General features: G+C 32.9%; 20 protein-coding genes, 1 non-coding gene and 2 pseudogenes across 27 annotated transcripts; 8 read left to right on the top strand and 15 right to left on the bottom strand.

The window, feature by feature from the left end:
* Nucleotides 1–2,712: 2,712 nt before the first annotated feature.
* Nucleotides 2,713–3,315, bottom strand: LOC114368216 (LYR motif-containing protein At3g19508). The gene is made up of 2 exons (XM_028325546.1): nt 3,056–3,315; nt 2,713–2,975 (listed from the first exon to the last, which is right to left on the bottom strand). The coding sequence occupies exons 1-2, from the start codon at nt 3,242–3,244 to the stop codon at nt 2,922–2,924; spliced, it is 243 nt and encodes an 80-aa protein (XP_028181347.1). The 5' UTR covers nt 3,245–3,315; the 3' UTR covers nt 2,713–2,921.
* A 403-nt stretch (nt 3,316–3,718) lies between these two features.
* On the top strand, nt 3,719–8,770 carry LOC114368207 (alpha-L-fucosidase 2-like). The gene is made up of 10 exons (XM_028325540.1): nt 3,719–3,970; nt 4,046–4,191; nt 4,261–5,153; nt 5,358–5,490; nt 5,992–6,150; nt 6,657–6,881; nt 6,968–7,069; nt 7,170–7,305; nt 7,726–7,921; nt 8,351–8,770. Exons 1-10 carry the CDS (start codon nt 3,826–3,828, stop codon nt 8,691–8,693), a joined length of 2,478 nt encoding a protein of 825 aa, XP_028181341.1. The 5' UTR covers nt 3,719–3,825; the 3' UTR covers nt 8,694–8,770.
* A 3,325-nt stretch (nt 8,771–12,095) lies between these two features.
* Nucleotides 12,096–13,823, bottom strand: LOC114368200 (classical arabinogalactan protein 9). The gene is made up of 2 exons (XM_028325534.1): nt 13,171–13,823; nt 12,096–12,427 (listed from the first exon to the last, which is right to left on the bottom strand). Exons 1-2 carry the CDS (start codon nt 13,720–13,722, stop codon nt 12,344–12,346), a joined length of 636 nt encoding a protein of 211 aa, XP_028181335.1. The 5' UTR covers nt 13,723–13,823; the 3' UTR covers nt 12,096–12,343.
* A 6,756-nt stretch (nt 13,824–20,579) lies between these two features.
* LOC114368192 (upstream activation factor subunit UAF30) lies at nt 20,580–22,003 on the top strand. The gene is made up of 2 exons (XM_028325528.1): nt 20,580–20,966; nt 21,648–22,003. The coding sequence occupies exons 1-2, from the start codon at nt 20,682–20,684 to the stop codon at nt 21,780–21,782; spliced, it is 420 nt and encodes a 139-aa protein (XP_028181329.1). The 5' UTR covers nt 20,580–20,681; the 3' UTR covers nt 21,783–22,003.
* Nucleotides 22,004–24,079: 2,076 nt separating this feature from the next.
* LOC114368181 (leucine-rich repeat protein 1-like) lies at nt 24,080–25,886 on the top strand. 2 transcript variants are annotated; one of them, XM_028325525.1, is made up of 8 exons: nt 24,080–24,310; nt 24,392–24,524; nt 24,616–24,687; nt 24,762–24,905; nt 25,003–25,071; nt 25,216–25,284; nt 25,545–25,582; nt 25,634–25,886. In XM_028325525.1, the coding sequence occupies exons 1-8, from the start codon at nt 24,235–24,237 to the stop codon at nt 25,663–25,665; spliced, it is 633 nt and encodes a 210-aa protein (XP_028181326.1). In that variant the 5' UTR covers nt 24,080–24,234; the 3' UTR covers nt 25,666–25,886. The 2 variants fall into 2 exon arrangements, with proteins under 2 accessions (XP_028181326.1, XP_028181322.1); XM_028325521.1 differs by having other exon boundaries at nt 25,545–25,886.
* Nucleotides 25,887–26,417: 531 nt separating this feature from the next.
* Nucleotides 26,418–28,353, bottom strand: LOC114368174 (probable polyamine transporter At3g19553). Its single transcript, XM_028325516.1, has 2 exons — nt 27,300–28,353; nt 26,418–27,215 (listed from the first exon to the last, which is right to left on the bottom strand). The coding sequence occupies exons 1-2, from the start codon at nt 28,244–28,246 to the stop codon at nt 26,711–26,713; spliced, it is 1,452 nt and encodes a 483-aa protein (XP_028181317.1). The 5' UTR covers nt 28,247–28,353; the 3' UTR covers nt 26,418–26,710.
* A 2,148-nt stretch (nt 28,354–30,501) lies between these two features.
* LOC114368162 (histone deacetylase 6) lies at nt 30,502–31,647 on the bottom strand. 2 transcript variants are annotated; one of them, XM_028325509.1, is made up of 2 exons: nt 31,509–31,647; nt 30,502–31,416 (listed from the first exon to the last, which is right to left on the bottom strand). In XM_028325509.1, the coding sequence occupies exon 2, from the start codon at nt 31,384–31,386 to the stop codon at nt 30,982–30,984; it is 405 nt and encodes a 134-aa protein (XP_028181310.1). In that variant the 5' UTR covers nt 31,387–31,416; nt 31,509–31,647; the 3' UTR covers nt 30,502–30,981. The 2 variants fall into 2 exon arrangements, with proteins under 2 accessions (XP_028181310.1, XP_028181305.1); XM_028325504.1 differs by having other exon boundaries at nt 30,502–31,374.
* A 967-nt stretch (nt 31,648–32,614) lies between these two features.
* Nucleotides 32,615–33,953, top strand: LOC114368156 (40S ribosomal protein S29). Its single transcript, XM_028325497.1, has 3 exons — nt 32,615–32,810; nt 33,558–33,657; nt 33,754–33,953. The coding sequence occupies exons 1-3, from the start codon at nt 32,749–32,751 to the stop codon at nt 33,760–33,762; spliced, it is 171 nt and encodes a 56-aa protein (XP_028181298.1). The 5' UTR covers nt 32,615–32,748; the 3' UTR covers nt 33,763–33,953.
* Nucleotides 33,954–34,947: 994 nt separating this feature from the next.
* LOC114368151 (vacuolar-sorting receptor 1) lies at nt 34,948–38,803 on the bottom strand. Its single transcript, XM_028325493.1, has 12 exons — nt 38,337–38,803; nt 37,550–38,242; nt 37,376–37,464; nt 37,225–37,294; nt 37,074–37,157; nt 36,888–36,964; nt 36,722–36,803; nt 36,435–36,517; nt 36,225–36,291; nt 35,797–35,925; nt 35,593–35,702; nt 34,948–35,368 (listed from the first exon to the last, which is right to left on the bottom strand). The coding sequence occupies exons 1-12, from the start codon at nt 38,683–38,685 to the stop codon at nt 35,270–35,272; spliced, it is 1,932 nt and encodes a 643-aa protein (XP_028181294.1). The 5' UTR covers nt 38,686–38,803; the 3' UTR covers nt 34,948–35,269.
* Nucleotides 38,804–40,631: 1,828 nt separating this feature from the next.
* On the bottom strand, nt 40,632–40,705 carry TRNAN-GUU. The gene has a single exon. It is a non-coding gene; the product is annotated as a tRNA-Asn (tRNA).
* Nucleotides 40,706–42,463: 1,758 nt separating this feature from the next.
* LOC114368142 lies at nt 42,464–44,431 on the top strand (annotated as a pseudogene).
* Nucleotides 44,432–44,815: 384 nt separating this feature from the next.
* Nucleotides 44,816–46,993, bottom strand: LOC114368134 (bcl-2-associated transcription factor 1-like). The gene is made up of 4 exons (XM_028325484.1): nt 46,868–46,993; nt 46,635–46,785; nt 46,093–46,153; nt 44,816–45,798 (listed from the first exon to the last, which is right to left on the bottom strand). The coding sequence occupies exons 1-4, from the start codon at nt 46,924–46,926 to the stop codon at nt 45,320–45,322; spliced, it is 750 nt and encodes a 249-aa protein (XP_028181285.1). The 5' UTR covers nt 46,927–46,993; the 3' UTR covers nt 44,816–45,319.
* Nucleotides 46,994–47,987: 994 nt separating this feature from the next.
* On the bottom strand, nt 47,988–52,008 carry LOC114405989 (annotated as a pseudogene).
* A 1,780-nt stretch (nt 52,009–53,788) lies between these two features.
* Nucleotides 53,789–61,821, bottom strand: LOC114368118 (TATA element modulatory factor). Of its 2 annotated transcripts, none has more exons than XM_028325474.1 (18): nt 61,646–61,821; nt 61,426–61,484; nt 61,151–61,244; nt 60,908–61,016; nt 60,792–60,830; nt 60,390–60,473; nt 60,228–60,289; nt 59,557–59,659; nt 59,128–59,268; nt 58,817–58,885; nt 58,657–58,713; nt 58,317–58,577; nt 57,475–57,558; nt 57,233–57,343; nt 56,728–56,798; nt 55,518–55,739; nt 54,634–54,727; nt 53,789–54,422 (listed from the first exon to the last, which is right to left on the bottom strand). In XM_028325474.1, exons 2-18 carry the CDS (start codon nt 61,481–61,483, stop codon nt 54,120–54,122), a joined length of 1,962 nt encoding a protein of 653 aa, XP_028181275.1. In that variant the 5' UTR covers nt 61,484; nt 61,646–61,821; the 3' UTR covers nt 53,789–54,119. The 2 variants fall into 2 exon arrangements, with proteins under 2 accessions (XP_028181275.1, XP_028181279.1); XM_028325478.1 differs by having other exon boundaries at nt 53,963–54,422; nt 60,908–61,011.
* Nucleotides 61,822–64,620: 2,799 nt separating this feature from the next.
* LOC114368110 (cysteine-rich and transmembrane domain-containing protein WIH2-like) lies at nt 64,621–65,785 on the bottom strand. Its single transcript, XM_028325468.1, has 3 exons — nt 65,603–65,785; nt 65,277–65,499; nt 64,621–64,934 (listed from the first exon to the last, which is right to left on the bottom strand). The coding sequence occupies exons 1-3, from the start codon at nt 65,652–65,654 to the stop codon at nt 64,889–64,891; spliced, it is 321 nt and encodes a 106-aa protein (XP_028181269.1). The 5' UTR covers nt 65,655–65,785; the 3' UTR covers nt 64,621–64,888.
* Nucleotides 65,786–73,387: 7,602 nt separating this feature from the next.
* LOC114368097 lies at nt 73,388–74,911 on the top strand. 2 transcript variants are annotated; one of them, XM_028325461.1, is made up of 4 exons: nt 73,388–74,214; nt 74,347–74,430; nt 74,510–74,583; nt 74,748–74,911. In XM_028325461.1, the coding sequence occupies exons 1-4, from the start codon at nt 73,855–73,857 to the stop codon at nt 74,758–74,760; spliced, it is 531 nt and encodes a 176-aa protein (XP_028181262.1). In that variant the 5' UTR covers nt 73,388–73,854; the 3' UTR covers nt 74,761–74,911. The 2 variants fall into 2 exon arrangements, with proteins under 2 accessions (XP_028181262.1, XP_028181266.1); XM_028325465.1 differs by having other exon boundaries at nt 73,389–74,214; nt 74,662–74,911.
* Nucleotides 74,912–79,622: 4,711 nt separating this feature from the next.
* LOC114368088 (magnesium transporter MRS2-3) lies at nt 79,623–82,367 on the bottom strand. The gene is made up of 3 exons (XM_028325454.1): nt 81,581–82,367; nt 81,328–81,496; nt 79,623–80,144 (listed from the first exon to the last, which is right to left on the bottom strand). Exons 1-3 carry the CDS (start codon nt 82,303–82,305, stop codon nt 79,857–79,859), a joined length of 1,182 nt encoding a protein of 393 aa, XP_028181255.1. The 5' UTR covers nt 82,306–82,367; the 3' UTR covers nt 79,623–79,856.
* Nucleotides 82,368–84,090: 1,723 nt separating this feature from the next.
* Nucleotides 84,091–84,836, bottom strand: LOC114405978. The gene has a single exon (XM_028368516.1). The coding sequence runs from the start codon at nt 84,694–84,696 to the stop codon at nt 84,253–84,255; it is 444 nt and encodes a 147-aa protein (XP_028224317.1). The 5' UTR covers nt 84,697–84,836; the 3' UTR covers nt 84,091–84,252.
* A 346-nt stretch (nt 84,837–85,182) lies between these two features.
* On the bottom strand, nt 85,183–86,353 carry LOC114399343 (40S ribosomal protein S20-2-like; the record flags this gene model as incomplete). The annotated part of the gene is made up of 3 exons (XM_028361561.1): nt 85,183–85,662; nt 86,156–86,269; nt 86,344–86,353. Coding segments are annotated over 3 exons (267 nt in total), but the record flags the coding sequence as incomplete, so codon positions are not given.
* Nucleotides 86,354–87,787: 1,434 nt separating this feature from the next.
* Nucleotides 87,788–88,413, bottom strand: LOC114368082. Its single transcript, XM_028325440.1, has one exon. The coding sequence runs from the start codon at nt 88,223–88,225 to the stop codon at nt 88,028–88,030; it is 198 nt and encodes a 65-aa protein (XP_028181241.1). The 5' UTR covers nt 88,226–88,413; the 3' UTR covers nt 87,788–88,027.
* Nucleotides 88,414–92,307: 3,894 nt separating this feature from the next.
* Nucleotides 92,308–92,901, bottom strand: LOC114368073 (thymocyte nuclear protein 1). The gene has a single exon (XM_028325427.1). The coding sequence runs from the start codon at nt 92,824–92,826 to the stop codon at nt 92,416–92,418; it is 411 nt and encodes a 136-aa protein (XP_028181228.1). The 5' UTR covers nt 92,827–92,901; the 3' UTR covers nt 92,308–92,415.
* A 3,588-nt stretch (nt 92,902–96,489) lies between these two features.
* LOC114368048 (probable zinc metallopeptidase EGY3, chloroplastic) lies at nt 96,490–100,380 on the top strand. Its single transcript, XM_028325391.1, has 6 exons — nt 96,490–97,079; nt 97,162–97,359; nt 97,838–98,062; nt 98,519–98,757; nt 99,196–99,350; nt 99,763–100,380. Exons 1-6 carry the CDS (start codon nt 96,639–96,641, stop codon nt 100,098–100,100), a joined length of 1,596 nt encoding a protein of 531 aa, XP_028181192.1. The 5' UTR covers nt 96,490–96,638; the 3' UTR covers nt 100,101–100,380.
* LOC114368054 (protein SHORT HYPOCOTYL IN WHITE LIGHT 1) lies at nt 100,352–102,748 on the top strand. 3 transcript variants are annotated; one of them, XR_003657324.1, is made up of 5 exons: nt 100,374–100,564; nt 100,630–100,815; nt 100,898–100,963; nt 101,601–101,667; nt 102,225–102,353. XR_003657324.1 is itself a non-coding variant. In XM_028325404.1 (4 exons), exons 1-4 carry the CDS (start codon nt 100,409–100,411, stop codon nt 102,375–102,377), a joined length of 561 nt encoding a protein of 186 aa, XP_028181205.1. In that variant the 5' UTR covers nt 100,352–100,408; the 3' UTR covers nt 102,378–102,748. The 3 variants fall into 3 exon arrangements, 2 of the variants coding, with proteins under 2 accessions (XP_028181205.1, XP_028181213.1); XM_028325404.1 differs by lacking the exon at nt 101,601–101,667 and having other exon boundaries at nt 100,352–100,564; nt 102,225–102,748; XM_028325412.1 differs by lacking the exon at nt 101,601–101,667 and having other exon boundaries at nt 100,388–100,564; nt 100,638–100,815; nt 102,225–102,592.
* Nucleotides 102,749–105,670: the final 2,922 nt, after the last annotated feature.

Raw genomic sequence — 105,670 nt, 5'->3', positions numbered from 1 at the left:
TCTTTTGTCTCTAATTATAAAATTATTTTCATAAATTTATTTGATCTTTTTTAATTTCTAAATGTGTTAATTATTTGTTTTCTCTACATACATTTACTTAATCATTTTTTCTCCTAACATTAATAGAGATCAATTAAGTGAATAGAAAGATAATAAAATGATAATTTTGAAATGATAGTTTATATAATTGTCATATTTGATTTAATTAACTACTTTTTTTAATAGACGTGAATTAATTAAAAACTCTTATAATTAAAGACGGAAGGATTAATAATCATATAAAATATAAAAATATTAAATATATTTGTAAGCCAAATGTTTTTGGTAGTCAAATTTAAGTGTGCGTTTTTTATAATTAAAAAATAAGTAATTCTTGTACAAAATAAGTTAGTGATACTTTTTAAGAGACTTAAAAAAAAATTAAAAGTTGATTAATGTTTGTTTATTGTTAGAAAAAACACTTTTCTTACAATGAAGTAATTGATTTTTATAAAAAGTTGTTTCAAATAGCTTATAGTCATAATCAGATGTCTAGTTCTCTTCAGCTTTGATTATTTTGAAAAGTTGCAAAAAAAAAAAGTGACTATATAGTAAAAATAAACTTAAATAAACGTGCTTAGTTTCTAAATTTAAAAATGATTTTTAAGACCCTTTTTAAAATAATTCATTTTAGTTCTCAAAGTTGACACTAAATTATATGTTTTCCGACAATACTATTTATGTTACTTTTTTATTTTATTTTTTGATATGTTATAGAAATTGAGGATGGTTTCAAGAAAATTTATAATAATTCATATATTTTGTTTGATTAATTGAGTTAGACTTCCTTATTATTTATTTATGTTAATTCTAAACTCTTAAAATTTAAATTAATAAATAATGTTTCAAAATATATTTTTTTGGCAATTTTAAACCCTCAAGATCCGGTAAAGCAAAATAAAAATATCAAAACAAAATAAATCTTTCATTCAAACATTGTTTTTGCACATTCTAGCCATGTCACCATAGGTAAGTCCCAAAAGAAAACGCAAGTCAAAACTCCTTCCATAACATGACAAGGTGACAAAGAGTGTGGGATAGAAAAATAAAAAAAGCCAGGATGATCAAGAAAGATGGCGATGACAGTGGCCACACATGCTGCGGAGTGCGGATGCAGAAGGGAAGGTGAGAAGGAGAACGGGGGAGATATTAAAATAAAAGAATTAAGATCGAGGGACAAGAAGAGGCGATGACATAAAAATGTTCCTCCTAGTTCTGCCACCACCCCTGTACTACTCCCTCCCTCAAAAATTTGTTGCCTTGAAATCTGACAACAACCACCTCTTCCATTCTTACTCTCACAAAAATAGTCACTCTTTCTCTCTTCGACGAAGACATTTCCTGATTTCCCTCCACATCCATTATTTATAACTCAAGCTCGACACCTTTTTCTCTAAACACATAAATGACATCTTCAATTTGAGAGTTTATTTATGACTATTTATTATTATTACTGGGTTTGTGTAGATGGAAAAGACGAGGTGGAATTGAAGGAGAAGCAAAAGAGGCAAACATGGACGTTGATAAAGACTATTGAGATACGAAGGATGAAGAGGTTGAAAGCAAAAGTGAAAGAGACATTGAAGATCGAGAAATTGAATTAAGCGTTATAAGATAGAGTGATGGTTGCCGTGATTTTTTCTTTTTCTATTTTGCTTTACTCGAAGTTGGGGGCTTAAAATTGCTACAAAACATGTGAGGTTATTGTCATTGTTTTTTATTTTTAAATATAAAATTTAAAATAAAGTACAATAAACTAAAATAGAAATGAACGAATACAAAAATGAACAAACTTCAAAACTTAAATTAACAAACAAACTAAACAATAATTTAAGATCCAATGTGGAGGAGGACCTAGGTTTAATTTCTGGAAAATACATCATCATTGATGAAGATTGAAAAGATTTAAGAGAAGTGAAGTGATTACAAGTATAACTAAGGAGTTATGAGATTAACTTAATGGTTGAAAATGAGGATGTTAGGAAAGAAGAAAGAAAAAAGGGTACTGAGTTTGAATTCTCCCATTCAAATTCTAACAAAAACCAATAATTAATGTTGGTTAATAAAAAATGTAACTAAGCCCTAAATTGAGAATTACTTCTATAACCAGAATTCAAATATAGGATCAAAGTTTGGAAGAATATCTAGAATTCAATCGAGAAGTTAAAGACTTTAATTATGGTAGTTACCAACAAAAAAAAAAAAACCTTAAGTATTATGTTATAATTTGATTGTGTTATGACTAAACTTATATTGTTGTGTTTTAGACTATTTTTGTTTCTATGATAAGGGGTAGGAAAGTGATAGTACCATAAAAATATGAGAAAATATTCTCTCACATTTGTAACTTGCATTTTTATTTAAATTATTTTGAATTTTAAAAGGTATTTCAAAATATATTAAAAATGTAATCAAACACATTTTAAAAAATGTTCAAGAATAACATTTCTAGTTATGATATTTTTTGGGTAATGTGATTCCTAAAAATGTAATATGATGTCTTAAAACAAATACTCCCCCCTACCCAGTTTATCAAGCATTTATATACTTTCAAGAAGGTCTTCCTTGGATGATCATGGTAGATCTCTTTCAGCTACAATGAAATACATAATGGCGTGTTCTTGCATAATAGTAGACTATTGTTGGATGATTGGTGCGAGATTGTATATGGAATGCAATGGGGAAACCAATTCAACGATGTGCAATTATCATCCTCAAAGATACTGATACATAAAAAAGGAGTATGTAGTTTTGTTGTACATGTTCAAGTGATAATGAAAACAATTTAATTTTGAAGCAGATAGATACATCTCAAGCATGCAAGGAAGGGTGTGAATGAGTGAGAAATAAGAACAAACACTTGGGTGGCAATTGAAATTGCATCAAGTGCAGCATATCCCTCTGAGCTTATCCGCAGCAGATTTATCAATGGAATACTGCAATTAATGAAACATAGCAATGTAATGTTGTTTGGAAAGAGATCGATCGAGGAAGCTAGGGAGGTAAGGTATCGTACCTTATGAAGGACCCATAGAGAATGAGTATAGGTGCGTTGAAAGAGGTCATCGAAATCAGAAGGATCAACGACATCACGGTAATTGACGAAGTTCTCGCGGGCGTACTTGGCATAATAAGCCCTGCTGTCCTTTGGTAAGAGCCTCACCAATCTCAGAACCTCCGCATACGCTCTCACCGCCTTCTCCATTTCTTCACGATCGCCTCAGACTTCCTTAATCCTTTTTAGAAACTATGCTTTAAATAGAGTATTCTTTTTAACAATAGCATCTTTACAATTATACATGACTCCAACAAAATTAATTATAGGAAAACATAATGCTAAAAATTTTAGTTTATTTAACAATCAATTGTAGATGTAAAACTTACTTTTAAAATATTTTAGTATAAAATTATGTTTAACCTTTTTTAAGGGTCAGACACTATTTTGGTTTCTAAAGATGTTAAGTGTTATTACAATATTTTGTAAAATTAACAAAATTTAAAAAAAAATCATTGTGTTATTCAATTGAGATCTTTTTTTTATATAATCAAGAGTTATTTGGAGATTTTTAATTGTTATTCAATTAATATTTTTTTATCGGATTGATTTATTTTGAAATAAAATAGTATCTTTAGCTATGATTTTATGTCAAAGCCAAAGATTAACTCAAAATCAAAATGCAATAACTTTGAATATTGAATTGAAATTCAACTAGGCAACAAAATCCAAATAGAATTTAATTAGGCATGAGTTTGGGTGGAGAGAAGTGTTGTTTTAGTCTTTGAAGGATGGCGGAAGGGCGAGGGAGTAGGAATTTGAAGATTAGGTTTAGAGAAGGTGGGAAGCACTGGACGGATGCAGTTCCCATTGGGAACGGACGCTTGGGAGCCATGGTCTGCGGCCACGTCCATTCCGAAACCATACACCTCAATGGTAATCATTAATCAATCTTCATATTCCTGTCATTCTACTATTACTCACATTGTATTGATTGTATTTTGGCTTCAGAGGACACGCTCTGGACTGGGACACCCGCAGACTACACTAATTCCAAGGCTCCACCAGCACTTTCTCACGTTAGAAACCTCGTTCACCGACAACACTATCCCCAAGCCACTGCTGCTTCTTCTGCCTTAACAGGAAATCCATCCGAGGTACAATTCCATTTCCATTTCCATTTCAATTTCAATTTCCTTCATTGTCTTTTGAATTGTTATCCCTAGGCCTACCTACTTCTCGGCGATATCCAATTGGACTTTGATTACTCACATCTCACACCCGGCCTCCAACAACCTTACGAGAGAGAGCTTGACTTGGACACTGCTACTGTCAAAGTCAGATATTCTGTCGGAGATGTTCAATTCACTAGGGAACACTTTGCTTCCTATCCCGATCAACTCATTGTTACTCAAATCTCTTCCAGTAAACCGGCCAAACTTTCATTTACAGTTTCTCTCCTCAGCAAAATCATTAACCAAACTTACGTAAATGCCCCTAATCAGATTATAATGAAGGGATCATGTCCTGGCAAAAGGATCCAACACAATCCCCATGGAATTCAATTCTCCGCAATTCTTGATTTGAAGATCGGTGGCACAGATGGAGTCATCCATATTTTGGACAATAACAAGTTGAAGGTTGAGGCTTCAGATTGGGCTGTTTTACTTCTTGTTGCTTCCTCCTCCTTCAGTGGCCCATTTACCGCTCCTTCAGATTCTAAAAAGGATCCTACTTCTCAATGTTTCACTACATTGAGCTCAATAAGCAATGTATCATATTCTCATCTTTATGCACGCCACTTAAATGACTATCAGGGTCTTTTTCACCGAGTATCTCTGCAGCTTATGAGAAGCACCCGGCCAAATATATCAGAGGACAGGTCTTTGGAATTGAAGAGGCTTACCTCATCTGTAGCTCATTCGTCTCTTGTAGACAGTACTGTAACACAAGCTTCAACTTCAGACAGGGTGAAATCATTTCAGACTGATGAAGATCCTTCCTTGGTGGAGCTTCTATTTCAGTATGGTCGTTATTTGCTTATTTCTTCTTCACGTCCTGGAACTCAGGTGGCAAACCTACAGGGAATTTGGAACAAAGATCTTGAGCCAGTTTGGGAGTACGTTTATATTCTATTTTATTTCAAATGGATATGCTTTTAAACAAGGCTTGCTATCTGTTATTAGATGTCAAGATTAATCAGGTTTCTATTTTCTTTTTCTTTTTATTTATAACCGCATTTGTTGCCTCACTTACTTGCAAGGCAACCTTGCATTAATTTTTTTTAATCTCAGACTAATAATGGTTGCATTGTTTTTCCCAGTGGAGCTCCCCACTTGAACATCAATCTTGAAATGAACTATTGGCCTGCTCTTCCTTGCAATCTTAGCGAGTGTCAAGAACCCTTGTTTGATTACATTTCTCTTCTGTCTGTGAACGGCAGTAAAACTGCACATGTAAGTATTTATCTTCTCTTTACCTTTTTGTCAAAAGCCATCTTTTAAGCATGATGCTGTCTTATAGTTAGCCTATTTTTAAAATTCAGCAGCTAGTATCAATCTGATTATTTGTAGTAAACTTAATAGAAATGTAGTATCACAACCTAAAATTGGACCCATGACTCGTGCACAGGCTAAGCTGATTGAAATACCACTTAGATTGGCAAGACTAAACAACACAGAAACATTTAAAATAAAATCAAGTTTTTGAAACAAGTTATACTTAAAACCTACTTGGTGTATTTGTTGGAGTAGTTGAATTAGTTGTAGTTGCTGTTGCTGCATCATTTTCATGGAAAGTGGATAACAATTGGAGGCACTTTTAGATTGCTTTGAGCCATCCTGATACCCGTTCATTTGTCTTTGCTCGCTTATTTTTGTTCTCATGAATTTATTTCCTTTGAGTTTGACATACTTGATGCTTTCGAGTTTCTCTCATTCAATTATGGAACACTGAAGGTGAATTACCAAGCAAATGGTTGGGTGGCACATAGTAAATCAGATATATGGGCGAGAACATCAGCAGGTCAAGGTGATGTTGTGTGGGCCTTGTGGCCAATGGGTGGAGCATGGCTTTGTACTCATCTATGGGAGCACTATGCTTACACAATGGATGAGGTAACTGTTGAGATAAGTCTAAGTTTCTCAATTCTGAATCAACTAATGAGGTAAACCAGAACAAAACAAACTAAATTAACAAATAGAGAACATACAAAACTAAGTTGTTGAAAAATGGGTAGCCTTCAGAAGAATTTTTCTAAATTTTAATCCATTTTAGGATGTTGTGCTTGTTTGGGTAATTTGTGCAGATAAAGTTTTGATTTTTTTATGGAAGGATTAATTTTGAAAGACGCGCATAGAAGAATGAGTTTATTTTTAGAAATGCTTATAAAAAATATTTTAAAAGATTGAAATTTATTTGGATGGTGTTAAATAAAGTTGCCTTTTTAATGTGAATAAAATAAAATACAAATTTTAATTTGAAAAAATATTTAAATATTGTAAGTGAGGAAGAAATTGTTAAATCATGTGTAAGATGTGATAAAATGAATTTTGGCCGAACTAACATACCGCTGGAACTAACAAAGGCAAATTTTGGTGATGCAATGTGTTTTTTCTAACAGGATTTCCTCAAATATAAAGCATATCCCTTAATGGAAGGATGCGTGTCATTTCTGTTGAGCTGGCTGATCGAAGACAGTGAAGGATATCTTGAAACTAATCCATCAACTTCCCCTGAACATTATTTTATCGCTCCCAATGGCGAGCCTGCTTGTGTAAGCCAGTCATCCACAATGGATGTAGCAATCATAAACGAAGTCTTCTCCACATTTCTTTCTGCTGCTGAGGTGAAATTGCTAAACTGTTGACTAGCACATTATAGAACAATTTTGATGTTCTATTTACTCAAAATTTGAATGTACTTCCAAAACAGGTTATAGGGAGAACAAAGGATAACATTGTTGGAGAAGTTCGTAAAGCTCAACCACGGTTACGTCCAATCAACATAGCCCAGGATGGTTCCATTATGGAATGGGTATTTTTCTTCAAATATGGAAGATGCATTACTATATTAAATGATTATTTTTTATACGCTAAATTGCAGGATAGATAATGGATTTTCTTGTGGAAGACAGGTGAAAGATTTCAAGGATCCAGAGGTGCATCACCGGCACCTTTCACATCTATTTGGTCTATTTCCAGGGCATACGATTACTTTTAAGGAAACTCCAGCCCTGATCGAAGCTGCCGAAAAAAGCCTTTATAAACGAGGTTTGTATAAGATGAATAATTTTATTGCTTAGACGTTTGTCTGATAATAAAATATAATTTTAATCAATTTATTTTGTTTAATATGTAATTTTGCTCTTTTATTTTAATTTTTTATTTTAAAAATTTTGTAATTTTGGTTCAATTTTCAATTTTATCTATATTTAATTTCTTTTATTTTGATTCAATTTAAGGTGTCACTAAGAAATGATTTGATTAATTAAAATATAAGAAATAAAAGAAATAAATATAGGTAAAGTTGAAGATTGAACAAAAATTATGGATTTTCTAAAATAGGAGATCAAATATTTCTATTTAGAAATAAGAATATCAAAATTATGGATTTAACAAAATAGAAAAACAAAATTATATTTAAACCTAAAAAAATAATTTACCTGGATAATCATTGAAATTTGCAAACAGGAGAGGAAGGTCCTGGATGGTCAACCACATGGAAAACTGCTTGTTGGGCACGGCTACAAAACAGTTCTAATGCATATAAGATGATCAAGCACTTGATCAACTTGGTGGATCCAGATCATGAGAGACCATTTCAAGGTGGACTTTACAGCAACCTTTTTGCTGCACACCCACCATTTCAGATCGATGCCAACTTCGGGTAACTTGTTTAGTTGTTTTCTAGAGCTGCATGCAAACTACAAATAACTTGCCCACTTAAGTGATACGTTTGTGCCTTTATTTTTACTCCAATTCAGTGGCATTATCATTGACTCGACAAAAACTATTTGCAAATTTAACAAGTCACTATAACAACCAAGCATTTATTTTACTAGGACGATAATTTATTACATGCCAAAACAACATACCTGGAGTTGAATAGCTAATTTCAAATATAAGCTATTTTTCTTTTCTTTACATAATTGAAATTTTTGTTTTTCTTAACCATTAAAATTCTGTTTTTCACTTGACAATTCACACTTGTTGCACTTGATTTTTCATAATCTCAAGAGAAAGGTTAATATAGGCCTTGTAGCACAAATGGGCAGCGTGAGCATCAACTCAGGATTATTTGGTTGCCACTTGTCAGGTTTGCAGCGGCAGTTGCAGAAATGCTTGTTCAGAGTACATTGAGCGATCTTTTCTTACTTCCTGCCCTTCCTTGGGAGAAATGGCCAAATGGCTCCCTGAAAGGCTTAAAGGCTCGTGGAGGAACAACAGTTAACATATACTGGAGAGAAGGGGATCTTCAGGAGGTTGGTATATGGTCCGAAGACCAAACGAGAACAACTCTAAGAAAAAGAATACACTATAGAGGAACCATGGTCACTGCAGACTTAGTGTCTGGCCTTTTTTACAAGTTCAACGGACAGTTGAAGTGCTTGAACACATGCTCTCTTTCAGAAATGCCTTGTTCTTCCTATTTAGTTTAATGTGTAATTTTGGTTTTTTATTTTAAAATATACACATTTAGTCCTTTAACTTTAAAAAATTCATAATTTTAGTCCAATTTTCAATTTTGCATAGATTTTTTTTTTTTTTGTCTAATTGAACCCTAGTCCTAATATATTTATTTAAAGTATCATTAATAATGATTTAATTAATTAAAATGTAAGAAAACATAAATAAATATAGACAAAAATGAGGTTTAAACAAAAATTACATATATTTTAAAATTGGAGGCTAAGGGGTGTACTGGATTTGAATTTTAAAAGATTATTTTATCATAAAAAAATCTTATAAATTTTAATGAATTTAAATCATAAGAATTTAAAGGATTTAAAATAAATTTATATATTTATAAAATTTAAAAGAATTCTATGAAATCATTTTTAATTTTTTATTTGAATTTAAAAAATTAAAAAGTTTAGATGAGAATAAATTAAAAAATTCTTCATTCAATAAAAATATTACAAAGGTGCATACTTAAAAAAGTTATGCTATAATTAAAGTATTACATTATATTAAAACTTGACATTTCCGATTTCAGATAAGATTGATCATGATCATGGAATCCTTTTTTATCATGTAGGAAGGATTGTTTCACACTTTTAAGTAATTGAAATATAACTTTCAAATTAAGTTTTGAATTAGTGGATGCTCTCAAAGTTAGTGGTGATGTCAGACGCAAAAAAGGAAGAGACTCATAAAATATGACAATATTTTTTAAATATGCATAGTTTCTAAAATATTATTAATAGCACTTGTAACTATAACTATTATTGAAAAAATTAAAACAAATTATTTAAATCTTATATAACATTACCTATGTCAAAAATAGGTTAATTAAATTTGTCGTTTTATATACTAAAATAAAATATTATAAATATTTACATGCTAAATTTTGATAAATATATAATAAATAAATAAAATAATAACAATAAAATTTAAATGTAAATTTCACCTTAGGCCTAATAACTGTTGTACACGGTCCTACTTCAAACTCTTTTCCCCTGCGCTTACAAGAGTAATGCACTCTACCCTATCTCAATTACGTGCATATTTTGCAAGTTACAAATGCGACCCAAAATTCATATAAACTTGACATGAAATCATTTTGCCTCTTTTGTGTATTTATTTTTAAGAAACTCTGCTTCAACACTGTGATTTTAGGCTTTAAAGGAAGATCAGGTCAAGTGCGGTGTTGAGGTTTTGGGCTTGCGGGTTGCCTTAGGATATTTTTAAAACTCACATGCATATGATTTAAGTAGTGTCATGTGAGTTTTAAAGCATAAGTTAGACTCATTTAGCTTATGAGTCTTATCTAATTTAGTCTTTGGGATGTGATTTTAAACTAAATAAAAGCCTTATAAGCATCATATGCTTTTTATTTTTTCACATTTCACTCTTTTCATCCAACATTCAATTTGTTGCATTTGGATAAGACTATCAATCATGCAAACTACAACTACAAAAACTCTTATCTTCTTCATAAAATAGACTTTTACGAGTCTACGAGTCAGATTTGTCAAACTCTCACAAGTTTATATAGATTTTCGAGTTTAACTACCTTGATTTCGCGTGCCTTGTTTTGCATTTATTCTCGAACTTACACGCCTATGAAATTATGATCATTGATATATCTTTTATTTGAAGCTTGATGAAACCCGTCAAATGTCTACTAGTTGGTTTTTCCTACTAAGTTGCAATTCTCTAACCATATAATAATAGGATTATTGTTTATGCATGTTCACTTTCTCTTATATTTATTTTACATCTTTACTTTCTTTTTTCTTCATATATATGTGAGTTGTACTTTTTAGGATTCATAATAATAGATAACTATCAGTATCTTAGAAATTAATGATTCTCACCATCATCAAGAAATAACACATGCATTTTTTCATATGGAAGTTTTAGGGAGTCTCTAGTACTTTTAATTTGCTTCAAAGATATAGTAATGAGACTTCACTTTTTAAACTTTGTTTTACAATAGTGAGAATTAACCTTTTTAATTCATTAGGGTTGACCTAATGATGGAGGATTAGGGTAAAGGTGTGAAGACTTAGGTTCAATTCTCATTGACACTTTTAATTGTTTTTTTTTATTTATCAAAACATGCTATAAATCTAGCTTTGCTGGTGGATTCAACAACATTTTGTTCTCTTTCACAATACAACTCCTTTGCCTAAAAGAAATACATAGCTTAAGGTGAATTTTCTTATGTCCAAGCATACAACAAAGTCTAACTCTAAATACCACCCAATCACCTCAAGTGACCAAATTTTTATATGTAAGCATAAATCATCTGATCCTTTGTTCCTTGTAAGTATCTCAACTTTTTTTTTTTGTTGCAAATTTCTAATATTTTATCCCAAGATTACTTTGGTATCTTCTTAATAGTCCTATTGCAAAGCTTATTTCTAGTCAAGTACACATCTAATAAACATACATAATACTTTCAACAATTGATGCATACAAAGGTGCTTGCATTTGTTTCCTTTTCAAATTATTTTTAGGACATTGTGTGAGACTAAACTTATCTCTTTTCATAATTGAAACAAATGATGTGAAACACTTTTTCATTCTAAATCTATGTAGGACATTATTGATATATACTTTTTATGACATATGCTTAATAATTCGTGTGACTTATTTTAAAATATTTTTATTCTTGTCACATATTTATACTTTGATATTACTAGAGATACACATGCATACACACGCGCATACATACACAATAGAATCATTAAACTTCAAATATCATTGATAATAATCTCATTTAAATTTGTATATTCCTTTCATGCGATCAGTGAAAATATTTCTTTATAATCAATGTCAGAATGTCATCCTTTTGAGCCAAACCCTCAACAATAAGTTTGACCTTGCAACGTTAAAGGTTTCCATAAGGTTCAATCATCAATACGATGGTGGGTCTTAATTGGGATGATCTAGTTCAGGGCGTGTGTGGCAGTGTGAGTTCTTCGTGGCTCATGATCATAGGCCTTTGTTGTATATGCTCTTGGTATGGCACTGTGCATGGTTGGCAACGAAAACATAATGAGACGACTAGGCTTATACCAAGAGAAGATGGAGGTTTTTGTGGTGAGAGTATAGCATTGTTGGAGTCTTACAATGGTGGCTACTTGCATGCATGGTTAGGCGGGTTGAGGACATGGTTTTGTGATGCTAGCTTGATGATTCGGTGGTGTGAGATGTGAATTAAAGGTGAAGTTGCAGAGGTTTACAGAGGATCAAAAGCTAAGAATACCAATATATAATGGAGGAGTTCTTGGTAGGATCTAAAGGTAAAGCTGTAGAGGTTCACCAAGTATTATTATGTGTAAAGTAGCAGTATCCTAATTAATAAAAATAAAAATAATGAATGGAAGACATTAAATACTAGAATGCAACGATCGATACACTAATAATAGTGCCATACAAAATAACTGTCCTCGAATACAAAACCTCCCCTCAAATCTCCCAAGAATGCAAGCAATGTACGTATATAATTCAAATACAGTAATTAATAAACTCCCATGATCACATCCACAAAATAATAATATATAAAGGTAAGGTAAATAGAAAAATAACATGAATTGGCAGAAAAATCTGCAAGTCCGAAGACAGAGATCGATGATCTCTAGAACAACAAGGACAGCAAAGCACATCCGAATACTAAGCTCCCAATCATCTTCTGAAAGGACCACAACTTTTCAGCCCCACTCTGCAACGCCACAAATTAAGTGCATTAATTTAGAAGCTTACTTTTAAAATATTTATGAAATGACAATCTGGCAAAGTTGTGCAAATAATGTTTAAGTCCTTCTTGTACAAATGAAAACGCTTGCATTCAATTTGTATGCTCAGGCGACATAAACTGTGTATATGTTGCTTTTGCTTGAGGCATGCATCATCATATCATATCATATTTAGGTAATTTACCCACTCAATCACATCAAACAACATTTTCAGATTCAGATCCACATTTACCTAGGAATAAGATTCGGTTTGAACATTTAATGGTCTTAAACTCTATTTTTTTTTTTATATATAAAAACGACATAATGATGGTTGAGATTACTCTGTATCTTAGCTACAATACTCACCCGCTGGTCCACACCTGTCAGTATAATCCTAGCTATAATTTAATTTTTAAATAAAAGAATAAGAAAAATATATAAATATTTTAAAAAATGAAAAGAAAACTGATGTAAAACCTTTGATGTGTAAAATTCAAAATTGTGCCTCCTAGCTGTGAAGCTTGAACAAGTCGAAAGTGTTTTTGGTTTGAAGTTAATTAAGCAGATTATGGATCTTAAAAATTAAGGTGGATATGTACAATTCAAAGATGAGGTAATACTTAGAGTTGGTCTAAATTTTAAAATATCTCAGGTTGGAATATTTGATGAAAAAGTACGTATGTATGTAAGTATGTATGCATGTGGAGATGGGAAGAGAGGGAGTTACATCATCGCCAGAGGGAGAGATGGTGGAGAGGCTGGGGCCGGGAGCCAAGGAAGGAGAGAGTGCAGGAGCAACCACCTTGGCAGGAGCTGGAGCTGGAGAAGTGGCTGGTGGAGAGGAAAGGGGCGTAGGGGTCAATGCGGGTGGAGGCGTTGCTGGTGGAGGAGTTGCTGGTGGTGGTGAAAAGGGAGGAGGAGAAGCAGGAGGAGGAGTGGCTGGGGGAGGAGATGCCGGAGGAGGGGAGGCAGGGGGAGGAGATGCGGGTGGTGGAGATGCCGGAGGAGGAGAGGCAGGGGGAGGAGATGCGGGTGGTGGAGATGAAGGAGGAGGGGAGGCAGGGGGAGGAGAGCTGAGTGGGGCTGGTGGGGGAGTGGAAGCTGGTGGTGGAGACTGAGCCGGAGGAGGTGAGGAAGGAACAGGTGGCGGAGAAGACTGGATGGGAGGTGGTGAAGACTGGGGTGTGGGAGGCACGGGAGAGGTGGATGGGCCTTGGGCTCCAACGCCGGCAACTACAGTGAAGATCAAAGCAAGCGACAAAACCAAATGAGTCTCCATCTTCTCTGCTTAACCTGCGCAGCTAGCTGAAGACGATGTTATATAGCCACTCACACTCATAACACCTGGCTTCGGACCCATCCATCAAATGTCTCTCAACATAACCACTATCCTAATGCCACCTGTAATGGGACTCTTGTTTCCTTTTATAATTTATAATAATTCTTCAAATGCATGCATATCTTATGTATATATTTGGCTTAGGGCATCATCAAATTAAGTTTAACAAATTCATACTACCTCCATTTAAGATAATATGTTTCCTTCTTCAAAATACAACATTAATGTTTTATTGAATATTTGCTTTTAATATCATCTTTAATTAATATTTAGTGGAAATACTATATAGAAAAGTAAACCAGTCATTACTTAGGAAGATAAATAAAACTCTTTTGAATCTCAAAATAAGTATTATCTCAATTTAATAATAAGTTATATTTTTTAAGATTCAATTTAATATTAATTTGTAAATTTTAAAGATCATTAAATTATTTATAGAATTAATTTATCATACTTTTCACATTCTAAGATTAAATTTAAATTTTTGATGTTTTGAATACTAATTTACAAGCGTCTCATTCTTTCATGAATGAATAGATTTCACTATTTATCTTTTATTTAAAACTGACAAATTGCACGGTATTTTAGGATGAATTTCAAACCATTATATTGTCAAATGAACTGATTCTAGGATGCAATGATCATCTAATATTTCACATTTTTTCCGCGGATAATAACCAGCCAAAGTTACCCGCTAAAGACACAACAACGAAGAAAAGGTGATGATTTGTAATTTCAACTTCCTTTTTTTTTTGTTCTGAAACGATGAGTAGCCAGACCCACCACCAATTATGATAGCACGGCTCTAACCACCAAAATCATAGTGCCATCCGGCTAACTGTTTATTTAGTTAAGCATGCCAATATCAACCCTTTCCTTAGTTTCGTTTTGTGGGTTCACTTGGATTTCAAATTAAACAACAACATTATTCACACATATTTTCACTTAAACAATTTTTTATTTATCATTTTACTATATACAATTTTACATTATTTTTCATTGTTATTTTATAATTTTGCTGCCTCGAAAGATACTAGGCAATGCATGGTGCATGCTTACGTGCGCCAAATATTCTTATTGTAGTTATTAGAATTTGTTTTTTGACTCCGCTCATATAACTTTGTATATTATTCAGTCGACTCAATCAACTTATTTGAATGAATTCTTTTAAAACTTTTCGTCATTGATAAAATGGCACGTCATTTTCATATCAAATATCATCATTCATTTTAGGTTTATGTGCAAGAAAAATACATTTTCACAAATAAAAAATTAATTCTGGACCGAAAACATAGGTCAAATTTTAAAAGCCCTTCTTACACGCGGACAACTTGTATACAGTCCACCAAAAATCGTGATAAATGAATGGTTGATCATGATTTATTAAATATGTTACAAATGTTGCCTCGTTAAATGTCTTTTACTTATCCAATTCATTATCCGTCAGTATTATATATTTTCTATAATTTTTTATTATATATTTATATGTTATAATAAACTAATGTATCTATGTGTGTTAATAAATTCATAATATTTATATCAATAGATTAAATTTTTATTAAACTTATGAAATTTGTTATATATTGGTGGTAAATAGAAACTTCAAATATTTTTTTAAAGAATACTAAAAATAAGTTATTGTTAATAATTTACACAAGATTCGAGTTATCATATTAGAAAATTATTGTCTAAAAAAATTAAAAAATTACATATATTAAAAATATTCCTTCGTGTGTATCCGCCTGTAGGTGGGTTTCCAGGATCTAATTAGTGTTTAGCTTGCCGGTCCGTTTTGAAGTGCATATATACGTCCCAATTTCTTATGAACATGGCGTACTGTATAACTGACAAAGTACACGGAATCATTTTCCACAGAACACTCGATCGAATCATCTTCCGCTGTATAAAAGAATACCATGCATTATTATTAAAGAAACTTATTTGATTATACATAGGATCGAGTATTTGGTTTTGAAGAATTATGCCCGATGGAAACTTGTAAAATGAATTAATTTTGAAAACACGTATATATGCATGTATGTGTTTGCTCCGAAATAAACTAACTAACAAGGTGATAAGAGTGGGTCATACGGGTTGATTAATTTTGTGCTGGACCTCTAGGCATGTGTAATTTGTACGCCACGATCACGTTGAAGGACTGGTTGGTGAGGTGGATCTGGACGACCTCACCACATATATAGTACAACTCATCTTGGCTCTTGGGTCCTACTTAGAGAGAGTAATTAATCTGCTAAAATAAATACTAATATTTATAGAATCATCATCAGTTGTGTGAAAATATTGATAAACTGACAACTGATGATGATTATAGCTAATGAGTAACAACCATTATCAAAGCCCCATAGCCCTAAATAATGGTGGGGACTTGGGCCTCGATCTGCTGGCAATAAACATGATTATTTGGATTCACATGTCTTGCTTGCTTTTGATTGAATGTAAACATCAATAGGAATAGTGTTAATTAATGAGGAAAAGTTATTGTTGCCATAGGAGAGGACTTTGCTTAGAAAACAATCCAATTTCATGTCAGCTTTGGGAAAACATGCATGATTAGCAGTAAGTAATTCGTCATGCATTGCATGGATTGTCTTAATTAATATAGACGCACTAACCCACTTAGTTGTACTACGTACATATACTCATCCAAAGGCCAGGGGCGACAAAAAAAAAACTCTCTGTGTTGACTTTTATAGGTTAACCCGTTATTTCAATAATTAGATATCTCACCCTATTAAGCACGTACCGTCATACTCAATTACTCATATATATATATATATATAAGCAGTTTGTTCGAACTTTGATTTCAGAAGGGTTTCTTGCACATTCAAGTATAACTGAATAGCAGCCAAGTGTACGCAGGCAGTATCTACCTCAACAACCGACTGCTACACTTTCAAAGCCAACTCAATTTGGCTTACTCATAAACCTCACAACCACCATTTCATAAGAATATTTATATCTCTTTTTACTGCCGCTATATATAAACAAGTTATACGTGCGGTTGGCTAGTTATTATTATTATTGTAAAATTTCGTATCTTCTGTCCTTTTTTGAAAAATAATATTTGTTAACCACACTCGAAAATAAAAGTCGTCCTTTTTTGCTGATAGTGTGTAAGAAAACTTTAACAAGAGTGGGTCAGAATCAAAGTAAAAAAAGAGGCGTGTTTGGTTGGGTTGGTTAGTTTAAAGGTCGATGCTACTTTTCAACCTCCTTTTGTTAGCTCGTCGTATCTTTTCCTAGTTGTATTCACTCCCATCAATCATCCTCGTCGTTAATCAACAAATTCTTTGTTAATGGATGCAAATTCAAGAAAGGAACCTTCAGTCGCTGTTTATTTACTAGCAATTATAACTTAGATTGTTGTTGCTCAATTTCTTATTGTTCACGTTTTCATATTTAAACGGTAATATGATCAGCTTATTGTACTAATAACCCTCTCTAAAAATAACGGAGAATAGAAATTGTTAATTACTTGAAGAAGACTAGAGAGATAAAGTTTTTGGTACAGATATTTATTGTATAAGATCAAACTATATTAAAATTCATCATAGTTAAAATATAAAATGGCGAAAGGCCGAAAAGCGGCCCAAAGAAGGTGGCCCACTCAACACAAGGGTTGTTCCTACGCACACCCAACATAATTACTGATACATCTAATACAATAGCACGATTCTCATTTTATCCTTCCGTAAAATTGATATGGATTGTCCAATTCATAAGAGGGTGTTTGGTTTGACTGTTTTCTATTTTCATTTTTACTGTAAATAGAAAATGATGATGGAAATGCGTTTGGTTGGATTTTTGAAAACATTTTCAGTGAAAATATTTTCTCAAACGAACCAAAAATTAGAAATAATAAAATCTCATTTTCAGTTGAGACCAGGAACCTCATTTTGGAAAAAATGAAAGCGCGATGACAATGAATGTAATTTTAAGCAAATCTAAAAACACATTTTCAGTGTTTTTATTTATTGAAAGCAAAGAAATCAAACCAAACATGTTTTCAAAATTCTAATTTTTTGAAAATGAAAATAGTTTTCAGAAAATGAAAACTGAAAATGAAAATGTAAACCAAACACACATTAAGTGGTCCATACGATATTCATTTTTATTTTATTTTCAAAAATATGTTTTATAAATTAATTTAAAATTAATGTCCCATGCAGGAATCAAACCTGTAACTTTCAGGTTATTAAGCTCTAACCAATTGAACTAATAAGCCAATTATGTTATAAAATAACTAATGTCGCTATATGTAACAATAAAATTTTTAATGTATATTTAATACACATGTAAATTTAGATGATAAATTTTGAGCTAATAATTAATTTGTTTACATATATAAATTGTAAATAAAAACCATAAGTTCATTAACATAAATCTACTAATGTATTTTTTGACCTTATTACAATTAATTTTGATTTAATAATGTATTTTTTTACATAAATAAATTTTAAATAAAAACAATAGGTTTCATAAAAATTCATATATGTAAACATATTAATTATTATATCAAAATTAATTGTCACTATTTATCATCTAAATTTACATGCACATTAAATATATATTGGAAATTTTAGTATTATATACAACGACATTAATTATTTTATAATATAATTGGTCTATTAACTCAGTTGCTTAGAATCCGTAAACCTTAATCTATATGAGACTTACGGATTGACCAATTCGTAAGCCCAATCTGTAAGCCTCATACGGATTTGACCAATCCGTATGAGACTTACAGATTCTCAATCCATAAGCCCAATCCGTAAGAGTCATACAGATTGGGCAATTCGTATGAGATTTACGGATTGTCCAATCCGTATCAATTTTATGGAAGGACAAAATGGAAATTACACAAGTTATGCTGGATGTACCAGCAAAGCAATTTGCATGGTGCACATAATAACACTCCAACACAAGGTGGAATCGAGTATGCTAGGTATGCGAGGCTGTGGACTCCATAACCACAATTGGACTTGGGGCACTGGTGATTGAGAGCCCAGAAGAAAAAAGAAAAAATCTTCAAATGACGTTTCCCAAAAAACATGAAACTTGCACTATTTCCAAACATCCACTGGGGGGTTTGTCTTGATATTACATTTCTTTTTTAGTCGAAGGCAAATGGGGATCATTAACACAGAAAAGTAGATTATAGCAAGTTTGTCTTATGAGTATCCTTTAAAAAAAAATACTATATTTGATCAATCTTTCTGGAATGAAGAGTAGCATTAACTCAATGGTGTAACAAATCCATGTTGTCCAAACACACACTGAGAACCATTGTTGAAAACACATGTTGTCGTCGTCATGTTGGTTATGGTGACCCTCTACATCCATCCACAACCCTTCCTCATATTGTCTCCACACACACGCATATATTATGTGGTTCATATTGTCTCCAGTTTGATTCAAAATTAATAGAGCCTTATTCTTCACGCTCTCACGTCCGCTAAGACTGAGTGGAAAGGGGGTACAAGATTTTCAATTGCTCTTATGCCTTTCAATCAAATAAAAATGACACCCCTCCTAAAATCATTTTATCATTCACATTTCACTTTCCCTTTTCTCCTTGTGCCTGAACATTGTTTCATCGCGGGCATGGAAAGCAAAGTTGCTGCAGTTGTTTAAGCTTGAGTGCAAGAAACAAAATCGATTTTTGCACCATTGTTGGGATTTTTTTGCAAGCAAACTCGCATAGGTGTGTAGGTTTTTATATTTTTTGTTGATCTTGGGCAAGCTTGGCTGGCTAGTTACTTGATTCGAGGAATAAAACATTCTCTTATAATTTGTAGATCAATTTTTGGAATGTAGTTGATGATAATTTTGAAACTTAGACTCTGGGATCAATTTTTGAAATGCAGGATGTACGGGTGTGTGCAAAGGAGAATGTATTTTCTGGCGTATTTCTGAAAAAATAAAAATAAAAGAGGAGCGTACTAGTAACATAGGATAGTGGAAATAACATGAGTTTTTTTCTTAAACATTTTTTTGGGTCCTTGGTATTTACACCTTTTTTCATTATGATTTTAAACTTGCTGGGCTCAAGAGATGTTGGGTAAAAACGGTTTTGGTTGTTTGAAGACTAAAGTATTTCTTTTTCTGGATTGGTTTTATAAATTCAAGAGCTAGTTTCAAATGTTAAAAAGTGGTAGGAAAAAAATTGACTAAAACATTTTAGTCCCTTAATTTGTGAGGCGATATCATTAAAAAAAAGTCAAATAAATCTCTAAAATTAAAATTTAATAATCACTTTAGTTTCTATTTAGAGATTATAATCATGGTAAGTTATAAAATTTAAGGACTATAATAATAATAATAGAATTTAATATTTATACACTGAGAAGTAAAATAATTTTATATTATCATTTATTCATATATTACCGTTTAAATTATTTTAATATTTTAAAAGTTAACAAACTCACCATATATAATAGGGTGTGATTGGATAACTGTGCAAAAAATTTTACATTTTACATGGTTTGTGTACGACTTTTTTTTATAATAATAATAAATTACTTAGTATTCTTATTAAAGAAAAATAATTTGTTTCCAAAAAAATTAAAACAAGTTAGTAGATGCAAATATTTTATAAGCTTGAATAGATTATAGATGGGTACCTATAATGTGGTATAAATTAATTTTTCCTATATAATTTCTTGAAAGAATTTGTTAAAATAAAAGTTATTAGGATTCACTTAAGACCTTTGAATTTGAAAAAAGAAGACAAATATTCCATGTAAATAAATAGTGATGTAGGAAATTTGAATGAAAGGGTAATTTAGTAATTGGAGAGAGAAGAAGGTAGAAAGTGAGGATAGAGGCTGGGGCTGTGGCTGAGGCTGAGTTCTGTAATTGTGTTTTGGCTGTGGACAATGGCTCTGTCTTCTGGGCTTTTCTTGTGTTCTTCTTCCCGTGTTCTCCCACCACCAGAAACCCACACTTTCATGAGGACCAGGCCTTCTTCTGCTGCCTTGCGCACCATTTCCGTTAGCTGTTGCACCGTCTCTCAGTCGTCTAAGCCAGCCCGCAAAATCCGTGGTATCATGAAACCCCGCAAAGTCTCCCCCGAGATGGAAGACCTCGTCGGCGCTCCCGAGATGGCTCGAACCCAAGTCCTCAAACGGATTTGGGCTTACATTAAGGACAACAATCTTCAGGTTAGGTTACCTTCTTCTCCAAACCCTAAATCCTCTGTCAATGTCTTTTTTTTATTCTTCTGGTTCATGACTGCTCTGTTTTGTTGCATTCCTTGTTAACCAATATTAGGGTTTGCTTTAAGTTGCGATAAGGGCCAGTCTCGCTCAGGATTCAACTCAACATTTCCTACTGGATTACTACTCCATTGCCAATATTTTATTTGTTATGCAGTAGTAATTCTTCTGTACATTGTACATAACTACACCCCTGTGTTTTGCTTGTCTTATCTTTCAGAACCTTCTCATTGTGTTTAACCTTAGTTGTATTTATTCTACAAATATACATTCCATCTTTACACAAACTATTAGCCTATCTGCTATTCCATTTTTAATAGTTTGATGCAATTCTGTTTAGTCGGTATATTATGACGGTTGATGTCGAGGAATTCTCTTGTCAATTTTGGAGCCATTTAAAGTTCCTGTGTTTGACAAAGATTTGCTATTTTTTTATTTTATTTTTACTTTACGGCTTATGCTAGTATGCTGTTTATGTTGAGACTCTTTCTTCTTGTACAAATGCAGTGTGCCATTCATGTATTTGGATGTTTTATCTGATATTTTTCTAAACTGGTGCTATTATTCAGCAACATATAGATAACCTTGAATTGGTTTTAACCGAATTTTTACTTTTACTTCTGATAGGACCCTACAGACAAGAGGACTATAAATTGCGATGAGAAGCTGAAGAAGGTGTTTGCAGGGAAAGATCAAGTTGAGATGCTAGAGATTGCTCGCTTGATTAGCCCTCACTTCCTTAAAAGTGAAAGTGAAAGTTAAGTTTTTGTATGAAGGTCATGCTTTGGTGTATTGAACAATTACATTTGGCCTTGAGACATAGTAGCGTTTAGTTTTTGTGGTACTCTGAATACAGAACGAGCATTGTTGAAGAGTTCGTTTTGATTGATGTAGTCTCTTCAACAAGTTAGTATTTACCTATTAGGTTTCTATTTGACATCTTAAATATTATGGTTCTATGTTCTCATTATTATTCTGCTGTTTCTTTGTGAACCGAGAAATGTAGTAACCAGCAGCCTCCACATTGAAAAAGATGGGATGCCATTGGAGATGATAATATAATTATTGTTTGGTTTAAGGTAGGAATCACCTGTGGGCGGTGTTAGTAGGGCCGAAAAGGGTGGTAATGTGAATTGCAAGTTCTGAACTTGTGCTGCACCTTCTTTGATCTACCATTCTGGTAGAGCTTATTTTATGATAACGCTGGGCATGAAGCAACAAAGATATGTAAGACAAGACACAACTCATTTTGGATGTCTCACCCCTCGTAAATTTCCGATTAAAAATATTTTATTTGTTTTTCTTCCGATTCAAAACCACCTATTGCCTGTCATTTTTGTGCCTCAACCATGAGGCAGAGACTTGCGGACTTCACCCTAGGCAGTCCCAAATTATCCATTCTTCTGACTGTCAGAAAGATTTTGTTATTAATTTTGCTAAAAAATGTTTTAATGAGAATATCTGTGGAACTTTATTTTTGGAGGTTAAGCTTGGGAAGGACTAAACTGGCTAACTAAGGGGAGAGGAATTTGGGGTTGGGCCTGCATTACAATAACTGGATGAGAGGGAAAACTGGTGAAGCTACACGGGACACATGTTAAGGAGAAGTTCCTCCCCACCCTCATCACTTACAAGTTGCTGTGAAGAAGCCGTTCAGTTGTTTCAGCAGATGAAGCTGGAGGGATTCACACCTGACAATGCCTTATTGGATGGAAGCCAATGGTTTCTCTCCCTCCAGTGTTACTTATAATGTAATTAATAAATTGAAAGACATTATTTATTGTGGATCTAATTAATAAATATATATAATTATGGTAATTGTCCTTGATTACAAATTATAAATATTTAATATTAATTCTGATTAAATACAAAGTATAACTAAATTTTAAACTTGTATGATTCATGAATTCAATTAATTATATAATTTTATACCTCTATTTATTATTTACATAAAAAAGTATGCATGTACATCAATAAAATCAATTTTAAAATATTTAATAACATATCAAATATAATTATATTAAAATTAAGAAAGATAATTAATTATCTTTTTAATTGAGCAGATTTTGTTTTAAAAAAATATTAAATCTATGCATTTCTTGTTCGAAAGATGCAAGAAAAAGAATTTTCGTCGGGTATCAATTGAGTTGTGGCCTTGTTACCTTTCTTGATTTTTTGGACAAAATATCTTACAATAAGCTATACTTTTTTCCTTTTTTGTTTAAATTGTTTCAGTGTTTTTTACAATTATCCATCGAATATTTTTTTCTAGTCTTTCACAATGTATAAGATTCTTTTCTACTATTAATTTTTTTTCTTTATAAATGTATTCAATAGCAGCATACATAACAATTAATGTATGTGTTTAATAATTTCTCCTTTTCAGTAATAGGAAAATAAATTGTCAAATTTACCCTTATTTTAGGTGGAAAAAATTGTCTAAAAAATTTCTCTCAGAAAAAATATAGATAATAAATACATGATAATTTAGGTGAAGTCAAAATATCAACAAATTTTAACTATTTTAATCCTATTTAATGAGATGATTTAAGTAATAGAAAAAGTATCTAGGAGTAACATTTAATGAATCAATTAATATTTAAGACATTATTGACTATTATAAAATGGATTGGCATTTTGTATCTCGGTGCCAAACAGCTTTTCAATTTTGTGTGTTGTTTTTGGTTCCACTTGCACTTATTTTTATTCTTTGGACAAAACAAAACACTCTCTGCATACTGCTTTGAGAAGCCGTCTTTCTGTAATGGAGAGCTGGGACGCAAACAACAACGTCATTCGCTTGTAGCATTCCCCTTCTTTTTTCTTTCTAAACATTTCATCACTTTTCATTTACCACCTCTTTCTTCTTTGGCCCCTGAACTCGGCCACCTATCCTTCCTCAAATAAAATAAATAATATAAAAATAACTGAAGTTGAAATTAAATAATATTTTTGAAAATTAATCAAAACTATGAACGCATTAATTACTTTAAAAATAAAAAATACAATTTTATTTGGAGCTTCATTTAAAATACCTTTAATGAGACTTGACTTTTGCTCTGCACAGTGTGGCAGAGTATTAACTCTCACTTGCCCGTTTCTTTCCCTTTGATGATCTCTTCAGCTCTCTCTTTTCATTACATAGATTTATTTATTTATTTTTCTTTCAAGTTTTGGTGTCTTGTTTTTACTTCCAACACAGAGGAAAGGAAGAATGTCTAGTTTTGTTTTCCTATCTCTGTTATTTCTTCTTCTCCAACGTCCTCTCCCATCCCTCTCAAACTCTGAAGGTATGTTATTCTTTTCTTTGCACAAAATTAACAGACAAATGTAGTTAGTTTTCTTATGAGTTGATGTGAGTCTCGTTGTAGGAGACGCTCTTTATGCCTTCAAAACAAGACTTTCTGACCCCAACAACGTACTGGACAGCTGGGACCCATCTCTCGTCACTCCTTGTACCTGGTTTCATGTTACCTGCGACTCCAACAATTACGTCACTCGCTTGTATTCTATTCTAACATTCCTTTTCTTCATCAAAATTACCTACTGCCACTGGGTTTATGATTCTAATCCTAATCACTTGTTTGAATTTCAGAGACTTGGGCCGATATAACTTGGGCGGAACTTTGGCCCCAGAACTTGCCCACCTACCCTATCTCCAATACCTGTGTGTATGCATATGCATGCTCTTTCTTCCCTTTTTTAACCTCAGTGACAGTGATGAAACTCTCTTCATTGCAGGGAGCTCTATGGGAATAACATAACTGGAAACATTCCTCAGGAACTTGGTAACTTGATCAACCTTATTAGTATGGATTTGTCTTATAACCGATTCCAAGGGAACATCCCGAAGTCATTTGGCAACTTGAAGTCTCTTAAATTCCTGTAAGCATGCTTATAATGTTGCTTGGCCAAAAACTCAAACTCTTGAATCAAATCATGTGTCAATTGTGTTTTATTTGCATCCATGAATATGGTATAGATGGCTCAACAACAACCAGCTGACAGGATCTATCCCAATAGTTGTCAGCACTCTTAATCTCCAAGTCTTGTAAGATTCTCTCTTTTTTATCTTTCTTTTTGTGCTGGGGCGAGCGAGGGTGAGGGGTTTGGAATGGAGATTGTCCTATATCAATTTCATTCTTTTTTATTTTGTTATTGATTTATCAGCTAACTTGAAACCCCCATTGTGCAGTAATGTCTCTAATAATCACCTCTCAGAACCACCCGTAGATGGCAACTTTAAATCATTCCCGATGGAAAGGTATAGTAACTCGACAATAATTAGATAACATAACCATATTTGATATGCATGCCTAAGATAACAATTGAATTGGAATAAAAGTCTTTAAAGATGAAATTCATTAATATATTTGATGGAAAAGGTTGATTGGTACTAAATTAGTTTAGGTAAAAAGTACCAAAGAAAAATTGCTATTCCTTAAAGTAACTCTCTCTCTCTCTCCACTTAAGATTTCTTGCTGCTGTTAGATTTACCATAAATTTATCCTATTTGTGTTTCAGATTTGAGAATAACAAATTCAGTGGCCCAGAGCTGAAAGGACTGATTCCTTCTGACTGCAAAGAAGAAGCCATCTTTACATAGGCTGCTAGCAGTATCAGAAATGTAGTATGTCATACTTGAATGTCGATGTATCTAAAAAAATAAGAGTTGTGCTGTTCTTACTTGTTATACTTACTTGAAGTACAAGGCTCTAATAATTTATTTCCAATCCCTCCGTGTTATCTTGGATCAATAGAAATGCTTTTAATGATCTGTTTGGCAAAAGAAGAAACACAAGCAGGATTGTCATGCGAAACGAAACTCTACAAATTACGTGACAGTTCTTAAAGTTCACGGGAAAATCTCCTCGTTGTATTCACCTAATCATTCCTACATAATTTCGTAAAATATATTTCGTTCCATCCATTATTTTCGTTGTCAAGCACAATTCTACTTGGAATCATCTCGTTGTATTCACCTATTCAGTACAACACTTGTATCTAATTTAGGACAGTTATTATCAGTATCCACTAATCAACCCCTTAAAATGTGTGATCAGAGCATTATTCAATAGATTTACACAATCTCCTGTTGCTGACTGTTAAAGCCCTCCTTCTCCAACTTCTGCTCCAAACATGTAGTCAAAGATGTTGCATAGGGATCTCCATTCTTCACTAATCTGACAGGATACTGGACAATATCAAGTAGTACATATTGATACGTTAGAAGTAAGTTTCCCACCACTGCTTCTTCGGTAAAACCAAATGTTGAGATAATTGAAGTACAAACTCGGGAAATTCTAAACGAGGTGGCAATGAATAATTGAGTAGTTCTACGGGAAAAACAAAAGTTATGGTAAAAGTGAAACTAAATTAAAAAATCTCTCACTAAAATTAAATGTTTTCAACAAATGAAAATAACTAGAATTCTTTGTAAAATTGATTTGATGGTAATCATATATAAGGTACAACACAGATTTGGTTAATGAGATGTTCAGTCATCCCCGAGTTCAACCTCTGCTCTTTAAATATATAATATTTATTTTCCTCTGCGAATTGAAATTAATAAGCTCAAGCATAACAGAAAACCAAACCCCTTTTCTTGCTACCTCAGCATTCAGCAATGTCCAAGACGGCCAAACACGTCGTATGCTTGTCAAAATTAATATCTAAAAGACAAGATCCTGCTAGCTTGGTTTAGAATCACTTTGCATTAAAGACAATTGTTCTTCCACGCTAGCCAATGGTGAGCTCACAAGAAGCTCAACACCGCTATTTTCTTGGTCAGTCAGTTCTGAATGGCATTGCTGCCAGCCAGTGGCTTCTTCAAATAAAATCCAATTCTTATTTTTGGCTTGAACCAAGAAAGGGTACAGGATAAACCCCACCAGAATTACTGCTCCACTCACAAAGAAAGTTGTCAAAGAAGCCAAGCACATTACAAGAATAAGCAGTAAAGCAGGAGGCAAACAAAGCATGGTCGCCCAAAATGTTGACAGTGGAACTCTGTAAGGTCTATAAAGATTTGGCTTCTTCAGCCTCAAAGTGATAAAAGCTGCAAACTCAAGAAGCATTCCTACAGCATATAAGAAATTGAGGAACTCTATGATTTCCTGAAAGCTCATCCAAGACAAGAAGATAACTCCAGTGGCAGAGAACAAAATGCTAAAAGTGGGCGTTCCATAAACAGACCTGGCAAGAAGAGAAGGTATATATAAAAAAATATTGCAAAGAATAAAGGGGCATGTCTGTATGGAGGAAAAAAGTGAGAAATACCTTGTAGCAAATAGAGCAGGAAGCATTCCCATCTTGCTCATCCCTTCAAGTTGGAAAGAATCGCTGCTCATTTCGGCTTCGAACAAGCCGAGGTTAGACATAGCAGCAGCGAGTTGAATCCAGAGTTTGAGCCAAGAGCCGCCAATGAACATCCCAACTTGGGCAAAATAACCATCTACCCACTCAGTGGGAGAGGAGCTAAAGGAACCTGTTCCAGCAAGAAGTGGAATCAAATAGGAGGAGACCACCAAAACTAGTCCTCCAACAAGTGCCCGAGGGAAGGTTTTACTCGGATCCTCAACCTCTCCCGCAAGGGTACTGGCCTTATCCCAATAATTTAAATTCCAGAACATGGTGTTGAAGTATCCTGGCCAATCCACCTTGGCAAAATCCACAAGAAGCCAGCGGCTGGGTCTTATTTGGGGAATGGAAAGAAGGGCCATTATGAGGAACGGGGAAAGTGAGAAAAGGGCGAGGAAAACAGCAGAAAAGCCGACGATGTGAAGGCCACGGTAATTCAAGTAAGTGAGTGAAAGGGTGATCCCCAGAAGAGCAGGGATTCGAGCAGCCAAACGATCAAAGATAGGGAAGGATTGCTTCATGTAATCCAGGAAGAGAACTGGGTAGAGAGCATTGTCCATCACCCCACTGAACCATTTCCAAAACCCTTCCTGAAACCCCCAAAAGGGTCCAAAGGCTGAGCAAATCCAAACAACATAACCACCGTTTTGAGGGAAGCTGGTGGCAAGTTCAGCCGTGACAAGAGCTTCTGGTATACTCCATATTAGAGGGAAAACCAAGAATCCGAGCAGCGATAGAAGAGGACCACCTCCACCCCTGACGGAATCTTCTACTCCAAAAGGACCCCCAGATACTTCATAGAAGATAAGAGCTATGAGAGGAAACAGTGTTAGTTTGGGATTGGATTTGGAGGCCTCTTCACCCATGATGTTTTTGGCTTCAGCGGAGGTAGATGAGATCCACTGCCAACGCCACTACCCACGCTTACTAAATTAGAATTCACATAAATTTATGATAAATAAATATTTTTTAAATATATCAAGTCTATTCTAATTAAAAGTAAAATTTACTGTGCCAAAAAATTAAAATTTATAATATATCCATATATCTATATATATGAGTTATATATTTTATTTCAATAAATATTTTTAAATGTAATATAAGACTATTTTTATTTTTTATTAAAATTCATAATATATATATAAGCAGCATTAGCTAAAGCGTCTGCACAACGATCCTCCTCTCTATGAATATGCGAAATCTTAAATTGCTCGAAGGTTTCCGGAAGTGATAATACTTACTAATTTTTTCCCTACATCGCTTTAATGTGACTTAGTATAGAGGAATAGTTTACATAAAATTTTAGGTTCTAACTTATTATTTTGGGTGAGCAAAAAGGGGTCAAGCCCCAAACTAAACTATCAACCTCTATTAGAACGGAACCTAATACAGAATAAAAAATTGTGAATCATAGCTAGCTAACGCAGCAGTCACACCGTTAGCTTCGCACTAAACATGCTTGAAGGAGACTTTACTCCTTGAGTGAGCCACTTACAAAATATCGCTAACAGTGTCTTTAGTAAAGCTTATAAGTTTGTTTAACAAATTATTATTTAATACTTTACTTTATATATTAAATAAATTACTATTAATTAATTTTATCTTCCTTTTATTTTATGATGATTTATTTCTTCATTTAATTGAGTGTAAAATTATTTTATATTATCATTTAATCACAAGTATTTTTTTATGACTTTAAGATATTCCCTCGAAACTCATAAGCAAAAAAAATTATTTGTATTTTGAACTCAAATATAAGTCAATCTAACTAATTTTATCTTTATTTAATGATATCATTCTTAAAACATATTTTATTTAATTGTAATTCTATTTTATTCATGATATCAAACAAAAATAACATTTTAAGAATAATGTTATTTTTTTACCTAAAATTAACAAAATAAAAGATTTCAATTAACTTTTTTAATTAGTGAAATAATAATTATTTTTGTTCTAACTTTTTTAATTAGTGAAATAATAATTATTTTTGTTTATATATGAGTTGAAGGGAGTAATTATTATAAAATTCAATATACATAATAGATTATAATTACATCACATTAAAACTAATTACATTGTCAATGCATATTTTTTTTTTCATTTTCATCTCAAAATCCAATTATTAATTACTTATGTTTTATATTAATTCTTTTCAGATTTAAAAGAAATATTATTTTCCTCCTAAATTTATTTTTTTTTTACTTATAGGAGTATAATTAAGTTATTTTATTTTAATTTATATTTTAAATTTTTAATTAAACTAAAACATATGTTTTATCTCCATACAATTTTTTTTTTCAATACTTCTAAAATTATCTCGAGTTTTTCTTTAGTTTCCGTTGTCAACTATTTTAATAAGAAACAAAATTACGTGTAGGGATTAAAAACGAAAATGATTATATTTTACAGAAACTAAAAGTAAGAGATCACGGGACGTAAAAGAATTATGCTTTTCTAACGGCAGGCCACACTACACCACAATAAAAGAAAATAAAAGAAAAAAAATTGAAGACATTAAAATAATAAGCACTATTTTTTTAAAGTAAAATAAAAAAAGCACTTTATTTATATGACTTAGGTGATAGTAAGCCTTGCTTATTAATAATAAGGGTCTTATTAACTAATGCCTTAAAATATTGATTAAAGAATTAAAAATATATATATTTATTATATAAATCATAAGAGTATTAAAAAGATTATAAACAACACAAATTTTGTCTCACGATAAAAATATTTTTACTTTAAATTGTTTATCCAATGTCTGTAGGCCAATGATTAACATTTGGCACATAATAATTTGCATGAACCAAATATACTTGTTTAGCCATGAACTGGAACTTGTCATCCATCCAGGGCAATCACAGGACATTGGATGAACCTTGCTCTTTTTTGTTTAAAATAAAATAAAAAAATCATTTTTTATATAAGTACTTTCTTAAGAAACAAATAAATAGAAAGCTAAAAAAATCACTTATTTTAATAAGATTAAAGAAATTAAAACGGGCAGAACTCGAGAATCAATCAAACTTAACAATAACATATAGCAGTAGTAGGCAATATACAGAAGGAAATAAGAAGAGAATATCACAGCAAGATAACTGGTTCAGACAAGACAACGGGATGTGTGAAACTTGGGTGATTCATTCACTCAACAATCAACATAGCATTTGTATTTAACTAAACCCCATTTTGAAGTTGTTGAACTTAATTACATTCATACAAGTCTTTCTTCAAAAGGAGGCCGAAGGGAATAAGGGAGAAATTGATTTCTAGTCTAGTGATCTGTTGGTGCACCCTACCCCGTCGTCGCCACATATAATCTTACATGTAAACCAATTCCATTTAGAGGCCTGCGAAGCTAATTAGATTTACATATAAATTAAGAAAGCCGTACCGTATAAATAATGATTAGAGGTATTTTTTTTTATTTCGGGGGAGTTCACATAATCTGATACATAAATATGTAATTATAATCAGCATTACCTCTCTAATCACTAGTTTAGTTGGGGGAAAAACATACTTAGGCAATCCGATAAATTCGCCTTTAACACAAAGGCAAAGCATTGCAGAAAATAGAGTTAATAAAGGCAATGAATGAGAATCAAAGACTGGGGGATGGAATTGGTGGAGGCTGACCGAATTTCAAAATATAGGCGAGTTGATGAAGAGGACGGAGTTGGGGAATGAGTTGAGGATCCAAGTAAGCGTCGCAGGAGAAACACCAGACGGAGAGATCGCTGAAACTGAGGGCGACGCAGTGAGTGAGATTAGTGTCACGAGAATGGTGGAGCATGTGCTTGTTCACAAAACGGCTACAGAGGACCTGCTTACAGGACAGACACAACCAGTTTTCAGTTGGGTGTTGGCAGGTCTGGCACGGAGTATCAGGCCCCGGAATCTGCCCTAGATCCTCCGATAAGGATGATGCCAGGTGATCGCACCAACTTCGAGCATCCACCCATCCCGATTCAGACCCATACTCTTCTTCACCTTCCTGATCACTCATCAATCATCCAACTTAGTTCTTTCCCTCGATCTGCGACTCTAATTTTATAAAATATATATATATATATATATATATATATATATATATAGCAATGAAATTCATACAAAGTTTTCGGTAATTACCGTCCGAGGATAAGAGGATGAGGAAGCCATTCAATTCACCTTCTTCAACCTCTCTCTCTCTTCGCTTAGGTTAACGCCAAAACCCAGTCTTTTTGCTTCTGGTGAGGACTGCGGAGACTCTTTCCACATTCCAATACCCTTACTTACTTCAAATTTGATTATATAATATATTTTTTTAATCTTTTATTTAATTTTGTTAATTTTTTTTTATTAAATATAAGTTACCTCAATCAATTATAGATAATGCATCTAAAATTTAAGATTTGAATCTGAATCACTTAATCAAGGATGTAAACAGTAATTATCACTTATGTCAAACATTATTATACCAAAATCTTATTTAACACTATATCATTTACAATAATTATTGAAATATATATCAATATTTATAGTTATTTAAATATAATTTTGTATGTATCCATATACAAAACTACTTACATTTATTTTCACAAAATTAAAAAAAATACATTTATATAAGTTCTTCTAAGTTATCCTTAAAGGATATCACCAAAAAGCCAAATTAATTTAGTCAAATTTTAAAGATAGAATTTAAAAATAAAAAATAAGCCAGAAGCCTGAAAATAAAAATGTTGAAATGTATCTCTTAAAGATATTATTCAAATCAAATAAAAATATTCTTATTATTTAGAAAAAACGGTATTTTCCTCAAAAATATTATATCGCTTATACACTTAAAATTTCAAAAATATTCTATCATTAAACTCGATTCCTTCTCTACTTTTACAATTTTTTATATGAGATTGGATTTAGCTTTATAATATAAAAAATTAATTTAAATTCCATATTTTGATAAATTACTTTGAGTGGTTGTGTTTTTTATTGTGACGGTTTTACATGTATACTTTAGAACATAAAATACATGGATAGAATTCAAACTAAAATAAATTAGTCTGAATTTTATAACTAAAAGATAAAATAATTATAAAATGAAAAATAATTTATTTTTTTATTAATTTAAAGTGATTTCAATCTATAATTTATTTTAATTCAAATTAACGACAACTTATTGTTTATTATTTTGTTCTTATTTCTTTTTAAACTTTTGTAAACTAAATATTTATGGAAAAACAGAAATTGATTACGGAATGCAAACACGCCCTAGGGTTTTGACTCTGCTGTATATATATGTTAGCATTTCGATGTTTGTCTTTCGTACTTCTCTGCGACTTGAGGCTAGGGTTACCGGATTCTTGCGTTTTAATATCTGCAATTCAGAAGCATGGGGCACTCCAATGTGTGGAATTCTCACCCTAAGAACTACGGACCTGGTTCTCGCACTTGGTATGTTACTCATCTTCGCCAAATGGTGATTCAGGATGAGTTGATCCTTTTCCCTCTTTGTTCCTTCTCAATTTGATTATGCGATTATTATTAAGGTTTTTGCTTTTAATTTGAAGCATTTAATTTTATCCCCCATATGAGTACTTTGAATCTGTGTTTTTTCTGATAACAAGTATTTTCCTCATTATTTGGTTTTGAATAAGTTTCGTACCATCACTATTGCAATATTACTTTTGTTCTTCGTTAATAATTTTAAAGAGGTGACTCTTCTATCCTGATGTCATAATAAGATATTCTTTTAACCATTGATTTTCTCTTCATTATGTTACTTTGTTGAAGGTTGAGTGTGTGCTTGGGTGGGTGTTTAAAAATTTGATTTTGAATGAAATTAATTTTAAAAGTAGTTGCTTTTTCATCATTGATTTTGGTTAAATGTAATTTGATTCTGAGTAATATGAAAAGAGTGGTGTGTGCATTATAAAATGTATGTCTTATTATATTGGTATATGGCACCTTTATTTTCACTCTTTTTTCATAATCATACCAATATGTAATACGTGCTTCTCTGTTTTAATGTATGCATTTTATTTTAAAACTATAGCAATTTTGTTTGGCTAGTTTTAGACTGTTACAATTTAGATATTCTCAGAAAACATATTTTTGACGGTCCAAGATCGGATTAGAATTCTAGTGTGCGAGTTATTTGTTAATTGGGAATGTGGTTTACTGTTCTTTCCTGTTTTGCAGCCGTGTGTGTGGGAATCCTCATGGATTGATCAGGAAATATGGGCTTATGTGTTGCAGGCAGTGCTTCCGAAGCAATGCCAAGGAAATTGGCTTCATCAAGGTAAATATTTGGATCCGTTAGTATCGATAGATTTCAAATTTTCCGAATTATTTTAACATTGGTTTTCGTGATCACTTTTTTCTTCGTGCCTTGCAGTATCGGTGAAAGATTAGTTTTCCACCTGCCCCACCCGGTTTGGATTCTTGCATCAGGCTATGATGACGTGGGGATGATTTTACTGTTTGAAGAACTTAAAATTTTTTGTGACATTTAGCAAAGTTAATTATCAAACTCAAGTTGTGGAACTAAGAATATTTTTGTTTTTTATATAATTGTTTTGAGCTATCTTCATCTTTCTCCGTGAGCCATTTAGCATTCTGCAATTCTTTCCTTGTGTTTGCTCAAGTTGTGAAAGTTAGGTCTGAATGGTTCTTAACCTAACCACGTCTAGAGAAAGCGAAAAAAATTCTCTGCTGTTGAATACTTATTGTACTTCGCATTGTCAATTTCTTCTGCTGCGATACTGAAACTGTGTTTGTGCAAATGATTTACTGAACAGATGCTTAGTTTTGGAAAATCATATTCCGTTAGTTTAACAAATGAAAATGGGAAATCATGTCCAATATAAAAGATGGAGAGATTATTCCAAAATATACTATTATTATTTTTTCTTTTGAAATGATTGTTAAATACCTTAATGCAAAGTTTGGCATACGATAATATAGTGCAACACCTAAGTGCATTTTGAAATTTATAGTGACAACTCTGCGTTAAGTCTGCAAACTATGTCATAATTTGAAGTTTATTGCGTTTGGAATAGACGCTTTATTTGAAGAGTGGCCCTTCTTGCCTGGAGCCTACTACTGCCCACTGAAGCTTTTAGGGGGCCAATACCCCCCGTCCTCCAAAAGGCAAAACATGTGCTGTGCTAGTTTCTTCTTTCTTTCCCAGATACTTGGCTCCAATTTAAAATAACCGAAATTTAAAGTATGAGAGAAGAAAAAGGGTTATACATAGTCAGTCATAAGTATTCTATTGTCTTGTAAAATTCAGGTCAAACATCTTTGGTTCAATCTATTGACTTCTTATCTACCAAAAAGCACTCTCCCACACTCCTAGTAAAGCATGTTCGTAGGATGCGGAAGAAATATCGATACTGGTCAGTGACGAATTCTCCGTGCCTAACACTAACACGCTATTCCGGTTGCCAGATAATTTCTACAAAAAGATGTAGACGTCAAGCACAATCTTCAATCCTCCCATTTATTACTAGTTTTTTGTTTTTCCTGATTGGAAGTTTAACTTTAAAGTCAAGTTTTAAACGAGTAAATGCTATTTGCTACCTACAGAGCAATGGAACAACATTAGGACGTTAACTTGCATGTATTACAGCACGATAAGTTACGATCTTGTGCGTGGAACAAGATGTCTGGCAGAATCTAGTGAAATAGTACCACAGACACAGACATAGTCTGCCCTTCCAAGTATACAAAATGCTACATTTCCAATCCCCAAAAAGAAACATGCAGGACAACATTCTAAATGTCGATCTTTTCCACTGTCCATAGGATACAGTCTATTAAGTTCAATGACCAGAGTTCAAAATGGCACAGGAAAAGTCACACCCATGCTGCCTGCCGTGAAATTCCAAGGGATTGGCCCATTTTTGCCTTCATGCTCTTTGATCATTGACATGATTTGGAACTTCTGCTTGGCTGTCCAAGGGCATATATTGCGCCATGATTGCTCTGATTTCTGAATCCATGTATTGCTGCAAAACCACCAACAAAAATACCATTAATTTTTTATCCTATAAAACTGAATAAGTTAAATTACAAATGAATCATCACTATTCACTTGTGTTCTGATTTGGGCCAAATTTTTTAGTTATGCACGCTTGTAATGTTGGGCAACTCAGCACGCTCTAATGCTACAGAATTTCAGCATTAAGTATCCAATAACAAAACCAGAATGAGAGAAAGCAGCTGAGCTTACCCTTATTCTGTACTTGTACACAAGGAATGCCCCACCAGCAATCATAACTACGCCAAGTAAAATCAACCAAAAAGCAGCCCAGGTAGATCTTCCCTGACTGCCAGTTTTACCTGTAGGTAATCCAGTAGAGGGCATGAAAACAAGCCTTATAACAAACATATGAAAATGTAGGAGCAAGTAAAAAGTCTTGCATATTCAACTCACTTATGCAGGTATCGTGGTCCCTCATATACAGAAGATCTCCACTACAACTGCAGTCATAGCTTCCCCAAGTATTCTTGCAGCTACAGTCAGGGCACTGACAAGCCTTCTTCTCTTTGCATTCATCTATATCTGTATAGATGAAACATAAGTTCAATTTCACGTGTTATGTGGAAAACATTCACTAGGTATCATCAAGTTCGCAATACTTCAAACCCACGGATTGAGAAGAATTTCCAGCTACTTAACTGGTGATAGAAGACATTCAGAATTTTCATATACACTCACAAATAAAACTATTCAAAACAGAATCCAGGATTCTATTTGTGGTCTGTTGTGTAAGTATTTCCATGCTGATCAATATAATTCAATAAGAGGTTTTGCTGCAGGGGAAAAAAAGCAAGAGATAAAACAATATAAGTATCCCTCACCTTGACAATTTTTTACACCATCACCTCTAAACCCTGTGGGACACTGGCATTTGACCCCTCCATTATCCTGTACCCAAAACAATTTATGCAATAATTCCGTTTTTAATATGGGGTTTACAATCCAATAGAACTTCAACCATCAAAACAAAACTTTGTTGGAGACTAAATAAGTTGACTGGAGTTGGGTCCAGAAACCAAATAGATACTAACCAAACAAGCAGAAAATGCATGTCCATTTTGAGCATCATGCCAACAGCCTCCATTATTTATCTTGCAACGCCCAAGTCCACTTGCTGCAAACCCAGAAGAAACTAGTTATATCAATTAAAATGCTCATGGGGAGTAATAAAAGAATAACAGATGTCCCACAACAAAAGGATCATTGCATCCGGCTCCACACAGCATAGAAGTGAAGGCAATAAACATGGAACACTAACAGTAAACCCTCTTGGAAGTAAATTATGCAGACAGAAAAGTGAAGTTTAAAGCCTTTTAACCTTCACAAGTTGTATAACCATCTCCTTTGAATTGTACACCATCAACCAGAGGGCATTCACATACTCTCCCACGGAATGTATCCTGAGCAGATACACATATGTTAGAAAATAAACTATAACCCCACATTGCTCTTTTATTAGCTAGTTGTTTTATACAGATAAATACCTTGCATGCAGTGATGTTAGCTGCTTTATCCTGCCAACAACCACCATTGTTTGTCAAACACTCATTTGTCTCCACATCTGCCCAATAAAGCATGCCCAGTCAGAAAGAATCAGGTCCACAACCAACAATTCAAGTCCACAAAGTATATTTTCCTTGTACCAAAAGAAAAAAGAAGTAAACATGTACCACTGCTCAAGCAAACAGCTGGTTCAGTAGTTTCCTCAAACCCAGAACATATAGCCTTTAGAACAGCACCTTTCTCCAATTTTCCTGGAAAGATTCTGTTTAGAATTGGAAATCCAGATCACTACCTATCACAAGAGCATAGAGTACAAACCTCGATATTGTCGATTATTGACCACAAGAGTAGGCAATATGGTAACATCACCTCGCGATCCCTTTCCAATCTACAAAAACTAATTTTGTTAAACATCTATATATTACTGCACTGATACAATGAACTAAATAGCAATTATAAAAGACAGTACTTGGGCATCTTGCTCTTCTTTCAAAACAGGATTATCAGTATCGGCGTCTGGATCTCCCATGCACTTTTCAATCTTTTCCGTATTGAGACCTGCAGATATCGAACAAACGTAATAGTAAAGTCATCATCAGCCATGCTGTAAGATAAAAATAGCGTGCGATGGTGATTTATTTACCCAGTGATTTAATAACAGCATTTGCACATTCCTTATTGTACTTCTTCTCCTTCATGGGGCATCTAATTTGAAAATCAGTGACATAGTCCCACCACACCCAAGGCTTTTCGGTTTCATTTGCCACCTTGAAAACACATAGCTGCCTTAAATTTTCAATAACGACATCTTTGCCATCATAACCTGTGGTGAAGTCTTGCTCAGGATCCGGAGCACAGTATCTACCGTGATTTATGCACTGAGACTTGCACTGCTTGCTCAAAGTGAAAGCATGAGGACAGTACCAAGTAATATAATGGGGTGTAAACTGAGTGTAACCGCCTTTGTCTAGAATCTGGGCTGCACCCTTGAAATCCTTGACAAATTCCATGAGCATATCACACTTAACACCACACTCATCATTGCTGTTGGTCCACAACTCATACTCGACGCGATCATCGGGGTGAGGAACAGACTCTCTCCAATCAAGGTTTAAGTTGACCATATCGCCACCACTAAAGGCATCCTTTAATTTTAGACCAAAACTTTTTCCGACGAGAGCAGAGGGTATAGTTATGTTCTCCACATATTTGGCGGAAGAGCCATCCTCCTCAGGGGTGTCCATAGTAATTAAGGGCTCCTCAACATCGTCGGCAACAAGAACAGCAGAAGCACCAGCCTTCTGGGCATTCCAGACCTTCAAAGCAAAGAAGCAACCTGCCTCCACATGATAAAGATGAAAATAGTATTGGTATTAGATTTGGTGTTCCAAATTGGGAGAAAAGAAAAATAGAAAAAGTAGAAATGTTACTTCCGCGATCGAGTAGAACAATGGTGGGAAGAGCACCGGGGGTTGATTTGAAGGAAATCCCGAACTCATCGAACTCTTTGCAACCCTTTTTGTTATCCTTAGGGTAAATTACGTTCCCGGCCATGCTACCACCGTATTGAGGTATTCCGAAGTTGCCAATGGCACTGTCGTGTGTCCCTCTTATTTTCTCCGGCGATGTCACTCTCAGGCTGTTCTTCTCCACCACGAATCGACCCATTGTTGACACGGGCAGTAACCCCACTAACATCAAACTCACCACCCATCTCCAAACCTTCATCTTTTTCGAATCCACACCAATTACTGTTACTATCCTAACTAAATATAACATCACTTTTATTCAACCCATGCCTTTTTCGTTTTATGTAAATTAATCATATTTTACCAAGACAAGGACACTTCAACCAAGAATAATTTTTTTTGTTCTGCTTCACAGTTGACTATAATCCACACTAAAGCAAATGCTTATTTGCAGAATAATATTCGTAAAGGTTTTTTTCCTTTATATGAAAAACAAGAGATTCCTAAAGTAGTAGCCAAGCATAAAAAGGATGCCAAAATCAAATACTGAAACAAAAAGGTTATTGCATATATTTTTTTTGGGATAAAACTTGGCAATTTTTTTTTATATCATTACCATCAAATTCTTCAATTAAATGATAACACGTAAATGTTTATATAAACTTTCATAACATATATTTAATAAAATTATTTACTATTAAAAAGAATATCATATGTCATCGTTTAAATAATAATAAAAAAACGATGTCCATATGTTTTTTTTAGTAGTTACTTAACGAGCTCCCATTCCACTAATGCCCAAAAGTTTAGTACCCACTCCCCACTCTATCATTGATGCCTGATAGCAAATCCTCAACCAAAACTGAAGATTTTGTCTCTCGTCAAATATTTAAATTTAAAAATGTTTTTAGTTATTTACAAACATTACATTTTTTATACTTGTAAAGATTAGTTTAAATAAATATCATAAATCGAGAATATTAGTATATTTATAAAGGTAAAGATATTATAGGAAGTAAAGAGTTTACACTAACAGCTAGTAGAGATTGAGAGAGAAAGAAAAATAAAATGATAAAAAGAAAGAGAAAGATAAAAACAATAGAAAATCAGATATAAAAAATTGCGATTATTCTTAGAATATCAACCGGTAAGAAAATGATAAGAATATATTATTGAAAATAAATATTTTATTACCCTAAAAAAACATTTTATAACCTTTTCCCACGCATACTTCCTCTTTTTACAACCCAATCGGAAGATTATTAGGTTAAACAAGGGGTTATTAACTTTATGTTTTTAAGAATATGTTTAGATAAGCTTTGAAAATATGGTTTCACACAACAAATTAGAGGATATTTTAATAATTATTAACAAGTTTTTAATTTTATTTTATGGAGATCTTAAAAACTTATTGAAAATACAAGCAAAAAAATGTTTCTTATTAGAAGAGGCGAAAAATAAAAGGAGCAGTGGGAATGAAACGTTGCAGCCAGTAGCAATTTGACAGGTGCAATCGGTGACTCAGTCCGACCAATCGTAGGCGGACATGTCTTCTCATGGAGGATTTTTGTGCTGCGTATATTAGCTTTTTAATTTTATAGCTAACAACAAAAATTAACTCTTTCTGTATAAGATAAATTTAATTATTTATTTTATAAAATAAATATATTTTGTGAATTTAACAGTTACTAATTGTATTTCGTGAATTTTGAAAGTCATTAACAGTTGTGTAAAAAAAATAATATATATTTATATTAGTTTATTTTGGAATTAAAATAATTCTTAATAAAAATTTATAAAAGCATTAAAATAAACATTAAAAAAAACAATCAAATTCAATCATATATCATTTTTTTAAAACTCTTCAATCATACTATCATAGTATTAGACTATTTGGTAACTATGAATATATATATATAGAGAGAGAGGGAGGTATGTGTATTAATCACGTGGTTACCTAAAAAAAACGTGGTTGTATCTCTCCATGTCAGTTTAATAAGAAAATCTATCCGTATGTGTAGCATAAGTGGTCCCCAAACCAAAATCAATGGGTCTACTAACATATATTTAATGCGTGTGAAAAGGAATTTGTTAATGGACCGTGGGTTGTGAAGCTCCATTATTGTTTTGGCATTTGTTTTGATTCTTTGATGGGCTAGTAGAAGTGTAGAACTCCAAAATCTTTTCAACTTTTTACCTATAAAGTTTGATGTTTGACAGTAAGCAAATAAAAAATGCAAAATAATCTACCCAATTCGCTAGAAGAAGGGTTTGAACCTTCGACCTTGTGGTTAACAGCCACACGCTCTAACCAACTGAGCTATTCCAGCTGTTGAAATTTTTTTCCATCTAAAATATTTCTCTCAACTTCTAATCCGCTATCACATCATTATGATTTTATTCATATCTACATTTCACCGATAAAAGTGTTATCACATTTACGCAATTGAAAACTACTAGGACTTTTTATTTTCTTTTCTAACTTAAATATCAGAATCAAAGTGTTTTAAATATTTATAATTATCCGAATGAACAAGAAAATGTGGATTCACTATACAGATAATTTTGATAAAGTTATATGCAGCAGTCAGCATTTGACCGAGCAGGCCGTTTCATCTCATAGCATGAGATTGAGTGTAAAATTGAATGAAAATAGCAGCAGTAAGTGTAACTACTGCAGTAAAGTCAGAATCTGATATATTCATGCATGGGTGATTCTGTGTGGAGAAAGGAGATACTATATTAGAGAATGATCACACATGTCTTGACCATTTCCTTTAACCGACATGTTTCAACTGCCCCCCAACCTGCTATAATTGCCAAACTTACAAGACCAGAGTAGGAATTGTATGATATATATATATATTAATGTGTAACTCAAAACCATCTCTTACAAAACATGGAACAAACAGCAAAGCCTAATGCATTCATTGTCATCATCATCATCATCCTAATCCATATTATTTGCCAAGTCCATTCCCGAAACATGGCAACCTCTCCTTCCCCTGCACCAGTGCGCTCCTCTGCTATTTAATTTATTCTTTTTTCTTTTCCGTCTTAATCCTTCTAAATTTCAAAATCATTTTTCAGGCCAGCATTGCCCCTGAAACATATGCGAGGAGCTTGAAGCCACATGAAGAAAGGAAAGCAAATCCAAGGTTAGGTTCATTTCCAGCAACATGTCAAACAAAGTGCAACCAATGCAAGCCTTGTGTGCCAGTCGAGGTGACTATCAAAACAGTGGCAGAGGAAGAGAACGAGTACTATCCCATAGCGTGGAAGTGTATGTGCCAGAGCAACATTTTTTCACCTTAGGCAATTTTATGGCTACCTACCTAGCTAGTTAGTTCACTTTAGTTGCGTTACCAACTTTAATCTCTAAACTAGTTACATTTCAATTTATAACTAGCAACATTAGTCAAAAGGGTTTCTATCGCATAAAATGCAAACATTTCTTACCTTAACAGAGATGAAATGGAACTTGGAACTTGGAACTTGACATATATTGGCATTAGATTCCTCTAATATGGAGCCATGGCGATGCTTCTTTGTAGAATGTGGGGCTATATGTTTGGGCTAGGAAAAGATAGAATTGTATACATCATTATTATCATTATTATTATGTCATCATGGGTCAATGTTATAGAGCGGTCAAACTATAAACATCCACATTAATTAATTTATGGTAAAGAATAGCCAACCCTCTTGGCTTTTGTTATGAGAAGTTCAATTCAGAAATTTTGAGGCCAAGCAAATTCAACAGTAATGATGATGCGTTATGAGGATTATATTAAATTAAGGCCAGTGTGACAAACAATGTCAAGAAATCGATAAAACTATGATCTCCTTATTTCAAATTTGATCTACTGTGTACGACTATTATTATGGAATAAAATAAAAGAGACTGCATGTTTGAATTCACTCTAATAATCTAAAGTCATGTTGAAATGCTACTAAATGTAATTTTAAATAAATATTCACGTATTTGATTGAATTGATTTTGAGTTTAAAATTAGTTGAGTTATGCTAGTTTATTTTTAAAATAAAAACATTCCAACATAAATTATTTTACTTTAAAATCAATTTTGGCAAACGCTGTCCAAAAACACACCTTTGATCCCAGGTCACATTCAAATAGGTCAGAACGCAGCTACCATTTGCTATTGGGATCCGATTCCTCTGAGTTCTTGGAGTTGGTCAGTCCCACTGCCAACAACCTTCAATTCAAACAACCAGATCAGTGGATCGGAACATGTTTTATTTTTAATTCGTTCATTTCTTCATAAATTAAACCAACTCCATCTTTGGAAACATGTCTCCATTCGAATTAATTTATAAAGGTCTGGTGCTGCATGCGAGCATAATTGGATATCATGTCATGGATTGTATCAGGGAATAGAACTAGCCAAAAACATGGATGAGACCTCACGGATTCATTCCAATCATATGGAAGTATCTCCTCCTCTCTGCGAATGCCAAAAACAAAGATGAAGATTGGGATTGAGAGAAACAAGTTCCCTCCTTGCCCTCTTCGGCCTACTCTCTCTTCCTCTATTCACTCCAAGCTCCTCATCCAGCTCCACCACAATCATGGACCTTTCGTCGACGACACTCATTTGGGCAAATATGCTGCTAATGCTTAGCTTTTCAGAGCTACTTTGTGTATTTCATCTCAGGTAACCATAGCTAGCTTAGCTTTTCTTTTCTTTTTCTTTTTCTATTGCTAATGCTTCCTTTTCTGTTCTGCAGCTTGGATGCAAAATGGGTTGCAATTTCTGTGCCACTGGATCCATGGGATTCAAAAACAACCTATCATCCGGAGAAATTGTGGAACAGCTCGTTCATCACAAATCCGTAATGTTGTCTTCATGGGAATGGGAGAGCCTCTCAACAACTATTCTGCTGTGGTAGAAGCCGTTCGCATCATGACTTGTCATCCAAAAGGATTACCATCTCAACGGTATAAACATAAACACACATATATAGGATAGCCGTTTTTTAGTAAAATCTTAGAATTGGTTTGTTACATTTCTTTAATAGGTTGGCATCATTCATGCTATCAACAAGCTTCATAATGACCTGCCTGGTTTGAACTTGGCTTTCTCACTGCATGCGCCGGCCCAAGACATCCGTTGCCAGATAATGCCTGCTGCTCGTGCTTTCCCTTTGGGAAAACTCATGGATTCACTGCAAGACTATCAAAGTAAAAGGTCATTCATGCTTTCTCTCAACAATTTCTCTCATTTTTTAAGCCATTAATATTAATATTTCATCCTTAATTATAGTCTGCAGAAAATATTTATTGAATACATAATGCTTGATGGGGTGAACGACGAAGAGCACCATGCTCACCAATTGGGAAAACTGTCAAGAGACATTTCAAGTGGTAAATACTCAACAGCTTCTTCCTTTCTCTATTCAATATTCAATGTCTCTTCCAAACATTTATGCTCTGCCCCCATAATTCCCATGCCACTCTTTTACTCTAATAAAATGTAGGCAATCGTGAATGAGTAGTTGTTTTTCTCGATAGTTCAGTGCCTCTCTCAGGAAAAAGTTCTTACAACTAGATCGTCATTCTCTGCTCAGTTACACAATGCTGTTAAGTACTAACGTTTTGCATATGGTCTGAATTTTGAAACAGGTTGTGAACTTAATACCTTTCAACTCTATTGGTACCTTGAGTCAATTCAAACCTACCAGTGAGCAGAATGTCTCAAATTTTCATAAAATTCTTTGGGGTACCTATCATATTCGAACAACAGTTCGGAAGCAGATGGGTCAGGACATAAGTGGTGCTTGTGGACAATTGGTGGTGAACATACCTGACAAGTCTCTGGCAATGCAGTTCCCCTAACGGACATAGAAGATCTTGTTATCTGATATCATATGGCTTCAATTTAATTCTTGCCCTCGATTTTAATTTTGTTTCCTAGTTTTTCTATTGTTTTTAAGTTTGATTCTACAGAAATTAGAAGTAGATCTGTAGAAGACAAGGTGCACAGGCTGAAATGCAACCAAAAATGCTTTATATGAATGTCTGGATGATATTTTAGATTTTGATAAAATTGAATTTTTAAGAACTGAAGAAAAAAATAAAATCATGTCAGAATATTTTAAAAGTTTAGAAGAATTGATTTTGTATAAAGAGTAAAGTAACTTTAAATTACTTTTGAAAGGTAAATATATGCATAGTTTTTAAAAATTTAGTGAAGCTCATGTCCACAACAATTGTGAAAGAATGTAAGAAATTTCTGACATTCTTTTTTATATACTTTAAAAACTATCATGAAAAGACTCATTAAATGACAAATGAAACTCATTAAAATATATAATTTTCAATAAATAAATTTCAACTTATAGTGGAATGTGTTAATGTATTGGAAAGAATGTGTCATAGAAAAAATGTGTTGTAAGCATTTCTCATAATTATGCTCACCTTAAAAGTTTAAAAATCTACTCGCATAATCTTTTTACTTTCACATATGTGATGTCCATAACCGACGATCAAGTAGATATTTGATCCTAAAATGACTAAATTTTTTTTCCCTAGTTGTAAAGGTCTTTACCTGGTTTGCGTTCATGCAACTGTGAGACTCTCTTTTCCAATTCAGCTCAGCCACATTTATAGTGGTATGTACATAAATTGACCAAAATAAAAATCATAGACATGTAGATAATTTGCAAACTAGAAATTGTCTAAAACAAGCAAAAATGCTTTATTGCAATTGCAAATTGCTCTGTCCTCCATTCCAATTTTAAAACCTGCCTGCCTCAATTGAATCCAGTTTGCATCTTCTAAAACTGACAGTTGTTCTGCTCAACATCCCTGGCATGTTGAAGATGGTGATAACTTGATATATTGTAAGAGACGAACTCAGCAACTTAGAGCAGTGCATGCTTATAATAAATTACACACGCATGATATTGGTTGCTGTTAGCTATTATGAAGCCAAGAGTGCTTCCAGCTTTGCAATCTGGTCATCCTCATTCTGTGGAATGGGATCCTTATTTACCTCTTGATACAAATCATGCTTCCACTTCTCAGAACGATAACCTCGTCTTCCATTAAATTTATCTCTTCCCTTGTAACTGTCATTGCCCCCATACCTTCTCCCTCTCCTAGCTTCACCCTTGTCATCTGCAAAATGCTTCTCAGGTCTATCCAAATGCTGTGGATTGCTGTTTCTTTCCTCCTTCTGGCTTGACTTTACTGCAGCCACATTAGCATCACCCGAATCCACTACAATCTTCTTCTCTCTAAATGCAGGTCTTTTCCTCGACCTTTCAGTAAAACCATCTCTTCTCTGGAAAGTATTATCATCCAGTTTAGCTTGTGATTTCTCATTTCTCTGCTCTCTACCATGACTTGTCTGTTCCATTTCATTAAGCTGTTTCTTTGTGTCCTTCCACCATCCACGCTCTTGAATAAAAACAAACTAATTAGATTATATTCTGTGAACAACTAAGTTGTTATGTGTGTAATATTTCCATTTGATGGTTCAAAATTATAAAATCAAATAATTTTGTTTCTCAACCACATTTGATAACAAAATGATTAAAACACAATATAACTGAAAAAACATTTTTTCTTGCACAAAATGAAAGGAATGTTGCACTTGTGTGACTAGACTCAATACACAAATCATGCATACACAGGATTCCCAACACAACATGAAGACAAAATACATATCCAAAATAATAAATGGAAACTCACCACTGGCTTTCCTTGAAACAGAGCTTAGGCCAACCTGCCCAGTGCCATCTCGTTCATCGTGCTGTTATAAAACATGCATAGGCAAGCCTAAGGTGGTTATGTATATACAGAGTCACTTGAAGGCATGGTGCTGAACACGAACCCCACTACACCACCCCCAAAAATATAGATTGCATACAACGAATAAAAATCAAGCATGCAAATTTTTTTTAAATCTCTTGTTGAATTAAGACATTTTCTTTCATTCAAGTGACTATAAATACTCCAAGTCCTTACAAATAAGAGCCTGTAAGAACTAAGAACCATTTTCAACAATGATTAATGGAGAAGAGTTTATACATTGAGCTCAATAATCAACTATGCATGCAGTAACTGACTGACCCTCCAAGTAAAGACTAAAGATGATTAATTGTATGCAACCCAAAGAAAATATAATAACTGACCTTAAAACAAAGCTAAGGTTTTTCATTCTGCCAAGCAAGCTGTTAAATTAAAAGGGCAAAAAACTAATAATAGTGATAAACAGTTGGTATGCATAAGACCTGAAAATAAGAGAGAGATGATGGAAGTTGAATAGGATCATTTGGTTTGTTGTGCTTAGAGAAAGGAGCTTCATTTTGAACATTAGTTCTACTCATCACTCTCTCTCTTTCTTCTTTTCCATATTCATCCCTTCTATATCTCTTGTTGGGGCTACAAATAACGAAGAAAGACAAATGAAACGAAATTCGGTCCTAAACAGAAAAGTTTAGAAGAAAAGAGTGACCTCACTCACTCTGAACCGAATCTAGAATGGCGTCGCTTGGAATCGGAATCGGAGTGACGATCATACATTCTGATCTCTGAGTCTTAGGTTTGTTTTCTCTTCACTTCACCTCCCTGCCCTCTTTTTATCCGCACCACGCACTCTGTTTTTCAATATCAATATTAAATTTAATCAATATATTTAAAATTTTAATAAAATGAATCAGAAAGTAACAAAGTTTTATACGATTTAAAAAATAATTAATTTTATTTTATTGTATAATATGTTATAAAAATATAAGTATTACTGGAGTTTAGATTTACATTTTCAAAAATGTTGAAATAGGTATACAATACAATATGTTCGTGTTGCTTTCAAGTTTTGAAAATAGAATTATATTTAAAAATTACTCCCCAACACATATTTTGAATACCATTCTCACAAATTTACTGTGAGTTTAGTTGCACGATGAAATGACAAAAATTACGTAAAATACATGAAAAAAAAATGAAAGCGATAAAGTGTTATTCTACAATGATTTTCAAAACATAACTGAGTTCCTTTTACCACGCTACAACTCTAAACACTAGCTTGTGCTCATGAATTCAATCCGTTTGATTGTTAAGAAACATGGTACAAGACAACACAAATATAAGTGATAAAGGGACACACATCCATGGCCTACTTTCTCTCACATTCATACCTTCCTCTCTTGCACTCATTTTTCTCCTTTCTTCGCTCCAAAGTTGTCTCAAGTCATCTCATTTTTTTTTTGCTTTTCCCAGATCTTTAATTTTCATAATGTAATTATTTTTTGTACCTTACGGAAATTACTTTCTATAATGTATCGGCAGTATTGGATAACCAAGAATGCTAGGTGGATACTGGATGTAAAATCCCAGCAAGACGACCATCAATACTCTTGCAACGGTGCACTGTTTCAAAAATTCCCTTTTTCTTTCATTTTTAACCAGTCTCTTCAATTCAACTTGGAGGTAGTGTATAATTTAGATAAATGTTATTTGTACAATTTGTATAACTAAGAAAATTTTGAGATATAATAAATATTGTGGAGAGAAAGACACCGAAAATAATATCACATCTCTATAACTTAAAGCAGATTTTGAACGGATATCATTACTCACGGGACATGTCACGTGAATGAAAATATTAAATACAACCTAAACTACAAGGTTTTATATTACAACCTAAATTACAAGTAAATGAATTTATTATTTTATACATGTTACAAGGAAAAATAACATGCATATTATACAATAACTGACAAATCGAGTTATTCAGTACATTATGAGCTTTGATTACTTTTTAACAAAAAAATAATCAATGGGTGTATAACTGCCTTCTTTCTGCGACAACTTTTGCTTCTTGGATTTGCTTTGTCTAGTGATTCCATCCTTCTGACACCCACTGAATGAACATATATTAATCACATTACGATTACGTTAAAGAACTCCTTAAGCAAAAATGAGAAGACACACTTGCATTCTGTCAATTCCTATGTTGGAATCGTAAAAGGTAAAGCAAATTGTACAAGATAAATATTGTACCTTTGACTCGGAACAGATGTTTGGTGAATTCTAGATTCTTCCTTTTGAAGCTTTTCGGCAAGATGAAAATCAGAGTGCTCCAATCTTTCCGCAACAAAACTTGGAGGCAGTTCTATTCCACAAAGTGAACATTTGTAGTCATTCAACCACAACATTGTCTTCTCCTGACAGCAAGAATCAAGTCTCTCATCCTCCAGGAGATTAGATCCATTCTTCACATTTATGCCTTCAAACTTCCCCTGGTAAGAAGTTGATCCCAGTACTTCTGTAAATCCATTGTAGTGAGAACTTGTAGCATCGTTACTAGATGTTTGCACCTGGTAAATACGGCAGAAAGCATAAATAGAAGCAACAGGAAAATGCTCCTCAATCGATTTCTGAATCCAGTTATATATCTGCTACATGGGAAAACAAGTGGGAAGAGAGAGAAAGAGAGACCTCCTCTACACAATCACTTTTCTGGACAATGCAGCTTTGGTAGTCTACATCTGACAAATGATTACCGTCAAAAGGATCTCTCCAATCAAGTTGACTTGTCTGCCAACTGTCAATGGACAGATCAGTTTCTGAATTACTGACAAAGTCATGATCTGCAACATCTGGAAAAGAACTACAATTTCTATTGACATCTCCCGAAGTAATGAAATTGGTAATGGTCTTCTGTGTAGGATCAGACTAAGCACTACGCTTGTCTCCATTGAACTGTGATACTCTAAGGCCTGACACAAATAAGGCACAAATGTGAACTCTCATAGTCCATCTGTAAGCAATAAGCACCTTCTTATCTAGGCCTTGAGCACCATCTTGATAAATGTCAATAATAATAAACCTAACAGAAACGCATACCTATCAATCTTACTGAAATAGGAAGTTCAGTTTGTAGCAACTTTTTGGCATGCTTCAAAATATCCTCACTTGAGCTGATGTACTTCTGTAATGTCACAGCTCCAGTTCGAACCTATAGGTTGTGCATTTATTAGCACTTGCAAGAAAAGTATGGTGGGACAGTAAATTGTAGGGAGACAATAAAACATACTAAAGAAACTTAACAAAAATCAAGAAAAATCAACAAATCATAATATCCTTGTGGTCAAGTACGTTGCTCTTCAACAACAACAGGTGACTTTAGCTCAACAAATCATAATTTTTTTTTCTTCAATCAAGTTTTATATTCAGAGGTGACAAACCAACTAAACTGTTCTCGACCAGTATTAGGAAAATATTAAGAGAAAACAGTGTCAAGTCATCAATAACTAGTAATACCTCAAAAGATGCAGTTTTTAGTTTAGAGTCAATGTTCGCCCACACAGACCCTCTTTTTGCATGTCGGCTGATAGCATTTCAGCAAGCTCCTCTGCAAACATAAGCTTTGCATGGTTCATATGCTGATGACTGATGAGTAAATATACCGAAAGTCTTATCTAATTCAGAAACTCAGCATGTCATAGTCAACTGCTAAACTTTTTAAAAAGCCATGCATGTGCAATGAATTTAAGGCTGCAATCCAAACCATTTGAATCCCAGATATTTGAGTTTCAATAAAGAGGTCCGTACTAGAAATCCTAAGTAATTGACTAGAGCTTATGATGACTACACTGAAAATATGAAATCCAAGAAATTTCCTTGAAAGATAAACAATAATAGACAAGACAGATACCCATTTTTTTATGCAACAGCACTTCATCCTTGGTGGCAGAAAATGTTCTTTCGTTACTAATACTTTTCCGAAATCTTACTTGGCTGTCTGCCCAAGACCTAAACCAACAGAGCAAAAGAAATCTGCAGAAAATTGACAAAATGACATGTTATTAAAGGACCCAAAATTAATTTGGGACAGAACATATGATCAAAACACAAATTATGGTCAGAAATCCTAAATTACAAACTTAACAAATAGTAGCTGTACAAAGCAGAAGATAGAATTTTCAAAATAGATGTTAAAACGATAAAAATAAAAATAAAAAACTTGTACGAAGTTCAGCTGAATTGCCGTGTGAATGTCGAAATCTACAGGGTAGTAAATTTAACTTGCATATTAGTTTTTCACATTAATAAAGAAAGCAGCAACACCTGAACAGATGGCTAACCTGCTGTTGACTGAGAGAAGAGTGCACAAAGGTAGCTACTTTTCCCAAGCATCTGCTCACATGTGTTAATTCCAAAAACTCGCTTCAAAATATTTTCAGTGACCTTACCAATGCCCCCAATCTGTCAATATCATTCATCATTATTAATCACAAAAGCACCTTTATAATGAAAAATGCATATAAAACAGTCCGGCAACCCACATCTAGGAGAAAACCAATAATTTGGAATCAGAAAACCTCAATAATTGATGAAATCAGTATACAATAAACACAGGCACACCTTTCTGATAGGAAGGGAGGATACAAAGGTCATAACAGCCATGCGGTCATTTGGCAAAACATACTCTCCATTTGGCTTGTTTATGTCTGAAAAACCTATATGAGAATAAAATGTCGATATTATTAAGCCAAAGCATGGAATTTCCCAGGAAGATAAAACAATAATTTCATCTCTACTACAGGGGTTAGTATCTTAAATGTAAAATGATAAGGTGCTTTAAAGCTTCTACTTCAACAAATGGGCTTATAACATAGCTATGGGAAAGATGTTAGGCAGATAGTACCCAGAACCTTAGCAAGTAAGCGATTTGGTGCCACTCCAGCACTGCATGTGAGACCAGTCTCTTCATTAACACCAGCTCTGAGTTCTTGGACAATCTACATATTCCAAATTTACAAAATCAAGAGATGTAATACATTAAAGGTATTTCATTGTTAAATTAATCCAAAGCATGCGCCAACTTACTTCTTCACTTTTGACATTCCTTTCTCTGCAAACTTCAGTTATATCAAGGTATGCTTCATCCAGGCTACCAGCAATGAAATTGGGATCATACCTCCGAAAAACTAACAATAATAAGTTCATATTATGCCAATATCAGTAATTAAAAGGAAAAGTTGCAATACAAAATCAATCACAAACAGCAAGAATACCTTTTCTAGTCAAATCACTGTAATAATTATACTTGTTGAAATCTGTTGGGACAAAGATTAATTCTGGACATAGCTTACGTGCAATGAAGCCAGGCATGGCAGCTCGAACCCCAAATTTCCGTGCCTATGTAAAGACCAAATGAGGATCAGGAATTCCATGATTCAAATATCCAGCAGATAATACTGAAACAATGTCAAGGTCATAGTAAACCTCATAGTTGGCAGTGGATATCATGGACATGCTCCCAACAGCCATAGGCTTGCCCTTCAATGTAGGGTTACTTAAAGTCTCAACTGCAGCATAGAAAGCATCCATATCTACATGTAGCCAAATCCTTGAAAGATCACGCGAAGATTCCAGCTCAACAATTCTACTATCAGCAACCTGTCACTGAATTCGCATGTTGGTAAAAAGAGAAACCTTTTGATAATGGGCCAAGTCAGCTTGTGAGAGGCTTGCACACTGAATTCGCATGTTGTCAATTTTCTGTTTAATAAACGCTTCTTTGCGTTCCTCGTTTTGAAAATATTTGGATCCTTTGCTCATTTCATAAACTACCCTTTGAACTTTCTCCTTGTCAACCCCTTCCATTCCTTAAGCAATAGAATAGCAAATTTTATTCATTCAAGCACTGTGGTAAGATTGCCATCGACGATCGTCTTCGGTTCTCTTTTCCCCCGCGCTCCCTTTATTTATTTAACTTTTACGCTCATTATTTTTAGCATAATTCTTTAATTGATTGATTGTGTTATTATCAATATATAAAAATTAAACTCATATCTAATCTAATACACCTTAGTTTGACTACATAAGCATTTAGAAAAAAAAAATGGGTGGTGAAATGAATCAAATTGCATGAAACATGTCATGCATGGACTTCCAAAATAAAATTGGCTCAACCAACCAGTCTATGCTAGACATTACATCAAATTTCATAAAATCTCCATGACATTTTTATATTCAAGAGAAATTTAAAATATATAGTAAAAATTCACGTCACAGAGAATTAAAATTTTAAATACTAAGATAAAATATGTGTATATATTAAACTTTATTACTTTGATTGTTGAATATTTTCATATAGATAAAAAATTTGTAATTATATGATCTTATGGTAAACATTTTATATTTTAAAAAATATATATTAATTATATTAAATTTATTTAATGACGTATTAAATAATTTTAAAATTTATAAAAAAAGTTGTCAGTTTGATTTACTCAACTAGAATTTTAAATTTAAAGATTGGATTGATAATATTTAGTATGTACAATGAGTCCTTACAAAGAAATATTTTATCAAATATTATTCTTGTAATAACTTGTTTATTTATATACGTTATCCTATCATGTTCCTAACTGAGTTCCTCCCGAACGATAAAAATTACCAATATAAAATATTTAATTTAATTCTATAATTTAAAAAAATTGAAGGGAACCAGGCTCCCCCTTGCCTCCCTTGGACTTGTACCTGTACCTACCCATAATGAGCCTATTTGCTTAAGTTTTTTTTTCTTAAAAAAAAACTTAAGTAATTTTATGTTTGTCTATTTTTTTTAAGAAATAACTCCTATTCCATTCTTAAAAATAATTTTTTAAATTAGTTTTTTTATAATCATTTTTTTAAGTTTAAAAAAAAGTTTAAATTTACACTGAAGTATAATTCAAAAATAATAGTAAAAATTTTAACGTTGATGAAATAATAAATAAATAACAATGTACCAAAAAAATAAATGAAAAATAACTTCATACAAATAAGAAAAAGTAACTGAAATAAAATATTTTAGCCACATAGTAAATTATTATAGCATAACAAAAGATATTTTATATTTTATGATAATTTCTAATCATGTCTTCAAAAATAGAGATAAAAAGATGTGTACAAACGAAATATCTAGTCACAAGAACAAGAAAAATGATTGAATAAGAAAACTCTTGAACATTTAACCATCTCAAATATGTCGATATTAATAATAACTCATTATTTCGATGAATAATTTTTTCGGATTGAAAATTATGTAAACAATTACCCAAAATATCACTTCTCAGATTCCATTGTGGAATAAGATATTTTTTACCTATCCTTCTCATGTCTTGTTATTAGAATGGTATAACATTTTTATAATAAAACTTTGCTTATCTTTTTTCAAAATTTTGTGTTCTATAAATATGTTAATAATATTTTACTATTTGTTAGGATTTTCAATCATTTTTTAATTATATCATTTTAAATATTCCCCTAAAACCAGGTTAAACTCAACATACGATTCGTTAATAAATTACAATCTTAAAGATATTACAGATTTACATAAGCACGAAATAGAATGAATATACAGTCACAGAAACCATAAGTAAGCAAATAGTGACATAAGAACTGACATGCGACTAATCTTATTAGGCTTTGGCAAGCACAGGCAAGAAGTGCGGATGCAAACTATTCAACTTAAGCGATGAGGGTTATAATATATAAACTACCACAACATGCAGGTAATCAATATATGGTCGTATGGCACATGGTTCCATTTTCTCCCCTCAACAAAACAAATTGTAAAATTCTATTAAGCTCTCCTTTCCAATTTTACATCATGACCCTGCCTCAACAATCAGCCAAATATACAAAGCACCTAAGATGACCCACACCGGTAACCATAATAAGTATCACACAAGGAGCAGTTAGTTCATTGAACTTGTATATCAGGAAGGAACCAATACCATCTTCGTTTGTAAGTCCCTCAAAATCTGAGCTGAAAAAATCAAAAGCTCAACCATTTCGAGCCCTGCTGCAGAAACAGTATCCATCTTCTCATCACTGCATTCCTGATGCCCTGTGTCACTGCCCACATTGTATCCAATATAACTAATATCTGCCTCAGCCGACCAACTGGTGGGTAAGGAGCTGCCAAGAGCAGTCCTTAAAAGTTCTGCCTCATGAATAACGTCATTAAGGATTTCTGAAACACCGGAAATTGTACCTTCCGAAATCACAGACTCCGTGGCCTAAATACCATATCAAGCAGGCAACCCATGTTAACACATTTTAGCTTTCAAATTTCAAAAACTAAACAGGATAAGGTTTCTTGTTATTCCATGCTAGCAGTAGCAGCTGACGCTAAACAATTTCTATTTATGACCCCAAAGTATGCAATCCCACATAAGGACCCCTCTTCCCCCGGTCTCTCTCAAATATAAAACAAAATAGTATTGATACCTTTAAAAGAGAGAGACGAAGCCTATGAATTGATGAAGTTAAACGCTCCATGCTTTCCATGCTTTCCTTTAAAGTTGCATTTTCAATCTTCATTCTGATAAACATAAGTGAACTATAAGTAAACAGAAGGCTGAAAAGAAACACCATATATCATGGGGGTATCTTCAAACAGATCAAATACAGCTGACATGGTTTAAAGTTTAAACTATCCCACAAACCATAAGGGGTTAATTGAGCAGAGTAAGACAGGATCTTTCGTTCGACAAATCAAAGTTTATGGTAGGACACAATGTAACAGTACAGAGAATACACTAGAGAAATAGGATGATTGAAAAGGTGTGTGATGTATTATTTGCTAAAGAAACTGCAGGGAATAGAGTCTTCCCTTACACCAGAGCACTGCTCCTTACAGAGAAAACCCAATTCTCTGACAAACAAAAAGCATGATTCCCCTCACTCTCTCTCCTTTCCCCCATATAACTGAATTCTCACACGAGTCACACGCACACCCCACTAACTGCCTAAACATGATCATTCCCATTCTGCCCCTTTTTTCCTCTCCTAGTATAAACTTTCCAAACTTTGGGCTTAGGCATCAGCTTACTCGAGCCCATACTCCTATCCAAAGCCTCATCAGTTTAGGACCCCCCTCACCTCCCAAAGGTGAATTAAATTTGCAAACAGCTTTTTTTTTCTAAACAAACAGCTGAAATCTAGGGAAATAATCTTTCCCGAACAAGAGTTTGAACTGAAAGGCTTTTTGTACCATGAACTAAGGTATCATCCCTCTACCTTAAAATTTTCATTACTAAAAAAAATCCAGCCACAATCATCCATCGATGGAATAAAATCAGAAAAAACAAACTCCTAAAATTACCACATGCCTTGCAAAATCCATACTGCTGGATCGATGATTGAAAATTTTCCCTTCATTATTTGAACTACTGTCCACTTCATTTCCACTAACATCCAGTGGACCAATCCATCGTCTCAAATACGATTTCTTCAGTAAGTTCTTTAAAGTTCCATCTCTTTCACGAGTAACAAGCTGTCTATCTCCAGTGTTGACCACACCTTTCCCTTGTTTAGGTTCATGACCGAATTTTCTGCACATGCATTAGAATGAAATTTGTATTATTCAAAATGACATTCCATAGTAATGAAGGAGAAACTTTTGAGCTAGCAGGAGAAAGAAACACAAATAAGGGGAGGGATAAAATTCAAGTGACTGCTGATGAATGATTAAGAATCCAATTGGTGGTAAAAAAACAAGTAAAATCATTTAAGAGCAAGATTAAAGGAAGAGACATGGGTGTATTAATATTTATTGCATAAATATATTCTATTACTTTGTTTGACATGCAATACAAAAATTAATATTTTATTAAACCTTCAAGACTGAAAAAGAAATACCAACAGAGTGCCAGAAGTGGTGGTGTTGGAAGGACAATCAAAATCAATTAGACATCATGAAGATTTTGTAATTTATATGGCAATAAGTTTCAGGAAAAAAATAGAACACACCTTTGAACATCAAACTTTAGTATCTAAAAGGTACCTAGTGTTACTTAAAACCCAAAAAAAGAAAATAGTAGACTTGTGTAGTATTTCAGTTCTTCACATGCCATCCAGTTGTTAATCATGAAGAGTTGAAGACAATAAAAATCATTAACTTAGTATTTTACCCAACTTTTTTTTTTTTTTTTGAGTTTCTCCTCTCCTAAAGTGGAGAAGCTGAGACATACCTTCTTTTTAATGAACAAAAGCCCAAAAAATAGAACTTCTACAGAAGCTAAATAGAGGAGCATCTATTGTTAAGGAAAGGGAAAGTCCAAAAAAGTTAGGTCAAATACTACCTTAGAAGATATACTTATGAAAAAATTAGACAACAAAGCATGTTACTGCAACTTTATCCTTGAATTAAAAATTGACACAAGAAACAGAACTATAAAAATACTACTTTTTTCTATGCAAATTTTATTGAAGAAAACAGACACATGCTTTGGAAAAAATTCACTCCAAAATAACAGAGTAACTGAGTAAAAATATACAACAATATTGAATTAGTAACCATCATCATAAAAGTAATCATACTCCAGAAGTAATTGATGCTCCTGCTTCAATTGAGCCAATTCCATAAGAGCTTTCACCTTTTCATTAGTAACCTGAAGTAAAAAAAAAAAAAGCAAACAAAAAACTAGTTGTAAACAATGGATAATATCAAGGATCCTTGCACATGTGGATGTGGTTCTAAAATATTAATATATTATTGCTCTGACCCACAATTCAGAGGCACTGACGTTATTTCTAACATACTATTTTATATATCTTGAAGAGGAGCATCAGCATAGCTTCATTGATGAAGAATTTGAATAGAAAAAATTACAAAAGAAAATAACATAGAAGAACATAGTAACCATCAATCCAGATATTGCAAACATACAAACTAACATTCTTCTCAGACCAACATAGTCATATAGTATACTTAGCAGTTAGCACAACCATAAACCATTTTCTAAACCCAGCAGCACCAAGCTACAAGCATCTCAGTATTTGCAGTGTTTCAAGAGTCTGAAACAATGATGTGACAGACAAGTACCTGCAACAAGTTCCTTTGAAGTTCTTCAGTTTTTCCTTGAAGGGCCGAATTCACATTTCTCTCCAATAGATGTCTTTCCTCCTGCTGTGATAAAAGCAATAATGCAGCAACCTGAAATATAAAGCATGGTAAACATCAGAAAGCTAGATTGCAATAAATTGGAAGCACAAATACTTTGATTAGTGATGAGAAAAAGAAACTAAATACATGAGTTTTAATAAATGTGAAGACAGTATAAACACCTTCTCTTGCAATGCCATTGCTAAAACATCAGATGGATCACCTTTTACACCAGCATCTGCTGACAGTGCACTAGGACTATTCCTCTGTGAAAGAGTAATGGAAAAAGTTAATGAATTCCAAGGATTGCATCTTTTAAACGTCAACAAAAATCAGTGAAATACAGCCAGAGTGCCAGACTCTAATCTAGGCTCACTTAAGGCATTTATGTTGCAGCTCAAAGTTATCAGAACACTTTTATAAGAGCACTGCCATTATTATACAATCGTAATTAACTCATCTAAATTAAACAAATAAAGAATAAAATCCTCCTCATAAGCGTTTTATTAAACAGTAATGTATATTACTGATAGAATACATTGTAAAAGCTCTAGGAAAACGCATTGCATTTTTTGTTATCAGGCTGGCCTGTTTTCAGCTTGGAAGTAATCAGGTGGGCATGAAAGTAATGCATCTGCCCAAATATCACTTGAAGATGTGCTGGCCACGTTATGCTCAAAAGCGACTAGCCCAATTTCAGTTTAACAATGATTAGACTGGAAGAAGAAAAAAACTAATTTTCCTAGGATGTTCTGTCATTCTTTTCCCTCTACTTCTCTTCTTTTTGGTCCTCTGTTTTATTTGTAATTGGAATACTATTAATATTTTCAATTCTCAATCATGTAAATCTTCAAGAAAAGTATGCTATTGTTATCTGTAATTTTGAATAATATTAAATAAGTCACTATGCACTATCTTTAGCTCTACAAGCAATCAATTGCTATAAGTGCACTATTTGCATCTAACAAAAATGAGATGTCCCTTTGTAAAAGGGATGCAGTACTAGCATCATAGAGTTTCAAACCTTGGACTCTGAGACAGGTTTAGCTTGAGGGCTTATATGTAAATCTGCACATTCAGACTCTTCTGGTTCTGCATCTCTTTGAGGGGTCAAATTCGGTACAGTACTCAGATCAAAACTCCAGACTTTTTCATCAATTGCATTGATTATGGATTTAATACTGGATTCTCCATCACCAAGTAAATTCATAATTTCATCCCTACACTTAGAATGATTATGTTTCAAGTCTGCTATGCTATTCTCAATCACTTTGTCCATAGAAATCTGCAAATGAGTCATCAGAATCCAGAATAAACAAATGTATTAAAATGACTTTTTTCTATCAAATTTTGAAAGCCCTCACTTGTTTGTTTTCTAATGCATTGACTCTCTTCTTCAAATGATTTTCAATTTCCAAGCCCTAAAGCATGCAAAACAGATAAAGAATGACTGATAGTTGGAAGGAAGGAAAAAAGGTTAACAAGGCAGCAATAAGCTCTGATAACAGACAAATTATATCATACCACCCTTAGTTTATTTTGAAGATAATCCATGGAATTCCTCAATCTCTCCAGCTGTTCTTCTAATGCACTCTGTCTGAGAAATTGTTATTCAGAATATGTACAGAACATAGAATCTCAAAACAATAATTTCCCAAGTATGTAACAACAGTACTGTCATCACAGATATACATAGCATGCCAAATCTAACTAGGTTCAAAAGGATGGGGTGAGTTTTAGCAGGTGTCATACTGGACACCATACCAAATAACCAGCAAAGGAACACATCACCTGATAATCAAGGAAAGGGAATATCAGGGTCTTTGAAATCTTACAATGTATTTAGAGGTGGAAGCATCATTGAAACTCCACACCTCCTCAGAGTCACCCAAAAGACATGCACATTTCTCATTCCAACTCATATCTTCAAATTCTTTCAGAGAATGTTGCCTGATCTGAAAGAACTTATTAATTACCTGAAAATTCATAAAAATATAAAGAGAAAGGCCAAAACAGAAGTTAAAAAAAAATGAGTCATGTATTTAAGATCCATTAAATGCCACAGCAAATATTTTTGTTATATATTGCATAACGATGAAATTAATAGGAAATATGCAGGAAAACTTGTTTTTGGATTATTACTTCTGTATGCTAAGAAATCATTGGATAAGCTTTGTAATGAATGACAAAGGAAATGAAAAATGAAAGATAGAGAGTCACAGAAGGGGGAAGAGAGTGAAAGAGGGAGAGAGCTGGAACACTACCTTCATGCAATTTTCATTTTGCTTCATATGTACTGCTTGATCAATCTGCAGAGCATCATTAAATTCCTTTAGCTTAAGACAATCTGAGGTGAGCTCCTCTACCCTGTGATTGCAAGTAAAATCAAAAAAAGTTTTCCCAGGTAAACCGTATCCTCCATGTCATAAAAAACAAGATAATACAAAACGGCGGTATAGGTTATCCTATAATATGCCCATAAGTTTCAACCATTCAATCTTGCTTAGGAAATTACCATGTAGAAAAATAATTAACATCTCTAATAGAGAGCTCATATGGCCCTCCATATAAAGAAGTGGAGTACAAGAATAGGTGTTGAAGTTTTGGAAATCAATTCTAAAGAGAACATACATAGTTGCAAGCAAAATTTCAACAGAAAGTGAGAAAAAGTCAAACACATCTCTTCCATTGACCATAGTTGTTATAATTCTTGGGTGGATCTCAGTATATTTATCCTATAGCTTCTTTGTTACACCAAACATAATCAAGCTACAAGTGCATCATGTCATCATCATTATTTACTTGGAATTAGATGGAATAAAAACAGGATCTTTTCTGGGACCTCCTAAGCCACCTATCTTTCTATTTCATCTTTCTTTGGTAATTTGTTGACATTGATAATCATGCACTAAAATGACAGAAAGATTGAGCATACCTCTTATGGATGCCATTTATTTGTTGCAACATTGTCTCCTCCTTTTCTTTGGCCTTCTCAGCCTGTTAGTATCAAGGAGAATTTTGAAAAACATCAACTACAACCAAACTAAGAAGTATTGAAAATGATATTTTTTTTAATCAAAATGGAAACTATTGTAACCTCAATTATTGCTTGATCCCTTTCAGAGAAAGCAGCAGCCACGCAACCTTGGAAAAATTTAACCTGCTTCTCAGCTTCCATATTCTGCAAATATAAATTTGGAGTCAATAGTAACATTATTCCTCATGTTAACTCTTTCAACAAGCTCTAGAATTTGCACAATCAATTTATAAATTGGATTAAGAACTCTTCACATCATGTTCTCACCATAATCCATTATAAAATTTTCAAGTAAAGCATAAAAAATTTTCAGACGAATAAATGTACAAAGTAATATCGCTTTGTAATTTTGCATCCAACAACTCTCCACAAGTTGCTAAAGCTGGATAACAGATAGCCGATGCAATATCTATGCTAGAGTGAAACAAAATAATGGGTGAGGAGAGATAGAGAGAGAGAGACCTTTGAAACCTCAGCGCTGTGTAGATCTGCCAGTTGACCCTGAATACAATAAAGTAAGTTTGTTAACAAAATAGAAGGAAATTTTAAGCAACAAAGACAAAAAATCAATAACTAACTTTAATTCTGTATGCCTCAGAAAGCTCCTCTTGTAGATTTAGATTTTCTCTTGTGCAAGCAGCCAACTTCTTTTTCAAACTCTCAATCTCCTGCTCCAATCCAGCTGTCCTAATTAACCATGGATTTCAATATAGTGAGATACTCTTTGTTGGGCTTAAGATGATAGATACTCTTTGTTGGGCTTAAGATGATAGATACTCATTGTATGTAGATTGCATAAGAGTAGGAAAATAAACAGATACCTTTGAAAATGCATTCGGGTAGCCACAGCAAGATAGCCAGGCCCAGCTTGCTGCATGCATAACTGTTCAATATCTTTGCGTAATTCATCACGCTCTACAAAATTACATACTCTGTAAGTTTAATACGTGTAATAAATGACTTCAATGCCAAATGAAATTTTACAAGAGACAATAGTCAATCAAATCAACATCAGTCTATTGTTCTTACTAAACCTACAACTAACTATTGTAAGAGAGTTAAATTAACTTGTACAGGAAAAGAAGAATGAACATACCCTGTTCCAATTGTTGTATACGAGCCAACAATGATTCATCATCTGTACTCTCTGCCATTCTGGAACAAAAAACACCATCAAAACCCAGAGCTTGCAAAGCAGTATAAAGATTCACATAGAGAATGAAACCAAATGTAAAGCACTAAGATTGCAGTTAACAAATCAGCTTATACTACCACCCCCACCCCCACCCCCGAAATCAAATTAAAACAAAACGAACCTTATTGGGACAAAATCAATATATAACTATGCGTTGCGTACGAAAAATGAGATGGAATTGGAAGAGCAAGATTGTTCAATTCAATGAGAAGGAAGGAGCCGATAAGCAGCAATTCGAATGCTTTCTGAATCGATGAAGGGTTTCCGTAGCAAAGCAAATGGGAAATACGCATTAAGCCCGTTTAACATAATTTATTTTATTTATTTTCTTACAAGAAACTCCAAAATAAGAGTGCAATAACTTAACCCTGTTGAGTAATCTTTTCAATAGTGAATTTCTTTTTATTGGTAATTAAACCGTGAAGTATAAATTAAGGGAGGGGGATGCAAAAGTGAGTTTTGGTAATTAAACATTTTTCATATATCATTAACTTATGACAAGTAAGTTCACATAAATATTATTTATATATAACATTATAAGTATCTTAATTTAGGTATTGTAATTTTTTAATTTAAAATCACGTATTTATGAAATACTAGGTTTTTTTAAGCATTATGTAATATAAGTATTTTATTTATAAAATACTATTTACTATTGACCAAAATTTATAAAAAATAACAATTTTGTGAATCTAGTATTTTATTTAATGATCTCACGATTTCATACTCTTTAATAAAATTTAATCAATAGCATAAAATATATTAAAAAAAATGTTTAAAGGGGTGTTCTTAATACTCATCTTCGTCGAATTAAATAATGGTTGAAACCAGCAGAAGTTTCATTTAAGATAAATGTTGGTTGATGGATCTATTAGTGGGATATTTGGAGAATGAGAAAAGTGATAATTTTATTAATATGGTGTGTCATGATTGTTAGATAATTTTTCCTTTAAAGTATGTGATTATGGAAAAACATATGTTAAAAGAGATCAATTCTTTAAATAAACCTTAATATCTTAAAAGATTGATCATTAGCTTTCGACCCAAGAATATCTTGGTTCAAAACAAAAAAATAATAATTTTGTTTTAGTTACCATTTGGACATTTGATATGAAAGCTTCTTAATTGCGGCTGAAAGATAAAAGTTTATTTATGTGTGTTTTTAAAAGTTGTTGTGAACTTGGTATTTGTAAAGCCTATATAGATAGTTGTCATTCTAATTAAACTTGTTTACCATGTCTTAAATCCAATATAACTATTAATAAATCGTTGGTCCAAGTAGTCCTAAACTTGATTCCCTTAAACAAGATCTCGGATTTGAATCTTGTGGATGAAAAAAAACATAGTTAGAAGAAATGTACTAATATCACGTATAAAAAAAAATTCAATAGACCTAAGTTTTTATCGGTAAAAAATCATAGTGGATAACCATAGCACAAATAGTGACCACAAGTTAAACAAGTAATATATATTAGGCTTAAATATGTTTTTCATACATGTAAATTTTTTTTTGTTTTCATATTGTTATCCTTATTTTTTATTTTGTTATCTAACTTTATCAATTTTTGCATTTGATATCATGTCACTATCACATCATCTTTTAATTTTTCATGTCATTAGTTATTTTTTGAATTATTAAAAAACACATTGCTAGAATCAGCTAGGCTTACAGTAAAAAAACTGACTCTAATTTGCACTGACAACCTTCACAATCTTTGTGATCCACATTCTTCTCCAGACACACATTGTTTGGTTTTCGACGATGAAAATGGGCAAATGAATATGCATTTTGTTCGTCCAGGGAAGGGGAACAAAACCCCTAAATCAATCTCACAAAATCAGTTTGAACCACTTTATTATTTTGAGAAAACTAAGAACGAAAATTGTGTGGATCTATTGACAGTGTTGGGGTGCATTGCACAACTCTGTGCTGGGTAGGTGTGGTTGTGCAGTGTGAATCTGATGTGAAGAGTGCACGATTACAATGATGGTTGGATCGCGCATGATTATGGTGTTAGTGCTAGAGGCGATGCACCATGAATTAGTGATAGTGACAATCACACGGGTGACGAGATGACTTGGGTGGTAATGGGTGGTGATTGTACAATGTGGTTTGGTTGCAAAATTGGGTAGAGTAAATATTTTTAAAAATTAATAAAAGGGTAATGATATGAAAAATGATAAGATGACAACTAAGCAAATTTAACATGACGTGGTATATGTAACATGACATTTTTTTTGTCACATCATTTCTTAACAGTCTCAAACTACAGATACCAAATGTAAAATTCTAAAAATGTCATATAACAAAATAAATAAACTAATAATTAACCATCTAAGAAACAAATATATTATATGTATAAAAAATATATTTAAGTCTATATATTATTACTAAATTTTTTAATAATGAAATTGACTTTATCATTGAGTATACATTGAAAGCGGAATAGGATAAATTACGATCGTACCGTATCTATACTTTCCTTAGAACTCACTCTAAAGTTTACCTTAAAGTATCAGGAAAGGTCGGGGTCAATTGCATTATTCATTTTTGCTGTGAGACTAATGTTTGTAAAATACATTTTGTATTCATTTTTTTCCTCTTTCAAAATTAAAGGTGTGAGATGAAATAATTATAAGAAATGATAGTCACACTCTTTTTGACATGTTCTTTTTAATACTCTTTTTGGCTGAAATTTATCAAAAATCATCAATTTTGATAGTCACACTTATCATAAATAATTTTCAACTCCTAATTTAGATATAAAATCTATCAAAATTGATGTTTTTTAACAAATTTCAGTCAATAACAAAAAAAATAATATATTAGGAACAGAGTGTCCCAAACATTCATCAATAATTATTATATTTTTGTCTTTAATCATAAGGTTTATTGAGATTTTAATCAGATTCATTCCTCAATTGATACCCGATCCAGTTATAACCAACAGTAACGATATGTTTGATGAGTAGCATACCAGGCACTTGGATACAAAAAAGAAAAGAAAACAATGTTATGTATTGTTCCTAACAGTCAACATGCAAAGACAAAGTAAATGCAAGCAAGGCTGACAATAAATTAAGATGTGTCATCAATTGCAATTGAACCCATTTTGGTGGTTTGATAATCAAGTGTAAGTGTAATGGAGGAGCACCATCAAAGAAACAGGAAAGGAAGGTCTAAATTTCTTAACAATAAACAAATCAGGCAGTTTGGCCTTTGGAAGCAACAATAGTTTCATAGTATTATTATTAAAAATAAAAAGTCAACAAGGGGCAAGATAAAGCAAAGGAAATAGAGAAGTAGAAACAAATTTTATTGAGTTGATTCCGTCTAATTCCAATTTGAATTTGTCATCTCATCTCAGAAGCACGCATCCAATAGACAGCAGCAGCAGAGAGCAGCCAAACTGCACCAATTAATTCAAACAAATTAATAAGAACGCACGCAAGAAATGAAATATGAAAATTTTCTATTTCAATAAAACCTTTAGCAATGTGTGCAAAACATTTTTATCAATTAGGGTCTCAATTATTACCTCTTTGTGCAAAATCTCTATGCTATGTTAATGTTACTAATACAAGACGGTATTTTAAACAAAAAAAAAAAGTGAAGTGTAATTAAAGAGGACATGGAGACAAAATAATGAATCTAGTTGGAGCGCGTGTGACGAAGTCTCCAAGAACAAGAAGAGAATGTAACGAATCGGATCGGATCTGAAATAAAGAATTAGAGAGAGAGAGGGACGCACCAGCCTTCCAAACAACCAGGGCCAGTTGAATTTTGTTGACGGGGCGGAGGCTGAGCGTATTGAGGAGCGTAGGGCGGAGGATACCCCTGCGCCGGGTAGGGCGGCGGAGGATAGCCTTGTTGTGGCGGATATCCCGGCGGTGGGTATCCCGCTGGCGGGTATCCCGCTGGCGGGTATCCCGGCGGTGGATATCCCTCCTTTCCGTACCCCTCCGGCGGATAACCTATCCAAGAAAAGAAATTCAAAATTAAGATGATGGATCCAGACTCAGATTCAATTTATATATGTATATATGAGCAACATGCACATGCATATAGAAAAGGGACCTTGCGGCGGCGGAACTCCGACCGGCGGTTGCTGCTGGTTGTAATAACTCATTGTGAATGGTAATGGTAATGGAGTTTTGGAAAAAAGGATATTTATTTGTTTGTTTTGAAGAGAAGAAGAGTCAGAGGATGAATGGGATTGGGGGGCAGGTCATACATCCTCACACCTCATTACTAGCCAACAAAATACTTTTGAAACAGACTTCATAACTAATTTTATTATTTTTTTATGTTTAAATATGTTATTAATTGGATGTTTTTAGTTCGTACCACCATTTGATTGAATCTAAATTTACCCCCCACCCCCCACCAAAAAAAAAAAAATTGAATCTAAAAAAATACATAAAGAAATATTAAACTTTTGAATAAGAAGGTTGAGATTTATTTGTGAAACTTGTAAAATAAAGTTTATTCAAATTGATATGAAATGATATGTTTATTTACTGAGTTGCACTATGTGACATGAAAAAAAAATTGTCCAACTGTCAAACAATAATTGGGTAGCAGGAAAAACATTATCCATGTATTTGTATGTAAGCTTTGTGCATAATCTTTTTGTTTTTATTTTTTAAAAATATAACATAATTTTTTAAAGATAATAAATGATTATAAGTAAGGTCATTTAAAATTAACCAAAATCTTATACTCAAGTCTTATAAATAAAAAATATAATTTAAAATAAAAATGTATTAAAGATGTTCAATTAAATTCTTCGACAATTTTAATAATTAGCAAAATCATTTTAATAATTAGCAAAATCAACATATGTCTGAATAAATGGTAATAAAAAATTCATTCAAAATTTTGCAAATCTTCTGCTTTTTTTTATCTTTTAATTCTTTATTTGTGTTTGATGCACTTTATTTGCTTTCTATTTACATTTCATTGCACTTTATTTACTTTTGAATTTACAACTTGTCCATTTATTGTTTCATTGAGTTATTTTGTTTTTTTTTTCATTTTTGTATTTCATGAGTTATTTAACTTCTTTCAAAGTTTATTTTTCCAAAATATTTACTTGCACTTTGTATTAATTTTCTTTTACATTGTCATTCAAGTTTCGGCAAATCTTCCACGCTTCAGTTCTCTTTTAACAAATTAATTACTTTATTTTACTTTGCATATATATTGTTTTCAAGTTAAATACTTTATTTTTTTCATGTATTTATATTTGAAGTTTTTAAATTCATGCAATTTATTATTCCTTTTCAATAGTCAATTTTACACTCTGATTTGTTCTACTTTAAAATTTAAGTAATTAAAGTTTATTTGAAATCTTTCAAGTTATATTTACAACTTTGAATTTTTTAATTAACAAATTGGTAATTTAATTTGAGAAGGTATAGCAACACATTATTTCTGACATATTTTTATTATTTCCTTAAAAAACATTTTTTTATTATTGGTTAAAATTTATGAAACTACAAAATAAAAAAAGAGACTATTAATTAAAGAAAAATTGATATCCAAAAAAAATTCATTTCTAATAAATTTCACCTAATAATAGATAATGTGCTCAAAATTATGTCATCAGCATTTTCCATTTGAATTACATTCAGATCAAAATAAGAATTCAAGTACTTAATACGCACATTTTTATACTTGTTCAGTGACACAAAGTTAAGATTTCAATTAGATTCGATTCCGAAAAATTGAATGTATCAAGATCTTAATTGAATTACTAAATTAAGATCTTGATTCAAATTTATGTGATTTAATTGAAAGTTAAATATCATTAATTTAGCTAAAAAAGAGTTCACAATTAATTATTCTATTTTAATTAAAAGTCTAAAAAAATACATTATTTATTGGAATCAGAAGTCAAAAGTTATATTAAAGTTTTGAATCCAACCCAAATCAACATACCACAATATTGAAATAATTTCTGCCATAAACAGTCTTATATTCAACTCTAGCTATCATACCGTAATATTTTGACAAATATGGAAATTCGTCATCTGGGAATCCTAGTTTTCTCTCTCTTTTTTCATAAAAAAATCAATTAAACAATTTCGTCAATCATTTATAATATAAAATAGGTTATATATGATACTTTGTAAATTGGTATAAATAGGTAAACCAAAATTATTATTAAACAAAGAATAAACAAAAAAATTCATTTTTTAGGATTTTATATCTATAGGATTTTGAAATGTTCAAGGAGTAGAGTCAACGTTTGGGATTCATTAATTGAATATTTGACTTAAAGAAAAAAAATTATGCTTTATCACTTAAATAAAACTTTTCCTTGTGTACTATATAACAAAATATTTGTAATGTATTTTCTTATAATATAATATAAAATATTTAATGAAAATAGATGCATTTAGTATTTTGAAAATACTCCTATGTAAATATTTGTTTTTCTGTCAAAATAATTAAAAATTTAATTAAAAGAGCATTACATTGCTTCTTGTTATATTTTCATTGCACCAAAAGTAGGTTAGAATATGGTACTGCAGCCTGAAAAGAAATGGAAACAATTCGGCTAGCTGATGCAATCGAAGCACAATAATCATTCAATGGATTCATATTTCATACGCCGAATAGTGTTTTATTGGTTGTCAGCATGACACTGTTAGCTTGGCCATGTGCATGAATTGCACATTTCGCTGTGATTCTTGAAAGTTCTATTATTGGATACAAATATGAAAATAACACTTTTGCTTTATGATATATATCTTTCCTCTCTACAAATATAATGCTCGAACAAAACAATGTCGAAAGGTCATGCCAGCATTAGTCGGGGTGTCAAAATTGATCAAGTTGACGGATCAGCCCAAATAATTTATTATATCCATTTCATAGTAAATATATTATTTTCGAGATGTCCATTTGAGGAGGTGATTATAAAGTGCAGTGATCACGATAAAGGAATTGGATTAAAATGTAAGTGATTGCCATTGTTTTGAAATGCATATACTTCTAGTTCTAACAAATACGTTAAGCCTAGATTAAGTGGCTCATCAAGCTGATAGAAAACACGCGCGTTATCATGTTGAGTCTATGTTTGTAAAAAATTTGAAGTCTCTCTTGACAAAAAAAATGTAAGTTCAATTGTTTAGTTATTAAAAATTAGGAGATTCTAATTGAAAGTCTTGGATACTCGGAGGTAAAAGAACAATTTGTTTCGTTAAACTCCAGAATAGCATTATGGAAATCAAGTACTTGTTAATAAGTTAACAAGAAGTGAAATGAGAAACAAAAGTGGAACCACTACAGTAACAATGAAATCATACATTCAACCTGGAGGAAGCTGAGCCTGTCTTGTCTAATTTTCAAGGCACAAGATATCCACTATTGCCACAATGAAATCACACATTCAAGCACTTGAAGAGCATGCGATCGAATGCAGCAATAGTTCAAAAGCATAATATATTAATAATGTGTTTGCTCAAAAATTAGTTGAAGAGCATTGCTTATATATGAAACTTACAGCTGATTTGCTAAAGATGCCACCCCTGCAAGAACTCTCTCGCATTGAGATAACGATTTGTATCATTTCTGCATTTTTGTTAGATCACGTATTGGCCACATCTATAGTTGTTAACTGTACACCCAAAAAAGTTAGTCTTTAACATTGGTACTGATGGTATCATTTAGGAACAAAGTTTGTTTATTTGCCAAGCCAGACATATTTTGTTAAGTACTGTGGCAATCATTTAGGAACTTCGCCTTATTTTTCAAGAAACTTAAATGTGACGGGTGTTGCCATGTTGCTTTTTTGGCAACTAGAGGAGCAAGAAAAAGATTAAGGAACAACTGTAAGGAAAATAAACTAATTACCACTATAATATGACAATGACAGTCAAGGTTTGCATGACTTCGATCTTTTGATGTTTTCATTTTTCTCAACCAGATTATTCATGTAAAATGTTGTGTTTTGCTTTTAGTTTAATGGTGAACTTTGAAGTACTCTTAAATTCAACCCTGAGACATATGACAAATATTTGTGAATTATTAAGAACTAGAGTGAAGTTTTTGTATTTTCAAGAATTATCACTTTTGTCATCAAAACAGATTGGGGAGAATGTGCTCAAATATGACTTAGTTCCTCAATGGTAACAACAAAAGAAGTCTTCCAAACTGTTAATGGCCCATTGGTCCTTACAAGCTGTAAAGAGTGCACAACCGAGAGAGAAGCCAAAAGTACCAATCTAATCTTCCTTCCCTGCAACAAAGTAGTCTTTCAAACTGTTAGAAAATACACACTCATGCTGAATAATTAAAAATAAAATGATACTATTTTTCCTTTTCTCTCCTTGGTAGAAAGATAAAACAATAAATTATTACTATTAAAAATCTACAATGTGATTATTAATGATAAAAATAAATTATTTGTAGAGAAAAAGTTTCGAAGGAATTTGTAGAGAGAATTTTAGACACCAAATTTATTTTATAAGAGATAAATTCATTTGTATAATACTAACTATGGTCTCCACTCCAGCTAATTGACATTGACTCAAAGGAAGGTCAGAATAGCCATGGGCTTGAAGCTGTTAAGAAGCCCCATATCTGCCACCGTCAAATGATGGCCCATATGAGCTGGATTTGATCTGGGTGCCTGCCTTTAGATATATGGGCCCGATGGATGGAAAAGAGAAAATTCCCATTATTATTATTATGCCCTCAATTGGGAAACTTCCCCAAGGACAAGTTTGATTTTTACCACTCCCTTAGCTTAAGATACATACATTTGTACTAAGAAGGTGTAGCTTTGAACAAGATTGGTAAGTATTATAATTTTTTTTAGTATCTGTGCGTGGATTAAAAAAAAAATACATACATTTGTTTGCGCACTGGCTAATGGCCATAAAATTAATTAATGAGGATCCAAGAAAACTGCACATGGCTTTTAAAACTCTTATCCTTAAGCAGGTAGCCATGCGCTTACTAGCGGTAAGCTTTGCTGCACTCCTCTACATTTCTTTTTTACATATGAAAATGAAAATGAAAAGCAATGCAATGTATTTATTATTATAAATTAAAATGATACATGGTGAAACTCACTCATTATATAGCATGATAACTCTTTCACTTTAGGTTCTCCTACAAATTTTGGATGTATTTGTTTCACTTTCAGGACAAGACAAGTAGACTTCTGTCTTTTCCCTCTTCCTTTTTTCAATGTTTTAATTTAAAGAAAATGCTCTTCGCTAAGTACGCCTTAGGACTACTCTAATTTGACCATCTACACGTGCACAACACCTTTTAAGATTAGAATCATAGCTCATATTGCATCAAATGATATTCCTTTATTGCCAAGTCACTTCTCAATAAACATTTTAAAGGTAAAATCATGTTTTTTTTAAACAATCTAACTTGAAGTTGCTAAGGTGATAAATTTTGATAATTCATAAATAATAAAATATCTTGTATAGTTTTATTACTGTTCAAGTGAATTTTAAAATACGTCATATTCAGATTTGGAAAGATATAAAACTGATATAAAAGTTTAAAAGCATTTTAATTTTAAGTATTATTTCTAAAATGTGTAAGAACATGTATAACATTGGTTGAGAGTCCTCGTTATTTTGTTTTTGGTAAGTCTCCCCCATCCCTTTTTTTAGTTCATCATATTCAAGATATTATTAGACATTAAATATGAATATCTTTTAACTAGAAAATAAATCTTGATTCATCTGGTTTGGTTGTGGGAGATTAATCCTTTCTTCTAAATTCAATCCTAACAATTTTTCCTTATTATTTAGCTCATAAAAAAACCAAAGAAAAGAAACAAAGTAGGGAAGCCTACCTTAAAATATAATTAGTCTGGTCTTCGTTAAACATGAATTTGACCTATTAACTATTTAAAAGGAATAGTCTAATATGTATAAAAATTTAGCTTGACTTGACCTGCATAAAAGTGTAACTTATTTTATTGTTAAGACTTATGAAAAAATTGATAGGCCTATTGGCCTAAGTAAGCTTATCAGCCTAAAAAGACTTATTAATAATTACATATTTTTAATTATGTGCAATATATGTATTTATATATAATTATGTATATAAAATAACATAATATATAATATAACAATACTATATTATAAATGAGTTCATAGATTGATTTATTATGCTAAATAGACTTTTTAAGGCTTAATGTCACACCTTCTCGGTAAACAAGTTATGTCAGATCAAACCCTATGCATGTCATATCAGATCATAGGTCTCTAATTGATTGTTAACCTATTTTTACTCCTATATGTAACCACAGGTTTGGTTTGATATATGAATAAACTAAAATGTAATAATTTAGTTAGAAAAAACAATAGAGCCTAACTCAATTTAAAGAGAAACAATTTAAAAAAAAAAAGAAAATTTATGTTTTATAATATAAAATTATTTTACATCATCGTCCAATTACAAACGAACATGTATAATAAATTTATTGACTTTTACATTAATTATCTTATAAAAATTATACAAACAATTAATTGTGATTAAATAATAATATAAAATTATTTTATATTGATGTGTAATCGTTAAACTCTTAACTTAAATATATAGATAATATAATTTTTTTATACTAACATTTAATCACATATTTAGATACATGTATTATAAATCTATTAACTTTTATAAAAATTACTTTAACATTCACACTTGACAACAAAATTTACAATCACGATATATAAAAATTAAACTATTTGAATTTTTAATCAGATATTGAACTAGTCCGATGACCATAATATTAAAAATATTATTAAGAAATTAATCTTATTTTCTTAGCATTAAAAAAATTTAAAATCAAATCGTCTTAATATATATAATTTATTTAAATAAATTATATATATCAACCTAATTAGCTAACCCAAAATATTCCTCTCAATCTCATGAACAGGTTAAGATGGGTGGAGTTAGTAAAATATTTTTTTTAACCTTTTCTGATCAACTCATAAATTTAATCAGTTTTATTTTATTTTTTTTTGAAAAATGTCCTGGCTTTATCCGTAATGACCGTATAGTATAGTATGTTATGTTGCAAAAAAGAATTTTACAAATGACAATTTTAAATTAAACTTTACAAGAGGGATTTAGATAAAAGTGCGTGTGCACGTGCAGACATGTGTTTGAATATGTGGAAGCCCGCATATGAATATTATGCACACGTGCCCACATGCTTCTGTTAATCCTAGTAGAGTAAATTCTTGAAAAGAAGAAAAGGATTGTGAATGTGATTGCATGTGGATTCATAAAATCCCAGTCAACCGCACTGTGCCCCAAAAAGTTTTTACAGTCTCCATTGTCGTAGTTCTGCCAAAGCCATTTTTTTTTTCTCGTTGCATGCATAGCAATAGAATCTCTTCACACACTCTCACACAGAGAAAAAAAAGGGTGGTGGTGGTGGTAATGTTTTTATTTTGAGAATGAGACTCACATAAAAAAACAACCGGCACATTTTGTTCTGCAGCAATCTAAATAAATGGTAGTACAAACTATAAAAGAGGGTTATGTTTCCGTTGAGTCATTCTTTAATCGTCACACTCACACATGATGGACACGGAAAAGGAAAATGGAGCACAAGAATGCTAAGTAATGCGTGTTGCTTATATCCAGAACAGCATATTTCCTTTCCATGCACATTTGAACACTAAATCAAGTTTTTAGGGTACTACTAAATCAAACCCATTTTAAAGCATAAGTTAGGACCACTTAATTTAATTTGCTTCTGAACTACAAACACCATGCACCCTTTACTAATGATGTATCTTAGTAGTAGTAATCTTCTCTCAAATTGGGACATATATATAATGAGTGCAGAGCAGAGGGAGAGAGACAAAAAAGAGGCATTACTGCTCAAGGGATAGGTGTCCATACAGTGTGGAAGGGGAAATGGACGTGTACCCGGTTTTGTTAAGAGGGTACGCAGTGCATCGCTGTCTAGCATGTGAAGGGTGTTGTGTTATGTTCTCTCTCTCTCTCTCTCTTTACATGCACCCCAACTGGCACTTTGCACATATGGGAGGAAGGAGAGTCAGGACAAAACTAGTCCGATTCTCTTAGTTTTTTCCAACACTTTATCCAACTTGGTGCTCACCCGAAACCAAAACTAGATAGCCACGTTGCCACGCAGTTAATAATACCTAGTATAGTATGTGAGTTTTTCATCCAAGTTTAACTCTCTTCTTTCTTTTTTAATCCTTTTTACCATTACTCTCTTCATCATAAATTGAACACTCCTTCGTAGTAGAAACAAGAATAGGTGAATAACCTGCCCATTTTAGATTTCGTTCCTTTGAGAAGCAAAGAAGATGAATGCATTGGCTTCTCAATGCAGTAGTGGGTGTGAGTCTGGTTGGACTCTATACCTAGAGCACTCTTTCCAGCTGAACCACAATGCCTCTTCACATACAACTTCGCAGTTGTTCAAAGACAAACAAGCCAAAAAGGAGGAAGCTGAGGAAGAGGACTTGTCCATGGTTTCTGATGCTTCTTCTGGGCCTCCACACTTACACTTGCCAGATGCACAAGATAATGGGAGCTTTTATTCTGCATCTAAGGCGGCAAACCTTGGTAAGAGAAGTAAAAAGAGGCAGAAAGTTAAGGAAAACCAACACTTGCCTTCTTTTCTTGATGACACTGCTAGCTCTCCTGTCTTTGACTTCTCCATGGTGAGTTTGACCTTCCTTGCAATTATTTGCATTCCCCTATCTCATTTTTCTAGTGCTAAAAAAAATCACGGGTTGTAGTTCTAGTTATATGATATATAGATGATACTCACTTGGCTCTTGACAATTTTTCAGACCAATGTCACTGTGACCAACCAACAAACTTCCACAGAGAGCATGCTAGATTACTCACAAGGTTTCTCTACTACTTATTATGAGGTACTTCATCGGTTTGCTTCTTTCTTTGAAGGCTACATTTCATTCAAAGTCATATCTGAGAACATTTGTGTTCTTGCAGGAGAGGTCCTCATTGCAAGACCACTTTGGTTTTTTACAACAATCTCAATCAGAAAATGGAGTTCATAGCAACAAGTAAGCAAATTCTTCTTCTGTACACTGGTCGAGTATTTTATCATATGTGACCATTCAATTGCATTTCGTGCTTAACAGATGGTAAGGAGAGAAAGAGATGGGAATGATATAAAGATAAGTTCCATTTCTACTGATGGCTACCTCTGCTATTCAACTTGTTGCAGTGGAAGATACTGAAGATCGGTGAAGATGGTGTGCAGGGAATCTGATCTCAAAAGGGATTCTGTTCCTTTGTTTCCTATTGTCAAATCATTTAGCTGTCAATGCAGTGAGAAACAACCTGAAAGGAAGGGAAATTTAGAAATAAACTTTTTCTTCTTCTTTTTTCTTTCATAATTTTAATTTTCTTGTCAATGAATAGTGCACACAAGATAGATAAGTTAGGCAGGTTCTGTGTAAGCATGCTCAATCCTTGTTTTTGTTTGATGAAGCAATCTATATCAGCAAATCAACTTTTGCCAAACAAATATTTAATTCTTCAACCGCGTATTCTCCAAAAATAAAATGACCAAGCCTTTGTTTTTCTCTTCCGGGTATAAAATACTAACGCTCTCACGAAATGCTAACAACTTTTAGGGATCAAGAGCTATAATATAGTCGCTGATGCCTGGTTAGGTTTAAGCAGAATGCATCTTGTTCTTGTGTTCATATTCAAAATTAAGGGGGAGCAGAGGTTCCTGTTTTCAGTGCTTTGGAAAGGCAAATTTTTTTAAGTGTATTCTAAGTAAAACTGTGGAAGACGACACTGATAAGCTCCTATCTCCGAAAATTTGTAATAAAAATTTAGGTAGTCACATCTAAAAAATGCTAGCTAAATTAGCCCCGAAAATTAACAAACTAATACAAGAAAAGAGTGTAGCTATGAAATTAATTATGCTTTTAGTAAACCAGTTGTACGGTTTTTTCCGCTTTTCTTAATCATAAAAATCCATTTTTTTAGTCAGGCGAGACAAAAATGTAGTGCTACCCACTAATTCTGATGAAGGCCATGCCATCCCAGTCGATTAGGTAGGACGTGTTTAATCTACATTTGAATCTTTACGTTAGTATCTGTGAATATAAATTGAGAGGAGAAGTGTTTAATCAATAATAAGGACAAGACCTTCATACACGTTTGGAAGAGTCTAGAGAAGGATGTATTTATTCTGAAAGTTCAAGTGTTTTTCTATAGAGTGAAAATTAAGGGCTAAGGCTTCATGTGTTTCCAAAAGGATAAAAGATGATGAAGCGAGTTATGAGGGATGGGTAATCAGAGTAGAGTGTAGAAAGATGAGAAGGAAATGCTAATTAATCTTTATGTTGGAATATTTCATATGCATCTCTTAAAATCTTTTCTAAGCTCAGGAGATCCTGCCTGAGATCTTCCAGACCCAGAGGAACATGCCCCATTTTGTTTAGTATGCCAACTTTATGTCGTTTGGAAGGATCCTCCATTTTAAAATAACATATATGATGTTTTTTTTTTTTTTATGTGGGTTTGCTCCCTTCAAGTCTGTCTGCTAGGAAGCTGTCGTGGGACTTGATGTCATGCACAATTATGGTCTCTTTAAACTTCTTTTTATTATTATTCCCAGTGTTCAGATTAAAAAATCTAGTATGTGAGGCCGGAGAGGTTGAAAAGATGGCCATTGAGAATTTGGGATGCCAATGCCAAATAAAAATCTCTGCCCACATGTTTTTTTTTTCCTATATATAATCCAAGTACGGAAATAGGAATAAAAAAATGCTAATAGAGGAGGAGACTAAGCTAAAGACAAATAAAAAAAAAAAAAGAACTTCTAGATAGAGAAATTAATTAATTTAAACGTTGCCGAGCTGCATTCCATGAAATTGGATAAGAGTCCAAAAGAGTATGGGAAAAGATTTTCTGCCTTTCCAACCACCGCCAAACCAATCCCCGTTTTCACAGAGGAGATAGGAGGGGGCTTCATAGCTTTCGAACACGTGGTTCATGTTTGATCTTCTATTTCTGTGACCATTGGATGTTCCCATTTCTCAGGACAGCACTCTCTGCATACCAAATGAGCGACTCACTAGCATTAGCAACAAGGTTATGGACTCAAACACTTGAATCAGTAGGCAGATACATGTCATTATGTCAAAGTCGGGAACAATCCTCTGTTGGTCAGAGGAATTTTATTTGCAGACTCTTATTATTTGGAATCTCGTAACAAATTTTTGCTGGCTGGATAAAAGGAAAATATTAAACTCTAGATCGAGGGAGAGGGACTCTGGCTCTGCCAAACTGTCCCAATGCCATGATGGAGATGCAACTCACGTAATTACATAACATAACATAATGCCATGAAAGTAATATTTCTCCGAGTACAAAGCAGTTCCCCAAAGACAAAACTTAGGTGCTGTTAGCCTGTTACCGCATGTGTAATAGTTATTTGTCTTTGTATTTTCATTAACATCACTCATAAAAACATTACCTAGATCTTGTTTGCTCGGTAACTTTCTCCCCACTGAAGAAAATAAAACAAGCATGCTGATCTAATATTACCCACCTCAATTATCTCGAGAACACAATGCACCTCAAATCAAGAGATTCAACTAATTAAGATATACCTTCCACACATCATCATGCACGCAGGAATCTCAACCCTATGTCCTAACACACTAGAACTTACAAGTACACCTAAGTAGTCCTAATCACATGCAGGTAATCACACTAGAGCTTCCAGGGCCATCGAAAATTCCAAATCGTTCCATCGACACATTCTTCATTGTTGGGCTGGTGCTGAACAAGAACCATAATTTGAGTTCAAATCATGCATGTGAGTAAGGAAATCAATAAACAAATTTGTTTAATTATTTGACATTCACTTTATTCAATTTTCCTTTCAAACTCTCTTTTCTAGTCTCTCTCTTAATTCACTTTTCATCAGATCATTTATCACATTGTTTTTCTCTCTTAATTCCTTTAATTATTTTTGTCTTTCTATCTCACTCTTTTTTCTACTCATAACCTAAAAAATGAGGTGTACATTCATATTTTTCCTTTGACTTTAGGTAAGAATACATGTTGAACCTAATAGTAATGGTTGGCAGCACTGCCAAAGTATTCAGCTACTTATATATATTTGATGCTGTTGACGAGTGATTTCAGGCCCCTTGAATTAGTCATTCATTTTCAGTCCAATGAAATTGTTTTATCTAGTTAGTGACAGTGACACACCTTGCTAGAAAGAACTACCTGGGTATCGAGAGATCCCAGGAGAAAATAAATTAGAAAGAGAACGAAGAAAGAAACCTCAACCCCAAAAGGATGGAATTGTTGGTGCAAATGACGTTTGAGCCGTGAGGTTTAGTTTACTGTTGAAAAATGGAAGCCAATTTGTGTCAATTTAAAGTCAATTACTTGAAACATTTTCACTTGTAATATACAATTCAGAAGGTGTTGTTGGTTTATGTACTATATATTAAATATTGAGGCTCATTATTACGAGAATTTATATGGTTACACGTGTATAACAAATTAAAGGAAAAAAATAAATATTAAGTATAACTATAATATTTCTTTTGGGTTAGGCTTGTAACATGCGAGCCTATTGAAGGAGAGTCCAAAACACGAGAACCAAGTGCCGTGTGGTTCGCATGGACGGATTCTTAATGTAAGAGTCTAATACTGTTGGTTAATCGCTATTTAATTATTCATTTTGGAAAGATATTACATAAGTTAATAAGTATAATTAATGTTCTTGTTTATATTAATGTTTTTAAACTTTTTCTGATATAACTTCTATCATTATTTGATTTATTTCTTTCTTATTCATGATAAGTGTGTAAAATATTTAAAAGTTAAATGAAAATAAGGATATACATAAATCTAATACTGTCTTAAGCTTTAAATAATAAATAAATGAACAAAAAGAAACAAAGGAATAATTAGTACCATTTATCTAGTGCTCCCTTGTAGTGCCCGAGTGAGACATATAGGTAGGGTTATGGGAAATTGCTGCTTTTCCTTGTCTTCTGTTCGCTGCAAACAAATTGAACGAGCTGCTTAATTTAAGAGATAGTGGCATAGTGTCATGCCATCAATAATATGCTTTGCCTCATTGAACTAGTTTAGATAATTATACTAGCTGATGTATGTTAAAAAGTTGTTAAGAAATTATTTTTATACATCTAATTTTAAATTTTTAGATTTAAATATAATTGAGATGTGTGTTTAAATTAATTTTAATTAAACTTTTTTTATATTAAAACATGCTTTATAGTGAAAAAACAAATTTTATATATTTATCAAATGGATACTTGTATCAATTTATTTTCACAATAAGAGTTTTACAAGTTTTGTTTTATCTAAAACAATTTTTTTGGGGGATTAAAAATAAATAACTACTTTTTAAATAAGAAAAACCTAATATGTAGTAATTCTTAAGACAATTGACCAATTAATGTCGTCCTGGTCAGACTTTATAGTAAGGTATCTAACTCAATTATACCTTAGAGTCGGATATGCAAAAAAGCTGGTAATGATCTCAACCTTGGTAACAAGTGGGTACAATAACAAGTTACCATACTAGTAGACACTTGTTATGTCCTCACAATCTCCCGTTAGAGAATGCGATGCACTGAAACAAAGATGCCCATTTAGTGAATTGCATGGAAGCTTGTCAGGTATTTGTATGCGCAAAGTATCATTTTTTTTTCTTATCAATTACCTCCACAAACTCGAATATTTGTGTAAGTATCATTTTTTTTCTTATCAATTATCTGCATAAACTCATCTGTTTGTCCTTCAGAGGCTCAACGTCTCCACTCGTTTACTCTGATCCCGACGGGGATAAAGCCATAAACAGACATTTTCAAGCTACAACTTTTATTAACCAGGATAGCGTTAAAAGAACAAAACTGCCAGCTTGTAGATCGATCCCCAAGTATTCTTGAAAGAGAAATGTTCTTTTCACAAATAGAAGTACTGACACAATAAGAAAGAAAGAAAGAAAGAAAAACTGAGAGTAATTAAAAATGGAGGGGAAACAATGTCAAAAAAAAAAAATGAGAGAAAATTTTCTGAATACCAGGGATTTTTTTTGTGCAAATAACAAAACTGTTATTGGAAAGACAAGTGTCCATAAAATTAATGTTTTTAGGCACGGAATAATGTACAAGATGAGCAACATCGTTGAAGCTGAAGGATCATACGAGTACAAGAAGCAACAAGATACTGCACTGTCTGCTACTAAAATTTATAGCACATGAACAAAAGGTGATTTTCAAGTTAAATTACATTTGTTTATGAAACACTATTTGACGCCTGGTCACTCTAGCAAGCGTTTGTGCTTACACCAGGCAATGGCAACCACATACAAGAATATGGTCCCTGCAGTGCTACCACCAACAGTCCAGAGGAATTGTGTCATCCCAGCTTTCTGGTCATCAAATAGCTCAATGTGAATATTCATGCCAAAAATACCGGCCACAACAACAAAGGCACTCACTACCAGAGTTGCTGTGGTCAACATGACTCCCATTTGGAGGAGATGGTTCTGTTTGTCATCCAGCATGATGTTGATGTAATCCTCTGTGTCATCAACGTACTCCCTCAGCTTCAACAGGACGACCAACAAATAAGAAAGTCATAATATATACAGATAACTAAATTTCATTCCATACTTCAGGTAACTGGTAAATTATATCATGTCAAATTGTTATATAAGATAGCAATATTGGATCAGAAATGTTCAGCGATCATAAACTAAAGCTGCCAGCCCCGAGATTTGCCAAACTCCCTGGCATAATTCATCCATCTTACTAATCATATTTGCCAATTCACCCAACATTTTCAAAAAAATAGGAGAGGTTGTTCCCCATATGACTAAACAACATCATTTTGGCCCCCAAAAGACGTCCTCCACAGACTAGTTTGTCAGTCAAATTGGTCCCCAAATTCCCCATGTTAACATTAGTTACAAAAGTCCTCACTGTCAAGGTTGGATCGGCAGTATAAGTTGATTTTGGGTGATGTGTTTGTTGACGGTTTCAAGCATGGGTTCAGCAGATAATGACAGATAATGGGTCATGACTGATGGCTGTCAGGCGAGAGCAGAGTATTGATGAGTTTGGCCATTGGAGGATTCGGCTGTGGTTTGGTAGCAAATACTAATTGGTACTCTTTTTTTTTTTTTTTTTTCCTGTTTTGGGTGTGATAGCAGAGGGGAACGGAAATTAATGACGGGTTGGGTTTACCTGCGAAAAAGGGTTATAATGACTGGATTTTGGTGAGGTTTGACATGGTTCCAAGCACAATGGTGTGTGTTTTGGGTCTAATGGTTGGATTTTTGCTGGTGCTGCGGGGAATGGTTTCGCAACAAGGTGAAGTTGCTTATAGGAAGCACATGGATAGGGAGCTGACAGGTTGATGAGGTTCAGGATAGGTTTTTAGTGTGGTGACTATGGAGAGTAGTTTTGTGGATAGTGGTATCAACGGACAATGATTTGCTGCTTTTATCTCAACCATTGTGTATTTGAATGGGGAGAAGGAAGGAATTGTGAGGAGGTTTTGGCAAGAAGTCCCTGGGCTTTTTTACGGACTACTAGAAGAAATGTTGGCATGTAAGATCCCTGCATGGCAATTAACATGCATCCTAAGAATGTCTAGTCAAACCTTTTAGCATTGATCGAAGGACTAATCTTTGAAGGATGTTTTAAATGTTATAGGGACCAACTGAACCGAGTCCCTAGTTTCCAAGGACAAAGATGATGATGAAGAGGAGGATGCAGCATACATACCGTAGAGAGCTTGTTCAAGGTGCCATCAATCTGCACAAAGTAAGCCTCCAAGAGCATCTCAAGCTCCTCGACATCAAGTTGCTTGGTGACGGCGCTGTAGGTGGCGCTATCGCGAGTTCCATGGCTGTCCCTACCAACAACATTGTCCAACGATATTTCAGGAGCGGTCCTAAATAAAAAAAAAATAGAAGGATGAATTACATATAGAGGTTAGAAGGGAAAGAAGGAGAGTCAAAAGGGAAGGAAGAGGTGCCTGTCAATGTGATCATCAACATCGTCGGCAGAAGAGGTATCCTCCGCCTTCTCCAAGTCATCTTGTTCAGCTAGCTTTTCAGAGAGATACATCTCAGCCATATCATCGTCGTCGTCGAGCAGGTGCTCCAATTCGTCCCTGACCTTCTGAACACGGCCAGTGATGGCGACTAATCGGCTCTTAATTTGACGAACGCGTTCCAAATTGAGAGTACTGATCTTGGAGGTGAGCTTGTCCAAGGCCGGATGAGCCTCCTGCTCCAAAGTCTTAGCCTCGTTTTCCAAGACGCTACAAGCGGCCTCCAGACAGGCCTCAAGGGCTACGAACTCGAAGGGGAGAATCTTGATGGCGTCGTCAGGGTTGGGGTTGGCATCGGCCAGAGTCTGGTGGTGGTGGCGGAGGATCCTGGCCTGGAGCTCCTGAAGGAAGGGGGTGACGGAGGGGTCGCGAGAGTTGAGGAGGAGGACCTCGTGGGCGGTGATGATGGCCTTGATGTGCTCCAAGTTGATGACGATGGCCCTCTCACGACCCAGAAGGGTAGAAGGGTATGACAAGAGAGGGTCCAATATACGCAGGTCACGCGCGGGGAGTCCCGTCCTCCTCATGATGGCGTGCTTCCCGGCCTCCACCACCTCCGTCTCTCCTCTGCCGTCCAGGACCAGCCATTGTCTCACTCCGCTTCCCTTCTTTCGAATCCCTGTCGATCGCTCCTCACCGCCCCTCATCCTCCCTCTCTCATCCCCTTCCCTCTCTCTCTCTCTCTCTCTTTACTTCTTTATTACTTTCCGCTTACCTTTTTCTTTATTTTATCTCCTATTTCTAACATTTGTCTTGCTTTTTTTTTTTCTTCTATTTTATCTTCGCCCAAGGTCTCTATAAATATCAAAGTCTTTCAAATTTATCCATGCAATTTTTTTTTGCCTATTTTTTATTCACTTAAAATTTAAATCTGGTGTTTTTTTCTCAAATTATCCAAACCTACATGATTGTACACTTAAGTCAATTCATTAGAGAACCGGATGCCAACACATGTCAAAATCTTTTTTGTCTCTCAGTGCGGATGATTTTTCCAAGCGCCAACACCATCTGTCTAAGGAGAAGAGAGTTGCATGTCATCTTGTGCGAATTACAAACCCATTAAACTGAGTTTACAAATGTATCTCAAGTTTTGTTTATCTAAAAACTAGATTTGCAAACAAAATTTTATTCTTAAACATACTTTTGAGGATACCAAATATGACCTCAAACTAATTTTACTCTCAAATATACTTTTAGATGATTCTATTGAAAATCCAAACATATTTTATAGTCAAGATTACAACAGCCAATGATACACATCTATATTTACAAATTGAGATTTTCAATTAGTAGCAACTTTCAAAATTTAGATCATCGTGATGGATATAATATAATAGGACTTAATGAATTTTTATTTTACTTAAATGATTTTATATTTTATATTTTAATTCATTTGATCGATGTCGTATAATTGAAAAAAAATCAACTCCTTAAATTAATTTAGTGTGCTTGTAAATTTGCCTCTTGCACACCTTGGGCTTGAACAATTATTTTCAGCATTGTTAATGAATTCTTTTAACTAAAAAAAAAAACACAACACAAGTCGTGCTTGAACGTATTTCACCTCTAGGGTACAAAAGATTGAGTAGCAGAACCTAAATAATGCAGGTACTAAAAGAAAAACAAGTACAAAGGACGGATTTATGAACAAGCTCGGGGGCCTTGGCCACTCCTGATTTTTCTTAAAATTTAAATTTTTAATGAATATTAGGATTATTATATTGATTAAGAAGATTTCACAGTAAAATTAATAAAAATTAAGTGTTATTTAATCTTCTTTTTTGCCAAAATATTTTATCCTTTTTTTATTGTCAATATAATTAATTAATTGTTTTTTCTTTTTATAGTATTCATTGGAGAGATAATTATATTTCTTTCTTCTATTTAGACAAATATGTATGTATCAATGAGATAATTATATAAATCTCATTTAATTTTGCCTTACATCATATTTTCTGTCCTCCAAGTGTTTGTGTTATTGTCTTTTAAGCCTTGCCCTTATTTTTTTTGTTATTGTTTTATTATTGCACATTAAATTTATGTTGTTTTAGATTTAAAACTCAATCCATTATTTAATTTACTAGCTTATAATTGATGTTACACAAATTACCTTGTATGGATAGAATATTCGATCTTATTGTTTATTATTTGATCGATTTAGTACACTTGACAATCGATATGACTCATAAAAATGAAAAAAGAATCTCTTCTATTTATAATTCATTATTATAAATGATTTCATTGCAATTAAATGACTTTATTAGCCTTCTTTTTATATTGATTTGATTAAAAAATGATTTGAAAATATAAAAGAAAAAATATTATTCATTAAAAAACATAGTTAAACCTTCTAATGTTATCATCTATATGTAACAGGCAAAACATAGTAAACTACTAGATCTCAAAAGAATAAAAAAGAAAAGGTTGAACGAAAGTCAATCAAGATATCAAATTTCGACCGGATAGAGGGTGAAATTATGGAAGGAAAATAGAAAAAGTTGCATGGAACTATAAATGAAGGGAATTGCTCAAAAGTAGTGTAGTACACAAGTATAGAGTGAGTGACATTCCTATGGCGCTCCAATTGAATGCCATTAGACAGGCACAGGGCGGCTGTGGACAACACGGGGCCTGGTTCTTGGATAGAGATACAATAGTTTAGCCTTGGAATGATCATCTTCCTCAAAATAACAAGGTTTATCCTCGTCAATTGTCCCCATCTTTCTCACCTCAGGCTCAGTCTGATAACTCATTTTCCTTCTATTATATTTATATCTATACCCAGCAGACACAGCCCTCGTTAACGTTTCATTTCTGATCATTGGCACTAATGTTTGGTTCCCCACGGCCACGGGCACTGTTCCCGAAAGCTCCCTCTTGCTTCTCTGAACAGAAGAGGCTACCCCAACGCCCAAAGCTCCCGTACAATCCACCACTCCCTTCACGTATAACTCCTTTGCTTTCTTCAGAATCCTCATAGGAGTTGAAATGTAGTGCTTCAACTTGCTTTGCTTCTTCTTTGCTAATTCCTTTCTCATACTGAAATGGTCGATGATGAAAGGTGCATTGTGCTAAATAAAGATTAGAGGGAGTGGACTTTGCTTTGTTTATTTGCGTTGGAGTTGTCCCTTGGAGCTAATGACTTTGCACTTCAACTTCTAGACGGCAGGGTGGGGACTCCGCCAGCCTCGCCAAAAGGTCGTTCCATTCCTTGGACCTTGTCATAACTCCATCATTCATCAACAAAACATCCATTCAATATTGTTTCGTCAGTAATAAAATCTTCTTGCTTTAATTTTAACATGCATTTTTTTATTTGTCTATTTAAAAAAGATAAATAAATAATTTATATAGAGTTATATATAAATTCAATTTTTTTATATTACATCTCGAACATAAATTTGATCAACAATTTTGTACTGTATAAAAATGATAAATATTAAAAATTAAAAGTATTGATTATATTACAGTGTTATCATCGCAGAATACTGAACTCTAACGCTAAAAATAGTTTTACATAAATATTATTCTGTAAAATGTGTCTTTCTCTACATTCAACAACAGCAACAGCCAGCCGTTTTAACCTGTTCTTATTATGTCTTTTACTCCTTTCTTCAAAAGTACAACTAAACATACTAGATCTTCCCGAGTATAAGCATTAAAGAATATAACAATTTGACATAGTTTCTATCTAAAGCTAATTGATCAAGTCAATTTCCCCTTCCACAATAATCAACTTCAAAAATTTTAACGGCAAAAGGAAAATGCATTAACCTAACACATAGGACTCAACATATTCCCAGCCAAGAGGTTAAATTACAAAACAAACTAGCATGCAGAAAAAAAAAATGGAGGCCAAAATCAAGCATCTGCAATGGTGACCTCGACCTCGACACCAGGTTCAATTGTGATTGAGGTAATTTGCTTAACCACATCTGGGGAACTGTGGAGATCAATAACTCTCTTGTGCACACGCAGCTCAAATCTGTCCCATGTGTTGGTGCCTGAAACAAGAAGCAAGTCATAAACAAAGGGTTCATTACCATTAATATATCCACAATACACCAAGACATTAAGGATAATGACAATACCCAAAACCAAAATATTGCTCTTACATTCTCAGCTAGCCTAATGAAATTTTCCAAAATCACCAACTGTTATCAAATCTCTTGATGTCGGGTCTGCTTTTTAACCTTAAACATTTTCATAACCAACACATGAACCTTATCTTCTCGCCATTCATAGGTTCTCTTCTGAATCGACCTAAGGAACATGAACACCATTCTCTAGTCTCCAAAACCATTGGATTGAAATTTCATATAACTTAAATCAAAATCAAGAAGGCGCAAGGGAAACTTGCTCTTTAGAATCACCTTCAAGTCAGAAAAAGAGGCAATGGCTATGTTATGTTGAAGGGTTATTATTATTATTGCTCTCTCAGAAGAGTGTGGAATTCTAAGTGAGTTTTGAAAAGCAAAAGAATAGTTTTGAAGTTACCTTCACCACATGGGGACTTCCTGGTGGTGATGTTAAGGACTTTAGTTGGCATCCTAACAGGTCCCTTCACCCTGAGGCGCTTGTCCTTGGCACCACGAACAAGGTCGGCGCACACTATAATGAAGAGAAAAAGAATTCGAGTATGAAATAAATAAATAAAAAACAAAGATTATTGAGGCCATAGATACCTTTCTCGAAATAAATTTATCTAACAATTCCATACCCAAAAATTATCTACGAACAAAATCCTTTTAATATTAAATTATTCTGTTATAACATATATTTTGTTAATTTTGTACCTCAATATTTTAATCATCCGTCAAGCTTATCTTATTATTTACTTTCGCAATTTAGACGTAGAAACTAAAATATTTGGAACTTTATAGTTCTAAAGCACTCATTGTTTTTTTAATATAAAAAATTTAAGTGAATTAGTCACAAAGTTTCATTAGAGTCAGAGCATCTTTCAAAACTTAACAATTCTTTAACAAGATTTTTACATTAATAGAAAAAATCAAATTAAATTCACTTGTCAATTAAATAAACTTTTATTTACTTTTAGTACTCAAATTATGTTGAGATAATCTTTTAAGCCGATATCAACAAATTCAAACGTTGTTCGAATTAAGAAATTTAGGATAAGATTAATCGAAGAGAATATGGTGAGACACATCCAACAAGCTCCTCTTAAATCTTAATCCTTGAATCAATGTTAACCATTTTTTTTTTATTATTGTAGTAAAGCTTTTTTATAAGCCAGAAAAATCGTATTTCCACCTCATGAAAACTATTTTTGAGAAATATAAATACATTCACTCAAAACATTGTTTCTTGAAAATATTTTTTAAAAATAAATCAAACATAAAAAAACAAACATTTTCAAGTTCAAAATTCCTGAAAAACTAAAAAAAAACTATCATACAAAATTGTTCTCTTATAAAGTGAAGAAATATGCTTACAATAGTTGATTAGAAAATTATTGATAATTGCAATAAAATTAAATAAAAAATATAAAGCAATCTAAACTTAATACAGTGTCGACTACAGTATTAATTTTTAATTAGTTATTATTATTTTACTTTATCTTCTAAAGTACAAATTCCTCCTTTATTTTTTTAATTAATCATTATTATTGTGCTATGTTTTTTAAAGTACAGTCCCTTCACTTTAAAAGATGGAAATTCATTTTGTATATGATAACAAGTTTAATTATTTTAAGTTATTTTGCAAGCAACTCATGTGTTGAATGGTTAGCCAATTAAGGCACACTGTGTTAGCTGATGCCTTGGGTTTAGCATTAGAGTCTAGTTTTTCTGTCCTGTATTTGTTATGTTTTCTCACTACTTTTTTAAAAAATATTGACCAAATTAATTTAATATTCCTTTGGCTTGGAATATAAACAATAAAAATTTCTTAATTTTTATCTCAAATAGAAACAAATCTCCTTATTTTTTAATTATATGAAAATATGGTAAAATAAATTTTAATTATTGTATTTATTAAATATAAAATATAATTATATTATTAAATATTTATTAAAATTGATAGACAAAATGTATAACTTTGTAATATGAACTTATGTATATTACTGTTAATTAAAAAGTAATTATTATTAAATTTAATACCAATACATACATATAAAGAATATTATTTATTTGTGGCATTATTTACATTTAAAGCAAATGAACTATATAGAGAAATTATTTTTACTTTGCCAACTTTTATTACAAGCAACGGCTTAGAGGACTGGCGGAGAGAGTCTAGAGGAAGAGGATCTAATAATAAAAAAAAACCCTCTTGAGCCTAACCAGTAACGAAGCAAGAGGAGGAATGTTGTTACTCTTTATGAAAAGAGAAGAGAAGAAGGTAAGATTAATTGGAAATATCAGCAGCCTTCAAGGTCTTTTCTATAAGCTTGCGGGCTTTTCTGCTGCGAATCTCTACCTTGACGCTGGCACTCTTGTCCATCTTCATGTATGGCTTCTTTCCCTTCTTCGGCTTCAAAGATCTCACCTTCGATTTGATCGACTCCACCAAATTTCCCAACTGCATCCTCCTACGATTCTTCATTTACTCTTTTCCACTCTCATATATAACTGCCTTTCCTCAAAATGCCCTCCCTATTGCAATGAATCCCCAGCTTTGCCATTATCTTGGGGAATGGACTATTGACCTTTTTAAAGGAGAAATTAATTTAGATTAGACAATTGGACCGGCGTGCTGGTGTCGGCGTACATAAAGTCATATATCGGAACTCATCACTTCAGCGCACGCTGCCTCATTCCTTTTCCACCTGTCTATCTATCTACTTCTTCATTTACTCATTATTTTAAATAATTTATAAAAAAAATCATCAACTTTTCTAAATACTTAAATTAATATTTGTATCAAAATATAAATTTCAAAAATATTAATATTTTCTTTCAATTTAACTCTTTAAACAATATAGATTAAATTATTCTATTATTTTTTAAGTTATTCCTTTTTTTTACTATTTTTTAAACTTATTGGTTTTAATAAAGAAGTTTCTCTTTAAATAAATAAATTTAATAAATTATAAGTAATATAAAATTAAAATACTCTCTCCTATCTAATTCTAATCCATTTTTAACTAATTTACATGTATTTAAAAATGGTTATTTTCATTAATAGAATTAATTTTTTTTAATTGTAATATTTTTCAAATTTATTCTTAAAATCATTGACACTAATTACATCACTTTTTCTGCTTAATTATTTTTCATTTAAATAGAGAGAGAATACTGATAGTGAAATTTTAGTTTTTAAAACTTAAACTCTTCAATTCTTTATTTTTCATTTTTTTACAATAATTTTCCAATTTTTACAAGAAAGAGAAAGAAACAATTTATAATATTTATTATGTATGGACTACAATAATTAAGAGTATTTTGAAAAAAAAACTTAATAAAAAAATAAAAATAGTCTTATAAGAAATGGCAAGAAAATTTTAAAATAATATATTATAATTAGGAACTGAGAGAATAACATGTACAAAAATAAAATTTTGCAACACGAGGCGAATAGTCAAGGTCAAGGCCCAAGTGTATTGCCAAATACCAACTCTAAGAAAAATTAATAATTTTATTAAATATTTTTGAATAGGAGTTGTCAATAAGTGTTTTAAATATGTTAATTAATAAATATAATATTAAAAATTATGATAAACATATGTTGTTAGTGTTTTTTACAATTTTTTGTTTCCATTTCTTTAATTAGTATTTTAAAACTACTTATTAATGTTTTATTAATTATTTTTCAAAACAAACATGAAATAGCGTATATTTTTATTTTTCAATGAATTTTTTTTTACTAATACTTAAAAGCACTCTCAAGTCCCATCCTCTTTTTTCATTTTTTTTTTCAAGTATTATGTACAACTGTACAAGGGCTTTGCAGAGAGACTTTTAAAAAACATAAATATGTTCTCGGAACACTTTCAAATATGTTGAAGGAACAAACAAATTCTTAAAAACAGAAAACTGTTTTTGAAAATAATAAAGTTAAAATTTTTAAAAATAAATATAACTTCCCTTAACAATTTTAATTTTTATAAAGATGGGTAAAAATAAAATTATTTTTTTGGCAATTCTACTTTTCTTTTTATCAGTACTAATTCTTCTAAACTTTATTGGTTCGTCTTTGCTAATTTAATCGTGCAAGCTTGAATCTTAAAACTATTAGAATTGGTATCAAATTAAACGAGGTTTCTTCCTCTATCACACAATACAAATTAAACTTCTCCACCAAAGAAACCTCCCCAAGAAACGCCCATCCTAGTATATTGCCTTGAGCTATAACACATTCTTGTTGCCTTGTCTCTCCTTTTTTCCTTTTTTTTTTTATTGGTGATAGATAGATAGATGTAATAAAAGCAAAGGCCGTGTTTGAAGAAAATAAAATAATGAATAACAAATTAGAGCTTTTTAATTGTCTGTGCGAAGCCTATCGAAACTTACATGTGCAAAACATTGTCTCGATAAAGATAAAAATAAAAAAATTAGAAGATGTCATCTATTATTTTTAGGGGGAGGGGGGTCAGGGTACTCGCAGTTGGAGTTTTTATTTTTATTTTTATTTTTTAAAATTAAAAAAACATTTTTTTTGCTAGAATAGTCTTTTCAAAAACTATTTCTTCAAACTGTTTTTGTTATACTCTTAACTACTGCCGTCTATGACCGGGTGAAGAAAAGTGGAACTACGACTTCGCCGGTATTGTTAACATGGGAGTGATGCTATATATTTATACTCTTAAAATGTATGTTCTGTAAAAATAAAATAAAAAACATATTTGGTGATTAAGTTTTTTAGTTGTAGAATTGAGTAAAAAACAAGTTGTTTAGTAGAATTGGCAAACAATTAGATTTCTTCACCCGGTCATAGACTCATAGACTGTTAATTAAAATTTTTACATGAGTCTCTTTCCCAAACACCATTAACTTATTTATATTTTAACACGAGTCACTTCCCCAAACATTGTTTATTTATAAAGATGGCTAAAAACCAAAGAATTATTAATATGTTCAATGAAAAATTTAATTTTGATATTTTTTTAAAAAAATATTAAAAGTCAATATAAAGATAAAGATGAAAAGGATAGAGTAAAAAAAAGAGGTTAAGAAAAATACCCAAAACACTATTAATGAAACAAAAAAACTCCTAAAATTATTTTCACTAAAAAATAACTCTTCAAAACACTTTTGAAGATTGTTTTCAACAATGACAAATTTGGCTATAGTATAACAAGTTTTAATAACTATTATTCATCATTATTTATGGTGAGATTTTATCATATCTTATCCCATGATTTCTGAAGTTAAGATATGATTTGGATAAGATTCTAATTCAACATGATAAGCAATGATAACCTATACACAAACCATGGGTTGAGATCCAACCTATTTTATTGGTCATTGAACTTAGTCCAATGACAAATGAATTATACAATCCACTTTAAGATTTTAATTTTTTTTTTATTTAAAATCCCATAAGTTTGTGTTTAAAGGAATCAAAATTAGAAAAATACAAATTTACGGGAACTAAGAGTAAAATATCTTACAGAATCAAAATTAAAAAAACACAAATTTATATGACCTAAAATTAAAAACATGAACTTATATAAAAAAAACACTAATTGACATGAAAAAAACATATTTAAGCATCAATTTTATAATCATATAAAACAAAAACATATTTAAGCCCCAATTTTATAATCGTATAATGCTTGCTTGGAACTAGTACTAGCGTAAAACCATGCCTAATAGCAAAATACTTGTAGTATTATCTAAAAAAAATAGCAAAATAAATAGTACTATAGAAGATACACATATGACACATATCAGCCTCCTTTTGACGATTGAAATCAACTTGACGAGGAAACAAGCATGCTAATAGATGTTTCTATCCCATCCCTTACGCCAAATATCATTCAAAACACCACAGACAAACCATAAATAGTAATACGTTTTAACAAGCATTTCAAAGAGGAGGATTTAGCATTTAAGGATTATTTGGAAAATACCTTTAATGGCATGTGAAGTTAGTGATTTAAATACCTTAAAAATGAAAGAAAACACAAAATATTATATAATGATGAAAACACAATGAATATATGATAAAGATAGTTTTAAATTAAGGTTTAAAGAATAATAAATATACAATAAAAATAAAATGTTAGATAAGATTTAAAGAATAATAATAATAAAATGAAAATAAGACTAACAAATATAGATCGAAGGTAATTGTTTATCATTTTTTTTATTTATATCTTAATTCTTAAGTGATATTTTATTGAAAAATATATATATGAATCATAAAGATACATTTTCGGATATGTAATTCCGGTAATACATTTCCAAAAAACAAAATGGATATACTTCTTTAAGAAAAAAGATATAATGGATAATTGAGAGGTAGGAAGGGAAAGGATGTGTACTTAGAAAAGGGGGTGCAAATAGCAAGAGCGTTATTTATCTAGAGTTTAATGGCTGGTGACCGTAGCACCGGCCCAAATATAAGATTGGTATAAGCCCACACCTATTTCTTTGTTGGGGTTGGGGTTGGGGTTGGGGTTAGGGTTAGGGTTAGGGTTAATACTTGTTGTAAAATGATTCTTTGGTTGCGCTCAGAATTCAGAAATGAACGAGAAATATACAAGCATAAGCAGGGCAAAGGTAAAGGTAAAAGGAAGACATTTAATTCAACGGAAAAGAGAACAGAAAGGAGTAGTTAAAGTATTTACATTAGGAAGCATGGTCGCCTTGGTAGCCACCTCCCAAATGACAGATTTGGTTCCAAATGTGATCGGGAACAGGGACAACAGAGAGCCTAGGTTGCCTCAAGAGAGCGAAATCCTTGAAATGTTTCATCTCCTTTAAGTCGACGGGCCTCCTCATCTCCCCGACAGCCTTGACGTCGACAGCATCGCCGTACCACTCGCGGACGACGGAAACAACGCCGACGATACGGCGGGCCTTGGGGCCGGAGTGGTAGAAGAAGCAGAGGTCGTTGATGGACATGGACTTGAGGTATTTCTGGGCCTGCTTGTTCTTCACCCCATCCCATTTGCTTATGCCTCCGTTTGCTGCCTGGTCCTCCCACGACCACTCCGACGGTTCCGTTTTCAGAAGATACCTCTTCTTCTCCTTTCCCATCTCTCTCTTCTCCAAACCTCACTCCCTTCTCGCTTCTCGCTCCCCGCACAAAACTCACTTCACTTTCATTATATCCTCGGATATTTTTTTTTACTAATATTAAATATAAGACAACATAAAACTATTCATTTAAGATAACAAAATACTACTGAGTCTAATATTGAAATAAACTTAATATTCAATATTATGCTATGAAAGAAATATGATAATATTAGGCTGGCCAAACCAATACATTTGAATAATTTTTTTTACTCAATATTATGATGATGCATGGATTAAAACTGATCTATTAATTCATTTTGATTTATTAAAGTTTTATTTAAAAAATATTCATTTAAGATCTTTTAAAAATAATTATCCTATTCATCTTTTTCCATTTTTTTTATAAATTAGTATGCAATATATCTTTTTTATTTTAAAGATGAAGTAGTATTTATTTTTAAAATATTTTTCCATCTTTCTATAAGACTCCTTTTGCCATAAGCACCTTTTATATATATATATATATATATATATATATATAATTGAGAAAGCAATAGACAACAACAAGCAAACTGATTAAAAATGCTCCAAGCATTCGTAGAGAGGGAAGTTGTGGGACCAAACAAAGCAAGGAGAATGAGAACTTGATCTAATTTTCGCTAGCCATTTGAATTGGTATGTCCTATAGTATTAGTATATGCAACACATAAGTTGGAAGCAATCAAGAAATTGCTACATTAAACATTAAACATGTTGGTACCACCAATTGATTGCTATGTTACCAAGCTTTAGCTTTCTGGTTCCCCGGTCAAATAAACTATTTGATATACATAAATGCCTCTTCCCCACTCCACCAACCCCTTGCTTTACTCTCCCTCCCTCCATCCCTAACAAATTTATTTGCACTCCAACTCTACTGTGAGAGCCCATTGTCAAAGACAAGCACGTTCTATTAGCTTCCACTGCCTATTCGTGCTCCCCATCTTTCTCCAAAAGTTTCGTATTCACAGCTTAAATGTCTTCTCTGTTTTTCTACTTTTAGGTCCTACTCCTTCCAATGGATACTTCCAAACCACAATCTGCCAAACAGCTAAAAGAACATCTCCAACGCCTCCAAGAGCCTTTTTCATTGCAAAGTTACCTCGTTGAAAGAAGTTACATGTTCAAGAACTTCAGCTCTGATAGTAGCAACATTCACCACCTTTATTCAGCCAGAGTCTGAAGTGGTCGATCAAATGTGATTTACACAAGATAAGGAAAAGGTTATTACATGCTTCAGGGATACTAAGATCACTATTGTACAAGTTCAATCCCACAGAAGACAACCAGGAGTTCTCAAACTGGGATGAAGAGCGCAACAGTGATCTATATTATGTGCATGAATACTTAACAGCACACACCCAGGCAACTCAACAAACAGATTACTGAAGACCTTAGCTGTGTCGTGTCATTTTACTAACAATGATGTTCAGGACAAGGTTTTGCGGGCAAACATGTTTCAGACACTCACACTCCCCAAACTGAGGAGATCAGAAGTAAGTATTAAGGGATTCTTTTATACGACCACAATAGGAAATTCATACTCGATCAAATCACATTATTTTTAGGAAAAATGCTATTTAGTGTACAGAATTTCATTACCGTCCACAGTATAAATTAAACAATCTTACTCATTAAGCTAACAGGTTGATACAAGAACCAAACCATATTGGATAAGCTCAAAAGAGAACAGGCAACAATTTAACTGAGTATCAGAATGGAAAGAACCATTACCCAATGCAGGTTAGACACTTTCAATAAATCAAAAGGGGAGGAAAGTATTAACAAGCATACATTAATTTTAATTTTTAACTAGATAGAATTATTTTACTTTGTCCCAGAAACTTGTTAGAGACTATGTAAGAAAGCTACTAGTGAACTCAAATATTCTGAAATTCAGACCTGCAAAAAAAGACAAAGAAAAACTACAGGGGATATGCGGAAGATACAGAAGGAAGCAGCTACAGTTTGACTATGTAGAAAAAGACATAGGGTTTCATGAAAATGAAGGTAAAGCAGTTTCAGAATCTGAAGACTTTCAGAATATCATACATGAGCATTTTAACTTGTTGGAGAAACAATATAGGCAAGTTAAAAAGATGAGCAGGCTGTTGTACGCAGAATCCTGTGTGTGTGTGGTATCAGAAGAGTGGAAAAGCTTCCAAATCGTAAATTGGGAGATATACATGGAGATAGGAGATTCAATCACGGATAACATTGTCAGCGAAATAATCGATTTATTTTAAACAGCCCATGCTCACACTTCACAGGAAGTAGCATTTAGGACCATGTTGAATGTATTAACATCAAGGATAATGTCTATTATGCCTATTCCAGTCTTTGAGATTTCACATGCGCCTCGGTTTGACAATCACACCTATGTTGATGTAAATTCACGTTGCAGGCTTGGGATGGGTTTGTGTTGACCCAATTACAGATATTTTTGACAATTTTTTTAGCTTGAGTCCGAACCTAGTCCTGATTATGATAGGGACGATAGATCGTAGATTAACCGAGCCAAGGCTGGTTCCGTTCAAGATTTAACAATATTAACTTTGTATCTATGTTGCACTATGCTCGCTATATTTTAGTAGTTCCAAGTTCGTGTATATATATATATATATATATATATATAAAATAGAGAATAGAGAAATCAAATCGCATCTCATTTGATTCAGGAGAATGTTGAATTATTCTAAACTCTCTAAACTCTTTATATTGTCTTCGATTTTTATAAATAAAATAAATTATCAATCTCATTTAGTTATTTATATTTCTTCTTTGGTGTCCCTTTATTAAATAATAATGTATGGATAAAAAAATATAAGAATATTATTGGTTTTAAAAGATTAATCTCATATTTTTTAAATTAAAGAAATGGGAAAAATAAAATAATCCTAAACATGCCATTTAAATCCCCTAAAATATGTAAAACTTTTATTTATGTACATCATGTTTTCAATGTTTTAGTCTAAAAAGCTGAGAGAGATAGAGGGAGATGAATTTTTTAAGAGAAAACATTTGATAAACATCCTATATGATACATCTAGAGATAGAAAAAAAAAAGAAAAAGAAATATAAATATAATAAGGTTTATGATGTGATTGAAAGAGAATTAAAAAAAAATGAAATGTGTTGATCAGATATTTAAGATGAAAAGAAATTCATGTATGATTATTATTTCTAAAGAATGGTAAGATCAAACTTTGTATGTATCTTGAAAGTGCATGTCCCAAGCCCAAGCTCAACTTAACAAGCATTAAGGAGTTTAGCTGATTAAATAAAACATTGAGGAGTGATCATAACCTCGTAGGTGATTCAAACATAATAGCAGAAGTCATTTCAGCTGAAAGTAACTTGGGTTACTCCCTAACTCACTGCCATTCTCTTCTGAACTAAATGGTCCTTGTAAGTTGTATTTTTGAATTTAGAGAATGATGTAGAACATAAATGTAAAAAACAAAATATTTACTGTAATTTTAAAAATGTGCACAGTTCATTTAAATTCTAAGTAGCTTAGATTATTAGTAGTTTAAAAATATCTTATTTGGGGGTTGGGTGGAGGGGTATTAAATGGTATGTTTGGGTCTTTTGGGACGAGACCAGGTGGCAGGATGTTATCCGAGGACACACGGCGTGCGGAGAAGAGAAGAGGCGACTGTGGGGCCTTGTCTTGTCTTCCACTTTCAAATGCTAACTTCTCCAAACTTCTCGAGTGAGAGTGAACTTTCTCACAACCCATAACAAGTACTCATCCATCCACCCATGATGACATTGATCGTTTCTTTCCAATGGCAACTCTCTCAGCTCTTTCCTTCACAAACACCATCAGGACTTTCCCACTACACACCCACCGTCTCTCTTTTTCTTTCAGCTCCAAACTCACGTGCAGCAGGTCCTCTCTCAAAGACGACCAACAAACTGACTCTTGTTCCTCTAATACTACCACGGTTTCTGTTGCACCCGAAAACGATTCTGAGACCCAGCAGCAGGAAATGGATTGGAAGAGCGACGAGGAGTTTAAGAAGTTCATGGGCAACCCTTCCATCGAAGCCGCTATAAAGCTCGAGAAGAAGAGGGCTGACAGAAAGCTCAAGCAGCTTGACAGAGAAACCACCAACACTAACCCTCTTTTCGCCCTCTTCAACAACTTGGTGCGTGATAACTTGCTCAATGAAAAGGAGAGGCTGCAAAAAGCTGAACAAACTTTCCAGGCTCTTGATCTTAACCAGGTCACCTCACCTCATTCCACTCCCATCACTATTCATTTCCACTCTATTCTATTACTAATTTTATTTGTCTGGCGTTATGCAGTTAAAGAGTTGCTTTGGATTTGACACCTTCTTCGCTACCGATGTTCGAAGATTTGGAGATGGAGGCATTTTCATTGGCAATTTGAGGAAACCCATCGATGACGTCATTCCCAAGTTGGAGAAGAAGCTCTCTGAAGCAGCAGGGCGAGAGGTCGTCGTCTGGTTCATGGAAGAAAAAGCAAATGACATTACCAAACAGGTACTTACTTTCCTATCAATTTCACACAGTTTGCAACCTATGTTATACACTCTGCCAAGTGCTAACCATTTCGTTGTTTTTGAATTCTTTTTTTCTTTGTGAGTTTTGCAGTTCTATTACGTGAACTCTCACCGTTACATGTTATACGTACTTAAATTGCAAAATTTCTAGATTATTTGCCAACTGCAGTGGATGGATCACTTCTATCTTTTAATTTAAACAATGGAAGAATCTTCAGAGGAAAATACTTGGATTGCTTAGTGTTCCGAATTGTTAATGTTTTTCAGTTAAAGGCACACATCATGTGCTCATGTCACATATACTTGATTTGATTCATTACGAGCACTCATGTCTCAAATAATGCTCCTTTATCATCGTCGTACTGGCTTTGTCTGTTTCTTTCTTACATAGCCTAAAAGAAAATGTTGTTAAGATGCTTTTGCTAGAATGACTATTACTAAAACTAACGTCCATTCAGGCTTGTGTGGTGCAACCCAAAGCAGAAATGGATCTCCAATTTGAGTCAACTAAGCTGAGTACTCCTTTGGGCTATTTTAGTGCTATTGCATTAGCAGTTACTACCTTTGGAACAGTTGCTTTGATGAGTGGCTTCTTCCTTAAACCCAATGCTACATTTGATGACTATCTAGCTGATGCTGTGCCTCTGTTTGGTGGCTTCTTATTTATTCTGGGAGTTTCTGAGGTATGTTATATTTCAAGATTTCCACCAAACACGTTAGTTTATTCCATATTATATCATGTTCTGATTCTGACTTACTGTGCCCTTATTTATTATCCTCTAAGTAACAAGTAACGTGTTTATGTTTTCTAAGCAAGAAACTGCACACAAAAAGCCTAAAGTGAATTTGAAAAAGTTTTCTTTGTAGATGCTGTTGTATTTTACAGGATAGACGGTATTATCTATAAGGGACAATGTGACAGTTGCTCAATTTCCTATTTTTGAGTTTTTTAGTGGTTTAATAGACAATATCCAACACAAGCCTGAATGTGACAGTTGCTCAATTTCCTATATTTGTGTATTCATGCAAATTATCTCGGAGATTTTTTTTGTGGCCACTGTTTTTGCAACTGTATTACATGCATGATAGTCATATTTGACGTTCCATGGCTGACTGGCTGTATTCTTTTCATTATGTAGATAACCACCAGGGTAACAGCAGCCCATTATGGTGTTAAGCTCAGCCCTTCTTTCCTGGTGCCATCAAATTGGACAGGTTGCTTAGGAGTGATGAATAATTATGAGTCACTCCTCCCAAACAAGAAAGCTCTTTTTGATATTCCTGTAGCCCGTACTGCTAGTGCATATTTAACTTCACTACTGCTTGCTGTTGCTGCATTTGTGGCTGATGGAAGCTTTAATGGGGGCGATAATGCATTGTAAGTGCTGTATATAATACCTTCTCGAGAAGCACTGCTCTTTCCTATTAATGTTTTTTCTTTGGTTAATGACTCAATGAGAAAAGGAAGGGAAACTAAGCTTAATATTTAAGTGAGCATTGTTTGCCAGAAACAGAACCATAAACTTATAATCTACACGATATCTTTAAATTATTGAGTTTATATAAGTTGAAGATTACATAAATTTATAAGGTTGTACTGAGATATGTTGGAGTATAGCATTGGCCATAGAAGTTTCTGTACATTACAATTTACAGTAACAATAATAATAATAATACTATAATATGGCCAGCATGCACAATGGACATCGTTGTCTGATATTGGCATACAAGTTCTATGCATTACTGTTACAGCCAAGCAACATGCTTGGTGGACATTATTTTTCATGTTTATAACTTATTGCATATTTGTTTTCAGGTATGTACGGCCTCAATTTTTCTATAACAACCCCTTGCTTTCTTTCATCCAATATGTTATTGGACCTTACACAGATGATCTTGGAAATGTATTACCTTATGCAGTGGAAGGTGTTGGAGTTCCTGTTGATCCACTTGCATTTGCTGGGCTTTTAGGTGGGTTTTTTGAGATTTCTATCTTTGTTCCTCCTTTTTGACAATAATGATTCAATGTACAATACAAGTCTACATTCTATAGAACCTAAGATCTAATAATTTTATAATGTCCGGGCTACTTGTTTGACTGAAGCTGGCATTGATCCAGGTTTAATGGCATTTGTTAAAATTAATTAAGGTCATGAGTACGGTAAATTGGATGATTCATGAATTTTCATTTCTAGCGAAACTAGCAACTATTTGTAATCTTACCGCAGCATTGATTTTTAACAAGTATTTCCTTGCCAAATGCCTTGGCCAGAAGTTGTAGGGGAATGAAAACAACATATTTTGTTTCTTTTATTGGGGGAAAAAACGGTTGGATAATACCATTGGGGATGTTAGATGGCTAAAGAATTTGATGCTTATGCAGGGATGGTGGTGACTTCTTTGAACATGTTGCCGTGTGGGAGGCTAGAAGGAGGTCGCATTGCTCAAGCCATGTTTGGAAGAAGCACTGCCATGCTGTTATCGTTTGCCACTTCATTGTTACTCGGTGTTGGTGGGCTCAGTGGGAGTGTTCTGTGTTTGGCATGGGGATTGTTTGCAACCTTCTTTCGGGGCGGAGAAGAAATACCTGCAAAAGACGAGATCAGCCCTATAGGGGAAAGCAGATATGCTTGGGGCATTGTCCTTGGCCTCATCTGCTTTCTCACACTTTTCCCTAATGGAGGAGGAACATTCTCCAGTGCTCCATTTTTCAGGGGGTGAATTCTAAATGTAATAATTGTATCTCTGCTCACTAGAACTATAAATTTATAGTTCAGTTGGCGTGTTTGTCATAGTTGTAATTGTAATTATAAGTTGCATGAAGTGCGAGAAAAATAAGAATTTATTCTTCTTATTACTTTGATAAATGCATAAATTATTAGTATACTTGAAGGATGCGAGAACATAGTGGAAGGATGAGTGGAGGTGTAAGAAATGCTTTACTTTAAACATACTCCATATATAAATAAAATAAAAATGCGACAGCATAGTATTTGTTGTTGTTATGGTTTGAGGTTGTATTCGAAATTATGACATTGACATTCTCAGTAGTGACAAATCTTCCATTATTTGGCGGCTCACTTACTCTTAATTCTGAGCTTCGTCTTCGTGCTTGCCGAATCGCCCTTTCTACTCATGACGCCTTTAATCGTAGTCAACGCGTCTCCAATTTCTGTGTTTCTGAGGTGCGTGCATCTATTTTCCATCCATCAATTTCGTTGGGTTGTGATTACAATCTAATTTGTTGCAGGGTCGCAGGAGGAATTTAGCCCATGATCCTCGCACGTGGATGCATCCAATGAGCGACGATGACGACGATGAGGATCGGACTTTGGACCTATTGGTGAGGTTCTTTCAGAATGTGTTCAAGAAGGTGTCAAAGAGAGCCAGGAAAGCAGTTAGATCCGTTCTCCCTCTTCCCATCTCCTCCCATTTGGTACTATGCTGTTCTCTTCTTCCATATAGGAAGTCTGAACTGGATGGATTCAACATCTCTTTATCTTTTTTAATCAATACAGGTCGGATTTTCTGTCAATGGGATCCTGCTTCTCGCATTCTTGTGGATTCTCAAGGCATTTCTTCAGGTATTTTTTTCATTCATCATCATTCCTGAATGCCATTTCTACGTTTTTTCATTTTTTTTTCTGAGCACAGGCTTATTTCTTTTGGGTATTTTATTATGATTGTGGAGACCTGCATGATTATAGATTTATAGTTATAAGATTGTTACATTCGATACGATAGCATTTAGTGAGTTTAACCTGTTTTCGACATTTTTTTTCCAAGCTTTTTATTACTGACTGAGTAGAAAATGGTTCTACAAGATCTTTAGGCTTCTACTGTTCAAAGCATCATAGAAAGAACATGAGAATCCACAAACGATGGGATCCATTTGTAGAAGGGTGCACAAGGTTCGTCTGAGTAGGGTCGTGTTTACACAGTCTTGTGCCCTTGTGGAAAAGCTGTTTTTGTGTCTAAAACCAACGGCATGGTCTTTAAAGCAACAAACCTACTCTTACATTACAAGGTCAATGGAGTTAATTTGTCCTGTACTTGAAATTTAGGTTTGGTTTGCGAAAAGAAAAGATCATTCTCAGGTTTCAGTGATTTATTCAAATGAGTTAATTAAAAAATATTAAGATTTAGCTCAACCTGCTTATAACTTGATTATATTCTTTCTCTTTATCAAATCTCTTCTCAGAGTATTTTTTTTTTTGGTAGACATTTTCATGCTAGAAGGTGAAGTAAGAAAGAAAAAGGAGACTAAGAATATTTGAGCACTAATTAGGTAATTATAATTCTCTACATAGAACTGCACTTTGCTAAGTAACAGACTTACATGGACTGTTTTATTATCTATATACCCTTTCTTATATAAATTAATACTTTTGTCATTACAACTCTGCGCGTGCGCGTGCACGCAAGAGTTATTTACAAGCTTTTAACGTTAAACATATAAATCCTAAGTTTGACTCATCTATTTAGTTGAGTTCAGAGTCCAAGCTTGAATTTATTTTGTAAAGCAAACAAGGTTGATTCTGCATGGAAAAAGCCGAGTTTGAACAGTTCATGAATAGTTTTCTTTCTAGAAAAAATGACTAGGCGGGATACATATGGTTCAGTTATCTCGGTGCTAAATTGATGTCTAAAATGTAACACTAGGTTATGCAGGCAGTATTTGTCAAAATGTAACGGTAATCATTTTTCCAGTTGGTATTTGGCAGGGAGTGAAAAATGGATTTATTCTTGTTCTGGACTCTTAGTTGCTTAGGATTTTGGCTTTGCACTACCCGGAATATCTATTTACCATTTTGGTACTGATGCATTTAGTATAATCCAATGCAGGTGTTATGCACACTTGGAAGTGTAGTGTTTGTAAGCATCTTATTAATCCGTGGGATATGGTCTGGTGTTAGTTTTTTACAAGAAAGCGGACACCAAAAAATGGATGAGCTAGATATGCACAATGCCTGGAATGGTGCGCAGCCCATGACTTGAGTACAAACAATCAAGGCTTATTACTACTACTTGTATAGACAGGGAAGTCCAATTGACGAAATAATACTTAGAGAAAACTGTACACTGCTCCTGGAAGCATACCTTGCTGCAATTATGATTGCCTAAGAATTATAAATACGGGAAGCGCTGAACAAGACGACTCCTTTCAAATATTTGTGGTTTGTACGTTTAGAAGCAGTCACTAACTTTACAAGTCCATTCATGATTCATATATATATTTTCACCCTTTTTAGGGCTAATAAAAGGGTGATTCATATGATACCATTAATATCCAATGTAGAACAAATATAGGAATGTTGATGTATCTGTGTTATAGCCAGTAGATTTATGACTTTCTTTGCTAGATGTTATACTCAAGCTCATTATTTTTTTTAAAGATAATATAACTCTAGAAATTAAAATTGTTTCTAAATGCATGAATAGTGAATAACTTAAAAAATACAACAAGAAGGTACAATCCATATGGTAGATAACTGGATTCATTAAATATTTTACAGAAATTCAATTCTTTAGTTATGCTTATGAAAAAAACTTTGTTGAAAGAAATAAAATCTCACTTTAGTGATATTTATGTCTTGAATGTTATTCTCATGACTTTAGGCTATAAGAATATCTTGTTTTTTTTTAAAAAACAAATCTTATATTTTATCGATGACTATTCTTATTATTACTCTTTAGTGGAAATATTTTTTTAATTAAAATTAATAACAACTACATGCTTTTTAATGTTTTTATAAAAGATTGAATTATTTAATTATTTGGTCAATTGATAAGATTTAATTATACAAATTTAATATCTACTATTACATCATTAAAAAAATTAAGAAAACTGGATATATTTTTTTAAAAAAAAAATCTATATTGTTACAAGATGCTAGTATAATTTTTGTCTAAAATGTTTGATATTCTCTTACACAAACAATCCTAATTAAAATAGGATCCAATATTAAATGAGTACTCTTTTCAAAAAGAAGTTCTTGATTCACCATGTCATAGACTAAGACTAATTCTTCTCACTAAATATAATATTTTTTTTTATAGGTTTAAATTTTAAATATATTGATGTATAAAGGTGTTTAAGGTTCTGATAACTCCAACCCAGTTACTTTTGGTTGATTTTTTTTTAAAAGGATTTTGGTAAAATCCAATTTGATCATAGTAAGTCTTGTTCATAAATGAATTGGGTAAATAATGAAATAAAACTTAAACATATAATTCTTTCAAGTTGTATACTTTGTTCTCATTTTTTTGTTCTTAATATTGAGGGAGTGGGAGTGTGTGATTGTATAGTTTGTTTGATTTAGTTTTTTTTTTTTTTTGTCTTTGGGGATTTTTTTGGTTGTTGTTGTTATGTTTGTAAGGGTGGGTGGGTTGTTGAATTGTATAGTAATAGATTTTGTTGTTTTGCTTGCAGTGTTTGGAACAACTGTCTATCATTAGATTTTATGGTTGTTCAACAAATTGCACTACTGATTTCAGTTTTAGTTTGTAAACTGTTTACTTTTTGGGCTGATGTCAAATTTATTTTATCAGTGTTCGCTTTATTGCATGAATGTTGATAACATTGCAGCAGACCTGCAAGTCAAGACAACAAATTTGCATTCACTTTTATTTTGTATCAGTACTTGTCACTTTTACTGTTTGCTGTTTTCAATTTGTTTTGATGTTTAAATTGCAGCAGACAATAAAATGAACAATTTTATATTCAATTTTACTTGAAACTTGACCGCAAATCTTGTAGTCTTGTTGTAATGTTCCATTTTGGTGCATTGAAATTGATGTTAAATTTTTTTACGTAACAAATTTAGATATTGTATGTAATTATTTTAAAAAGTCTGAAAAATTTGTTCTAGACGTGGAATTCAATTTTTTTAAAAAGTTTTACTGAAAAAATTATTTAACTTTTTAAAAAAATAAAGGTGTATAAGTTGATTTTAATTTATACAATAAATTCATTTTCTAAGTTTTTTATTTCAAATTATCATTATTATATCAAATAAAAAAACGTTGTCTCGTAAAGTAAGAAAAAGTTCTTTTTTTTTTGTTACATTAAATTATTGTTTATTTATTTATTTATATTCCATCTTGCTGTTAAATTTCTTTTGCATTTTATATTTTATTTGTAAGACAAAAACCTTTTCACTTTTATTCCTACGACTAGGAGTACACAAATGGGGGCGGCGCGAGAATAAGGTTGCACAGAACAAACAAACTCTGTTCCTTAATTAATTGGTGAGAAATTAAGAGATTATTATTCTATTCTGAAAGACGTATTGTTTCCTTTATAAAAGATTCTACCATATATGTTTGTTCCTTTGGTGAGCATCAATTACGCCATGCTGACAGCTTGAAAAGGATGGTTGTTCTGAAAGACACTAAATTTATAGTTTTGGAGAAAGGCAGGACAACGGTAGAAGGGCAGAATAGGAAATGCATGGCGCTTGTGGCTGATAAGACAGCAGCTGTTCATATTCAACAATTGGGGAGATGAATGTGATGCTTTTGATTCATTTGTTTAACCAATGGAATATTTTCTTTCCAGAACGGCAACCTTATGCTTAGGGCAGGCAAGAGAAGAGTTTAGCATGCCCTTTGTTGAGACACCAAACATTCATTGGATTCCTAATTTCAACAACTATATCCAGGACTATGTAACATCTTCCCTCCAATTCCCTAACTGATTATGCTTCTCCTGTTCTACTTTTTACAAATTCAATTTCTACTCTATTATTCTGCCTATTCAAGCTATTTTCTTTGGAACTTGGATTAAGATACCATCCATTTCTATGCTGAACTATGCACTGGCAAAATAAATGATATTCTCTACTAGGTTATCCATTTTATTTATTTCAATACGGCCTAAGCAAATGAAACAATAACCAGTAATAAAGTAAACAGTGTTTTTTATTTATTCATTTAGCCGTCAAATGCAGATAAAATCACCAAGAAAAATTATTAAGTAGATCAGAATTACATCTTGTTCATAGATTTGATCAATCTATATATGACATGTAGTCTAATTTATCAATTTGAGGAAGAATTAGTGGGACTTGAATATATTATGTTATGTAGAGATTAATTAAGTCCATGATGGTTCTAAAATGATTTCTCATGATAGTAGATGTTTTTAGGGAATTATTTAAAATTTTCTTGGTTTCAGTGACAAAAAAATATCATGTTACACATTTAGAAAGAAAAATGATAATTTACTATACATAGTGAGCTCAATTTGAATATATATATATATATATATATATATATATATATATATA

This window comes from Glycine soja, chromosome 1 (genome assembly GCF_004193775.1).
Source record: "Glycine soja cultivar W05 chromosome 1, ASM419377v2, whole genome shotgun sequence".
Lineage (NCBI taxonomy): Eukaryota > Viridiplantae > Streptophyta > Magnoliopsida > Fabales > Fabaceae > Glycine > Glycine soja.
This window is presented reverse-complemented; position numbering and strand designations above follow the sequence as displayed.

Excerpts from the sequence above, each read along its gene's own strand:
- LOC114368162 (XM_028325504.1), bottom strand. The coding sequence starts at position 31,538 with ATGGCTTCCTCATCCTCTTATCCTCGGACG. Across the intron at positions 31,375-31,508 it reads CATCCTCTTATCCTCGGACG|GAAGGTGAAGAAGAGTATGG; the intron begins GTAATTACCGAA and ends ATGAGTGATCAG.
- LOC114368073 (XM_028325427.1), bottom strand. The coding sequence starts at position 92,826 with ATGGGAAAGGAGAAGAAGAGGTATCTTCTGAAAACGGAACCGTCGGAG.
- LOC114368192 (XM_028325528.1), top strand. The coding sequence starts at position 20,682 with ATGGCTCTGTCTTCTGGGCTTTTCTTGTGTTCTTCTTCCCGTGTTCTC. Across the intron at positions 20,967-21,647 it reads TTAAGGACAACAATCTTCAG|GACCCTACAGACAAGAGGAC; the intron begins GTTAGGTTACCT and ends TACTTCTGATAG.
- LOC114368097 (XM_028325461.1), top strand. The coding sequence starts at position 73,855 with ATGAATGCATTGGCTTCTCAATGCAGTAGTGGGTGTGAGTCTGGTTGG. Across the intron at positions 74,215-74,346 it reads CTGTCTTTGACTTCTCCATG|ACCAATGTCACTGTGACCAA; the intron begins GTGAGTTTGACC and ends ACAATTTTTCAG. Across the intron at positions 74,431-74,509 it reads TCTCTACTACTTATTATGAG|GAGAGGTCCTCATTGCAAGA; the intron begins GTACTTCATCGG and ends GTGTTCTTGCAG.
- LOC114368174 (XM_028325516.1), bottom strand. The coding sequence starts at position 28,246 with ATGGGTGAAGAGGCCTCCAAATCCAATCCCAAACTAACACTGTTTCCT. Across the intron at positions 27,216-27,299 it reads CCTGCTCTATTTGCTACAAG|GTCTGTTTATGGAACGCCCA; the intron begins GTATTTCTCACT and ends TCTTCTTGCCAG.
- LOC114368134 (XM_028325484.1), bottom strand. The coding sequence starts at position 46,926 with ATGTATGATCGTCACTCCGATTCCGATTCCAAGCGACGCCATTCTAGA. Across the intron at positions 46,154-46,634 it reads CATCTCTCTCTTATTTTCAG|CACGATGAACGAGATGGCAC; the intron begins GTCTTATGCATA and ends GTTTTATAACAG. Across the intron at positions 45,799-46,092 it reads TGTTTCAAGGAAAGCCAGTG|AGCGTGGATGGTGGAAGGAC; the intron begins GTGAGTTTCCAT and ends TTTTTATTCAAG.
- LOC114405978 (XM_028368516.1), bottom strand. The coding sequence starts at position 84,696 with ATGAGAAAGGAATTAGCAAAGAAGAAGCAAAGCAAGTTGAAGCACTAC.
- LOC114368151 (XM_028325493.1), bottom strand. The coding sequence starts at position 38,685 with ATGTTATATTTAGTTAGGATAGTAACAGTAATTGGTGTGGATTCGAAA. Across the intron at positions 38,243-38,336 it reads TGTTCTACTCGATCGCGGAA|GTTGCTTCTTTGCTTTGAAG; the intron begins GTAACATTTCTA and ends ATGTGGAGGCAG. Across the intron at positions 36,804-36,887 it reads CTAACATCACTGCATGCAAG|GATACATTCCGTGGGAGAGT; the intron begins GTATTTATCTGT and ends GTATCTGCTCAG.
- LOC114368207 (XM_028325540.1), top strand. The coding sequence starts at position 3,826 with ATGGCGGAAGGGCGAGGGAGTAGGAATTTGAAGATTAGGTTTAGAGAA. Across the intron at positions 6,151-6,656 it reads ATGCTTACACAATGGATGAG|GATTTCCTCAAATATAAAGC; the intron begins GTAACTGTTGAG and ends TTTTTCTAACAG. Across the intron at positions 7,070-7,169 it reads ATGGTTCCATTATGGAATGG|GTGAAAGATTTCAAGGATCC; the intron begins GTATTTTTCTTC and ends TGTGGAAGACAG.
- LOC114368216 (XM_028325546.1), bottom strand. The coding sequence starts at position 3,244 with ATGGAGAAGGCGGTGAGAGCGTATGCGGAGGTTCTGAGATTGGTGAGG. Across the intron at positions 2,976-3,055 it reads CTCTATGGGTCCTTCATAAG|TATTCCATTGATAAATCTGC; the intron begins GTACGATACCTT and ends CATTAATTGCAG.
- LOC114368118 (XM_028325474.1), bottom strand. The coding sequence starts at position 61,483 with ATGGCAGAGAGTACAGATGATGAATCATTGTTGGCTCGTATACAACAA. Across the intron at positions 59,269-59,556 it reads AAAATGAAAATTGCATGAAG|GTAATTAATAAGTTCTTTCA; the intron begins GTAGTGTTCCAG and ends ATGAATTTTCAG. Across the intron at positions 58,714-58,816 it reads TTCAAAATAAACTAAGGGTG|GGCTTGGAAATTGAAAATCA; the intron begins GTATGATATAAT and ends TGCATGCTTTAG.
- LOC114368110 (XM_028325468.1), bottom strand. The coding sequence starts at position 65,654 with ATGAGTTATTACAACCAGCAGCAACCGCCGGTCGGAGTTCCGCCGCCG. Across the intron at positions 65,500-65,602 it reads CGGAGTTCCGCCGCCGCAAG|GTTATCCGCCGGAGGGGTAC; the intron begins GTCCCTTTTCTA and ends TTTCTTGGATAG. Across the intron at positions 64,935-65,276 it reads CCTGGTTGTTTGGAAGGCTG|TTTGGCTGCTCTCTGCTGCT; the intron begins GTGCGTCCCTCT and ends TAATTGGTGCAG.
- LOC114368082 (XM_028325440.1), bottom strand. The coding sequence starts at position 88,225 with ATGAAGAATCGTAGGAGGATGCAGTTGGGAAATTTGGTGGAGTCGATC.
- LOC114368200 (XM_028325534.1), bottom strand. The coding sequence starts at position 13,722 with ATGGAGACTCATTTGGTTTTGTCGCTTGCTTTGATCTTCACTGTAGTT. Across the intron at positions 12,428-13,170 it reads TCTCTCCCTCTGGCGATGAT|AGTGGGGCTGAAAAGTTGTG; the intron begins GTAACTCCCTCT and ends GTGGCGTTGCAG.
- LOC114368156 (XM_028325497.1), top strand. The coding sequence starts at position 32,749 with ATGGGGCACTCCAATGTGTGGAATTCTCACCCTAAGAACTACGGACCT. Across the intron at positions 32,811-33,557 it reads GGACCTGGTTCTCGCACTTG|CCGTGTGTGTGGGAATCCTC; the intron begins GTATGTTACTCA and ends CCTGTTTTGCAG.
- LOC114368054 (XM_028325404.1), top strand. The coding sequence starts at position 100,409 with ATGACATTGACATTCTCAGTAGTGACAAATCTTCCATTATTTGGCGGC. Across the intron at positions 100,816-100,897 it reads TTCCCATCTCCTCCCATTTG|GTCGGATTTTCTGTCAATGG; the intron begins GTACTATGCTGT and ends TAATCAATACAG. Across the intron at positions 100,964-102,224 it reads TTCTCAAGGCATTTCTTCAG|GTGTTATGCACACTTGGAAG; the intron begins GTATTTTTTTCA and ends AATCCAATGCAG.
- LOC114368088 (XM_028325454.1), bottom strand. The coding sequence starts at position 82,305 with ATGAGGGGCGGTGAGGAGCGATCGACAGGGATTCGAAAGAAGGGAAGC. Across the intron at positions 81,497-81,580 it reads GTTGATGATCACATTGACAG|GACCGCTCCTGAAATATCGT; the intron begins GCACCTCTTCCT and ends TTTTTTATTTAG. Across the intron at positions 80,145-81,327 it reads CCTTGAACAAGCTCTCTACG|CTGAGGGAGTACGTTGATGA; the intron begins GTATGTATGCTG and ends GTCCTGTTGAAG.
- LOC114368048 (XM_028325391.1), top strand. The coding sequence starts at position 96,639 with ATGGCAACTCTCTCAGCTCTTTCCTTCACAAACACCATCAGGACTTTC. Across the intron at positions 97,080-97,161 it reads AGGCTCTTGATCTTAACCAG|TTAAAGAGTTGCTTTGGATT; the intron begins GTCACCTCACCT and ends GGCGTTATGCAG. Across the intron at positions 99,351-99,762 it reads TGCATTTGCTGGGCTTTTAG|GGATGGTGGTGACTTCTTTG; the intron begins GTGGGTTTTTTG and ends ATGCTTATGCAG.
- LOC114368181 (XM_028325521.1), top strand. The coding sequence starts at position 24,235 with ATGTCTAGTTTTGTTTTCCTATCTCTGTTATTTCTTCTTCTCCAACGT. Across the intron at positions 24,311-24,391 it reads ATCCCTCTCAAACTCTGAAG|GAGACGCTCTTTATGCCTTC; the intron begins GTATGTTATTCT and ends GTCTCGTTGTAG. Across the intron at positions 25,285-25,544 it reads AAATCATTCCCGATGGAAAG|ATTTGAGAATAACAAATTCA; the intron begins GTATAGTAACTC and ends TTTGTGTTTCAG.